At 46.2% G+C, this 144,179-nt stretch overlaps 1 protein-coding gene across 1 annotated transcript; it reads right to left on the bottom strand.

Moving 5' to 3' along the window:
• Positions 1 to 40,605: 40,605 nt before the first annotated feature.
• LOC137504050 (sulfotransferase 6B1-like) lies at positions 40,606 to 122,655 on the bottom strand. Its single transcript, XM_068231974.1, has 7 exons — positions 122,388 to 122,655; positions 118,683 to 118,792; positions 114,474 to 114,563; positions 95,873 to 95,999; positions 91,169 to 91,263; positions 82,328 to 82,481; positions 40,606 to 40,763 (listed from the first exon to the last, which is right to left on the bottom strand). Exons 1-7 carry the CDS (start codon positions 122,605 to 122,607, stop codon positions 40,633 to 40,635), a joined length of 927 nt encoding a protein of 308 aa, XP_068088075.1. The 5' UTR covers positions 122,608 to 122,655; the 3' UTR covers positions 40,606 to 40,632.
• Positions 122,656 to 144,179: the final 21,524 nt, after the last annotated feature.

Raw genomic sequence — 144,179 nt, 5'->3', positions numbered from 1 at the left:
CACGCAGGTGCAGTGAACAGGTATGCAGTGACTGGTATCAATACAATGTGCAGCTGTCACACACACAGGTGCAGTGAACAGTTATGTAGTGACTGCTGGTATATAACACTGCGTGCTGTCACGCAAGTGCAGTGAACATGAAAAGGTATGCACGGTCGGACTGGTTTTACAAATGTGTAGCTGTCACACACACAGGTGCAGTGAAAAGGTAAGCACTGAATGTGCTGGGCCTTGCACAGTATAGCAATTAGCAAGGGCCAGCTGCGACAAACACAGGGCTGTATCAGTGTGTCAGTGGAACACACAAAAAAAGAAAAAAAAAAAAGACTTCACAAGAACATTAGCTCTGAAAAGAGCTCTTTTTGTGGTGCTTTTCAACAAATATCAGCTAGGAGCAAGCTACAAGAGCCTTGCTAAGCTTTCCCTATCTCTGCAGCAGGTTCCTCTCCCTTCTCTCACTACTGCAGCAACACCGAGTGAGATAATGGCCGATGCACCTTCCTTATATAAGAGGGGGGGGGGGCTCCAGGAGGGAGTGCAGCCTGATTGGCTGTCATGTGTCTGCTGACTGTGATGTAGAGGGTCAAAGTTTAGCCCAATGATGTAGTATAGGGGCGGGTCGAACTTGCCATAAAGTTTTCGCGAACCATCGATGTTCACGGCCAAAACGTTCAGGACAAAATGGTGAAGCTACCAGGGCAGACTTTGTATCTGGCCTTCAACCTCTTTAAGTGTTCTATGTCCCCTGTTACAATAGTCCCCTATAGTACCCTCCACAGCTACACATAGCGCCCTCCACAGCCCCCTTGTAAACCCATGTAGTGTCCTCATAGACCCCTGCAGTTACCTTAGTTTTTCCCTGTAGTCTCCTAGTAGTGGCATCTGCTTCCTCCCACTTTTTGGAAACGACTCAGCCAATAGAGATGGCCCGCTGGTTCGCGTTTGCGGTGAACCGCAAACTATATGTGAGTTCGACCAGCCCCCTTTACTACATCATTAGGCTCAACTTTGACCCTCTACATCACAGTCAGCAGACACAGGGCAGCCAATCAGGCTACCCCCCCCCCCCCCCCCTATATAAGGCAGCTGCGCCGGCCATTATCTCACTCAGTGTGGCTGCAGTAATTAGAGAAGGGAGGGAGTTGCTGCAAAGATTAGGGAAAGCTTAGTTAGGCTGTTGTTAGACTTGTTAGCTTGCTCTTGCTGATACTTGTTGCTAAAAAGCACCCCGCAACAGCTCTTTTGAGAGCTAATGTTGTTCTTGTGATCTGTGTTTTTTTTTTTTGGGTGTGGCCCACTGACGCTTGCATATACAGCCCTGTCAGTCAGTCGCAGCTCGCCCTTGCTAATTCCTACTGTGCCACTGCCAGGCCCAGTACATTCACAGCCTACCTTTTCACTGCATGTGCGTGACAGCTGCACATTTGTAATACCAGTCACTGCATACCTGTTCATGGTACCTGTGTGTGTGACAGCTGCACATTTGTAATACTAGTCACTGCATACCTGTTCAAGGTACCTGTGTGTGTGACAGCTGCACATTGTATTGAGACCAGTCACTGCATACCTATTCAGTGCACCTGCGTGACAGCATGCAGTGTTATATTATATACCAGTCACTGCATACCTGTTCACAGTACCTGTGTGTGTGACAGCTGCACATTTGTAATACCAGTCACTGCATACCTGTTCACTGCAACTGTGTGAATGCACTCAGTTATATATACCAGTCACTGCATAACTGTTCACTGCACCTGTGTGTGTGACAGCTGCACATTGCATTGATATTATATACCAGTCACTGCCTACCTGTTTACTGCTAATTCAAAGAGGCAGGCGCTCACGGCGTGTTTAGAACCCCAAAGATTTGCATATAAATATATATAAAATGGGATCACAGAGGTATACTCCTTGTTGACATGAGAATAGGAGACCAGTAAAAGTCAGGACCATAAGTTCACAAGCAAAAGTCCACAAATTCAGGCTGTTAAGCCCATAATATGCGAAAGTTCAATTTTCATAAGGTAAAAGATTCCTCAATGATACAGAGATGGCCACCACCACACCCTTTGTGTGCCACTCACCGCATCCACTGACCAACCGGTCAGTATAAGCCTTGGGACAGTTCCCGGGTCGTCCCCCACCTCTTAGGCAATATCAGCAGACCTCCTCTCAAACAAGTTCTTCAGTATATAACCACCTCAGAAGGAAGAACTCCACATAGCGTAATAACGTTTTTAAAAATGAATTTATTAAAAAACCAATGCACTCACATGTTCCAGGATTTAAAATCGTTTAGAGTTTTATCAACGGGCTCTCCCCCGTAATGATGGCCTAGGCTGGCAGGCTTCCGTCCTACTGGGCTCTATCCCAATCACCGCCGCGCGCTCGGTGTTCTGGGGGTCCCTTCTTAGGTCAATCTCGCCTCCACGCCGTTCCGTTGCATGCCAGTCCACTTCCGCATCAGGCTCCGCCCTATCGATTTCGTCACAGGTGACTCATCAGGGGCATGGAGCCTGATGCGTATAGCGGACATATGTATGGGTCAGTACGTCATGACGTAAGCATTCTGACCCTCCTCTCCCCAAGCGTATGCCATGTATCCTTGCGTGGATACTTTGTAATAACTTGATACTCTATTTCCCTCAGTGCCTGCAAGCCTGCCATCTTGTGTCCAATAATCAAACTGCAGGTTCCATAATACTTTGTAAAATACATTTAAAATAATATTTAAACGCTATACTCTTCTCTACATCCTACCATCCATCTCCTGATGTTAAAGGATGGTGTTGGCATCTGATTTTATACAGTTCATACATTTCTCAATTTTAAAAACCAGCTACACCTAATTACATAGCATTTTAATACATTTCAACCTATGCTTATGGAATTACTATCCCTATCATCCACCCTACTAGAAGAAAAGTTGGTTCGTTTTCAAAAAGAAACAACATCACACATTATATTACATGAAAGCCACTTCTACTCAGCTCCAGGGAGGCTCACATCCATACCCACTACCCCAAAACCTATATAAACCCTAATCCCACAATCTTTAACCCCCTATACCTAGATTTCGGTCCCAGATTATTTTGAGTCCGCCTCTCCAGGTCTGGTGAAATGGCCCTCATGTCTCACCACATCACTCCAAAACCCCTATTTACTTTCATGTTGTATTGGTCTACCCCCCTGTATCCGGGTCCCGGGGTGCATGCGCACACATCACACCCCTAGTCACCCAAAAAACATACCAGGTCAATATCTATGTTTAAACCATCAGGTCTGAGTGTACCCATCCTGTGTATCCACCTGGTCTCCTCCTGCGAGACCCTTTTGGTCCTATTACTCCCCCTCCAGTCGGGCAAAATCTTTTGGAGTGCGCAAAAGGAGAGATCTTTAGGGTTGCAATTATGGTGGCTCCCAAAATGCGCCGATACTCCATGATTGGGGTATCCTTTCAGGATGTTACGGATATGCTCACCCATCCTTTCCTTAAGGGTCCTAGTGGTCCTTCCTATATACTGCCACCCACATGTACACCAGGCAAGGTACACTACAAACCTGTCATTGCAGCTGATAAACTCCTGTATATTGTAACTTCTCCCATTACTAAATGATGTTACCCTATCTATTCTAGTTGGGTTTGCTTCTCTGCATGCCCTACAACCTCTGCATGGAAAAAAGCCTGCTGTCTGCCACCCTTGCATGCGTGGAACTTTTTTTGGTTCCACGCAGCTTGGTGCTAATATTTGTTTCAAATTTTGGGCCTTCCTATAAATAAATTTTGGTTTGGGGGGAATAAGGCTCCTCAAGGTTAGGTCCGTTTCCAAGATCCCCCAATGTTGTCTTATTATATTCTGAAGTTTCTTATATTGAGTATTGAACCCCGTAATGAATGCAAGGTCAAAAACTCCCCCCTCCTCTTTTTTCTCATTATTTTTCAGCAATACCTGTCTGTCCATACATCCAACCCTTTCTATTTCGGTTTGTAAATCTCCCTCAATGTACCCCTTCTCCATAAATCTATTCTTTAAGATATCTGCCTGTGCATAATAGTCATGTATTTTTGAACAATTCCGCTTCATTCTCAAAAATTGTCCCTTAGGGATTGCTTTTATCCAGGCAGGGTGGTGACAGCTATTAGTTGAGATATATCCGTTTCTGTCAGTTTCTTTAAAAAAACTCTTAGTTCCCATCATATTTCCATCTCGCATTATCTCTAAATCCAAGAACTGAATGGACTCCTTGCTATGCTTCATTGTGAGGGAGATGCCCAAATTGTTGTTATTAAGTTGCTCGACAAAAATTTCCAGGCTCTCTTGTCCTCCCCCCCACACAAAAAACAGATCATCAATAAATCCCCGCCACATTCTTACTTGCCCCCCCTCCTCCAATACCGACTGTTCCCATTTCCCCATAAAAAGGTTTGCAAGACTGGGTGCATAACTTGCCCCCATGGCACAACCCTTTGTCTGCCCATAGAAGCAGCCTCCATGCCAAAAATAGTTTCTCTCTAATGCAAACCTGAGCAACCTTAATAAATATACCCTTTGGTCATCTTTAATTTTCCCTTGTTTTTTAAAGAAGTGGTCCACAGCCTCTAATCCCAAATGATGCTTAATATTAGTATATAGGGAGGCCACATCCATTGTTACCATTATTTCCTCCCCCTTCAGTTCCTCCCCTTGTAGGGTCTGCAGTAAATGTTTAGTATCTTTGAGAATGTGTGGTAGCTCTTCTACCAAGGGTTTAAGGTACTCATCTAGGTACTGCCCCAGTCTATGTGTGACCGACCCTATCCCGCTCACTATGGGGCGTCCCGGGGGGTCCGACTTGTTTTTATGCATTTTCGGCACCTGGTAAATAACAGGTATTCTTGGCACATCGGGTACTATATATCTGAACTCCTCATCTGTAATCAACCCTCTATCCATCCCCTCCCTGAGGATCTCCCTTAGTTCCATCATATACTTACCCGTTGGGTCTCCCCTGAGAAGTGTATAAGCCTCCCTATCTCCTACCAATCTGTCCAGTTCAGTCTTGTATTGGATTTTGTTTAAAACCACCACCCCTCCCCCCTTATCAGCTGGTCTGATCACCAACCCTTTTTCCTCCAGCATTTCCTTCGCTATATCCTTCATCTGCCCATTTCTTTGCTCTGGAATGTGGTTCATATCCCTAATGACCATATTTTTAAATACTTTAATTGCATTATAGTTATTATCCTGAGGGTTAAAAGTGGATTTTGGTCGCATTTGGGTGTGGACATATTTACCCATTGAGTTAGCCGCCGGGGTACGGTTAGGCCGCCCTGCAAAGTACTTTTTTAGATGAAGCTTTCGTGCGAATTTATTAATATCAATATAAGTGGTGAATTTATCCATGCCTTGCCTTGGTGCATGTTTCAATCCTTTATCTAATATACCTAATTCTTTTGTGCTCAAACTAGTGCCACTAATATTAAATACCCCTTCCCCTATCACTGTCTCAGCCTTTTTGCCCCCCTTCCCCCCCCTTGTGCCTCGTCTGGCTCTCTTTTTCCGTAGTAACCTTGGTGCGTATTGTACCCCCCCTCCTGTCTCCATTCCCTCTCCCCATATCTTGGGGCCATCTCTAAAAAAGGCTCCATTTGTTGTTGTTGCCTAATGGGGTCATACCGATTAAATGTAGAAACATTATAGTGATTATTATGTACATTCCGAAATTGAAGTATTTAAAAATATGGTATATGAGTAAGTATATGATGGAACTAAGGGAGATCCTCAGGGAGGGGATGGATAGAGGGTTGATTACAGATGAGGAGTTCAGATATATAGTACCCGATGTGCCAAGAATACCTGTTATTTACCAGGTGCCGAAAATGCATAAAAACAAGTCGGACCCCCCGGGACGCCCCATAGTGAGCGGGATAGGGTCGGTCACACATAGACTGGGGCAGTACCTAGATGAGTACCTTAAACCCTTTGTAGAAGAGCTACCACACATTCTCAAAGATACTAAACATTTACTGCAGACCCTACAAGGGGAGGAACTGAAGGGGGAGGAAATAATGGTAACAATGGATGTGGCCTCCCTATATACTAATATTAAGCATCATTTGGGATTAGAGGCTGTGGACCACTTCTTTAAAAAACAAGGGAAAATTAAAGATGACCAAAGGGTATATTTATTAAGGTTGCTCAGGTTTGCATTAGAGAGAAACTATTTTTGGCATGGAGGCTGCTTCTATGGGCAGACAAAGGGTTGTGCCATGGGGGCAAGTTATGCACCCAGTCTTGCAAACCTTTTTATGGGGAAATGGGAACAGTCGGTATTGGAGGAGCGGGGGCAAGTAAGAATGTGGCGGGGATTTATTGATGATCTGTTTTTTGTGTGGGGGGGAGGACAAGAGAGCCTGGAAATTTTTGTCGAGCAACTTAATAACAACAATTTGGGCATCTCCCTCACAATGAAGCATAGCAAGGAGTCCATTCAGTTCTTGGATTTAGAGATAATGCGAGATGGAAATATGATGGGAACTAAGAGTTTTTTTAAAGAAACTGACAGAAACGGATATATCTCAACTAATAGCTGTCACCACCCTGCCTGGATAAAAGCAATCCCTAAGGGACAATTTTTGAGAATGAAGCGGAATTGTTCAAAAATACATGACTATTATGCACAGGCAGATATCTTAAAGAATAGATTTATGGAGAAGGGGTACATTGAGGGAGATTTACAAACCGAAATAGAAAGGGTTGGATGTATGGACAGACAGGTATTGCTGAAAAATAATGAGAAAAAAGAGGAGGGGGGAGTTTTTGACCTTGCATTCATTACGGGGTTCAATACTCAATATAAGAAACTTCAGAATATAATAAGACAACATTGGGGGATCTTGGAAACGGACCTAACCTTGAGGAGCCTTATTCCCCCCAAACCAAAATTTATTTATAGGAAGGCCCAAAATTTGAAACAAATATTAGCACCAAGCTGCGTGGAACCAAAAAAAGTTCCACGCATGCAAGGGTGGCAGACAGCAGGCTTTTTTCCATGCAGAGGTTGTAGGGCATGCAGAGAAGCAAACCCAACTAGAATAGATAGGGTAACAACATTTAGTAATGGGAGAAGTTACAAAATACAGGAGTTTATCAGCTGCAATGACAGGTTTGTAGTGTACCTTGCCTGGTGTACATGTGGGTGGCAGTATATAGGAAGGACCACTAGGACCCTTAAGGAAAGGATGGGTGAGCATATCCGTAACATCCTGAAAGGATACCCCAATCATGGAGTATCGGCGCATTTTGGGAGCCACCATAATTGCAACCCTAAAGATCTCTCCTTTTGCGCACTCCAAAAGATTTTGCCCGACTGGAGGGGGAGTAATAGGACCAAAAGGGTCTCGCAGGAGGAGACCAGGTGGATACACAGGATGGGTACACTCAGACCTGATGGTTTAAACATAGATATTGACCTGGTATGTTTTTTGGGTGACTAGGGGTGTGATGTGTGCGCATGCACCCCGGGACCCGGATACAGGGGGGTAGACCAATACAGCATGAAAGTAAATAGGGGTTTTGGAGTGATGTGGTGAGACATGAGGGCCATTTCACCAGACCTGGAGAGGCGGACTCAAAATAATCTGGGACCGAAATCTAGGTATAGGGGGTTAAAGATTGTGGGATTAGGGTTTATATAGGTTTTGGGGTAGTGGGTATGGATGTGAGCCTCCCTGGAGCTGAGTAGAAGTGGCTTTCATGTAATATAATGTGTGATGTTGTTTCTTTTTGAAAACGAACCAACTTTTCTTCTAGTAGGGTGGATGATAGGGATAGTAATTCCATAAGCATAGGTTGAAATGTATTAAAATGCTATGTAATTAGGTGTAGCTGGTTTTTAAAATTGAGAAATGTATGAACTGTATAAAATCAGATGCCAACACCATCCTTTAACATCAGGAGATGGATGGTAGGATGTAGAGAAGAGTATAGCTTTTAAATATTATTTTAAATGTATTTTACAAAGTATTATGGAACCTGCAGTTTGATTATTGGACACAAGATGGCAGGCTTGCAGGCACCGAGGGAAATAGAGTATCAAGTTATTACAAAGTATCCACGCAAGGATACATGGCATACGCTTGGGGAGAGGAGGGTCAGAATGCTTACGTCATGACGTACTGACCCATACAAATGTCCGCTATACGCATCAGGCTCCATGCCCCTGATGAGTCACCTGTGACGAAATCGATAGGGCGGAGCCTGATGCGGAAGTGGACTGGCGTGCAACGGAACGGCGTGGAGGCGAGATTGACCTAAGAAGGGACCCCCAGAACACCGAGCGCGCGGCGGTGATTGGGATAGAGCCCAGTAGGACGGAAGCCTGCCAGCCTAGGCCATCATTACGGGGGAGAGCCCGTTGATAAAACTCTGAGCGATTTTAAATCCTGGAACATGTGAGTGCATTGGTTTTTTAATAAATTCATTTTTAAAAACGTTATTACGCTATGTGGAGTTCTTCCTTCTGAGGTGGTTATATACTGAAGAACTTGTTTGAGAGGAGGTCTGCTGATATTGCCTAAGAGGTGGGGGACGACCCGGGAACTGTCCCAAGGCTTATACTGACCGGTTGGTCAGTGGATGCGGTGAGTGGCACACAAAGGGTGTGGTGGTGGCCATCTCTGTATCATTGAGGAATCTTTTACCTTATGAAAATTGAACTTTCGCATATTATGGGCTTAACAGCCTGAATTTGTGGACTTTTGCTTGTGAACTTATGGTCCTGACTTTTACTGGTCTCCTATTCTCATGTCAACAAGGAGTATACCTCTGTGATCCCATTTTATATATATTTATATGCAAATGTTTGGGGTTCTAAACACGCCGTGAGCGCCTGCCTCTTTGAATTAATTTTATGTTGGAGTAAGAGGAGGCGAACAGGTGTTGTGTGGAGCTCAAGGGGGTTATCAAATACGTTTTGAGAGTTTAATTGCTGAGAGCGCTACCTCTTAGTGATTTTTCTACCCGTTTACTGCACCTGTGTGACAGCTGCACATTGTATTGTAATACCAGCCACTGCATACCTTTCACTGCACCTGTGTGACTGCACATTGTATTAGTAGTCAAGTCAGTGCATACCTTTCACTTCATCGCCCCCGATATGGACAAAACAGGAAGTGCTCAAAAGAAGGCACGTGCCATCAACTCCCAAGATTGTCAGGACGTAGTTGACTATTTAACTCAGAACACCTCATCTTCCGCAGCCACCAACGCTACTACAAGCACCGCATCCGCTACATTTGACACTTTGCAGGAGATATTTGGTGGGGAATTAATTGATTCACAGCCATTATTGTTACAACAAGATGAAGGCGCTAAGCAAGTTACACCACCTCATATGTCTGAGTTAGGCGGCACTATGGACGCAAGGTGTGCGGAGGAGGAGGAGGAGGATGATGATGAAGTACCTGCTGTTGGTGCAGTTTTGGAGGTGTCTGATACAAGAGAAGTTCAGAGGGGGAGTCCGAGAGGAGTAGGAGGAGACGAGTTGCTGAAAGAATCAGGGGGAGCTAGTCATCAGAAACAGCTGATGGCAGTGTACGGCGCCATGTATCGCCACCTATGGACAGCCAGCCAACATGCCCTTCAATGTCAGCTGCTGACGCCACCATAGTACCATCACCCCAGGTCTCAGCAGTGTGGAAATTTTTTTGAGTGTCTGCCTCAGATGAGAGCAATGCCATCTGTACTCTCTGCCACCAAAAATTGAGCCGTGGAAAGGCCAACAGCCACGTAGGGACAACTGCCTTACGAAGGCAGCTGAAGAAAAAGCACAAACAGCAATGGAAAGACAACCTGAGGAAAAGCAGCACACAAATGCAAAGCCACTTTCCTTCTCCTCTTCCTCCTTCAGGTGCATCATCTTCAGCCACTTTCTCCCTTGCACCTTCACAGCCACCCTCCTCCACTCCGCCTCTCACCTTGAGCAGTTCCTGCTGATCTGCCCACAGCAGCAACCAGGTGTCCATGAGGGAAATATTTGAGCGGAAGAAGCCAATGTCTGCCAGTCACCCCCTTGCCCGGCATCTGACAGCTGGCTTGGCGGAACTGTTAGGTCGCCAGCTGTTACCATACCAGCTGGTGAACTCTGAGGCCTTCCGAAAATTTGTGTCCATGGGACACCGCAGTGGAAGATACCAGGCCGCAATTATTTCTCAAAAAAGGCGATACCCAAACTGTACCATGAAGTTGAAAGGCAAGTGGTGTCATCTCCGGCACACAGCGTTGGGTCAAGGGTTCATCTGACCACGGATGCCTGGTCTGCAAAGCATGGTCAGGGCAGGTACATCAGTGTTGCTCGGATACCACATTATCCTATTCGAGTTTGGTCGAATTCGGATAGTAAACTATCCGAATTCACTCGAAGTTCAATATCCGATTTAATCGAATATCCGAATCGACCTCGGATATCCGACGTCACTATCCGAGTCTGTATTCGAGTAAAATATTCGAGCTGGCCTTAAATAGCTTGTAAAACTTGTATTGGAGGTCAATGATGCATGAAACCACATTTTTTATGAAGAAAAACATCAAGTGATTATGTGGTGATGTAGTAGTTATAAAAAAGGTATCAAAAATAGTAAATTAACTTCATGAAAAGTGTTTGCATGAGAAGGTGTGTCCAAAATGGTTGTTGTAACAGTCTTCATTTTCTTCTTCTTCTATATCTTCTTCTTCTTCTTCTATATCTTCTTCTTCTTCTATATCTTCTTCTTCATCTTCTTCTTCTATATCTTCTTCTTCTTCTTCTATATCTTCTTCTTCATCTTCTTCTATATCTTCTTCTTCTTCTTCATCATCTTCTTCTATATCTTCTTATTCTATATCTTCTTCTTCTTCATCATCTTCTTCTTCTATATCTTCTTCTTCTATATCTTCTTCATCTTCTTCAATATCTTCTTCTTCTAAATCTTCATCTTCTTCATCTTCTTCTTCCTCTTCTTCTCTATCATTATATTATGTGTCTTGGTTTTCCTTTCTTTTGTAATATTTTTTTTATTACTTCATTTGTGGAAATATTTTATTTTAATAACACCATAGTTATATTTGTGTTGATGGCATAATAGGTAGGTAGTGGCACATTGCAAGCCACAGCGCCTTTTTCTGTGTACCCTGGCGGTGGTAAAACACGGACATCAGCAGGAGGAGGAAGTAGTTGCAGGCTTGTTGCAGCTATTGTAGTGTGGTAATAGCTGTCGGTAGGAGAGTGGGTGAGCAGGTGGCAGCAGAAAATAGTTCTTCTTCTGTTCTCCCTGGCAGTGGTAGCAGCACACAGACAGCAGAAGCTCAATGCAGCTACAGGAGGAGGAGTAGTGTGGGTCAGGCAGTGTGATGTGACTGACATAATAGGCCCTGGTTCCTAGCGGTGGTACCAGGGCTGTAAATACACAGCATGAGGTTCCAGACAGCGGTCGTGAAGCCCACATTGTGTCCAATACACAATTGGGACAGCACAGTTTTCAACCCGAACACCTCTAAAATAATTACAATTTTTTTTTTAATTAATGCAGCTATTGTTGAGCGTAATAGCTGGTGGCGCATGGGCAGCAGCACCTTGTAATGTGTTCCCTGGCAGTGAAAACACACAGACAGCAGGAGGAAATAATAACAGCAGGCAGCATGAGGAGGATAAGTGTGTGGCAGACTGGCAGCAGGCAGGAGGACAGGCAGCGAGACATAGTAGGCCCTGGTTCCTAGCGGTGGTTCCAGGGCTGTAAATACACAGCATGAGGTTCCAGACAGCGGTCGTGAAGCCCACATTGTGTCCAATACACAATTGGGATAGCACAGTTTTCAACCCGGACACCTCTAAAATAATTACTATTTTTTTTCAAATTAATGCAGCTATTGTTGAGCGCAGTGGTGCTCAAATACCCCTTTTTAAAATTCGAGTTTGGTCGAATTCGAATACTAAATTATTCGAGGTCAGTCGAATATTCGAGTCGAATAATTTTTACTATTCGATTCGACCTCGGACTTCGAGCTCACTATTCGAGTCGGTATTCGAGCTCATTATTCGAGCTGACTATTCGAATTGGCCTTAAATAGCTTCCAACACTTGTTTTGAGGGTGAATGATGCAAGAAACATCTTTTTTTCCAAGTAACAACAGCAAGTGATTATGTGGGGATGTTCCTTTAAAAAAAAAAAAGGTGGAAAGAGAAGTTGTGTCCAGAATTTTGTTCAGTACTGTATATACTTCTTCTTCTTCTTTATCTTCTATATCTTCTTCTTCTTCTTCTATATCTTCTTCTATATCTTCTTCTTCTTCTTCTATATTGTCTTCTTCTTCTTCTTCTTCTTCTTCTTCTTCTTCATCTTCTTCTTCTTCTTCATCTTCTTCATCTTCTTCATCATCATCTTCTTCTTCTTCTTCTTCTTCATCTTCTTCTTCTTCATCTTCTTCATCTTCTTCTTCATCTTCTTCATCTTCTTCTTCTTCATCTTCTTCTTCTTCTTCTTCTTCTTCTTCTTCATCTTCTTCTTCATCTTCTTCATCTTCTTCTTCTTCATCTTCTTCTTCTTCATCTTCTTCTTCTTCTTCTTCTTCATCTTCTTCTTCATCTTCTTCTTCTTCATCTTCTTCATCTTCTTCTTCTTGATCTTCTTCATCTTTCTCTTCATCTTCTTCTTCTTCATCTTCTTCTTCTTCTTCTTCATCTTTCTCTTCATCTTCTTCTTCTTCATCTTCTTCTTCTTCTTCTTCATCATCTTCTTCATCTTCTTCATCTTCTTCTTCTTCATCTTCTTCATCTTCTTCATCTTCTCCATCTTCTTCTTCTTCATCTTCTTCTTCTTGATCTTCTTGATCTTCTTCATCTTCTTCTTCTTCTTCTTCTTCTTCTTCTTCTTCTTCTTCTTCATCTTCTTCTTCTTCTCCTTCTTCTTCATCTTCTTCTTCTTCTTCTCCTTCTTCTTCTTCTCCTTCTTTTTCTATATCGTCTTCTTCTTCTTCTATTTTTTGACGTAATAGCTGGTGGCAGAGTGGCAGCAGAATGTAATTCTGTGTACCCTGGCAGTGGGAAACACAGACCGACAGCAGCAGCAGCAGGAGGAATGGAGGAGTAATGTGAGCAGCTATTGTTTGACGTAATAGCTGGTGGCAGAGTGGCAGCAGAATGTAATTCTGTGTACCCTGGCAGTGGGAAACACAGACAGACAGCAGCAGCAGCTCGAGGAATGGAGGAGTAGTGTGAGTGTGGCAGCAGGCAGGCAGCGTGACATAATAGCCCTGGTACCTAGCGGGTGATACCAGGGCTGTAAATAAACACAACAGGAGGTCCCAGACAGCGGTCGTGCAGCCCACATCGTGTCCAATACACAACTGGGACAACACAGTTTTCAACCCGGGCACCTCTGAAAAATTAAACCTTTTTTTTTTTTAATGGTTTTTTGGTTTTGTTTGTAAAACAAATTACACAGATATATAGCTATTTTTTGACGTAATAGCTGGTGGCAGAGTGGCAGCAGAATGTAATTCTGTGTACCCTGGCAGTGGGAAACACAGACAGACAGCAGCAGCAGCAGGAGGAATGGAGGAGTAGTGTGAGTGTGGCAGCAGGCAGGCAGCGTGACATAATAGCCCTGGTACCTAGCGGGTGATACCAGGGCTGTAAATAAACACAACAGGAGGTCCCAGACAGCGGTCGTGCAGCCCACATCGTGTCCAATACACAACTGGGACAACACAGTTTTCAACCCGGGCACCTCAGAAAAATTAAACCTTTTTTTTTTTTAATGGTTTTTTGGTTTTGTTTGTAAAACAAATTACACAGATATATAGCTATTTTTTGACGTAATAGCTGGTGGCAGAGTGGCAGCAGAATGTAAATCTGTGTACCCTGGCAGTGGGAAACACAGACAGACAGCAGAAGGGGAGTACACAGCAGCCCACTGTAGTTGTAAAATGTGTGGCTGCAGGCGACGTAATAGTCAAAGTGAACCAGGCTGGCTTAGTGAGCAGGAGCCAGGAGGTGGTAAAGGGTGGTAAGGCACATTAACGATGGTTCTAAGTTCCGGCAGCCAGTTCATGTCCCCCTCTCGCCGACAACAGGGGCCAGGAACTCGCCTTCCACCCACGCCTGGTTCATCTTGAGAAACGTCAGTCTGTCCACAGACTTGTGAGACAGACGTGAGCGTTTCTCGGTGACCACGCCACCAGCTGCACTGAAGCAGCGCTCGGACAGCACGCTGGAAGGGGGGCAGGACAGCACTTCCAGGGTGTACTGCGCCAGCTCGCTCCAGATCTCCAGGCGCTTGACCCAATACTCCATGGGATCAACAGGGGCATCGCTGTCAAGCCCGCTGTAGGACCCCATGTAGTCAGCCACCATGCGGGTCAGGCGCTGGCTGTGACCGGAGGAGGATGCTGCTGCATGCACCTCCTCTCTAGTCACTGCTGCCGGAGCCTCTACAGTCCTGTAGAGCTCGTGGCTGAGAGACAGCAGGTCTGTGGGGCGCTTGCTGCTGGATGCAGGCACCTGCTGCTGCCTCTGTGCTGGCTGGACAGTGGGGGTGGAAGGCTGGGGGAAGGCTTCCTCCAAGCGCTCAACAAGGGCCTGCTGCAAGCTCCTTATTTGTTGCGCTGGGTCTCCTCCTGCAGGCGGCAGGAACTGGCTCAACTTCCCCTTGAGGCGCGGGTCCAACATCATGCTGATCCAGATGTCCTCCCTCTGCTTCATCTGGATCACCCTGGGGTCCCTGCGCAGGCACGTCAGCATGTGCGCTGCCATTGGGAAGAGGCGGGCCACGTCTGCTGGCACATCGACGGCAGTGCTGTCCTCCTCATCCTCCTCCTCTGCCGCCTCATCCTCTCTCCACCCCCGCACCAACTCAGCTGCGCTGTGCTGATCCCCCTCATCAGCAGCAAGGTCAGGGACCTCCACCAAGTCCTCCTCCTCCTCCCCCTCAGAGGTGGACTGTGCAGCTGCTTGCCGCTCCTGCTGGTCCAAGGCTGCCGCTCCCTGTTCCAGCAAAGCATCGAGGGCCCTGTTCAGCAGACAAACCAGGGGCACCCACTCGCAGACCATAGCATGGTCCCTGCTCACCATGTTAGTGGCCTGCAGAAAGGGAGCCAGCACTAAGCACACCTGCTGCATGTGCCTCCAGTCATCATCGGGGACGATGGACGGGATGTTGCTGGTCTTGTCCCTTCTCTGAGCGGCGGAAACAGTGGCCTGGGCAAGGTACTGGTTGACAGCGTGCTTCTGTTCAACCAGACGCTCCAACATCGCCAGGGTGGAGTTCCAGCGAGTCGGAACGTCAAGGATCAGCCGATGGCGTGGCATCTCCAGCTCCTTTTGCACGTCTTCCAGGCTCGCACAGGCTGCAGCCGAGCGCCGGAAGTGACGCACAACGTTCCTTGCCGTTTCCAGCAGTTCGCCCATCCCCTGGTAGGTGCGCAAGAACTTCTGCACCACCAGGTTCAGCACGTGGGCAAGACAGGGGATGTGGGTCAGGTTTCCCCTGTCTATTGCGGCAACCAGATTGGCCCCATTGTCGGCCACCACCTCTCCGACTCTGAGGCCTCTGGGGGTCAGCCAAATCCTCTCCTGCTCCTGGAGTTTGGCCAACACATGGGTTGACGTCAGCTTGGTCTTCCCAAGGCTGACCAAGTGCAGCAGCGCTTGGCAGTGGCGGGCCTTCACGCTGCTGCTGAGGCGGGGGGTTTGGCCAGGTGTGCCGGAGGATGGCAGAGGATCGGAGGAACCTGCTGCAGTTCCCCCGACCCTGCGGGGTGGCACCACCCACTGTGTTGCTGCTGCTGCTGTGCCCGCTGCTGCTCTCCCATCCTCACCCCCTTCCACCAAGCTGACCCAGTGGACAGTGAAGGACAGGTAGCGGTCTGTCCCGAAGCGGCTGCTCCAGGAGTCCATGGTGATGTGGACCCTTTCACCAACCGCGTGCTCCAGCCCTCGCTCCACATTGGCCATCACAAAGCGGTGCAGTGCAGGAATGGCCTTGCGGGCGAAGAAGTGTCTGCTGGGGAGCTGCCAGTCTGGGGCTGCGCAAGCAAGCAGCGCACGAATGTCGCTCCCCTCCTGCACGAGCGTGTACGGCAGGAGTTGGGAGCACATGGCCCGTGCCAGCAAGCCGTTCAGCTGCCGCACGCGACGGCTGCTGGGAGGCAGAGCCCTAACCACCCCCTGGAAGGACTCGCTCAAAAGGCTCTGGCGTGGCCTTTTGCTGGCACGGGAATCAGCAGACACAGCAGAGGAGGCCACTGAAGACTGGCTGCCAGAACAGGCCTCAGTGTCGGCGGCAGGAGTTGCAGAGGGGGGAGGAGCAGTGCGTTTCCGCACTCCTGCTGGTGCTGCTGGAGGAGCAGGAGGGCGGGTGGCTGCTGTTGCTGTTGCTGCTGCTGCTGCTGCTGCTGAAGGCTGTGCAGTGATGGGTGTGGTGCCACTGCCAGCACCAGATGCCTTCAGCCTCTGGAACTCCTCATGCTGGTGGAAATGTTTAGCAGCAAGGTGGTTGATGAGCGAGCTGGTGCTGAACTTTAAGGGGTCTGCACCTCTGCTCAACTTCCGCTGACAGTGGTTGCAAGTGGCGTACTTGCTGTACACTGTGGGCATGGTGAAAAGCGCCAGATTGGTGACAAAAACAACCCCCTACGGCATGGAACCGCTGCTGCCTGTCTCCCTGTGGTGGTTGGGGGGGGGGGGGGGCTTGGGTGCGGCTGGTGGTGGTACTGGCAGATGCTGCTGCTGCTGCTGAGCCTGAGACACCAGCAGGCTGGGGGACCTGCCTACTGCTGCCAATGCTTGCAATGATGCGCCTCCTTGCAAGGCCCACAAGCACATCCTCCTCCTCCTCCTCAGAGCTGCTGATGACGACATCCCCTGGAGCTGGTGGCACCCAGTCTCTGTCTGTCACCGTGGCATCATCATCCTCCCCCTCCTGAAACATGTCCTGCTGGGATGATGACCCCCCAAACTCCTCTCCTGATGCATGGATGGGCTGCCTGACTGTCGCCACAGTCTTGCTGTCCAATCCCTCATCCCCCAAAGTGCCCATCAGCATCTCCTCCTCCAAATCGCCAACAACAGCAGACAATTGACTCATCATGCCTGGGGTCAAAAGAGTGCTGAGTGACAGGTCGGTGACTGATGGTGAACTGGCCTCCTCCCCAGGCCCTGCTGGGCGGCTGCTGCGAACAGGGGTGGTGGTGGTGGTGGTGAGGGTGGAGGCCTCGGATGCAGAGCTGATGGCGGGCTGCTCATCCTCCGTCATCAGTTGCACCACAGTGTCTGCATCCTTTTCCTCAATGGGACGTTTCCGACCCGGCTGGAGGAAAATCGGAGCAGGTGCTACACGCTGCTGCTGCTGTGTCTCTGCAGCGTGAGTTGCAGATGCTCCTGCTGGGCGGCGCCCAAGGCGTCCACGGCCAGTGGCTATAGGAGGAATGTTAGCCACTGACGCTGCTGCTGCTGCGGAACTGTGCATGGTGGCGCGGCCGCGCCCGCGGCTTGCCACAATGCTGCTCCCTCTCCTCCTGATTCCCTTGCTGCCCTTCCCCTTGCCCAGACCGCGCTGGCTGCCACTTCCAGACATCTTCGATGTTTTGGGCGTAAACACAAAAGTTTTTTAAAAGGGCGGGTGAAAAGTGGGGTACTTTAATGGAGTGGGTTGGTGGGCGAGGTGACTGAGTCAGTAAGTACAACTAGAAGTTACAATAATCAGTAGTAATAATCAAAAGGAAATAGAGTGTGTGTACACAGACAGTGAGTGAGTGCACGCACACGCAGGAGCTAGCCTATGAACAGTGACTGAGTGTCCCTACTAGTACAGTAAGTAGTAACAGTAAGTACAACCAGAAATTACAATAATCAATCAGTAATCAGAAGGAAATAGAGTGTGTGTACAGTACACAGACAGTGAGTGCACGCACACGCAGGAGCTAGTAGCCTATGAACAGTGACAGTGAGTGTCCTAGTACAGTTACAGTATATAACTATTCAGAAGGAAATAGAGTGTGTGTACACTACAGTACACAGACAGTGAGTGCACGCACACGCAGGAGCTAGTAGCCTATGAACAGTGACAGTGAGTGAGTGTCCTAGTACAGTTACAGTATATAACTATTCAGAAGGAAATAGAGTGTGTGTACACTACACAGACAGTAAGTGCACGCACACGCAGGAGCTAGTAGCCTATGAACAGTGACAGTGAGTGTCCTAGTACAGTTACAGTATATAACTATTCAGAAGGAAATAGAGTGTGTGTACACTACAGTACACAGACAGTGAGTGCACGCACACGCAGGAGCTAGTAGCCTATGAACAGTGTCAGTGAGTGAGTGTCCTAGTACAGTTACAGTATATAACTATTCAGAAGGAAATAGAGTGTGTGTACAGTACACAGACAGTGAGTGCACGCACACGCAGGAGCTAGTAGCCTATGAACAGTGACAGTGAGTGTCCTAGTACAGTTACAGTATATAACTATTCAGAAGGAAATAGAGTGTGTGTACAGTACACAGACAGTGAGTGCACGCACACGCAGGAGCTAGTAGCCTATGAACAGTGACAGTGAGTGTCCTAGTACAGTTACAGTATATAACTATTCAGAAGGAAATAGAGTGTGTGTACACTACAGTACACAGACAGTGAGTGCACGCACACGCAGGAGCTAGTAGCCTATGAACAGTGTCAGTGAGTGAGTGTACTAGTACAGTTACAGTATATAACTATTCAGAAGGAAATAGAGTGTGTGTACAGTACACAGACAGTGAGTGCACGCACACGCAGGAGCTAGTAGGCTATGAACAGTGACAGTGAGTGTCCTAGTACAGTTACAGTATATAACTATTCAGAAGGAAATAGAGTGTGTGTACACTACAGTTCACAGACAGTGAGTGCACGCACACGCAGGAGCTAGTAGCCTATGAACAGTGTCAGTGAGTGAGTGTCCTAGTACAGTTACAGTATATAACTATTCAGAAGGAAATAGAGTGTGTGTACACTACACAGACAGTGAGTGCACGCACACGCAGGAGCTAGTAGCCTATGAACAGTGACAGTGAGTGTCCTAGTACAGTTACAGTATATAACTAATCAGAAGGAAATAGAGTGTGTGTACAGTACACAGGCAGTGAATGCACGCACACGCAGGAGCTAGTAGCCTATGAACAGTGACAGTCAGTGAGTGTCCTAGTACAGTTACAGTATATAACTATTCAGAAGGAAATAGAGTGTGTGTACAGTACACAGACAGTGAGTGCACGCACATGCAGGAGCTAGTAGCCTATGAACAGTGACAGTCAGTGAGTGTCCTAGTACAGTTACAGTATATAACTATTCAGAAGGAAATAGAGTGTGTGTACAGTACACAGACAGTGAGTGCACGCACACGCAGGAGCTAGTAGGCTATGAACAGTGACAGTGAGTGTCCTAGTACAGTTACAGTATATAACTATTCAGAAGGAAATAGAGTGTGTGTACACTACAGTTCACAGACAGTGAGTGCACGCACACGCAGGAGCTAGTAGCCTATGAACAGTGTCAGTGAGTGAGTGTCCTAGTACAGTTACAGTATATAACTATTCAGAAGGAAATAGAGTGTGTGTACACTACACAGACAGTGAGTGCACACACACGCAGGAGCTAGTAGCCTATGAACAGTGACAGTGAGTGTCCTAGTACAGTTACAGTATATAACTATTCAGAAGGAAATAGAGTGTGTGTACAGTACACAGACAGTGAGTGCACGCACACGCAGGAGCTAGTAGCCTATGAACAGTGACAGTGAGTGTCCTAGTACAGTTACAGTATATAACTATTCAGAAGGAAATAGAGTGTGTGTACACTACAGTACACAGACAGTGAGTGCACGCACACGCAGGAGCTAGTAGCCTATGAACAGTGTCAGTGAGTGAGTGTCCTAGTAGTTACAGTATATAACTATTCAGAAGGAAATAGAGTGTGTGTACAGTACACAGACAGTGAGTGCACGCACACGCAGGAGCTAGTAGCCTATGAACAGTGTCAGTGAGTGTCCTAGTACAGTTACAGTATATAACTATTCAGAAGGAAATAGAGTGTGTGTACAGTACACAGACAGTGAGTGCACGCACACGCAGGAGCTAGTAGCCTATGAACAGTGACAGTGAGTGTCCTAGTACAGTTACAGTATATAACTATTCAGAAGGAAATAGAGTGTGTGTACAGTACACAGACAGTGAGTGCACGCACACGCAGGAGCTAGTAGCCTATGAACAGTGACAGTGAGTGTCCTAGTACAGTTACAGTATATAACTATTCAGAAGGAAATAGAGTGTGTGTACACTACAGTTCACAGACAGTGAGTGCACGCACACGCAGGAGCTAGTAGCCTATGAACAGTGTCAGTGAGTGAGTGTCCTAGTACATTTACAGTATATAACTATTCAGAAGGAAATAGAGTGTGTGTACACTACACAGACAGTGAGTGCACGCACACGCAGGAGCTAGTAGCCTATGAACAGTGACAGTGAGTGTCCTAGTACAGTTACAGTATATAACTATTCAGAAGGAAATAGAGTGTGTGTACAGTACACAGACAGTGAGTGCACGCACACGCAGGAGCTAGTAGCCTATGAACAGTGACAGTGAGTGTCCTAGTACAGTTACAGTATATAACTATTCAGAAGGAAATAGAGTGTGTGTACACTACAGTACACAGACAGTGAGTGCACGCACACGCAGGAGCTAGTAGCCTATGAACAGTGTCAGTGAGTGAGTGTCCTAGTACAGTTACAGTATATAACTATTCAGAAGGAAATAGAGTGTGTGTACAGTACACAGACAGTGAGTGCACGCACACGCAGGAGCTAGTAGCCTATGAACAGTGTCAGTGAGTGTCCTAGTACAGTTACAGTATATAACTATTCAGAAGGAAATAGAGTGTGTGTACAGTACACAGACAGTGAGTGCACGCACACGCAGGAGCTAGTAGCCTATGAACAGTGACAGTGAGTGTCCTAGTACAGTTACAGTATATAACTATTCAGAAGGAAATAGAGTGTGTGTACAGTACACAGACAGTGAGTGCACGCACACGCAGGAGCTGGTAGCCTATGAACAGTGACAGTGAGTGTCCTAGTACAGTTACAGTATATAACTATTCACAAGGAAATAGAGTGTGTGTACACTACAGTTCACAGACAGTGAGTGCACGCACACGCAGGAGCTAGTAGCCTATGAACAGTGTCAGTGAGTGAGTGTCCTAGTACAGTTACAGTATATAACTATTCAGAAGGAAATAGAGTGTGTGTACACTACACAGACAGTGAGTGCACACACACGCAGGAGCTAGTAGCCTATGAACAGTGACAGTGAGTGTCCTAGTACTGTTACAGTATATAACTATTCAGAAGGAAATAGAGTGTGTGTACAGTACACAGACAGTGAGTGCACGCACACGCAGGAGCTAGTAGCCTATGAACAGTGACAGTGAGTGTCCTAGTACAGTTACAGTATATAACTATTCAGAAGGAAATAGAGTGTGTGTACACTACAGTACACAGACAGTGAGTGCACGCACACGCAGGAGCTAGTAGCCTATGAACAGTGTCAGTGAGTGAGTGTCCTAGTACAGTTACAGTATATAACTATTCAGAAGGAAATAGAGTGTGTGTACAGTACACAGACAGTGAGTGCACGCACACGCAGGAGCTAGTAGCCTATGAACAGTGTCAGTGAGTGTCCTAGTACAGTTACAGTATATAACTATTCAGAAGGAAATAGAGTGTGTGTACAGTACACAGACAGTGAGTGCACGCACACGCAGGAGCTAGTAGCCTATGAACAGTGACAGTGAGTGTCCTAGTACAGTTACAGTATATAACTATTCAGAAGGAAATAGAGTGTGTGTACAGTACACAGACAGTGAGTGCACGCACACGCAGGAGCTAGTAGCCTATGAACAGTGACAGTGAGTGTCCTAGTACAGTTACAGTATATAACTATTCAGAAGGAAATAGAGTGTGTGTACACTACAGTTCACAGACAGTGAGTGCACGCACACGCAGGAGCTAGTAGCCTATGAACAGTGTCAGTGAGTGAGTGTCCTAGTACATTTACAGTATATAACTATTCAGAAGGAAATAGAGTGTGTGTACACTACACAGACAGTGAGTGCACGCACACGCAGGAGCTAGTAGCCTATGAACAGTGACAGTGAGTGTCCTAGTACAGTTACAGTATATAACTATTCAGAAGGAAATAGAGTGTGTGTACAGTACACAGACAGTGAGTGCACGCACACGCAGGAGCTAGTAGCCTATGAACAGTGACAGTGAGTGTCCTAGTACAGTTACAGTATATAACTATTCAGAAGGAAATAGAGTGTGTGTACACTACAGTACACAGACAGTGAGTGCACGCACACGCAGGAGCTAGTAGCCTATGAACAGTGTCAGTGAGTGAGTGTCCTAGTACAGTTACAGTATATAACTATTCAGAAGGAAATAGAGTGTGTGTACAGTACACAGACAGTGAGTGCACGCACACGCAGGAGCTAGTAGCCTATGAACAGTGTCAGTGAGTGTCCTAGTACAGTTACAGTATATAACTATTCAGAAGGAAATAGAGTGTGTGTACAGTACACAGACAGTGAGTGCACGCACACGCAGGAGCTAGTAGCCTATGAACAGTGACAGTGAGTGTCCTAGTACAGTTACAGTATATAACTATTCAGAAGGAAATAGAGTGTGTGTACAGTACACAGACAGTGAGTGCACGCACACGCAGGAGCTGGTAGCCTATGAACAGTGACAGTGAGTGTCCTAGTACAGTTACAGTATATAACTATTCACAAGGAAATAGAGTGTGTGTACACTACAGTTCACAGACAGTGAGTGCACGCACACGCAGGAGCTAGTAGCCTATGAACAGTGTCAGTGAGTGAGTGTCCTAGTACAGTTACAGTATATAACTATTCAGAAGGAAATAGAGTGTGTGTACACTACACAGACAGTGAGTGCACGCACACGCAGGAGCTGGTAGCCTATGAACAGTGACAGTGAGTGTCCTAGTACAGTTACAGTATATAACTATTCAGAAGGAAATAGAGTGTGTGTACAGTACACAGACAGTGAGTGCACGCACACGCAGGAGCTAGTAGCCTATGAACAGTGACAGTGAGTGTCCTAGTACAGTTACAGTATATAACTATTCAGAAGGAAATAGAGTGTGTGTACAGTACACAGACAGTGAGTGCACGCACACGCAGGAGCTAGTAGCCTATGAACAGTGACAGTGAGTGTCCTAGTACAGTTACAGTATATAACTATTCAGAAGGAAATAGAGTGTGTGTACACTACAGTACACAGACAGTGAGTGCACGCACACGCAGGAGCTAGTAGCCTATGAACAGTGTCAGTGAGTGAGTGTCCTAGTACAGTTACAGTATATAACTATTCAGAAGGAAATAGAGTGTGTGTACAGTACACAGACAGTGAGTGCACGCACACGCAGGAGCTAGCCTATGAACAGTGACAGTCAGTGAGTGTCCTAGTACAGTTACAGTATATAACTATTCAGAAGGAAATAGAGTGTGTGTACAGTACACAGACAGTGAGTGCACGCACACGCAGGAGCTAGTAGCCTATGAACAGTGACAGTGAGTGTCCTAGTACAGTTACAGTATATAACTACAATACAAAATACAATCAATCAGTACTAAAGGACAGCAGAAATACTGGTATAGATGAGAAATAAACAGAGGACAGGAGAGAACAGCTGCCCACACAGGCAAGGCCCTGAGGCCTAAAGCTGTAAGCCTGCAGCAGCTGTCTGAGTCTCTCTCTATGTAACACAAAAGCTACTAACTAAAATACAATGTCTATCTAACTAACAACAATATAGGTGTATATAGGAGGTGTATGTGAGCAAAAACGCTAGGTAAATGACCACAATAAAGCTCTTGCTAAGCCAAAGTCGGGCAAGGACGGAGAAATGGAACATGGCGGCCGCTATTTATAGGGTAGGGGCTGGCCAGGGTCCCCCTCAGTGATTGGCTGCCGTCAGAGGGCCTGGGAGCCCTCTGATTGGCTCTAAGGACATCAATCTGGGCTATGACGCTATTCGAGCTCGGTATTCGAGCTCGAATAGCGCTGTTAGCTCGAATAGCGCGAATAGTGAATGGGCTATTCGAGTTCACTCGAATAGCCCATTCGAATAGCTCCAGCTATTCGGAGCTCAAATACCGAGCTCGAATAGCTGAAAAAGAGCTCGAATATTCGAGCTACTCGAATATTCGAGCTCTGCTGAGCACCACTGGTTGAGCGTAATAGCTGGTGGTGCATGGGCAGCAGCACCTTGTAATGTGTTCCCTGGCAGTGGAGACACACAGACAGCAGGAGGAAATATAACAGCAGGCAGCGTGAGGAGGATAAGTGTGTGGCAGACTGGCAGTAGGCAGCAGGCAGGAGGGCAGGCAGCGAGACATAGTAGGCCCTGGTTCCTAGCGGTGGTTCCAGGGCTGTAAATACACAGCATGAGGTTCCAGACAGCGGACGTGAAGCCCACATTGTGTCCAATACACAATTGGGACAGCACAGTTTTCAACCCGGACACCTCTAAAATAATTACAATTTTTTTTTTTCAAATTAATGCAGCTATTGTTGAGCGTAATAGCTGGTGATGCATGGGCAGCAGCACCTTGTAATGTGTTCCCTGGCAGTGGAGACACACAGACAGCAGGAAGAAATACAGCAGCAGCAGCAGCAGGTGTAATGTGTGTGTGCGCCACTTCATGTCCCCCTCTCGCCGACAACAGGGCCAGGGATTCGCCTTCCACCCAAGCCTGGTTCATTTTGAGAAACGTCAGTCTGTCCACAGACTTGTGAGACAGACGAGATCGCTTCTCAGTGACGACTCTACCGGCTGCACTGAAGCAACGCTCTGACAGTACGCTGGAAGGGGGGCAGGAGAGCACTTCCAGGGCGTACTGCGCAAGCTCGCTCCAGATCGGCAGGTGCTTGACCCAATACTCCATGGGATCAACAGGGGCCACGCTGTCAAGCCCTCTAAAGGACCCCATGTAGTCAGCCACCATGCGGGTCAAGCGCTGCCTGTGACTGGAGAAGGATGCTGCTGCAGGCACCTCCTCTCTAGTCCTTGGCAGCTCTACACACGTATGTAGAGCTCTTGGGTCAGAGACAGCAGGTCTGTGGTGCGCGTGCGCTTGCTGTTGGTGGATGCAGGCACCTGCTGCTGCCTCTGTGCTGGCTGGACAGGGGGGGTGGATGTCTGAGGGAAGGCTTCCTCCAAGCGCTCAACAAGGGACAGCTGCAAATCCCTCATTTGTTGCGCACGGTCTCCTCCTGCAGGCAGGAACTGGCTGATCTTCCCCTTCAGACGTAGGTCCAGCATCATGCAGATCCAGATGTCCTCTCTCTGCTTCATCTGGATCAGCCTTGGGTCCTTGCGCAGGCACCTCAGCATGTGCGCTGCCATTGGGAAGAGTCTGGCCACGTCTGTTGGCACATCATCGGCAGCCCCAGAGCCGACATTGCTGTCCTCCTCTGCCTCCTCCACTTCATCCTCTCTCCACCCCGCACCAGTCCAGCTGCGCTCTGCTGCTCCCCCTCATCAGCAGCAAGGTCAGGGACCTCCACCAACTCCAAGCCCTTCTCCTCCTCCTCAGAAGTGGCCTGTGGAGCTGCCTGCAGCTCCTGCTGGTCCAAGGCTGCCGCTCCCTCTTCCACCAGTGCATACAGGGCCCTGTCCAGCACACACACCAAGGGGACCCACTCGCACACCATTGCATGGTCCCTGCTGACCATGTTGGTGGCCTGCAGGAAGGGTGCCAGGACTGAGCACACCTGCTGCATGTGCCCCCATGTGGAGATGATGGACGGGAGGTTGGTGGCGGCACGCCCAGTTGCAGTGATGGAGACAACTGTTGCACGTGCAAGGTACTGGCTGACAGCCTGCCTCTGTTCAACCAGACGCTCCAACATCGCCAGGGTGGAGTTCCAGCGAGTTGGAACATCGATCATGAGCCGGTGCTGTGGCAGGTGCAGCTCCTTCTGCACCTCTTCCAGGCTCGCTACGGCTGCAGGCGAGAGCCGGAAATGACGCACAACCTTCCTTGCTGCCTCAAGGAGTCGGTCCATCCCCTGATAGGTCCGCAGGAACTTTTGGACTACCAGGTTCAGGACGTGCGCCAGGCAGGGGATGTGGGTCAGGTCTCCCCTGCTAATGGCAGCAACCAGGTTTGCCCCATTGTCGGACACCACCTCTCCGACTCTCCTGCTCTCGGAGTTTGGCCAGGACGTGGTTCGCCGTCAGTTTGGTCTTCCCCAGGCTGACCAATTCCAGCAGCGCTTGGCAGTGGCGGGGCTTCACGCTGCTGCTGAGGCGGGGGGTTTGGGCTGGTGTGGCGGAGGATGGAAGCAGATCAGAGGAACCTGCTGCTGTTCCGGTGACCCTGCATGGTGGCACCACCCACTGCGTTGTTGGTGCTGCTGCTCTGACAGTGCCCGATGCTGCTCCCCCCTCCTCACCCCCTTCCACCAAGCTGACCCAATGCGCGGTGAAGGACAGATAGCGGCCTGTCCCAAACCGGCTGCTCCACGAGTCCTTGTTGATGTGGACCCGTTGACCCACCGCATGCTCCAGCCCTCTGCCGACATTGGCCATCACAGAGCGGTGAAGTGCAGGGATGGCCTTGCGTGCAAAAAAATGTCGGCTGGGGATTGGCCAATCGGGGGCTGCACACATCAGGAACGCACGCATGTCGCTCCCCTCCTGCACAAGGGAATAAGGCAGGAGTTGGGAGCACATGGCCCATGCCAGCAAGCCGTTCAGCTGACGCACGCGACGGCTGCTGGGAGGCAGAACCCTGACCACCCCCTGGAAGGTGTCACTGAGCAGGGTCTGGCGAGGCCTTTTGCTGGCACGGGAAGCAGTGGAGGGAGCAGAGGAGGCCACTGAGGACTGGCTGCCAGAACAGGCCTCAGTATCGGCGGCAGGAGTTGCAGAGGGAGGAGGAGCAGTGCGTTGCTGACGCACTCCTGCTGGTGCTGCTGGAGGAGGTGGAGGAGGGCGGGTGGCTGCTGCCGACGGCTTCGCAGTGGTGGCGGGTCTGCCACTGCCACTGCCAGCTTTCTTCAACTTCACGAACTCCTCATGCTCGTGAAAGTGTTTCCCTGCAAGGTGGTTGACCAGAGAGGTGGTGCCAAACGCAGAGGGCTCCTTCCCTCTGCTGAGCTGCTTGCGGCACTGGTTGCAGGTGGCATACTTGCACTCCAAATATGGAAGGGTGAAAAAATTCCATATTGGGGAGGTGAAGTTGCCCCTTCGGCTGGAAGGTGCTGCTGCCACTGGTCTCCCTGTGGTGGTTGGGGGTTCTTGGTGCGGCTGGTGGTGGCACTGGCAGAACTCGTCTCCTGATCAGCACGCTGTGTGGCCTGCATACCACGCCCACTTGTGATCCTGCCCATGCCTGCGCTGCTGATCCTTCTAGCAAGGCCCGCAGATGCATCCTCCTCCTCCTCCTCAGAGCTGATGACATCCCCACTCCCAGGACCTGGCACCCAGTCTTTATCCTTCCCCCTGTCATCATCATCCTCCCCCTCCGCAAACATGTCCTGCTGGGATCCCCCAAACTCCCCTTCTGCATGCATGGGCAGATGGACAGTCACCATTGTCTGACTGTCCAAAGCATCATCCCCCAAAGTGCCCATGAGCATTCCTTCCTCCGCCAATTCTTCCGCAACAGCATTCCATAACCCCACTGCGTTTGGGGATAACAAGGTGCTGAGTGACAGGGTGCTGATGTCGCCCACTGGGGCTGGAGAACTGCACTCCTCCTCCTCCTCCCCAGGCAGTGCTGGTCGGCTGCTGCTGCTCTTGCGAACAGGAGTGGTGGCGGGGGTGGAGGACTCGGTTCCAGAGCTAATGGTGGCCTGCACATCCACCATCAGTTCCACCACAGCGTCTGCGTCCTTCTCCTCAATAGGACGTCTACGACCTGGCGGTGGGAGCAACATCTGGGCCACACGCTGCTGCTGCTGTGTCTCTGCAGCGTGACTCTCAGCTGTTGGGCGGCCAAGGCGTCCACGGCCAGTGGCTAATGGCGGAATAGCCACTGGTGCAGACGCAGAACTGCGCAATGTGGTGGTGGCACGGCTGCCACGCCCACGACCTCCTCTCTTGACGATGCCCTTGCTGTCCTTGCTGCCCCTGCCCAAACCGCGGCTGCCAGTGCCAGACATTGTATATTTTTAATATTATACAAATGAAAAAAAAAACTTATGTATGTAAAGGCGGGTGGGACAAGTGGGGTACTTTAATGGGGTGGGACTGGTGGTGGTGGGTGTGTGAGGTGACGGACAGGTGTACTCTACAGCAGAGATCGGTGTAGCGTTAACGAGAGAGTGCGCACTGCACACACAAAGACCCTAGCTGACGCTGACTGACGGTGTCCCTATACACAGACTACAGTACAAGTCAGCAAATACACAATAGAAGTAATAGAAAAAAATAGGATGGGTGTAGCACTAACGAGAGGGTGCGGACAGCGCAGATGTGCACTGCGCACACAAAGACCCTAGCTGACGCTGACTGACGGTGTCCCTATACACAGACTACAGTACAAGTCAGTGAATACACAATAGAAGTAATATATAAACAATAGGACGGGTGTAGCACTAACGAGATGGTGCGGACAGCGCAGATGTGCACTGCGCACACAAAAACCCTAGCTGACGCTGACTGACTGTGTCCCTATACACAGACTACAGTACAAGTCAGCGAATACACAATAGAAGTAATATATAAACAATAGGACGGGTGTAGCACTAACGAGAGGGTGCGGACAGCGCAGACGTGCACTGCGCACACAAAGACCCTAGGTAACGCGGTGACGGACGGTACCTATACACAGACTAGAGTACAGTACACTACAGTACTACTACAGTACTACTAACTTAACAATAGAAGAATCTAGCTAAATAATAGAACAGGTGTGACTAGATTACAGAGAGCAGATACAGCAGGACAGGTATAGCAGTAAAGCTGGGCCTTGCTAACTACAAAATAGTACAAATCTATCTAACACAGAAGTAGTAGTAGTAGTACAGGAGTAGAGTAGGACAGGTGAGAGCACAGGTAAGGTAACTAGAGACTAGAGCACAGAGCAGAACAGGATGCCTTGCCTAGGCACAGGGCCTAGCTGCTGGCTGCAGGCCTGCAGCAGCACCAGTGACAGTCTCTCTCCCTCCCTAGTCCCCCTAGTAATCACACAAACTAAACTGCCTAAAATACAATCTATCTACAATACAAAGCAATACAGTTAAATATAAAGTGTTGGAGTGTAAAAACGCTAGGTTTAGAACAATAGCAATGCACTTGCACACAGACAAAAAGCACTGGAGCAGTCTCTCAGTACTATCAGTCAGTAAGTCGCAAGCAGGACGAGTGAGGCAAGATGGCGTTCGCTATTTATAGAGGGGGGCTTGGCCAGGCTCCCCCTCTGTGATTGGCTGCAGTCAGAGGGCTGGGAGCCCTCTGATTTGCTTGTGAGGACTTGAGGTGACGTCTGTCGTGACGCTATCCGAGCTCGGATAGCTAGGATATCTCCGGATAGCTGCTTGCTATCCGAGTGCGCTCGGATAGCACAGCCCGGATAGCTAATACTATTCGAGCTCGGTATTCGAGCTCGAATAGTGAAAAAAGAGCTAGGATATCCGAGTAACTCAGATGAGCATCACTGAGGTACATTACTTACACAACCCATTGGGTCAACCTAGTGACCGCTGGCAAGCATGGAGTATGTGGCTGTGCAGTGGACCTAGTTGTGACACCTCCACCGATTGCAGGCTGGCCTGCTGCCACCTCCTCTCCTTCTCATCCTACTCCTCCTGCTACATCCTCTTCGCTGTCCTCCTCCTCCTCCTCGGCTGAGTGGCAGTGCTACTCTACTGGTGCTGCGATGTCGTCTCCAGCTACATAGCCCCAGCTCCCCAGGGCCTATGCTGCATGCCAGGTACGACAGTGTCACGCCATCTTAGACATGACTTGCCTCAAAGCGGAGGGTCACACTGGAGCAGCTCTCCTGGCTGCTCTTAACAAACAGGTGGATCAGTAGCTGACCCCGAACCAACTGGAGATCGGCAACGTGGTGTGTGATAGTTGCAGCAATTTCATTTTGGCTTTGAATTTAGGAAAGTTGACACATGTACCCTGCATGGCACATGTGCTGAATCTAATAATTCAGAGATTTTTGTTTAAGTATCCAGGCTTACAGGACGTCCTGAAGCAGTCCAGGAAGGTGTGTGGGCATCTCAGGCGGTCTAACATTGCCATGGCACACTTGGCCGACATTCAGCGGAGAAACAACTTGCCGGTGAGGCGCTTGATTTGCGATAGCCCGACTCGCTGGAATTCAACGCTCTTGATGTTTAACCGCCTGCTACAACAGGAGAAAGCCGTCATCCAGTATCTCTACAACTACAGTAAAAGGACATGCTCTGGGGAGATGGGGATGTTCTGGCCGAAGTACTGGACACTCATACGAAATGCCTGCAGGCTCATGCGGCCGATTAAGGAGGTGACCAACCTGGTGAGTCGCAGTGAAGGCGCCATCAGCGACTTGATCCCATATCCTTTCTTACTGGAGCATGCCGTGCGTAGAGTGGTGGATCAAGCTGTGGAGGAGCGTGAACAGGAACAGGAGGAAGAGTTGTGGGATCAATTACCAGCAGAACCAGATATTCCCTCAATACCTGCGGCAGCACAGATGAGGGGGAGGAGGAGGAAGAGTCGTCTGGGGAAGAGGAGTCAGATGATGAAAAAGGGTTTTTTGTTTTTTTTTGGAGGAGGAGGCGGAAGACCAACCGCAACAGGCGGCACAGAGGGCTTGTGCTGCTCAACTTTCCCCTGGTATTGTTCGTGGCTGGGGGGGGGGGGGGAGGAGAACTTACCTGACATCACTGAGGAAGAGCAAGAGGAAATGGATAGTATGTCTGCATCCAAATTTGTGCAGATGGCGGCTTTTGTGCTGTCCAGCCTGTTGAGGGACCCCCTTATAAAAAAAACTCAAGGAGAATGAGCTGTACTGGGTGGCAATGCTACTAGACCCTCGGTATAAGCACAAAGTAGCGGACATGTTACCAACTCACCAGAAGGCAGAAAGGATGCAGCACATGCACAACAAGCTGGTAAGTATGCTTTACAGTGCATTTAAGGGTGATGTCAGCACAACAAAATAAAAGTACCACTGCCAGTAATCCTCCCATGTCCACGCAGGCAAGGACAGGACGCTCTAGCGATCTCATGGTGATGTCGGACATGCTTTAGTCCAACGCCTCGCCTTAGCCTTTCCGGATCCACCCTCCACCAATGCCTCGACCGGCAGGTAGCCGACTACCTAGCCTTAACTGCGGATTTAGACAACAGCGATGAACCCCTGGACTACTGGGTGCACAGGCTTGACCTGTGGCCAGAGCTGTCACAATTTGCCATCCAACTTCGGTCTTGCTCTGCCTCAAGCGTCCTCTCAGAAAGGACCTTCAGCGCAGCTGGAGGCATTGTCACTGAGAAGAGAAGTCGCCTAGGTCAAAAAAGTGTTCAGTACCTCACCTTTATCAAAATGAATGAGGCATAGATCCCGGCAATCGAGCAAAATCTTCTACACGCAGGGCCGGATTTGGACTTCCCAGTGCCCTAGGCCCGGTACCACCAACCGCCCCCCCCCCCACACACACACACACACACTCAGGGTGCATACACACATCATATAAAAGTCTTTGAAAAATGAAAGATCACAGACCAATGTTACCCCCTTCCATGTAGTATGAGAGCCATACCTACACAGTCTATTCTATGGAGCTGAACTCCCCATCAGATAGAAATCTTTGCAAGATGCTGCACACAAAGATGCTGTAGTGTACACATTCAAAAGATAGGTTCCTGCAAAAGATCTGTTCCTGCAAAAGATCCGTTTCTGCAAAATGCATTCATAGTCTATGATATCTGCAGATCCTCATATACACCTTGTTTAACCTCCCTGGCGGTATATTAAAAACCGCCAGGGGGCAGCGCTGCCTTTTTTTGTGTTTTTTTTTTTTTAAATCATGTAGCGAGCCCAGGGCTCGCTACATGATAGCCGCTGCTCAGCGGCATCCCCCCAGCCCCGCCGATCGCCTCCGGCGATAGGCGATTAGGAAATCCCGTTCAAAGAACAGGATTTCCTGAAGGGCTTCCCCCGTCGCCATGGCGATGGGGCGGGATGACGTCATGGACGTCGTGACGTCTAAGGGAGTCCCGATCCACCCCTTAGCGCTGCCTGGCGCTGATAGGCCAGGCAGCGCAGGGGTCTGGGGGGGGCTCTACGGTGGCGCGGATAGCGGCGATCGAGCGCGGGGCGGCGGCGATCGGTGTGCTGGCGCAGCTAGCAAAGTGCTAGCTGCGTCCAGCAAAAAAAAAATTACGGAAATCGGCCCAGCAGGGCCTGAGAAAACCTCCTGCGCGGCTTACCCGGAACTACGTTCGGGGTTACCGCCAAGGAGGTTAACAGACATTCATCTGCAGATGAGATCCACCAGGATGGATCTTCAGATCTGCAGATGATTGTCTGATCTGCAGATGAATGTCTGTTAAACAAAGTGTGTATGAGGATCTGCAGATATCATAGACTATGAATGCATTTTGCAGGAACGGATCTTTTGCAGGAACGGATCTTTTGCAGGAACAGATCTTTTGCAGATATTGATTTTTTGAATGTTTACAGCATCTTTGTGTTCAGCATCTTGCAAAGATTTCTATCTGATGGGGAGATCAGTTCAATAGAATAGACTGTGTAGGTATGGCTCTCATACTACATGGAAGGGGGTAAAATTGGTCTGTGATCTTTCATTTTTCAAAGACTATGGTCTGATGTGTGTATGAGCCTTTAGGAAAATGAAAGATCACAGACCAATTTTACCCTCTTCCATGTAGTGGAGCCATACCTACACAGTCTATTCTATGGAGCTGAACTCCCCATCAGACAGAAATCTTTGCAAGATGCTGCACACAAAGATGCTGTACACATTCAAAAGATCAGTATCTGCAAAAGATCTGTTCCTGCAAAAGATCTGTTCTTGCAAAATGCATTCATAGTCTATGATATCTGCAGATCATCATACACACCTTGTTTAACAGACATTCATCTGCAGATCAGATCCCCCAGGATGGATTTTCAGATCTGCAGATGATTGTCTGATCTGCAGATGAATGTCAGTTAAACACGGTGTGTATGATGATATGCAGATCTTATAGACTATCAATGCAATTTGCAGGAACGGATCATTGGCAGGAACAGATCTTGCAGATACTGATCTTTTGTGTCTGTACAGCATCTGTGTGTGCAACATCTTGCAAAGGAGATAAACAGAGGAACACCAAGAGCCCCAATAGTGTAGTATGTATTGACAAAGGGGATAATGACAAAGAGTAATAGTTGTTATACTCACAAGCATGGGTCACCAATAGGCAACCACTGTAAAGGCAGGTGGGGAGATTATCCTGACCCCACTCAGGAATAAGAAGTCGCTCTCTGTAGATAGTAGAAAAGGGTCGCAACCCTCCACCCAGGGTGGATACAATATTATATAGGAGAGAACAGAGGCGCCAAAAGGGTAAAAAGGGTTTTAAATGAGCTTAAAAGCCAAAAATTTGGTAATTAGAGGAGGCAGTGGTGGACTTACCTCCTCCAAGCAGACACAACACGACTGTACATTCAGTCTATTTATTAACGAACTCCAGATAAAACTGGATTATCTGGTTTTATCTAGAGTTCGTTAATAAATAGACTGAATGTACAGTCGTGTTGTGTCTGCTTGGAGGAGGTAAGTCCACCACTGCCTCCTCTAATTACCAAATTTTTGGCTTTTAAGCTCATTTAAAACCCTTTTTACCCTTTTGGCGCCTCTGTTCTCTCCTATATAACATTTTGCAAAGATTTTTTTCTGATGGGGAGTTCAGCTCCATAGAAAAGACTGTGAAGGTATGGCTCTCATACTACATGAAGGGTGGTAAGATTGGTCTGTGATCTTTCATTTTCCAAAGACTATGGTCTGATGTGTGTATGAGCCTTAACGATCACTTGTTTGCAGGAGGAAATGCCTGTTTTAGTGACTCGTGTATACCTATGAATGTTTTCTCTCTGAAAAATGATGAATGATTGTTTTTCCTGTTAGAGCAGTGAGTCCCTAATGCCTGGTACGCACCAGATAGATAAGTTGAATCGATTTTCTGATCACTTATACAAAGTCGATTAGAAAAATGATCAGAAATCAGATTAGACCTGTCAGAAATAATCAATTCGAACCCATCTATCTGATGGCAAATTGCATGGTGTGTACCGGGCGTGAAGTAGCAGAGCGGCGTTCATCTCCCTCTCTGCTCTTCTGTAATCACAGATCTGTTGCATTTATTTTATAGAATTTATTGTACTGATTCTTTCACAGGTGTTTTTTTTACTGTTTGCCAACACTGTACAAATATATATTTTTTTAATTTTTAGTGTATGTTATTACTTTTGGTATACAAAACTGAATGTAACAATACAAAAGTATACAACAGTACATTTGCAATTATAATTATAGAGAAGTTGTCTATCTCATACTAGACTACTGTTGCCTTTAAAATGAGCCAGCAAGGGGTTCAGATTTAGCTTAGAAGGGGTTGTCATAAATCTCTCTAAGGAAAAACAAACCCTTATCTTTCTGTTTAAGATTTACAATCCAGGGGGAGAGAGGAGAAGGAATGGCTTAAGTCATTAACAGAGTCTGACCAGCAATACATTGTTTAGCCCAGCTTGAGTTGTAAAGTGGAAATAATTCTGTTACCTTACTGGATCAGAAATTGTGTCTACATTGTGATCCATGTTTCTCTCACCCCTGGCAATAAACTGAAGCTTGTATGTTCTGGAGATAGCACTGTCTCATCGCACACCACGAAGTATGGAGAATACACATAGCTCTGGAATTCTGACTGTGTGTACAGCAAAGCAGGGCGGCTTCGGAGCAGGAGAAATTATTTATTTTGACATGCAGCCTCTTATCTCTCTCAGGTCCTGCCGCCCTTTTATCCTTCTGATTTTTTTCCGCCCTAGGCCGTGGCCTTTGTGGCCTTTGCAGAAATCCGGCCCTGTCTACACGGACAGATAGATGGGAACAATCCATTTCGGACAGAAATCGATCGTTCGGTCAGCGTTTGTGCAACAATTTTACAGCAGATTCAATCACAGTGATCGAATCTGCTGTATATCGGCGGGAAATAGTGTAAATTTATGGGCCACTTAAGGTGGGACTCAATTAAGTCCAGTTACCAGATACAAACATTTGCATACAAGGTTTACCTAATCCTACATCAATTTAGAATTATTTGCATCTCATTGAATACCCCTGTCACGTGTGATTGCGCATGGCTGACTATTATTATTCATGTTACTATTTTAGTAAAGTTTGCTGTCATAGCATGATCCAAGGACTTCCGGTTTGTCTACAATAAAGCATGGTGACATTTACAGATTTTTATTGTAACACTGCTGTGTTATGCTGGGAATACACGGGTCAATCCGGCGGCCGATTAGCCGCCGGATCTACTCCCGCCGTGTCCCCGCTCGTCTGCACATGCGCACGGATCGATTACCGCTCATCCCCGCCGGCGCTCCTTATCAGCTGCTCGATTCCCTGCCATTGTCCGCCGGCGGGGATCGAGCGGGCAGGGGTCGAGCAGCATGATCGGACCAGCTGAATATTATCAGCTGGCCGGATCAGCTGCTCGATACACGGTACAGAAACGTACCGTGTATCTCCAGCATTACAGACAGCCATTTCATTAGGCATTTACAGTAGTAGATACACACAAGAGCATGCACTGGTTGCTTAGAAAAGGTTTCTAAGCTTATGTTCAACAAACAATACACACTTACAGGTACGCAATACTATGTAGTTAACCTGATTCAAACCAGAAAGTGTTGTCAATATATTATTGTCCCTGGATCCAAAATAATCAATGCTTCTGTGGCAAAATTCAGTGGCAAAATGGTGAGTGGTCAACCTCACGTGATTACAGTGGTACCTCTGCAGCTTTGGGTTCCCAACCCAGTGTGGTCCAGCCTTCTAGTTGTTTGTTATACCTCCTGACGGCACATGCAAACAAGTATAAACAAGAAGCACAGAGAATTGGTGATGTACGATGTGTACGAAAACTTACCACCCCCATTACTATGCTTTATATTTTTAATGTTGGTATACAGAGAAGTCGTTTTGTAGTACTTTAGCGGCAACAGAATATGATTCAGTAGAGTGATGATTTGTGCTATTTCCCACCTCTGGTTGACCCCATTTCTATTTACAATTTCTAAAAGGTTTACTATGACGGACACTCAAAGACATCTACACAAGAGCCTGCTAAAGTGCTGGGGGGGGGGGGGGGGGGGGGGGGTGAGCTGATCTGCATCTTTGTCACTAACTACACAGGCAGCACAGTGCCCACTGATTATGTTGTGGCTTAGGAAATAAATAGATCAATGAAATACTGAAACAACTCATAAAACCATCCTTTGAGAAAAACTTGAAATAACTGTGAAAAGGAATTGACTGTACATATGTTATGGTCCGGTATTCATTTCAGCGTAGGGTTTTCAACAATGTTAATCTGAAAATGTCTTTATTCAGTCTGCATTCTTTTTATAAGACCACTACAACAAATATTTTCAAATAAGGAGACCCAAAACTGCACATGCAGGAAAAACTGTGGGGAGCAGTGCAAAAGCGCTGTTTTCATGAAGGTATCAATTCAAAACACAGTAGAGCTACCGTAGTTTATTGACAAGCAAAAAGTGACAGCTCATTACATACATGCTAGACATGACATGGCAGTGTTTTAAAATGGAACAAAGCTCACTGACACTTTGAACAAGAAAAATAGATCTATAGTACCACAAGCACGAAATTGTACATCTGGTAACTAAATTAAACAGGTAAATACACTCAGCTCAATTTTTTTTTAAATGATAACTTTTAGGCCTTGTTCACATTCGGCTCGCGTGTCCATCTGCGTTGGGCTGTTTTTGAGGAGTCTTTTTTTTCCGATTCCTGGCGCTTGTGTGGGCGTTTTGTTTTTGTGCTTAGCGGTTTCTAAGCGGTTTTTCCGAGTGGTTTTGTAATTCAATTCCTGATAAAAGTCAGGAAGTGAACTCTTTTGTCCCGGAAAAGAATAAATAAAATGTATTTATTCTTAAAATTGCAAATGTTACACAAAGCGATTTTGTGAGTGTTTTTGTTTTGCGTTTCTCCTATACTTTCCATTGAGGCAGAATTGCCTCAAAAATGGTACACGCGCCACTTTGCTAGCCGCACAGCGCACGACCCGCGCTGATATGAACCTTCTCGTAGACATTCAATATCCACGACGTCGGGTGGCGTTTTTAAAAACCCGCACACGGGCGAAAAAAAGGCAAAAACACCTGCAGTGTAAACAAACTGGGGATTGTTGTGTAAAGCAGCCAAAGATTTAATTTGCCATCATTGTACAAAGGGGTTTGTTACAGTGACACGGTTATATGTGACCTTTTTCAAACAAACAATATAACCGTGTGAAGAGGTATAAATGTGAACAAACCTCTCCTCTCTCTTATAATAAAGAGAACTTACATTTATGAAACAAACTATACCGCATTTGTTTTGACTGGGATGGAGAAGTATGGAAAGGAACCATTATCTCCACAGTTAATAGGGTCCTTTTCCACTACAGGCGATTACTAGCAAATCGCAAAATGCTTGAGATTTTAAATCGCTAGGGTTTCAATTTAACATGGGAATCGTAGTAAGTATTTTCCACTACCGCGATTCGATTTTCTGCAAAGGGCAATCACTTTCTAGAGCTATTTTGAGAGCCTTTATTGTTGTGAGCTTAGCAACTAGTTTTCTCTAATTTGCCCAAAAACATAAGGTAGAAAAAAATCCTTGATAACCACAACTTGTATCTGCTAATAGAGTGAAATGATAAAAGTACTGCTGTCTGGTTACACAACAAACTAGGATTTTTGATTTAAAGGGGAACTGAAGAGAGAGGTATATGGAGGCTGTCATGTTTATTTCCTTTTAGACAATACCAGTTGCCTGGCAGCCCTGCTGATCCTCTGCCTCTAATACTATTAGCCATAGCCCCTGAACAAGCATGCAGCAGATCAGGTGTTTCAGTGGTTCAGACTTATAAGTCTGATCTGACAAGACTAGCTGCATGCTTGTTTCTGGTTTTAATCAAATACTACTGCAGAGAAATAGACCAGCAGGGCTGCCAGGCAACTGGTATTGATTAAAAGGAAATAAACATGACAGCCTCCATATACCTCTCTCTTCAGTTCCCCTTTAAGATGAACATATGTGAATAAGTGTACTAGAAGTAGCCTTCTCTTCTGCAATGCCCCACTTAGATAAACCTTAGATGACTCCTATTGTTGTTCCCGCCGTCTGTGAGCTAATGTCAGACACCTCTTACTTGTCCTCCTTGCAAATGTTCCATGTCCCAAAATGGACAGCTTGGTAGAGACCTAATGCTACGTACACACATGCGACAACGATCGTTCGTTGAGAACGACAAACGAATTTTTAATTGATGAAAGAACGACCTAAGTAAAGTTAGTTTTAAAATGTGTGTAACGATCTGATCGTTAGAACGAATGTTACATCACGTAAAGCAACTATTGCGCTTGCGCATAAAAATGAGACGTTTCATGGAGAAATAGCGAAATGCGCATGTCAAGCCTAGTACGAACGACCGTTTCCAACGATGTACTACTTTTGCAAACAATCGTCGTTGGTAAAAATCCACCAAGCTAGATTGTTCATTTTTAACGATCTAGCTCGTCCGTCGTTAGACTTAATGATCGTTGGTTGCTTTTTTTTTTAAACGATCGTCGTTTGAAACGATCGGGGAACGATCGTTTCAAACGAATTGTATGCATGCATCGAATGAGCATAAAAACTTTCCCCCAAGCTGCTTTAAAGGACAAGTGTAACAAGAGGGATATGGAGGCTGCCCTATTTATTTATTTTTAAACAATACCAGTTGCCTGGCTGATCTATTTGGCTGCAGTAGTTTTTGAATCACACCAGAAACAAGCATGCAGCTAATCTTGTCAGATCTGACAATGTCAGAAACACCTGATCTGCAGCATGCATGTTCAGGGTCTATGGTCTGAGGCAAAGGATCAGCAGGACTGCCAGACAACTGATATTGCTTAAGGCTGCTTACAAACCAAGACGTTACAGGCGCACGTTAGTGCGCCTGTAACGCTCCCCCAACGCACAGCAATGTAACATAAGTGGGCTGTTCACACAGCCCACGTTGCGTTACATGTAACGCTGCACGTTCTGTGCAAAGTGCAGCATGCTACGGCGTTGGAGCGGCTATAGCCGCGTTAGACTGTTTGCACATGCGCAGTGGGGGGCGGAGAGGAGGCGGGGAGAGCCAGCTACAGTAGCCGCGCACATGGCTACTTAATATTCACTGCTCTGGCGGGCGCTGATTGGCCGGCGGGACCACGTGATGCGGAGTGTCTCGCTCCGCATCACGTGGTCCCGCTGGCCAATCAGCGCCACTCTGGGAGACATTATAGGACTCGAGCCGCCTAACGCGGCTCACTCTACCGTCGGCTCTTGCAGCACCATACGTTGTGTTAGGTGCACGTTATGGGACCTTAACGTGGCACCTAATGCAACGTCTTGGTGTGCAAGAAGCCTAAAAGGGAATAAATATGTCTCCATATACTTTGAGGCCTCTTTCACAGTGGGACGTTGCGTTTGATGCGACGTTAAAGTCGCACAAGATGCCCCTAACGCAGCGCATGTAGGTTATAAAATTGGACGTTATTTTGTACTACGTTATGTGACCCTTGGTGCGCCGTTTTCGTCGCATACTGATGGAACGAAAACGGCGCATGCATTACATATAAAAAAAAATACATTACAAACACACAACGCAGCAAATGTATTGCTAAACGCACAGCATGCAGCACCTTCTAAATATTGCTACACATTACACACAACACAATGGGCCTGATTCACAAAGCGGTGCAAACTGTTTGCACGCCAGTGAAAAGCCCTTTATCACGCCTAAACTCAGTTTAGGCATGATAAGAAGAAACTCGCGTGAAATTCCCACACGCAAAGTTTTGCGCGTGCAGTCGTGCAGCGCACAGCGCGATGAGCGCGTTGTGCCTATTAAACCCTATGGGCGCTGCGCGCGGAATTGCGCGATTGCGCGCGTAAAACTTTGCGCCCGGGACTTTGCGCGCGATAAAGAGCAAAGCGGTGCTAACTCAGCGGTGCAAAGGTTATCACGCCTAAAGTCTTTTAGGCGTGATAACTTGAGTTATCACCGCTTTGTGAATCAGGCCCAATGTGTGCATTGTGAATGTCACACAGACTTTGTATTGTCTGCGTTATAAAATTTTCTAACGTGTGACTTTAACGTCGCACTGTGAAAGAGGCTTGAGTTACAGTTGTCCTTTATGAAGTTCGCTCCTAAAGTCATATTTTCCAGGTGTGTATAATATATTACTTAATAAAGTTAAACTTCAAATTATAAAAAAAACTTGAAATCGTAACTTTAATATGTGCAGTATTTTGCATAGTTTATCATCTCTCCCAGTTTTGTTCCAGCAAGGTACTCTTCAAACTTTGCATCCACCTCTTTGCTCTGTTCTTCGGTAAAAAGGCTCTTCCAATCCCCAACTTCACCTGCAGACATAAACAAGGGATAGTTATTATTTAAGTATCCTAAATAAACTGCAGACCTGTGTCCCCTTGGTAATAAACAACAGACATGACTTTTAGCTAACCTGCTGGGCGATTTGATTATGCGCAGCCGTGCAGCTGCGCATGGTTTTTTATACCTATTTTTTTTTAAATCATGTAGCTAGCCTAGCGCTAGCTACAGGATACCCCCCTCCCTGCCGTATCCCTCCCATCAGGAAATCCTGTTCTGAACCATGGCGACGAACGGAATGATGTCATCGACGTCGTGACATCACAGGGACTCCCGATGCACCCCAAAGCGCAGCCTGGCGGCGATTGGCCAGGCTGCGCACGAGGTATGCGGGGGGGGGGGGCCTGTTTCGCGTCGGGTAGCGGCGGATCGGCGGCGAGCGGCGGCGATCGGGTAGGACACGCAGCATGCAAAGTGCTTGCTGCGTGTTTTAAAAAAAAATTATTAAAATCAGCCCAGCAGGGCCTGAGCGGTTGCCTTCGGCGTCTCTGGATGAGCCTAGCTTGTCCAGAACGCTAGGGAGGTTAACCAATAGTGGTCTCACACAAATAGAAGGATAGCTATATAGGATTTTTTTGTCATTTGTTTGTACTAGTAGATATCTAAGCTGCATAATAGGACCACATGTGTGTTTGTGTTAAAGGAGTCATCAGGGAAAAATGAAAAAAAAAAAAAAAAAAAAAAAAAAAAATCAGCCTTGCTCACCTGGGGCTTTCATCAGCTCCTTGCAGCCGACTGTCCCACACTGACCGCTCCGCTCTCCGCCGCTGTCCCAGGCACGCTGTTCAGGCCAACCTTGAGGTCATCCTTCACGCAGCTGCAGTAAGGACCACCTCGAGGTCGGCCTGAACAGCGTACAGGGAGACCGGGATGGCGGCGGAGCGGTCAGCGTGGGACAGTCGGCTGCAAGGGGCGGGAGAAAGCCCCAGGTGGGTAAGGCTGATTTTTTACATTTTTCCCTGATGACTCCTTTAAAGAGACTCCGTAACAAAAATTGCATCCTGTTTTTTATCATCCTACAAGTTCCAAAAGCTAGCAAAGAAATGAACAGCGCTACTTAAAAACAGATGAGTGCTTACCTGCAAAAAAGTGCACACCCCACTCATGGGATTCAAATACACAATGAGCATACACATGACCTGTCTACCACTTGGAGGATGTTAGTTTCCGCTAACAATTTGCAATTTGTTAGGTACTTGTCCCTCCCACTGTCGAAGAAGTCTTTCCTCCATGGGAGGGGACCTAACACTAACTAAATTCTACCTATGCATATGCATAGCCTGGGCGCGCTACCAGTAAAATTGAGAATTGCGCAAAAAAAGTGGGATCAGCGCATCACCAGGCCGCCTCTGAATGGCCTCAGCTCAGAGATGCGCTGAGCCCCCCCAGAAACTGCAAACGCACCTTGAACCCAAACAGAGGCTCTGCATATACACCAAAGGAAAACTATTAAGTGGGAGCAGCTGACCAGAAATAAATCAATCAAACATAGCAAAGAAATGAACAGCGCTACTTAAAAACAGATGAGTGCAAAGGCGCATGCGCGAGCCGCGGGAGATGGCCGCATAGGAGAGGAGCTCCGTATTCCACCGCCGCCAGCAGCGATTCCCTCCGCTTACCCAACCTCACAAACGGGCGGCTTTGCACGGGACGACCTCCGCATCCTTCTCCGCAGCCTATGACAGGCAAAGGGGCCCAGAGAAACACCTCTGCAGCGGGCACCATGGAAAAGTTTCTGCGCCCCCCTCCCAGCCAAGATGGCGCCGGCCACGCAGCTCTACAGGACTCTCAGCTCTCTGACCAGGCAAGTGCAGGGGGGAACACGCAGCTCCTCACAGCAGACCTGCTGGAGCAAACATTAAACAGACACTACCACAGCCTCCATGACTCCCTACAAAATGTTATTCTATCTGCTGTACAAGAGCTCCGGGCAGACATATCAGGGCTGGGGGAGCGCACTCAGGCATTAGAAGACAAGATGGATGCTCTAACTGTTAAACAAGCTGACCTAGCTGAGGAGCAGCAACTCATGCAGTCTGACATAAAATCAATACGCACAGCACAGGAAGACATGGAAAACAGAGAGCGGAGACAAAATGTACGCATTAAAGGGGTATCCATGTCCTTAAAAAGTGAACACATTGTGACCCACTTGAAAGAACTGTTCCATACTATTCTGCCTGATATGCCAGAAGAAATGTGGAGGATTGATAGAGCCCACAGATCTTTAGGTGAACGGCGCCCTGGTACTTCAAGACCCAAAGACATTATCGCGAAACTGCACTACTATGAGGCCAAAGACGCCCTGTTTAGAGCTCTTAGAAATACAACCACCATCTCATTTAAAGGAGACGATATTGCTATATACAACGATCTATCATTAATAACACTGGCTAAACGCAGAGCTCTTAGACCAGTTACGCAGCTACTCAGGGATGCCAATATCCCATACAAATGGGGTTTTCCTTTCCGACTGATTGTAAACAAACAGGGCCTGACCCTCACTTTATCTGATTTTGACGATGCACCTTTATTTCTTAAACAAATGGGACTTAAACTCCCTAACACTTCTACATCTGCGTCCCGCTCGTCACCTATGTCATCACCCCCACGGAAGATGCGACATGTCTCAGAATGGTCGAAAGGTCCGATCCGCAGTATTACCTATCCTGACAGAGCTGATAATATGGAAGACCAACCATCTGGAACCTGAGCATGGGCCTCAACATAACTTTCTGCGTCTCCTACGGAGACAGGATATTGCCCTCAAACTGCACGCCCACTTCACACATCCAGCTTATCTGTTCTCCTAATCTATAACCATTAAGCTTTATTCGATTAACTGCCTCTTAACCATAGAAGCGAACTGAATACACTCCCAAAGCTGGCGGTGGAGACCGGTTTCTCTCACTAATATACCACATTCTGTTTACTATGTTGATTGTTATTTGCCTTCTCCTGAGACTCCTCATGTACCTACGGGGGACCTTTCCTCAATTTGATCATTCGTTTCTACGAGTGACCAACTTGGGGAGGTCTCCATATAGGCAACAGTTTTATGTTGCCCCTACAACAGACCACTGTAATAACAGTGGCATGTTCCGCCAGATTAATGTTCAGATTATTATAAATGTTTTTAGTTTTGCTTTTCTTATTATTGTTACTTCTCCATCTATATTAGGTATCGTTTTTAGGTCTATTGGGTCTGTCTTAAGAATATATACAAACGCTCACATCATCTTTGATAATGGTTAACTTTCTGACCTTAAACACCAAGGGACTAAACACACCTCAGAAGAGGTTCTCTCTGTTTAAAGATTTACGAAGACTAAATATCGATTTAGCATTCATACAAGAGACTCATATATGCAAAAAAGATCCGCCTCGTCTCTATAACAAACTATATTCTGAGGTGTGTTTAGCCTCAGGTCCCAAAAAGAAAGCAGGGGTAGCCATACTCTATAAAAAAACACTCCCTCTACAGATCTCTACGACTGTGGCAGACCCCAAAGGGCGTTATCTAATCCTAATTGGTTCCTTATTAGGTAAACCTATCACTTTGGCTAACGTATACGTCCCCAATCAGGACCAAATATCGTTTCTAACAACCTTTCTTAGGAAACTATTTAAAATCACTAAGGGCACTCTACTGATAGGGGGAGATTTTAACCTAGCTTTCTCTGACATAAAAGACCGATATATCCCTCCTAACAAGACCACTACATCCACCCACAATCGTAATTCTCGTAAATTCAGAACACTACTGAGACAATATAGACTATTAGACCTGTGGCGGATATCCAATCCCACCTCTATAGAATATACCTTCTTCTCTCCACCACATGCATCCCACTCCAGACTAGACTACCTGTTTTCAACAGCCTCTATATTACCTTTATTGAAGGAAGCTGAAATACAACCAATCGCATGGTCGGACCATCAAGCTGTTACTGTTGAGATTGACCTATTCTCCCATAGTCATAAACCGAATTTTTGGCGGTTAAATGAAACTCTATTACAAGATAAGGAACTTTTTTCAAGACTAACAAATGATCTGCAATCCTACTTTGACATAAATAAGGGCTCTGTTTCCTCGGTAGGGACTCTCTGGGAAGCTCATAAAGCTTTTATCAGGGGACTATTCATCTCGGAAGCTACTAAACGTAAAAAAGCAGCGTCATTCAAACTCTTAACTCTTCACTCAAAACTTAAACAAGCACAAAACCTTTATAAAGATGATCCCTCCCAGACGCACTACACCACTTTACACACTATAAAACAAGACATTCAAGCCCTCCAATCCACACAGTTAGAAAAAAGCTTGAGATGGACCAGACAACTCTTTTTTGAAAGAGGCAATAAACCCCACACCATTCTCGCTAGAAAATTAAATCCAAAATCATCCCAACAACTCATTTACTCCATTAAAGACCCTCAAGGAACCACACATTTCCATCCTCAAAAAGTTGCCCAAATCTTCACAGAATACTATCAGCAACTCTATAACCTCCCCCAACCACTCCACCACCCCACACATATACTTAAAATAGACGAGTTCCTAAATCAACTACCTTTACCAAAATTAACGGAAGATAACGTCCAGCTTCTAAATTCCCCTATAACAACTAAAGAAGTCCTAGATGTAATCAAATTCTTACCTTCTTCCAAGGCCCCTGGCCCTGATGGCCTACCATATTCCTACTACAAAAAGTTTAAATTCATCTTAGCTCCCTATCTGACCCTCTTGGCTAACACACTTATGGAAGGGAAAATTGCCCCCAACTCATTTTTAAGCTCCCTAATCACCATGATCCCTAAGGAAGGGAAGGACCCACAACTTCCACAAAGCTACCGCCCAATATCACTTCTTAATGCGGATCTTAAAATAATCACTAAAGTTCTAGCTAATCGCTTAAATCCAATCCTCACATCCCTAATCAATAATGACCAGGTTGGTTTTATAATGGGCCGCCAAGCAGGAGATAATACAAGGAAGGCAATTAATTTGATAGAACTAATGAATAGATCTAAAGAGCCTTCTCTGCTTCTGAGTTTAGATGCAGAGAAGGCTTTTGACAGACTATCTTGGCCATTCCTCTTCAGAGTTATGGAACATCAGGGGTTCGATGGACCCTTTCTAACTCTAATACGATTCCTCTATTCCTCTCCATCCACCTCAGTAAAATTACCCTTTGCGTCCCCAACACCCTTCCCTATCCTCAATGGTACACGGCAAGGATGTCCCCTCTCCCCTTTATTATTCGCCCTCAGTATAGAACCACTCGCTTGTGCAATACGACAGAACCCGGATATTGTGGGCGTTAGGCAAGGAACTCGAGATTATAAAATTTCGCTTTTCGCGGATGACATCCTCCTAACCCTGACTCAGCCGCTCACTACACTTCCTGTCCTACATACTATACTACGGAACTTTGAGTCCATCTCAGGCTTTAAACTCAATCAGGAAAAAACTGAGGCACTACCTATCAAGATCCCACAAAACCTACTTGACACCCTACAAAACACTTTTCATTATAACTGGAAGACACATGCTATCAAATACCTGGGTATTCACCTGACTCAAACTTATTCTACATTATATAAAGCAAACTATCCATCCCTGATCCAATCTATACTCTCAGACCTACACAAATGGACGGCATATAAAATATCATGGATTGGCAGAATATACTCCCTCAAAATGAATGTCCTGCCACGATTACTGTATTTATTTGAGACCCTCCCCATTCAAGTACCACCCTTACAGTTTAAAATATTACAACGTGCTTTCTTAAAATTTGTTTGGAATAACTCCAAACCCAGAATTAAATCCACTATTTTAATGGCATCCAGGGAACAAGGAGGTCTGGGATTACCCAACTTAAAACTATACTACCAAGCAGCACATTTAAGACAACTTTCTGAATGGTCTGATCTCAAAACATTCACTAAATGGGGCTTTATTGAAGCAATGAGTATTTTCCCAATATCATTACCAGCTCTAATCTGGCCCCAGACCCCGCCAAAGATCCCTACTGCTCAATTACTCCCTACTATTAAATTCACTCTGCAAATATGGCGGGCAACCGCAAAAACTGCCAACCTTAGATCCCCCTTATCCCCACTTTACCCTATACTAGGAAATCCAGCCTTTATCCCAGGTATGGCAGAGGATTTTATGGGCAGATGGTTCACCCTTCAATATACTAAATTTAGCAATTGGACTGACATACGAACAGGAAAAATTGTAACTAAAGAAGCAATAGAGGAGAAAGTACGATTCACAGCTAAGCTCACTATGGAATACAATCAAATTTATCATTTTTTGAAATCCCTTTCCAAGGACAACAACCCTATACCTACTTACACCCCATTTGAACGTCTATGTGATTATAAAGGGCATCAAAAAGGCCTTATATCAGCAATTTATGTCTTGCTTCTTGATAAATCCGGTTCTGCAAAACCTAACCACTCATATATGACAAAATGGGAACAAGCTCTGAACCAAACTATAAGTCTAGAAGACTGGTCCTCTATCTGGGAAAACGCTAAACACACTTCTATGTGCACACAAGTGAAAGAAAATATCTATAAAATATTATTCAGATGGTATAGAACTCCTGAAGTATTAGCTAAAATTTATCATGATGTGTCTAACACCTGTTGGAGGGAGTGTGGCCACATAGGTTCCCTGGAGCATATCTTCTGGTCTTGCCCAGCGATTCAACCTCTATGGATAGATATTCAGACTCTGATCTTAAAAGTAACAGGTATACACATTCCCATGGATCCTATATATATGCTATTAGGTAAACCTATCCCTAAAGTCAAAAAATATACCATGAGATTAATAACTCATATTCTCACGGCCACTAGACTCTCTCTGGCTTCCAACTGGCGCAGTCTTTGTAGTCCCACAACACCCGAGATTATGGCTAAAATCAGGTGGACCAAGCTAATGGAATTTTTAACAGCTCTATTACGAGATTCAGAAACCACCTATGATAAAATATGGGATCCATGGGAAACATATTTCTTGAACTATATGCCCCCATGATTGAATTGGAAGTTTGAATGGTAATAGGGACCTGAGGAAATTATACCTTAAACATCAACTACTATACGGAAAGACAGACCCACATAAATAGACCTTTTCCTCCTAGTTCTATTTTTCTCCCTATTCTTTCTAAGTTTTATTTTTCTCTCAATATATACCTCCTTCTCTTTTGCCTTACAATGTTAATAATACTTCTTAAGGCTGTTTATAGCACCAAGGTACAAATAGAAACCGATACTGTTAGAAGGACGATAAAATGTCATAACCTCTGATATATATGTACCTCTCCTGCTTACAGAATCCTGTATATGTGTATATATTTACATATGTATAATGATCACTCAACGTTTTTGATCTAGCTGTTTATGCTTTGTGAATTCACTTAATAAAATTTTGTGTTAAACGAAAAAAACAGATGAGTGCTTACCTGCAAAAAAGTGCACACCCCACTCATGGGATTCAAATACACAATGAGCATACACATGACCTGTCTACCACTTGGAGGATGTTAGTTTCCGCTAACAATTTGCAATTTGTTAGGTACTTGTCCCTCCCACTGTCGAAGAAGTCTTTCCTCCATGGGAGGGGACCTAACACTAACTAAACTCTAGGTTCAAGGTGCGTTTGCAGTTTCTGGGGGGGCTCAGCGCATCTCTGAGCTGAGGCCATTCAGAGGCGGCCTGGTGATGCGCTGATCCCACTTTTTTTGCGAAGTTCCAAAAGCTATTCTAATGTGTTCTGGCTAACTGCAGCACTTTATACTATCACTGTCTCTGTAATAAATCAATGTATCTTTCCCTTGTCAGACTTGTCAGCCTGTGTCTGGAAGGCTGCCAAGTTCTTCAGTGTTGTGGTTCTGCTATGAATTCCCCCTTCCAGGCCCCTCTATGCACACTGCCTGTGTATTATTTAGATTAGAGCAGCTTCTCTCTTATCTTTTACAAGCTGGATAAATCGTCCTCTGAGCTGGCTGGGCTTTCACATACTGAAGAATTACAGACAAGGGCAAAGCTGTTTGCAGGAGAAAAAAGAGCAGCCTGAAGCTTCAGTGCATGAGAACTGCAGGGAGAAAGAAACACACAAATGATCTCTTGAGATTCAAAAGGAAGGCTGTATACAGCCTGCTTGTGTATGGTTGTATTTTCTATGTGTGGACATACAGTACATCAACCTACTTCCTGTTTTGGTGGCCATTTTGTTTGTTTATCAACAAACTTTTTAAAACTGTTTTTAACCACTTTTAATGCGGCGAGCAGCGGCGAAATTGTGACAGAGGGTAATAGGAGATGTCCCCTAACGCACTGGTATGTTTACTTTTGTGCGATTTTAACAATACAGATTCTCTTTAAGTCTCCTGAAGTCTAGGATCATCTCAACGGTTTTGGCTGTGTTGAGGATCAGCCTGTTCTCCTTGCACCAAAGGCAAATTCTGTCAACTTGTTGACGATAGGCCTGCTCGCCATTCTTGATTACAAGGCCTACAATGGTGGTATCATCAGCGAACTTGATGACCTTGACCGAATCTGCTGAGGATCTGCAGTTATTGGTGTAGAGGGAAAACAGTATCGGGGATAAGACACAGCCCTGTGGGCCACCTGTGTTGGTGACCCTTGGTTGAGAGATCTTGCCCAACTTGACCACTTGAGACCGGTTGGTCAGGAAGTTTGTGATCCAATGTTGTAGAGTCGAGTGAACCTCGAGTGCAGTGCAGTTTCTAGGCTAAAATGCACCCAGGGCGAGGGTGTAAAAATTGCGCCCCCTCCCCTAGGTTAGATAGGTAGGTGCCTCTCAGTATAGGTTAGATTAGGTAGGTGCCCCCTAGTATAGGCTAGATTAGACAGGTACCCCCAGAATAGGTTAGATTAGGTAGCTGCCCCCCAGTATAGGTTAGATAAGGTAGCTGCCCCCCCAGTATAGGTTAGGTAGGTGCCCCCCAGTATAGGTTAGGTAGGTGCCCCCCAGTATAGGTTAGATAGGTAGCTGCCCCCCAGTATAGGTTAGATTAGGTAGCTGCCCCCCAGTGTAGGTTAGATAGGCAGCTGCCCCCCCAGTGTTGGTTATATTAGGTAGCTGCCCCCCAGTGTAGGTTAGATAGGTAGCTGCCCCCCAGTGTAGGTTAGATAGGTAGCTGCCCCCCAGCGTAGGTTAGATTAGGTAGCTGCCCCCAGTATAGGTTAGATAGGTAGCTGCCCCCCAGCGTAGGTTAGATTAGGTAGCTGCCCCCAGTATAGGTTAGATAGGTAGCTGCCCCCCAGTGTAGGTTAGATTAGGTAGGTGCCCCCCAGTGTAGGTTAGATAGGTAGGTGCCCCCCAGCGTAGGTTAGATTAGCAGCTGCCCCCCAGCGTAGGTTAGATTAGGTAGGTGCCCCCAGAATAGGTTAGATAGGTAGATGCCCCCAATAATGGAGGGGGGAGCCGCAGGGAGGGCAGCCCGACCTCTCCCTCCCTCTCCTTTCCCGGGCGCCCTCCGTGCTCCCCCCTCAGATGCAGAGTCCGTGAGCAGCAGGGAAGCGCTGTTTACAACTCACCGGCTGCCTGGCTCCAAGCGCTGCTCTCTCGCCGCTGGTCTCCTCTCTCTGTATACATACTGATACACGCTGCTTCCGGCTACAGGAAGCAGCGTGTATCAGTACGTATACAGAGAGAGAGAGGAGACCAGCGGCGAGAGAGCAGCGCTTGGAGCCAGGCAGCCGGTGAGTTGTAAACAGCGCTTCCCTGCTGCTCACGAACTCTGCATCTGAGGGGGGAGCACGGAGGGCGCCCGGGAGAGGAGAGGGAGGGAGAGGTCGGGCTGCCCTCCCGCGGCTCCGGCTCCCCCCTCCATTATAGCGCCCCCCTCCCAACAGCGCCCCGGGCGGCGGCACGCTCCGCACGGGGCAAGAAACGGGGCTGCTCGAGTGCCACCAGGTCATTCTGCTAGGGCAGATTGTATTGAACGCTGAGCTGAAGTCCTGGAAGAAGATTCTGGTGTATGAGTTAGGTTTATCCAGGAGATCACTGACGAGCTCTAGGCAGATGTTGATAGCATCATCAGTGGACCTGTTTGCACTGTAAGTGAACTGAAACGGATCCAGTCGGGGCTCTCAAAAATCGGAAAGAAAAAAGGGGCACCTCCCTAAATACAATAATATATTGTGTATAAAGAAACTGGTGCATGAGGCCAGAAGTAAATACAAAAACTCACTTTATTGAAGCATTGGCACATTGGCTTCAATAAAGTGAGTTTTTGTATTTACTTCTGGCCCCATGCACCAGTTTCTTCATACTCAATACATTATTGTATTTAGGGAGGTGCCCCTTTTTTCTTTCCGATTTTTGAGAGTCACTTACCAGGTCGAGGCTCTGCCCTCCCTTTCATAAACACATTAGTGTCTATATTAGGCATACTTTTCGCATTATTATGTCTGCTTACTCAGTGTTTGTGCAAGGATCCAGTCGGGGCATCGTGGAGTGCTTGAGGTCGGCCAAAACCACTCTTTCCAAGGTCTTCATGTTGACAGAAGTAAGGGTCACATGCCTGAAGTTGAGGTTGGAAATGCCCTGCTTTTTTGGGACAGGGATGATTGTGGACCTCTTGAAGCACTTGAGCACTCTGCCCTCCTGTAGGGACTCTGCGTAGATGGAGGCGAGGATAGGAGCTAGCTGCTGCAAGCAAGTTTTAAGGCATGCCAGTGACACGCCATTTGGGCCAGGGGCTTTCCTGGGATTCAGTGTGGTCAGATGACGTTGGACCACAGCCTCACATAACCTCAGCAGGCGTGAGCTCGGACTTGGCTCAGCATCAGTGATTGAAAAATAGGTTGTTGAGTTGTTGAGGGCCCTGCTGGTGCCGACTGTTTCTTCTGCTAACTTGATGCTGGGTGTAGCATGTTGAGGGGGGGGGGGGGGCTTTTAGTTGGTGGCGGTCTCGAGTAGGGATGATCGGGAGAGGCGATTTCCAATATCGCAGTAATTCCGCCTACCGCTATAACGAAATTCCGGTGGTTTCCCGCGGTATTCCGCAGAATTCCGCATTCCGGCGGTACAATTTCCGCAATGTTAAAGGGAACCTAATGGATGTTTCCTTTTAAACAAATACCAGTTCCCTGGCAGTCCTGCTGATAACTTTGGCTTTAGTGGTGGCTGAATCACAATCCTGAAACAAGCATGTAGCTAATCCAGTCTGACTTCAGTCAGAGCACCTGATCTGCATGCTTGTTGAGGGGCTGTGGCAAAAAGTATTAGAGACACAGGATCAGCAGGAGAGTAAGGCAACTGGTATTATTTTAAAAAGGAAAAATCCACATCCTTCTCAGTTTAGGTTCCCTTTAAAAGGATTTCTGTAATTTTCCGAGGTATTACTCAGTCATTTGAAACCTCGTTTTTGAAATATCGTAGGCCATGGGACCTAGAGGTTGTTCCACGGCGGTCATCACAAATTTTTTTTGGATTAGCAGGAGTTGTCGTAGGCCATGGGACCTAGAGGTGGTTCCACGGCAGTCATTACAATTTTTTTTGGGAGCAGCAGGAGTAGTCGTTGGCCAAAAGCATAGGGTTAGGATAGAATAGAACGTTGGACAGCTGCAAAAGCTGCATTTTTATGATCTTAAAAAGCAAAAATATGTGATGATATTGATAGGCAGCAGAGTTTGAGAGGGAGACCATTTGATGCTTGAAAAACAGCAAAATTTTAATTTAGTCTGTCTAATCATGAATCAGTGAGAGGGGCCTTGTAATTTTCACTGATCCATGACTCATTCATTTTAATAAACGTTAGTATGTCCACATTATCTGTGGACAGACGGGTCCATTGGTTGGTGACCACCCCACCTGCAGCAGTAAATACTGCAAGAACCTCCAGTGCATACTGAGTGAGTTTAGGCCAGGTATCCAGTTGTTTTGTCCAATACTCCATGGGGTCATCATTACTCTCCATATTGTCTGGAGCACTGGCCAACCCCAAGTAATCATTCACCATACGGGCCAGCCGCTGGCGGTGACTACTTTGCCCGCTGGGGGTGCTGCTGCTACAAGGAGTATCTGGCATTGGCTGATAAAATTCCTTCAACATACTCAGCAGGTTCACAGATTGGCTAATGGTGCTGCTGCTGGGAGTGGGACCACCAGACCTTTGCTGAGTATGATGAAGCTTGGTAGCTTGGGCCCGGGATACAGGTGCAGAAAACTCATCTTCTACACAAGAAGGGCATCCCGGATATGGCTCATTCTGGCGTCTGCTTGGGAGGGGGGTATGAGCTGCCGCATTTTCCCCTTGCATCGGGGATTTAAGATGGTGGCCACCCACATGTCGAGCCTTGATTTTAAAATTTTAATCTGGGGGTCCTTATGGAGGCACTGGAGCATATGCGCAGCCATAGGGAAGAGATGTCTGCCATTAATCACCTCTTCCTGACTGTCAGAACTGTCGTGCTCCAGCTCCACATCAGAATTATCTTTCCACCACTGGACAATAGGCTCTTCCGCTTCCACAAGCTCTGTCTCCTCATCCAGGACTTGAGCATGCTCACTCACTCCCCCATTTGACTGACCACTGTTCAGTAGGGCTTCCTCCCCCTGTCCGAGCAGTTTGTCAAGAGCCTTGTCCAGCATGAAGACAAGAGGAAGTACTTCTGATATGCTGCAGTGCTCCTCACTTTCCAATTTTGTTGCCTGCTCAAATGGCTCTAAGACTTTCCACACCTGTCCAATCAGATGCCACTGGTCCCCAGTAATGTAGCCAAGTGGCCCTGTTCTAGAGGAAGATTTTTGAGACAGGTATAGTCTGACCGCCATTCGCTGCTCCCACAACCTCTCCAGCATGTGGAGGGTGGAGTTCCACCGCGTTGGACAATCAGAAATAAGCCTGTGCTGCAGCAGGATATGGTGGCGCTGCAGCAGATTTAAGGCTGCGGTGGCGGTTGCGAAGCGAAGGATGTGGGCTGACACTTTTCGTGCTGAGGCCACAGCATCCTTCAACCCATCAAAAGTGCGTAAGAACTTCTTGACTACAAGGTTGAAGATGTGGGCCAAGCAAGGTGAGTGTAGCCACCTTCAGAAATAGTGGCCAGCATGTTGGCACCATCAGACACCACTACACCTGTCTCCAGGTTTCGGGGGGACAGCCATTGCCGAATCTGATCCTGTAAGGCTGCAAGGATTACAGATCCCATTTGCCTGTTCTCGTCCATGGATTCAAGTTTCAGCACTGCTTGGCATCGATGGTGCTGCAGACCAGTGTAGGAGCGGGACCACTTGCTGGGAAAGCTTAGCAACAGCTGACTGCCCTTGGACAGAACAGGTAGCAGGGGGAAGTAGAACAAGCCTCCCCTTCAACCCACGTGGCGGCACTGTGACGGTTGGGTTCACCAGCAGAAACACGTAATCGGCGCAATCGTACATAAGTGCGCACAAAATCGGTTCTGGAGTACCCCTTTAAATTCATTAGCCTGCTTTTAGAAAATGAGTGTTTTTTCATCTCACAACCCCTGCACTGGGGGGATGTGAATGTTTGTTTATGCCTCCCGAGAGCAGCAATAAACCCTAAAACCAGAGCCATTCCCATAGCTCACAAATCTACTTCTAAGGTGATACTAGCTAGGCCTGGACAAACAGCTAGGCCTGGACAAACAGGCCAGGTCGTAAACTCATTAGGACCCATTCACATTCTTGCTCTAGAGGGGAGTTAGAGAGAATGACTTTTAAATCACCTTGATATGAAGGAATAAGTCATTCAGACATTTTACTAAATTAATCAATGTTCCGTAGATGGCAAGCATAACAAAATGATCACAGATGCCTCAAACCTGAGCGTTGATCTGCCACCTTCTATGGCTGATATATCGACTCCCTAATCAGGGAAGAGGTCACTCCAAGCGAGTTTGATATTGATAGGTGATGACGGAATGTAAAATGTTATGGCTGAGTTATGGCATAATTGGAGAAATGTCAGTTCTGTCCCTCAGACAATAGGGGCGGACTTCAGCAGCCTGAGGTCAGATTGCTAAGGGTGGAGAAACCTCTTGTTACCATCCACACCCTCTGGCAGAGAAAGGGTTAAAACCGACTGACACTCAGCCTGGAGAGAGAGACTCCAGTCATCCTATACCATCAAAAGGATTGGCATTACATTTGATAAAATGACTAATATCCATTCTACAGAACTTTCCAGAATTGGACTACATATCTTCTGTGGGACTTATCGCAAAGGCCACGGTAACTTGACAAACTGCTCAGACTGTAATCAGCTATTATTTTCATATTGAACCCTTATTATTTCTGTATCAATTGGTTTCTATTGCTATATATTGTTCTACATTATTTCTTTAAATAAACGATTAAAAAATCGTTCATCTAAGTGCTGTTCTGAAAAAATCTCCGCCAAAAGAATTCACATCTTCAAAGAGAGAAACGTTACCATAACTGTTTTGATATTAAATATTGTTAGTTTGGCTATCTCTAGAAAGATTGTCAAATTATCCCTTTTTCCTACAGGATTTAGCTTGTTAGAATTATCGCATTCGCATGCTTTTATTGCGGATTGGTGGCAGCGACCTGGCCTCTATATGAGAGCACAGATTGTATCGATTGTATATACAATCGAAATTTGACTGTGTGTGGACTCACCAACCAATCCAAAAGGTTACTTTGCCTGCAGTTCTGACTGCCTTCAGGATTCCCTCAGGGTCTGAGGCTTTATGGTAAACTGCAGCAAAGGGAACAGGAATTGGTGGGGGACTGCGCATACGTCACATTGGGCAGCGGTGGGGCGGAGCCCAAATTGCTGTTAGTTTTGCAGTTGTTTGGAGATCATTTTCAAAACAATAGAACATTGTTATTTAAGTAACTGTTCTATAGAGCTTAAGCTTTGAGCACATACACGGTGCATCTTGATATAGCATTGAACCAGATTGTTACAGTTTTTATTTGGCTATGTCTGAGCAAGTCAATTACCAAAACATGTCTTTGCCCGACCTACAAAATTATTGTCAGGTGTGATATTTGGGGAAAAACCCAAGCTTCGCTGAGGAGAATACTCATGGCCAGGCGATGGAAGCCTCGCCCAAACCCGGTCCAGCGAGAGCCGGTACCCCTGATCCTGAAAGTGCTGATGTTGCTGACCCAGCTCAGGAGACAGCAGAGGAGCCGACAGCCCTGGACAATCCTTCCCCGTCGCTGATCGGGTGGAACAGCAGCTGCTGCAGCACCTGAGGGACACTGGCGACCCTGCATACCTGCAGCTACTTCTCGAAGAGAGGTGACGCCAGTCTGATGAACGGCTGTTGCAACTTCGTCTCCAGAATGAGGCAGAGATACGCCAGCATGAGGCAAGGATGCTCTAGTGTGAGGAAGAGCATCAAGAGTGGCTTCGTCAGTTCAAGCTCCAGCATGAAGCAGAGTTGGTCCAGCTAGCTCAAGCTAATCTGCACTCCTCACCATGTGCTTCGATGGAGAGAAGTGAACCTCTACCCGTGACCCCCACAGTGAAACTTCCTGTCATGGAAGAGGGCATGGAACAAGACTTTCCTGTACGCACCTCTGAGGGCGTACCATCAGGTTCCTATACCTGACAACCAGAGAACCCGGGTGTTGGACAGTCACAAAACTCTGTCCCAGAACTGGGAAGGAGGTAAGCCTACTTCATCTACTCCTCCTGGTCCCGTGAGCCGTAAGTCACTGAGACCTGCAGCTACTGCTAATGCTGCTCCCCAGTCAGACACATCAGCAGTTTGCCTGTGTAAGATGTGTGGTTGTAATAGACTGATTTTTGTGTAGAAAAATCTGTAAAGCAGTAATTTCCCAATTAGCTATTGGAAAATAATCCTATTCTTTGAAATATCTGTGGAGACAACAGGCTGAAATACAGGATCAGGATTTGGGCTATCTATTGCCTGAGTCTGTGTATGTTTAGCAACTTGTTGACCTGGGGAAAGTACCTAAGGGGAGGCTCATGGCTTGGCTGCCTCATTCTCATCAGACATGATGCAGATTAGAGGAAGCATGCATATGGAGTTCTTCTTTATAATTCCCTTTTTCAGGTATTTTATCCATACTTTGAGCTCAAAGTGAATTCATTGATTGCTAGACAGCTATTGTATGTTATATGAACAACTTATGAACATGTTGAATGTATGTGAAGCAGATATTTGCTGTGGTTAAACTGAGCAGTGCTGTATGTGTTATATATCAGGCAGCTAGCCATTCAGCCATTTTAGTGTATATGTGTTATCTATCAGGGAGTTATACTGTATATTAGAAAGCTAGCTAATTCAGTCATTTCAGTACTATATGTGCTACATGTTAGGCAACCAGCGCTCAGCCATGTTAGTGATTTGCAGAAGAAGAGCAGATCAGGCCTCACAGCCAGTATGTAATGTGTGTGTTCACATGAAGCCTTATAACTCACAGATCTGCAGGAATAATATGTTTATTGCAAATGCATCTGAGCTAGTGTGCAGCCACATGTGTGTTTAGTGACTCCCTGCAGTCAGCCATGCTGGAACCACGTGTCACAGTGAATCTATGCAGTTATGAAGATCAGCCAGCAAAGTTAATACATCTTTATCTGTTCAGCAAGAAATGCTTTTGTATTTGCACTTTTATATGACTGTTATATGGACGAGAACTGGATGTTATTGTGAAATAGTTCTCATTGAAAACCTTTTTCTATGCTATACAAGATTTTATTTGAATAAACATTCTCATCAGACATGATGCAGATTAGAGGAAGCATGCTCATGGAGTTCTTCTTTATAATTCCCTTTTTCAGGGTGTAACATTTTGGAGGTCCCACCGAGATGAATGTGATGAGGATTAGCTGCCCAGACAGACATCCCTAATCATCATTCAACTTCAAACACGCTGATTGCCAGAGAGAACAGAGTGGTCGTGGTGGTTCAACAGCTGTGGAAGGAGAGACTTGCATGTGATCTGATGTTAGCGTATAGTGCCAGGAGAGCTGCGCTGTCTATCCTACAGGAAAAGGTTGAACATCAGACTAAATTTGTCCCAGGGCTAGGAATCGAGATGGAATCATCGGGTGTTGAGGACTTGAAAGTACAAGTGGGCGGTGCCTTGTATGCATTATCCAAAGATGCTTTGCTGGAAATATGTGACTTTTTATCTATTGCTGGTCCATCATCTAAAAATGTAGTAGATAAAAGTCGGTCATTTATAATCTTGCATATTATGAGTTATCTGGAGAGGGAAGAGTTATGTGAACTAGAAGATCAGGGCATGTCTGAGTTACTCATGCTACAGGATAAAGTGAAAGAGCTTCAACAATCTTATGGGGATAGTGTACAAAAGCAGGCAGCTTCAGAGGAGACACAGGCAGATGTGGTACAGGGACAGCTAGTTCCTCTCTCAGAAGCTGAACAGTTGAAAAAAGAGATAGAAGCACTACAATTGAAATTAACGTTATCACTGCAGGAGCAGAGAAATCAGATCAGTGAAGCAAAAAAGTCAGTGAGGGGAGGAGATAACCGTTTGAATGAAGGCCATGTTCCCGCTCAGCAGATTTTTCAGCATCATGTTCCTTTGCAGTGGGGTAGAGAATTTAAAATATCAGGTCAGATAGGTCAGCCAGGCCAAAAGGACAAACTGACTTTTTCTAGCTTAGCCCACCAAATTGAGCAGGGAATCAGCAAGGGGTTTCCTGAAATAGAAATTGTTGATGCAGTGATTAGGGGAATAGCACCAGATTTGCAGCTGCGCAGCTACCTGGAGGGTAAGACCAACCTTACTTTGCCCACTTTGAGGAGAATTCTCAGATCTCATTACCAAGAGAAGGGTGCAACAGAATTGTACAAGCAACTGACATCAGAGGTACAAAGTAGTAAAGAAGACCCACAGACTTTCTTGATCCGTGCCTTTGATTTAAGACAAAAAATCCTGTTTGCTTCCCAGGAGGCAGAATCTGGTCTAAGATATGATCCTGTACTGGTACAGAGTATGTTTCTTCATACTGTCTTAACAGGTTTGCAAAATGACAACATCAGAAGTGACCTTCAACCATTCCTGCAGCAAACAACAACAAGTGATGAACTGCTTCTGGAGAAACTCAACATTGCCTGTGCAAATGAAGCAGAGAGACAGAACAAAAAGAAGCTACTCACCCCACCATGTCCCAACCATATTGTTTCCACTGTGGTGTTCAGGGGAGAGATCAGAAGCTCAGCCGATGTACATCTTGTAAGAAAGCTACCTATTGTTCAAAAATCTGTCAAGCTGAACATTGGCCTAAACACAGGAAATCGTGTGGACAGTATCATGGTCCACCAGTGCATGCCAGCAGCCCTAGAAAAGAGGATAGTCATTCCCGTCTTGTCACTCTGGTAGGGAAACAGTGTATAGCTGAGTGCTACATACAGGGGAATAGAACACGAGCATTGTGGGACACGGGCTCCCAAGTATCAATTGTTGATGAAGAGTGGAAAAAGAGATATTTGCCAGATGTGAAGTTAAGAGACATTTATGAGTTACTTGATGCTTCTGAGGATTTGAAGATCACAGCTGCTAATGGACAGAGCATCCCTTATTTAGGATTCATTGAAGTCACATTTGGATTAGCTACAGATAATGATTCCCTCACTGAACTTGTTGTACCCATCTTAGTGATGAAGGGTGGAAAGCTCTCAAAACCCATTATAGGCTTTAATGTTATTGAGCGAATAGTTAAATCTAGCGCCACAGCACAAGTATCGGCAACAAAAAGAGAGCAACTGCATGAGACACTAAGAGCCACCTTCCCAAACCTTGAGAGAGAAAGTGTCACTGCCTTCATAGATATGGTGACAACTGAGCAACCATGCGACTATGTAGTGAGAACGACCAAAGAGAAAGTCATCGTGCCAAGACACACCTCTGTTCAGATAGATTGTAAAGTGCAAACCCAATCATTAACTAAGGACACTACAGTTCTCTTTGAGCCAGATATCAGTCCCCAGTGGCCTGAAGGACTTGAGTTTTGTGAGACGTTAGTAACGCTGAGAAGTGGTGTGTTGCCTTATATTGTCCTTACTGTACAAAACCCAACTAACCATGACATTGAGTTATTAGAAAGAACTGTAATAGGTACTGTACAGCATGTTCAAGCTGTGTATCCAGATACCATCTTGGAGAAACCCAATAAAAGCCTTCCAGTGTCAGTGAGTCAAGTAAAAGCAGGAAGCGAGCAAGTTGCTGATACTCCATGGGATCCCCCAATTGACCTGAGCCACTTGGGTGAATTCGAAAAAGAGGTGGTAGGGAAACTACTTCGTGAAGAATGTTCTTCTTTCTCCAAATCAGATGACGATATTGGAAGCATTGGGAAGCTAAAGTTAAGAATCTCCTTGAGTGATATGAATCCTGTGGCGCGCACCTACATATCCACACCGAAGCCACTCTACAAAGAAATGAAAGACTATCTTCACAACCTTATTATGCAAGGATGGGTACAAAAATCCTGCTCATCTTATGCTTCACCAGTTGTCTGCGTAAGAAAAAAAGATGGTAGCCTACGCTTGTGCATAGATTTCAGAGAACTGAATAAGAAGACTCACCCTGATAGACAACCAATTCCTCGAGTACAAGACATCCTGGATAGCCTTGGTGGCCACTCATGGTTTTCATTACTGGATCAGGGAAAAGCCTACCATCAAGGGTTTATGGAAGAAGACAGCAGACACTTGACTGCATTTGTGACCCCATGGGGCCTGTATGAATGGATAAGAATTCCTTTCGGGTTAATGAATGCACCTGCAGCTTTCCAACGTTGTATGGAAGAATGTTTGGAAGATGTACGAGACAACATATGTATACCCTACTTGGACGATACATTGGTGTACAGTCAGTCATTTGAGGAACATGTGAATCATGTCAGAGAAGTACTTCAGAGGTTGAGGAAGTATGGAATAAAGCTGAAGCCTAAGAAGTGTGAACTGTTTAAACGTGAGGTGCGCTATTTAGGAAGAATTGTTTCATCTGAAGGTAGCAAGATAGATCCAGCTGACACTATTGCAGTAAGAGCTTTAAAGGAGAAGAGACCAAGCACTGTGGGAGAATTACGTGCCATCATGGGCTTGTTAAGCTATTACAGACAGTATATACCAAACTTTTCTCGTATTGCTGGACCACTTTATGATTTGTTGAAAGGGACCACAGAAGACCAAATACCACAAAGTAGCATGAGTACACGAAAAGTTCCAACGAAGAGAAAAGGAGTGTCATCACATAAATTGATTAACTGGATGGAAAAACATCAATGTATCTTGGAAGAATTAATAGACTGTCTAGTTGAGCCACCAGTCCTTGGTTTTCCAGATTTTTCCCAGCCGTTTATCCTCCACACAGATGCCTCCAATCAAGGCCTCGGTGCAGTTCTATATCAACAACAAGAGGGAAGACTTCGTGTGATAGCCTATGGCTCCCGGACTTTAACTGCAGCTGAACGGAATTACCATCTTCACTCTGGAAAATTGGAATTCCTTGCTTTGAAGTGGGCCATTACAGAAAAATTTAGAGACTACCTGTATTATGCACCAACGTTCAGTGTACAGTGATAACAATCCACTCACATATGTGCTATCGAGTGCCAAGCTAAACGCCACTGGATACAGATGGGTAGCAGAACTTGCAGATTTCCATTTCACCATTCGTTACCGACCTGGTAAAGAAAATGTGGATGCAGATTCGTTGTCAAGAATGCCATTAAATATTGAGAGGGTGATGGAACAATGTACTGAAGAGCTGACATCTGATTGTGTGGCAGCAACAATCCAAGCTATTGAGGTTCAAGACTCTAACCTACCGTGGGTTTGCCTAGCAGTTACAGATACCCAAAGTACAGGAGTGATTGATGAAATAGGTAAACCATTTTCAGTTGATGAAATTCGACGAGCACAGCAAGATGACAAGCACATTGGCCCAATAATACAGTGCAAGGTGAAGAACCATAAGCCATCAGGTTATGAACTGAATACTCTTAGCAAGCAAAGCAAGTGTCTACTTCGCAACTGGGAAAGACTTTGTATTGATGAAAAAGGAATTCTCCAAAGAAGAACATTGAACAAGACACAACTTGTATTACCTGAAGAATACAAAGTTACTGTGTTAAAGGAATTACATGATGAGATGGGCCATCAAGGTATTGACAGAACACTATCATTGATCCGGGATAGATTCTTTTGGCCTTACATGCAGAAGGAAGTTGAACATTATGTGGCAAGAACTTGTACCTGCTTGAAACAAAAGATGCCATGCAAAGAAACACGAGCACCTCTTACAAGTATTGTTACAACCCAGCCATTTGAACTTGTGTCAATAGATTTTCTCCACTTAGATAAATGTAAAGGTGGATATGAATATATCCTGATAATTATCGATCACTTTACTCGTTTTGCTCAAGCTTATGCCACCACCTCGAAGTCTGCTAAAACAGTTGCTGATCGAATCTTCAACGATTATGCTCTAAAGTATGGAATGCCAATGCGAATACATCATGATCAAGGCGGTGAATTTGAAAATCAGCTTTTTGCTCAGTTGAAAAAGAACTGTGGTGTACTAGGATCAAGAACAACACCGTATCACCCCCAAGGAAATGGACAAGTGGAACGGTTCAACAGAACATTGTTACAGATGCTTAGGACTCTTACTGAGAAACAGAAGACAAATTGGAAAGAATCGTTGAATAAGCTTGTCTATGCATATAATTGCACACGATGTGAAGTAACAGGCTTTTCCCCTTTTTACCTCCTTTTTGGAAGATCTCCAAGATTGCCTATTGACCTCTTGTTTGGACTTACCTCAGAGACAGGAAAACCTGATCATCGAGCATACATGGAAAAATGGAAACAAGAAATGCAGGATGCATACGAAAAAATGCGAGAGAATATGAAAAAGTCAACAGAGAGAAGTAAGAAACATTATGATGGAAGAATAAGAAGCTCAGTATTGTGTCCAGGTGACCGTGTCCTAGTCAAAAACCTGACGCCGCCTAGAGGAGGTACTGGAAAGCTCCGTAGTCATTGGGAAGAGAACATTCATGTTGTGATTCGTCAAGTTGGAAAAGATCTCCCAGTCTATGAAATCAAACCTGAGCAGGATAGAGGAAGATCAAGGATCATGCATCGCAATCTCTTGTTACCATGTGATTATTTACCACTGGAAGTTCAACCAAAACCACCAGTTAAACAGAAGGAAAGAAAGAAAGAGCTAGATCACAAAGACACAAATCAAGAGGAAGAAGATGAGGAAGAAGAATATGTGTACTATTACCATCCGGTAACGCAGCCTCAAGAGCTCAATGATGATAGAATTAGTGAGACTACTAATGCACAAGTGGATAGTGAGCAAGAGACATCTGCACTTAACAATGAACTGAATGAGCTGGATGAAGAAGCTCCTTTGACCAATACAATTGAGCCTGGGATACTACAAGAGACTGTTGAGCAAGAAGATAATCCAAGGGAGGATGAACAATCAGTTGAGATGCAGGATGAGGTTCTAGTATCCCAATCTCCAAATTCAGTTGAAGATTACACACAAGTCCATAACTTACCCAGGAGAGAAAGGCGAGCTCCTAAAGTCTTTACTTATGACCAACTGGGAACGCCAACATGCTATAATGTAGTGAATGCCAATGAAATGCTTTACCAGTATTATCCCATGCCAATTAGAGGGGTTGAACCAATGACAATGTGGTCAAATCCATTTCAGATCTACCAACCAACATTTCTACAGGCATACTAGAAGTCAAACTGTGTTCGTTATGAAGCATAGTTAGAGATTTCAGACCCTAAAGAAGAGTTCTAAGAATATGTATGAGGAGTAGCTGTGTGCTGTTGATTTAGCTAACCAAATTGATCACTGTATAGTGCAGATAAGTTACCAGAATGCCTGGGGTTGAGAAATTGTCAGGTTAAAGTATGTGTAGATGTCGGGGCGCCGTCTAATTTTGCAGGGGAGAGTGTAATAGACTGATTTTTGTGTAGAAAAATCTGTAAAGCAGTAATTTCCCAATTAGCTATTGGAAAATAATCCTATTCTTTGAAATATCTGTGGAGACAACAGGCTGAAATACAGGATCAGGATTTGGGCTGTCTATTGCCTGAGTCTGTGTATGTTTAGCAACTTGTTGACCTGGGGAAAGTACCTAAGGGGAGGCTCATGGCTTGGCTGCCTCATTCTCATCAGACATGATGCAGATTAGAGGAAGCATGCTCATGGAGTTCTTCTTTATAATTCCCTTTTTCAGGTATTTTATCCATACTTTGAGCTCAAAGTGAATTCATTGATTGCTAGACAGCTATTGTATGTTATTGTAACGCTCGGTGAAGCACAGAGAGGTCTGATTACCGGTGAACTGCAGTATCACAGGGAATACAGACGTATATCAGATTATATGTGATCTGCAGTATCACCGATAATCCAATATACTAGCTAACCTCTGGTCACCTGGGTAGAGTGTAGTGATTGGTGCAACAGTAATACAGAGGACTAGCCTCAGTGCAGCAAGGAGAACTGCACAGATTCCTTCCACAGGTCTGAGCTCTCCAAGACGGGAGGAGTCAGACTAACAGTGGGGAGGAAAGTCCGAAAGTGACACTCAGGCGTAAGTGTCACTGACGGGACAGGGAACCGCCTCCAATCGTGAGGTCGGTTCTCGGGGTCGGGCAAGCCGAGTCGTAACCACACAGACAGATAAGGTACAAGATCAGCAGACAAAAGGCGGAGTCAGAGTACAGGCAGGGTTCGGCAACGGGGTATCAGATATATCGGGGTACAAAATCAGGAGGCAGAAACAGAGTCTAGGAGCGAGCTGGGGTTCGGTAACGGAGAATCAGAAATAACGAGGTACAAGATCAGAGTACAGAAGAGTAGTCAAGGCAGGCAAGAAGTCATAACAAATATCACAATCAAACTAGTACTTTAAGCTATCAACGGAATCTAGCTTAGTGTAGGATTACAGCTCCAGCTGGTCCCGGCACACTAACGGATCTGACTAACGGATCTGGGTGCTCCCACATATGTGAACGCAACGCCAGACAAGAAACAAATGAACAGCTGGCCATATATATACATGGAGGCCTCTTCAGCCCCTCCCTAAGTGCTGGACCAATCAGGAGGGAAGCCAGGGTCAGCTGACCAACCTGGTCAGCTGACTATCTCTGGCTGGCATTTATGTTCTGCCTGAGTGCGCGCGCGCGCGCGCGTCACTCTAACTCCAGAGGGACTACATGTCCCAGCCACAGCAGCCCTGCTCTGTGCCTCCACAGCGGAGGCATGCGGGCCAACCGCCGCGTCTAACGCGGCGGTTTCTCCGCGCTCCGCATGCCTCTGCACGGGAACAGCCGCCCCATGCTGGGAGGAGGCGGCTGCCTCCCCGTGTGTGAGGCTGCTGTATGCGGGAGGAGCCGCCCGCCGCTGGCTCATGGCGGCGGCTCCTCTGTGCTTTCTCACAGTTATATGAACAACTTATGAACATGTTGAATGTATGTGAAGCAGATATTTGCTGTGGTTAAACTGAGCAATGCTGTATGTGTTATATATCAGGCAGCTAGCCATTCAGCCATTTTAGTGTATATGTGTTATCTATCAGGGAGTTATACTGTATATTAGAAAGCTAGCTAATTCAGTCATTTCAGTACTATATGTGCTACATGTTAGGCAACCAGCGCTCAGCCATGTTAGTGATTTGCAGAAGAAGAGCAGATCAGGCCTCACAGCCAGTATGTAATGTGTGTGTTCACATGAAGCCTTATAACTCACAGATCTGCAGGAATAATATGTTTATTGCAAATGCATCTGAGCTAGTGTGCAGCCACATGTGTGTTTAGTGACTCCCTGCAGTCAGCCATGCTGGAACCACGTGTCACAGTGAATCTATGCAGTTATGAAGATCAGCCAGCAAAGTTAATACATCTTTATCTGTTCAGCAAGAAATGCTTTTGTATTTGCACTTTTATATGACTGTTATATGGACGAGAACTGGATGTTATTGTGAAATAGTTCTCATTGAAAACCTTTTTCTATGCTATACAAGATTTTATTTGAATAAACATTCTCATCAGACATGATGCAGATTAGAGGAAGCATGCTCATGGAGTTCTTCTTTATAATTCCCTTTTTCAGGGTGTAACATGGTCAGACAGGCCACATACAGTTCTTCTGTCCCAAGAGGAAGAGGACGACAGTCCCTAGCCTGAAGATGGCTAGCAACCCTGATCAGTCACCGGCATCACCCTCTGAACTGCCTGTCAGTGTGCCAGAGATGCCCTACGGTTCCAGAGATCTTCAGAGTGCTTCAGGGAACGACCAGATCGTCTTTTGCTCCAGAGATTTGGAAGCGGACGTCTCCTCGGTCCATTCCAACCTTGCCACAGAGAAAGATATTCTCCCACGGAAGCTCCTCGCCCTGACTGAAGTCGGGCGCAACCACGACCCTGTTGTCTCAGGTCCTGAGAAGGTCGGATGGGGGTTGGGTTTTCAAGAGGGGGCTTTCGATGAGATTCCTTCTTCTACTGTGCTTGGCACTGATCTAGGCCCGCTTGTGTGCCCTTCGGAATTCCCTGCTGACATGCAGGAGATCCAAGCAGGACTCCCTGAACAAAACCAGGTACTGTACTCACCTTTGGGGAAACAGGGAGATGGAGACACCTCACCTGCTATCTTTACCGTACATAATGCAGCTGTGCAGGAGGTATCAGATTTAAACGTACAGCCAACTGATTGTCATTTACATGTTTCTGCACCAGTACCTGTCATTGTTGAGAAAAATGCATGTGTCAGTATTAACAATTGTTATGTAAATGCTGCTGTACCTGTTCTGGCCAGTACATTAGCCATGGCCAGCTGCGTGAATTCAGAGCCGACAGGAGGGATTCCCTCCACTGCGTAGGGCCCGCGGTCGCAGGGGTCGCCATGGCGACCGGGCCCGCCTCCTGAAGCGGCAGGGGAGGGGCCCGGGAGGTGTAAAATTTACCGGAATTGGGACAGCAAATGTGCATTCTTCACACACAAGTCCCTGGCCAGAGCGCAGAACACCAAGTGCTGGAAGCCGATTGGCTGAGCGTGGTGACAGGTGTGCTGCCATTGGCTGGAGAGCGGAGGTGAGTCCCGCCCCTCCGGCTGCGCTCTGGCAGATGCCCTTGTTGAGAGCGGTGCAGCAGGGAGCGGACTGACCATGGAGGACGGAGATGGGCTGCGGCCAGTGGCGACGCTACACTGGGACTGAAGCCCCAGCAGACATGTAGTCAGCTCCTACGAAAGCCCCCCCCCTCCCCGATCTTGCAGGCAGCCACAGCAGGACGAAATTCAGCCTGAAGAAAGGGCAGATCCCCGTCCACTAATAAGCCGCACGGAGGGGTACTCTGTGCTGCCCTGTCTGATTAGCGCTGGCCGCTGTCTTCCTGTCAGCAGTGGCCACTTGCATTGGGAGCAGGGGACGCACCACTTTTACCAGGGGGGAGGGGGGGGGGAGTAGCTGCCACTTCTGAAAATAAATATACTTTTAGATCAGGCTGGAGCCTGATCTACATTTTCCTCCTGCTCAGAATTACAGCTTCTGCTCACCCCACAGTCACTGCTGAGCTGATAACACAGATGAGAGGAATGTGAGCCCGTCCAGCTCACCCCTCCCTCGGGAAAATGGGGACGCTGGGAGAAGAGGAGAGAGGCACACAGAAACACGTGCACGGGAGACAGCGAGACAGAGTGCAGCAGTGAGATGGAGGTGCTTCTTTTATGTATGCATGGTGTGCTGTATGTATGTATGTGTGTGTGCATGTGTATGATCTGTGTGTGTAAATGGCTGCCGGTATTTATGTGTGTGTGCGTGTCTATGGATCTGCGTGTAAATGGCTGCTTGTAAGTGTGTGTGCATGTGCACGGATCTGTGTGTAAATGGCTGCCGGTATTTATGTGTGTGTGCGTGTCTATGGATCTGCTTGTAAATGGCTGCTTGTATGTGTGTGTGCGCATGTGCACAGATCTGTGTGTAAATGACTGCCGGTATTTACGTGTGTGTGCGTGTCTATGGATCTGCGTGTAAATAGCTGCTTGTATGTGTGTGTGCATGTGCACAGATCTGTGTGTAAATGGCTGCCGGTATTTATGTGTGTGTGCGTGTCTATGGATCTGCGTGTAAATGGCTGCTTGTATGTGTGTGTGCATGTGCACGGATCTGTGTGTAAATGGCTGCCGGTATTTATGTGTGTGTGCGTGTCTATTGATCTGATATCTATTAGATTCTATGAGGGCTGGGACCCACAAGGGCGATTTTTTGAGCGTTTAGGGAGCGTTTGAAAACTAGCATTTTGTAAAAACGCTTAGCTAATGTAAATGGATGGGGCAACCTCCACTGGAGCGATTGCGATTAGAAAAATCACAAACGCAGGACATGCAGCATCTTGGGAGCATTAGCGCTTCAATGTGTGCTGATCCCTGCTACCTCCAGTATGTACAGTATAAGGTGTTGCTCTGTGCCTGTACTGATTGAAAACTAGCTGCAGTGTGTGCTGATCTGTTACCTTCAGTATGTACAGTATAAGGTGTATGCTGTGCCTGTACTGATTGTAAACCAGCTGTTTTGTATGTACAGTATTAGCTGTAAAGCCTGGTACACACATACAATTTTGAATAGCCAATTTTACTACTTCTAGGTATTATGAGAGCCCAGCTCTGTTCACAGTATTCAAAGTCTCTTGGCCCTCATACTACATGCAGTGATAAAATTGGTCAGTGAATGACCAATCAAAATTGAATGTGTGTATGCATCTTTATTCTATGCCTATACTGATAGTAATCTATCTAATTAAAGGCATCTTGCTACTAATTGCCCTATTTCCTCTGGGTGCTGCATATGTCTGCAAATTGAACGTGGCACCCATGCTGCTGCAAAGCTGAATTGATATAGCCATGCCATGCACAGCTATAGGGATTCGGATATGTGTGTGCGTCGGGTGTTGTGGGGGCGGTTGTTGCCGGGGAGGGCCCACATCCAGATTCCGCATCGGGGCCCAGAGGTTTGTAGCTACGCCACTGATTCCCTCGGATGATTCTGACCTTCAGGCGGGTGACACTCCTGCTAAATATGACATGTCATATTATGCAAATGTTTGTGATAATGTTGTGCATGATTTTGAGAGTACGCTGGCTGATGCTTTCAGTGTCATCAGTAGCCTGGTCTCAGGACTATCTGGAGAAGTCTTGACATCCCCTGATATCTCTGACCCCCAGGCCAATGTCAATATTGACGTGATTTACACAAAATGTGATGTAGATTGTGTTGTGCCCACTTTAGCTAGTGCATGCCATATGGCTAAGAGCCTGAGCTCACAGCCACCAGAAGGGGTTCCAGCCCACTCTGATCGCTGTGATCACCAGGCCTGTGACAAGTCTGTAAGTGTCATATTGTCTGATGACAATCCCTGTGTAACTGTGCTGGAAGACACTCCCAGTGTTTACAGTAACCTGAGCTCAGAGCATACAGGCATGCCTGTCAGCTCTGACCTCCGCAGGGAGTATGTTTCTCAGCAGCTGACCGCAAACCCTACTAAACAGCTGACTGAGCATGTAGCCTCACATCCGTGAGGATACTACAGAGCACCTCAAACCTAGATGTGCTTGCGGCCCTGACCGCTAAGCTGCCAGCCGTTGAAGCTCAATTAATGGTGTATTGGGAGAATGGTAGATACTCCAGTGACCCCATTCCCCAGGTAGCAGACAGCCCAAGTGGAAAAATGGTCCATGTGAATGTGTTAGGAGTGTACAGCCAGTTAGAACAGGAAGAGACAGATTCCCAGTTAGGCTTGATAGCTCCCACACTAGAAGTGGCGGATGATGTGAATGTCACCCCCCACCTCTCTTACTCCCAGAAGGCCTCGCTGGAGCGCATTGCGCACCTACAGCGAAACCTTCGCCAGGACCCTGGGCAGACCAATGCAGCAGTTCACAGAAGGGACACAGGGACCCACAAGCCCTTAGTGCAAGCAGAAGTAAATAAGGAAGTTTGAAGAGAGGTTACAGATAGCGGTCTTCCAAAAATCCTCTAGCCCACAGGCCACCAGATTCTGAGGACTATAGGAGGCCGGACGACATCACCATAACCAAAAATCTATTAACCCTTTGCACTCTCACATGCAAATGTTCAAACAAATGCACTTACAGATTCACTCATCCATGCACCACTGTTATCCCTACAGCTAAGTTAAAAGCCGGGGTTTTAGTTCACAGAAGAATGCATTCTTATGCTTAGTCACCTATACTGCGCAGAAGTACCCAGGTAAACATAGGTGTCCTAACTCTGGCCTTGTAACATGCATAGTGCAGACATGCAAACATTCATTGCATCAAACCTATCTAGGGATTAGGAGCACACATCCTGACGTCCTCTCCTAGGACAGATAGTGCATCTTACCAATCGCACAAGGGAGCTAACGTAATGTATCCATGCGCACCATGCACATACACCAGCATAAGCTGTGTGCATGCTGACAAACACATACAGGGGAAGGAGGGAGTGCACTGAATTAAAATCCTAGCCACAGGGGGTCAGTAACAAGGAAAAAAGCACATATATCCAGGCACATCGCCTCTAGTTAGGGCATTAAATTAGTTATTAAGGAAAAGGGAGGTGCTAAAGGGGGTGTGGCCGGGGTCTGTTATCTTCTGTGGGACTTATCGCAAAGGACACGGTAACTTGACAAACTGCTCAGGTTGTAATCAGCTATTATTTTCATATTGAACCCTTATTATTTCTGTATCAATTTGTTTCTATTGCTATATTTTGTTCTGCATTATTTCTTTAAATAAAACGATTAAAAAAAAATTGTTCATCTAAGTGCTGTTCTGAAAAAAAATCTCCGCCAAAAGAATTCACATCTTCAAAGAGAGAAACGTTACCATAACTGTTTTAATATTAAATATTGTTCGTTTTGCTATCTCTAGAAAGGTTGTCAAATGAACCCTTTTTCCTATAGGATTTAGCTAGAGTTAGAATTAGCGCATTCGCACGCTTTTATTGCGGATTGGTGGCAGCGACCTGGCCTCTATATGAGAGCACAGATTGTATCGACTGTATATACAATCAAAATTGGACTGTGTGTGGACTCACCAACCAATCCAAAAGGTTACTTTGCCTGCAGTTCTGACTGCCTTCAGGATTCCCTCAGGGTCTGAGGCTTTATGGTAAACTGCAGCAAAGGGAACAGGAATTGGTGGGGGACTGCGCATACGTCACAGGCACCACCAGCTGAGATGCCCCAGATCTTGCACCCTCCTCAGCACCATGGAGGGTGACCCAATGGGCAGTAAAAAGTTAGATACTTTCTCTGCCCATGCCTGCTGCTCCAGCCATCCATAGTGAAGTGCACCTTGCCACCGACAGCGTGATCCATAGACCGGCCGACACACTCCACAATGTGCTGGTGAAAGGCAGGGATAGCATTCCTGGCAAAATAATGGCGGCTGGGGATCCGCCATTGTGGAGCAACACTGTTCATCAGTCTGCGGAAGGGGCAAAGCCCACAAACTGGTAGGGCAGCAGCTGTTGGCCCAAAAGCCTTGCCAGGAGCGCATTATGTTTGACAACAAACGGATCAGTTGCAGGGAGCATCAGCTTCCTCTGCAACATTTCTGGCACAGAGGCCTGACGCTGGAACACTGGCGATTCAGAGGAAACCAACAAGGGTGATGATGAGGTGCTTGCCGAGGTCTGGAGCCCTCTTCCAGCCTGCCATGCAGAGGGATTTGAAGTAGAATGGGACTGAGCAGGTTGGATAGGGACAGGACTACTAGAAAAAAAAAAAAAGAGGAGGGGCCTGTTACTGCTGCTTTTCATCCACCCATCTTATTGTAATTCTTTACATATTCGAACTCCTGTCTGTGGTGGTTGCGCAGATGGCTTATCAGCCCTGAAGTGCTGAACCCGCTGCCCGATTTGCCTCTGCTCACTGATTTACAGCACACAGAACTGACTGCCCTGGTTTCATCCTCTTCCGGAACAGTAAAATAATTCCATGATGGGGACGTGCGTGCACGTGGAATAGTGGTGTGACCTGTTCTAGCATGTCGATGCTCAGCATTAGACTGGTGGGTACAGACGGGAAAGCACTTGCAGGCTGCTGGCCAACCATCTGCTCTGTTTCTCCATGCTGCTAACACCTGCTAGTGCCTAACCCACCAGATGGCAACCACGTTGGATCAGCCACCTCATCATCCAAAACATCATCCAGTTCAACCAAAGCTCTGGAACCCATAAGTGACTCTTCTGGATCCTCCACCTGGCCACGAAACACCTCTGTAGTTGACTGGTGGTGACACAAGCTCCCAGTTGTGATGGATTACTGGATGAAGAAAACACAGGGGCAATTTCTGTCACCACAGAACCCACCACTTCTTGGGAGCTTGGTCCCATGGTCTCCTCCAATACCTAATCCCAATCCTTCTGTACATCTCTCTCATCGACATAGTTGTGCTTTAATTCTGGAGGAGACTCAGGAGAGTACTGGGAGGAAGCAAGCTCGTCAAGATAAGCAGCTGGGGTCGGGTTCTGGTCATGCGGAACCTGGCCACTACTGGTGCTGCAGCAACTATCTTCAAGTTCCTCAGACTGAGTAGAGGGTTCCTGATCGAAACAAACAACTCTGTTCGCCCGCTGCTCTGTCAAAATTTTCCTGAGTGTGAACATATGGGAAGACATCTCTGATCGGGGCGGGGGGGGGGGGGGGGGTGGAATCTCTTCCTGCTGCTGCTGCCACCCTCAACCTGATCACGTACCTGACGTGATTTACCAACACCACCATCACTCCATTTTCTTTTAGGAGTGGCAGGAAATTGCTGCTGCTCTCGCTCCATTGTTTTGGGGCCCAAAAAGTTTATTGGGGAAGGGGTATGAGCGACAGAACCAAAGTAAAATAAATCCACCTAACTTGAACTAAAAAACATAAGAAAATAAGGGGGTGAAATAAAGAAAAAAAATGAACTTAGAAAACAAACAAAAAACTTGCACTAATCAACTAATCAATCACCTAACTCTCTCACTCTGTCAAGCACTAAGCCTGCAGCCTGGCTGGCTCCCTCTAACCCTCTCATGAGCAACTACTAGTACACTACTGTAACGATTGCGGAATAATCTCTGTGGTCAGCGCACAAAGCGTGCGCCGACACGGCGGAAATCCTCCACAAGCGTATGAAGGGGGGAACCCAGCTTTGGTGCAAGCACCAGTAGAGGGAAATTCTCACCGGCAGGTGGAGCTGTGGAGCGCAGAGGAGCAAGGTCTCCGCGCTGCCACAGACGCCAGATGAGAAGTGTCCGAATTGCAACCGGGTAGGGCTAGATAGCCCTTAAAGAGAAGAGCATAGAGAAAGACTAAATGTGTGTTCCCCAATCTAGTCGCCACCCAGCGACGGTGAACACACATTCGCAGAAACAAAGTATGAACGCGATCGCGAGAGAGGCGATCGCCAGAAGTGACACAAGACAGATCAGAACAGAACACAAGAGTAGCAAAGGCACAGCAAACGACAATGAGAAATAACGAAAACAACAAACGCTAACTAAAGGCGAACACTGCACTCATTCGCAACAGCGAACGCGTTTACAGCGCGATCTCCGCACGTTAAGCGCAACAGAGACAAGCACGCCTAACTAACCACCGACAGACAAACATGAAACAAAGAACGCGAATGCTTGCTTAACGGTTACCTCACCAAGCCTACAGCAAGCGTTCGTATCAAACAAGACAGACAAACGGAAAACAGGAATACGAGAGGAAAGATCCACTGCTCTTTCCGTCAGAGCGAGTGCGATCCGAGTACAGGGACAAGAAAGCAGATCAGAAGGATCCACAGCCACTACCGCTAGAGGCTAGTGCGATCCAAACAAGAAAGATTAACAGAAGGGGCTACCAGTAGCGACCGCTGCTCTGGTTAGCACCCCAGACAGACAGAACGATTTCCTGAGAACCACCGTTGGTGACAGGACAATCGCAACAGAGAGGCAATACAGACAAAACAGATAGCAAGCTAACTGCACTAGGGAAGCTGCCTAGTGCAGTCCCAAGAATTACTCTAAGATAACTTTGACAAGAAATAGCATGGCTGACACTCTAGGAGTGTTTCATCAAACCCTGAAGGATGACCAGCCAAGGACTCTGGGAAACATAGCTCTTTATACTGCCAGCCTACAAAGGAATTAGCTGGGCGATTTGCATAATCAATGTATGCAAATTCCTCAGCAGCAGAGCAGATCAGAAACTTGCAAAGGAAAGACAGGTCTCTCTTCCAGAGACCTGCAGCCCACAGACTAGAGGAATGGTCAAACAGCTGTCTGCCTGTGCAGCCAGCTGAGCGGATCATTACAACTACACTACAATCTATCACTCAAACTAACAATCTACTGTCACTCTCTCACAAATACACCTAGCTACTACCACTAACAGCTCACACTCTCTCACAGTCTTTAAAAATACTTGTTTTATGTAGTCTTTAAAAAGACTATTGTTTTATGTTGAAACTACTAATATGTAGAGATGGCCCGAACGGTTCGCCGGCGAACGGTTCCAGGCGAACTTCCAGTGGTTCGCGTTCGCCATGTAAGCAAACTTTTCCAGAAGTTCGGTTCACCCCCATAGTGCACCATTAGGGTCAACTTTGACCCTCTACATCACAGTCAGCAGGCACATTGTAGCCAATCAGGCTACACTCTCTTCTGGAGCCACTCCCCCCTTATGTGAGGCAGGCTCCGCCGGCCATTACACTCACTCGTGTGCCTGCAATAGTGAGAGAAGGGACAGCTGCTGGCAGACTCTCATAGGGAAAGATTAGTTAGGCTGTTATAGGCTTGTTAGCTTGCTCCTGGCTGATTCATATTGCTAAAATAGCACCTCACAACAGCTGTTTTGAGAGCTAATCTTGTTTTTGTGATCATTTTTTTTTCTGTGTGTCCCACTGATACTTGTGTTGCATAGACAGCCTTGCTAATTCATACTGTGTGTGTGCCACTGCCAGGCCCAGCACATTCAGAGACTACCTGTGTGTGACACATTGTAATACCCATTACTGCATATACCTACCTGTTGTGTTCAGGTCACCAACCTCATCACTGCATATACCTACCTGTTGTGTTCAGTGGCACGCTTTGCGGACATTCAGCGGAGAAACAAGTTGCCGGTGAGACCCTTGATATGGGATAGCCTGACTCGCTGAAATTCGACCTTGGTCATGTTCTCTCGCCTGCTAGAACAGGAGAAAGCCGTCACCCTGTACCTGTACAATTACAGTAGAATCTGGGGAGATGGGGGATGTTGTGGCCCAACAACTGGACACTGATGCGAAATGTATGCAGGCTCATGCGGCCGTTTGAGGAGGTGACCAACCTAGTGAGTCGCAGTGAAGGCACCATCAGACTTGCCCTCCATAACAGATTCTCATTAAAGGATTTAAAGTGGATTAATTTCACATATACAGCAGGGCCTCGAAAGTCCTCCTGTATTGTTATGTTTGGTCACTACCTCGGGATCTGCGGGGGTGGTAGCCGTTTCTTAGGCTCCCACTCCGGACCGGAATCGAACCAGGATTCCCCGGCTATTACTTGCCCTCCATAAGATTCTCGTTGCAGGTACTGAACAGCAAGCAGAACAAGTATTTAAAAAAAATAGATGTAAGCTTTAACAATGGTAGAGAAAGAACCATTGAAAGTTGATAAGGCAGTCAGACATTACCTGACATCACTGAGTGAGGAAGAGCAATCTCGCCATGATGCGCACCAGTCCAACACGGCCGTCACTACACAAACAGCTGTTTGCGGTGCGTTACACAGTGAATTTGGTGTGTCGGTGTGAAGCAGTACTCTAATTACACTCCCTGATTGTTGTATACACATGCAAGGTGTTTTAAAGCACTTTAGGCCTGCAATTTAGCATTCAATGTGATGTCTGCCCTTAAAAACGCTGCTTTGCGTCAAATTCAGATTTTTCCCCGGGACTTTTGGCGGCTATCCCACTCATCTATGCAAAAACTCAGTTAGACCCCTTGAAACAACTTTTTCATCACTTTTGTGGCCAGCATAAGTGTTTCTAATTTTCAAAGTTCGCCTCCCCATTGAAGTCTAATGCGGTTCGCGAAAGTTCGCGTGAACCGAACCTTCCGTGGAAGTTTGCGAACCGAAAATCGGAGGTTCGGGCCATCTCTACTAATATGGGTCTGCCTCTCCTCTCTCCAAAACACCAGACTGAAACCCACAAGCTTTGTGACTGTCACACCTCTCTTATATACAAAATGGGTGGGATAGATGATGATAGGTAGATAGGAGCTGGTTGCTAACGTAGGGTTGTTTTTTGTTAAGACTAATTGGTGCAGAAATTCCGATTTTAATGCAGAAATCAGCACGTTTTAAACTTCTGTGATGGGTCTATCCCTTCCGATCCTTCTGATTAGCTTAAAAATTCTGCCGAACAGTAAATGCAGCTTTTACACGCTTCTGATTGGCTTTTAATTCCCAATGGCTCGGATTGGTCAAAAATTCAGACGAAATTCCTCATACAAATTCCGCTATTACCGATTAGCGCTATAGATGTTTCTGTTCCGGCTCACCAGAACGAAACTGCCAATTTCCGTCCGGAATCGCGGAAATCTAAATTCCGCGGAATCCGACGAGCAACCCTAGTCTTGAGCCCCTCCAGACAGCCCGTGGGTCGTGGGAGCTAAGGTTGTGTCTGATCTTCTCAGAGTACTGTCTTTTGGCCGCCCTAAGCTCCCGGTTAAGGTTGTTCCTCACTACTCTGTAATCCTCCAGGTTGCCCAACTTGTGCGCCATTTCTTTGCACTTCCTCAGTTGCCGTAGTTTGTTGGAGAACCACGGTTTGTTGTTCAGGTAAACTTTAAAGGTCTTGGTTGGAATGCATGTGTCTTCACAGAACGCAATATATGAGGTGACATTATCGGCCCACTCATCCAGGTCTGGTGCTTCCAGGGCCTTCCAGTCTGTGTAGTCGAAACAGGCCTGAAGACGAAGCTTGGCCTCGCTTGACCACACTTTGGTTGAACGAAAGACTGGTTTTGCAGACTCTAGTTGTCTCCTGTAGGTGGGAATCAGGTGGATGAGGCAGTGGTCTGAGGAACAGAGTGCCATGAGCGGGATCACCTTGTACGCATTTTTTTTTTTAGGACCGTATAGTAGTGGTCCAGGGTGTTCAGATTCCTTCTGGGACAGGCAACATGCTGATGGTAGCGTGGCAGCTCTTGGAGGTTGGCCCTGTTGCAATCACCCATGACAATGAACAGCAAGTCAGGGAGGGACGTCTCCCACTGCGCAATGATATCACTGAGGTCACGGACATATTAGGAGAACTGTCTGGGTGAGTATGATGAAAAGCAGTTGACCAGTAGGAGTTCGAGATCAGGTGAGCATTTCCTGGCAAGCACTGAAGTGGTAAGGGCACCATAGGGAGCTGATTTAAAAACAGATTCTGCCGCCCTTTTTTTTTCCCCAGAGAGGGTAGTGTCATAGTCTGCCCGAATAAGACTGAAGCCTGGCAGATGAAGGACATTGTCCGGGATGCTGTCATGTAGCCATGTCTCTGTGAAGCAGAGGATTGATGTATTGCTGCTGAGCTCCCTCTTGTCACTGAGAAGACCAAGTTCATCTAACTTGTGTGGAAGGGAGCAGACATTCACCAGGAGGACTGAGGGGATGGATGACTTCAGGCCCTTCTTTTTCAGTCTTACTTGAGCACCTGCGCGAAAGCCTCTCCTGCGTGGTCTCATCCAGGGTATTTGGGCAGGGCCTGCGATCTTGGTTCAAGATAGAGTTGTACAGGGGCGTACGGTGGCATGGTTTCCTCAGAACCAGGCTGTATACGCAGAAGCAGTGAATATGCAGTGCATGCAGAACAAGTCAGATATGGACAGCAGTGTGTACAATTCTGAGAAGCAGTATAGTATTCTATTGTCTATATGGGCAGCAGAGTGTACAGTTCTGAGAACTGCAGAGTTAGTAGACAGTCTTACCACTGCAGAGCAGAGCCCCTGGGATGTGCAGGCATGAGACCAGTAAGAATAGAAGAAGCAGCAGCAGTCATGGAGCCCAGAGGCTAGATTGAAGCCTGGATGAAGGGCTTGTGCAACACCGGAGCTGTGGAGGGTCTGGTGCAGCAGGAGTTCCAAGGTGGTAGGCTGGCAGTGGAGACTGAGCCGCCAGGTCAACCTTCTAGAGGAGTGTCAGTGGCGCTACCATAGCAACATCAGTGGCGGAGCTTACTCGGAGTTCCCTCCATGTGGTGAGCATGTGGTAGGCTTGATCCCTGCAGTGGCGGAAGGAGCATGTGGAGTGGCGGAAAACTGTTGGTGCCGGAGGGAGAGAGCTTCAGCTCACTGCTTAGTGCAAGTCGGATGTCAATTTGCAGCTGAAGATCGTCGTGGATGCAGCAACAGGGAGGTGGGAGCTCGGATAGTGGTGGTGCAGCCTCGCCCGGGCGGTCTCGGCAGCGGCCGCAATGGAGCAGCAGCGAGTGACGGTCGGTCGCGGTGATCTGCGACTATGGATGGGGTAGGAGCACTGGGTGTCCAATTGCGAGGTCCGTCTGGTGTAGTCCCTGCTCTGCCTCCCAGCACCCCCCCACACACACACACACACACACACACACACACACACACACACACACACACAACCTGATCCGGCCGTGCGAGTCCCCTCGTCACCGCTGCTCCTTCTTAGCTCTGGGCTCTTGCTGGCTTCACTTTACTTCCTGCCGGAGGAAGTTTAAACAGTAGAGGGCGCTCTACTGTTTAACCACTTTGCCATATCTGGACGCATATATCCGTCCAGATAGGCAGTGGTGCTGCAGCCGTGTGGTGCGCGCGATCGGGCGCGCCCGCGCGCGCTCCCGCTGCCTCCCCGATCAGTGAATGGGAATATAATTCCCATTCACCGATCTAAGTCCCCGGCAGAAATACCGACGCTTTCTCATCAGAGAGCGTGGTATTTCTGCCCCCAGGAAACTTCTCTTCATTTTAGTTCCTAGATGCGACATCGTTCGCATCCAGGAATTTTTTGAATGTGGCCATCTTGTGGTCAAATAGTAAACTGCACCCACATACCTGTATTGAATAAAAAAATACATTATATTACATCTAAAATTGGCTATTTACCTCCCAAACTAAAATTACCCAAATACATTTTTACATTAAAAAAAAAATAAAAAAAATTACAATTAAAAAAAAAAAAAACTACATAAATAGTTACCTAAGGGTCTGAACTTTTTAAATATACATGTCAAGAGAGTATCTTATTAATTTTTTTAAAATTATGAGCTTGTAAATAGTGATGGACGCAAATTGAAAAAAATGCACCTTTATTTCTAAATAAAATATCGGCGCCATAAATTGTGATAGGGATGTAATTTAAATGGTGTAATAAGCGGGACAAATGGGCACATAAAATGCATGGGTTTTAATTACTGTAGCATGTATTAATTTTAAACTATAATGGCCAAAAACTGAGAAATAATGATTTTTTTCCATTTCTATCTTAATCTTCCTGTTAAAATGTATTTACAGTAAAGTGGCTCTTAGCAAAATGTACTACCTAAAGAAAGCCTAATTAGTGGCGGAAAAAACTAGATATAGATCAATTAATTTTGATAAGTAGCGATAAAGTTATTAGCGAATGAATGGGAGGTGAACATTGCTCGGATGCATAAGATTTTCGAAGCTGTAGGCTGAAGTGGTTAAACTTCCTGTCCGGACAGGAAGAAGTGAAGCCTAGGGGAGCCCAGCAGAGAAGGAACAGCGGTGACAGTGGGGACATACCGCTAAGCTGGTTAAAGCAGGTAAAAAAAATTAGCTATAACTACTTTCTATGTTAAAATATTCCACATTTTATCCACTCTTATTGTAAGAACCCCTTTCTAAATAGATGGCAAAACCCGTTTCCTCCATACACAGATCATGACACCTTGTCCTTTGTGCAAGCCTAGGGACAAATCTGCCAAATTTTTGTATTGCCCTCTGATCTATTTGTATATGTTAATCAGGTCATTTCTTGGCTATCTTTTTACCAAGCTAAATAAGCCCAGTTTGTACAACCTTTCTTGGTAAATAATACCTTCCATCCCATCAATTTAGTTGTCTGTCTTTGTACCTCTTCTAGAATGTCAATGTCCTTCCTATAGTGTAGTGCCCTAAACTGTATCCCATAATTCAGATGTTGCCTCACAAGTAATATATACAAAGGGAATAGTTTACATAGTTTGGCTGAAAAAAAAAAAAAAACGACCTCTGTCCATCAAGTTTTATTGCCCTTTTAATGCATCCCAGAATTGTATTTGTATTTTATGGTTTTGTTGCAGTTGCTTAACTTTCTATCCCCCAATATTCTCAAGTCCTTCTCCAAGTCTGATGTTCCCAGTTGAGTGCCATATATCTTATATAGTACTTTACCCTTGGCATGGGTAATATGATTAACTCTACTCCTCATATATCCTACTACCCTACTGCGTACATCCTAGCTGCTCACTTATCCTATCCACCACCACTAATGCGGATTACGCACCCCTTAACTTTTGTACCACCACAGCGTAATGCCCTACCACCACCACAATGGGGTTGCTAGACTTTGTACCTGTTCTAGAATGTCAATGTCTTTCCTATGGCGTGGTACCCAAAACTGTATCCCATACTTCAGCTTTGGCCCCACAAGTGTAACGATTGGTGTCAGCAAGAGCTGGATTCTGATTATTATTAGGTGATCTGCAGCATCACCTATAATGCAGATATATACCTGATTATATGATGATATGCAGAATCACCACTAATACAGGTATACCAACAGCTAATGTGATAGCAAAGTATAGTGCTTGGTGCAACAGTAGTACTGACAGGTTTAGCTATGCCACACCAGAGGAGCTGTTGGGCACTAACAGTACAAAACCCCTCACCAGAGACTAGGGCCCTCTGGTGAGAGTAGAGTGGTCAGACTAATCGAGTTGGCAACAGGCTGGCAGATACGGTACAAAGTCAGAAGGCAAAGGCAGGAAGGTTTAACAGGCAGAGCCGGCAACAAGATCAGATGGGCAGAAGTACAGATTCACTGAGAGTGAGAATAGTCAGAGCTAGCAAGAGTCATATACAGATAATACAATATTCAGTTATAATTATGGCTATCAAACAATCCTATCACTGTGTGAAATCCCCGGTTTCCTCCCGGATCAAAGCACACCAGATCTAACTAAGGTCTGAGCGCTAACACGAAGTATTCGCAACAGCAGACAAGTTGCGAGTGATTCAGGGAAGCTTAAGAAGCAGAGGAGACCCCTCCGGCACGCCTCCTCTCATCAACCAATGAGGAGCAGCGAGCGTCTCCTCTGACGTCAGCCGACCGGCCGGTCAGCTGACGCGCCTCCTCCCCGCATAAAGGTCTCCTCTATGCGCACGCGACATTGCAACCCTATGTGCTGCTGACAAACCCGTCCTCGGCGTGCAGGATGCCCAAGGAGCGGATAGCTTGTTAGGCAGAGAAATTGAGATGGCTGCGGCGGTATCGCTGTTCACCGCAGCCGTCTCTTCAGTGTTTGTTACAACAAATGACTTATACAGAGGGAGTAGTATACTAGCATCTCTCATTTTATTTCACCTTCCCTTCACCCACCACATGTATTATGCAACGCTTAACTGTCCTACAGCTTCAATCACAAGGTGACCCCCCTGATCAATCTCAATCCATCCCTGATCATCTCCATTTGTTTAATATACTGTAACACAGACTCCCTTCACCTGTCCTGCTCATCCACATTCTAGGCTCCTCATCTGTATACACTGATAACATTCCCACGACAATCATCGCCCAAAAAGTTTCCTCCCGCCATCCTATATTACCCGGTGTCTGCCTGCCTTAATTTCCACTGTCTAACCTACATTTGTTAGTTATAATTGGAAGCCAGTTCCAGGCACACTATTAAAGCAAATCTGTAAAGCTGGGCATACACTGCTCGATTTTGCCGCTTGATCGATTCCCTGTTTGATTCTGCAGGCGATTCTCTTATTGTCCACTTGTTTTTCTTATCTTTTTCCATTGTCCTCAATGCAGAATTGAGCGACGAAACGATCGGGCTGGAGATTGGACACGTCGGAAATTATCTATCGATTCATCTATATGGCTCAGAATCGAGCCGTGTATTCCCAGCATTAGGCTTAACCCCCTAGCGATAATCCCGACCTGTGCTCGGACTTAGCTTATAGCTAATATCTAGGATGAATATTTGAAGTTTGGACGTACAAGAAGGCTGTCCATCAAATCTACTTATGGGCAATTAATATTTTGTCTGATATATGTCTGTAGCAATTTATTAAAAGTAAAATGTCACTTTAATATTAGTAATCCTAATAAATATATAGGTGAACAACCTTGTCTACAGATATTGCAGGCCAACAAACAGATATTGCATAGTATATATATATTTTGAGATGTTCAAATAATCCGTGGTGACATGTGGATCTACTGTATTTGGTGTGCATTTCACTTACCTTTTCGGAATACACTTCCTGCTTTCTCTTTTGCAATAGTAGCATTATCCTTCATAAATGTGAAAGTAGTTTTTTCATGCACCATCTTTATCTGCTCATCCGTCAGAGACAGCCCATAAAAGTCACATATTTTCTTCAGATTTGCTGGAAAATCCTTTAGAGAGTAATTCAAAAAAATAGATTTTAGTCAATAGTGAACATCATTAAATAGATGAAAGTAAACTATGCAGTCATTTCTGATTTGGAATCAAGAAATACTGTAATGAGGGAAACATGGAGGATACTATTTTAGATATCATAAAAAAAATATTGGGTCTGAGGCTAAACCTGTGGCTACAGCATTTTTTAACTTACCGGTAATACACAGCTTGTACAGGTGCTTCCCAGGCAGGCAATAAAGTATTTTACAAGAACCATTACAAGGTGTGCCAATTTCCATACAGCTGGCAAAAACAATCACTAGTGTATTGGCTAAGTTACTAAACCAGGATTTGCCACAGTTCTTTATCATAAGGTTAAATGCAGTGCTTCCTATACCTGTTACAACACCAGCAGTCTGACTGTAGTAGGTCATTGGATAAAGCACCAATAAATTATAAGTAGGTATTCTTGACTGTAGTGGTTGTTCCAAAGTTGATATTCAGTTCAAGTTCCCCTCACTTCGGATACCAGACTCTCAGTAGGTCATCTAATGCCTATTCTACTGTTCTCAAGCAGAACACAAGGCTTAGATAGCTTATAACTGCAACTTTATGATTTAGAACTACACACTGATTAAACTTACACTTCTTCCATTTAAAAAGGGAACTTTGATGCCTTATTAATCACTTCGCCTCCAGGGGTTTTACCCCTTAAAAAAACCAGAGCAATTTTCACCTGTCAGCACCCCTTCCATTCATTTGCCTATAATTGTATTACTACTTCTAACAAAACAATCTATATATTTTCGCCACCAAATAGGCTTTCTTTGGGGGTACTTTTTGCTTATTTTATTCTAAATGCATTTTAACAGGAAAAATAAAATTAAAAAAAGTGGAAAAAGAGATTTCCGTTTTCAGCCATTATAGTTTTAAAATATATGCAACCGTAATTAAAACCCAAACATTTTATTTGCCCATTTGTCCCAGTTATTGCAGCGTTTAAAATATTTCCCTAGTACAATGTACAGTGCTGCCTGTAACTATTCATACCTCTGGCAAATTTTGACTTAAAATGACTTTTATTCAACCAGCAAGTCATTTTTTTGATGGGAACTGACATAGGAGTCTCCCAAAAGATAATAAGATGATGTACCAGAGGCATTATTGTGGGGAAAAAAATAATTTCCCAGCTGTTATTTACATTTGAGCAAAAAGTGTCCAGTCCAAAATTATTCATACCCTTCACAATCTGTCACAGTCACTGGGAAAATCCAAAGTACTATACCATTCCAAATAGTCCAAGTTGTTCTAAAGCATCCTAATTACCCTGATTAATTGCAAGAAGTTTTAAATCAGGATGATACCATTTATTGGCTAACTACAAATGAATAAGAATAAACAAGCTTTCGGCCTTGCAGCCTTCGTCAGGTTTACATCCTGTTAGTTTGCAAGCTGGTGGGAACAGCTGTTTTAATCAACTCAACAGGTGAAAAACAGCAGCTCTCTACAGTTGGTTTGTGGACAGTTATGGCTAAGACAAAGGAGCTCAGTGAGGACCTGTGGCTGCGCATTGTGGCTGCTCACAAGTCAGGAAAGGGCTACAAGGCCATTTCTAAAGGTTTTCAAGTTCCAGTGGCTACAGTGCAAAGTATTATTAACAAACACAAAAGGTTACGCACTGTGGAAAAACTTAGAGGACGTGGTGGGAAGTCAAAAGTGACACCTGTGCTGGCCATGAGGATAGTGAGAGAGGTGAAAAAGAATCCAAGGATCACCACCAAGGCCATCCTGGTGAATCTGGGCTTTGGTGGTGGCAATGTCTCAAGGCAGGCAATCCACACTGCTGTGTTCCACAGATGTAGACCAAGGAGGACGCCACTTCTCCAGATAAGGCACACAAAAGCTTGCTTGGCCATTGCAAATGCTCATCTGGACATAGAAGAAGACTTCTGGTCTTCTGTGTTATGGTCAGATGAAACAAACATTGAATTGTTTGGTCACAATGAGGATTCCTTCATTTGGCGTAAAGAGGAGAAGCCTTCAACCCAAAGAACACCATCCCCACCAGAGCCGGGACAAGGTCCTCCAGCACCCAAGGCTGAGACACCAAAGTGCGCCCCTCTATCCCTCCCACCCCAGCCGCCACACACTGATTGCTATTAGACTAAGAGGTGCCCCAGGGCCCCCAACATCCTAATCTCTAGTTATCTGGCTTGCAGTCACTGCTATGTATCCCCTTTTCTTATTTCTATTTGCTTCTAAAACAATAGGTGAACGATAGCTGAGTGAGTTGTGCGCCCCCTCCTACACTGTGCCCTGAGGCTGGAGCCTCTCTCGCCTCTGCCTCGGCCCAGCCCTGATCCCCACTGTCAAACATGGTGGTGGGGACCTAATGCTTTGGGGGTATTTTTTCAGCCACTGGACTAGGGAACCTAATCACAGTAAACGGCACCATGAAAAAAAAAAAGAGCAATTCATGAGGATTCTCAATGACAACATCAGGCAGTCTGCATAAAAACTTGGCCTTGGGCACCAGTGGGCATTCAGCATGACAATGACCCAAAACACACAGCAAAAGTGGTGAAGAATTGGTTATCAGACAACAACATTAACATTTTGGAGTGGCCCAGCCAGAGTCCTGACTTGAATCAAATTAAGAATCTGTGGAAGGAGCTAAAGATCAGGGTGATGGCAAGAAGACCCTCCAACCTAAATTGGAGCTCATTGCTAAAGATGAATGGACAAAAATACCTGTGGAGACATGCAGAAAGCTGGTCTGCAATTATAGGAAGCGTTTGATTGCTGTGATAGCCAATAAAGGGTTTTCTATTGATTATTGAGAAGGGTATGAACAATTTTGAACTGGACACTTTTTGCTCCTTGCACAATAATGCCTCTTGTACATTGTGTCTTATCTTTTGGGAGACACCTATGTAATTTCCAGTCAAAAAATTACTTGCTGGTTGAAAAAGAGTAACTTTAATTCAAAATTTGCCAGGGGTATGAATAATTATGGGTAGCACTGTATGTCGCCAATATTTTATGTGGAAATAAAAAAAGGTGCATTTTTTCAGTTTTGCATCCGTCACTATTTACAAGCCCATAGTTTCAAAATTACCGTATTTTCTGCCATATAAGATGCTCCTGAATATAAGACGTATCTCGGTATAGAGGGCAAAAACCATGGAAAAATAAATTAAAGTAAACCTAGTGCATCCATATTTCAGGAGTGTCTTCTACATGACCTCCCCCAAATGGTGTCTTCCCGTGTCCCCATGTGTCCGCCTTTGTGCCCGTGTCTCCAACTGTATCCCCCATGTTTCCTCCTGTCTTCCCCACGCGTCCTGTCACCCCCAAGTGTCCTCCTGTCCACCCCCAAGTCACCTTCTGTCACCCCCCCCCCCCTTGTGTCCTACTGTCACTTCCAAGTGTCCTCCCATCACCAGTTACTCATCCCGGGGAGGGGGAAGTGGTTAAAAGCATTCTTAGATATGAATGCTAGTTGTGGGAAGATGGTATTTTGAATGAGTCAGGCTAAGTTTCCACTAGGAATCAAACGAATACAAATACATGTCACGTGTATAGACAATAGGTAACAAAACCCTTAGAAGATAAAGGGTGGGGCCAACCTCACAAATCAGACGGTAAAAAGAAAAACCACTAGGTCGCATGGCCACCATCAGTACACCAAAATTTCTTTATTAAAGATACAAAATTATCAAACACGATCCCTCCCAAATACACGATAGTAAATTCACAAATGTTCTCCCACTCAATTAAAAACCAAAATGACAATGGCGGAGTGTACTGCCGTAATATAGCCACCAATGAATAAAAGTATATGACAAGGATGTTATTTTATGCTGTTTGTCTCTGGCCAGAGAATAATACCAACACAACATCCATGCGTCCATGCATGAAAAGCCCACACATAAATGCCACTCCATAATTGTTGGAGGGCCCCATAAAAGGCACGGCTGGTTCCCAAACAACAAGTTAAGGGTTCCGTAAGAATAGTCACCAAGTTACTTGTTGGGCTGCTTCCGCATAACCATCAAACCACTTATTATGGAAAGGTCTCACCAGTTATGGATAGTCCTTTACTCATCCGCTGATAGCGCTGGTATATCACGCTGCATCCCACAGTATTGTAAGTTACAACCCTGTGGGATTCAGCGTAATATACCAGCGCCATCAGCGGAATGTGAGACTTTTAACAGTTCTCACATACAACGGGTTTGCTAACATGCCACTTGCGGTGATGATTTTCTGCGTGTGTAATGGCTGGATGGTGTAACGGTTAATTAAGGGCTCTGCCTCTGACACAGGAGACCAGGGTTCGAATCTCGGCTCTGCCTGTTCAGTAAGTCTGCACCTATTCAGTAGGAGACCTTAGGCAAGTCTCCCTAACACTGCTACTGCCTATAGAGCGCGTCCTTGTGGCTACAGCTCTGGCGCTTTGAGTCCGCCAGGAGAAAAGCGCAATATAAATGTTATTTGTCTTGTCTCACACACACACTCCATGCTAGTTACGTTGGCTCTGCCCACCCTAAGTTTCCACTAGGGTGTGGCGCCTGTGCTGAAGCAAAATCGCAATCCAAACCCATGGAAATTCAGATGGGATGGGAAAAACACAAAACAAAACAAAACAAAACAAAAAAACACACTACCTGCTTTATTTTCTTCACTTCACTTCTAAATTCACATGCGGGCAAATGCTGTAAATTGGCTACAGTGGAAACGTAGCCTTAAACTTCCTACACTCACCAAATGAGACGTGGCCAATAAAAACTGCCCCTGCCAAGAATCCAGCACGTGTATGGCAGCCCTCAACCTTTCTTATCTGCTTGCCAGCAAACCGGCCTGGCTGATCACTACAGCCTAGGGCATTTTTATCCCCACTTACCTGGCTCCCATGATGTCAAACCTACGCCGCTCAGTCATCCCTCCACATGAAAACAGTAAACTTAGCTAGCCTGCAGGCTAGTGACATGGCTGTTACCCTCTGCCCTACAATGTAGCCCAAGGGATTGGTTCTGATCTCCCCTGGGCAACATTGATTTTGCACGTGCATGGGCCTTTAGAGTTTCTGTCTTCATGGTGCTTTAGACTGAATTGTAGCAAGGATCAAGAGGTTAAACTTGATGGACATGTCCTTTCCAATCAATAACTATATCTCTGTGATTGTTAACAGTTCCCTCTGGAAGATCAAAAACAATGTAGTTGCTTGAAATCTGTTTTTGACCAGTGAAAAGGAAGTTTAGCCTGACTTGGGTTTACAAAGAGCTGACAAAGTGGCAGAGACTATTGTCAGGAGCTTGGTTGTCAACTGTGTCTCCACAAACCAGAGCCGACTAGAAACTTACTCTTGATTATAGATGGCCCGAACTTGTTCTATAGCGAACAGCTATGGGGAATGACCTCTGGGTCATTTTCGCATACATTATTTTACGCATTACTGTGAAGATGCTTTCCCGATGGCTGCACGTTCTCGATCACACACCCAAAATCAGGAATCAAGAACGCACGGCTGCCGGGAAAGCATCTTCGCAGTAATGCATACAATTATGTATGCGGAAATGACCCCAAGGTCATTCCCCATAGCGGTTTACTATAGAACAAGTTCGGGACATCTCTACTCTTGATTCTGGAGATTTGTACTTCTACACTGGCCATGTGCAGGTCACTAGTCTTTTACCTCACTGTGGCAACAGGTACGGCAGTGGTTTATAAAAAAAATAAAAAAAAATAGGCAACTATACCAACCTCTTGTAAGGCATAATGACCCCCACCATTGCCCAATTCTGTACATAATTGACTGCAGCAGTGCAGCGTTTTAATTACCAGTGGCAGGACATGTCCTCTCCACTCCAGCTAATTACCGCCTCATGGAACTAATCACCTTGCAGATCCAGTCTCTGCATGTCATGTGACATGCATCGAGAGCAACATGGGCCCAAATTATGGTATGGTGATACTTTGCTTGCCCCTCATATGCTTTAAATCCTACCTCTGGACATATTGGAAGCCTCCAGGGTGAGGATGGGCACATTGGGGGGGGGGGGGGGCGGGGTCCCTGCATGGAAGATGTGGTGGAGGTGGTTTTACACTGGAGAGATGAAGGTTTTTTAAAGCAATGGTCCGGAGTGTATAGCTTATACCTGCTCCTTGGAGTATCATCATTGCAACTTTTCCCCTTCTCATTTGGGTAAGATATTGGAGTGGCCTTGGAGGGTGACATTTGAACTGTACCTTTTCACTTTGACATTTGAGCGTGTTCAAACTCTATTGCACTATGTATTATACTGCTTTAGTTACTTCTAACAATTTTACCAATATTCTGCAGAGATCATCTTAGAATTTGCACCGGTGTGCTCAAGAACACCTCACCCACCTATATGTTTGTCTCATCTCATCTGGACTTCAGAATGCAAAGCGAGAGGTAGGTGAAGATTTAACCACTTCACCTCAAACGCTGTTTCCCCTTGGGGGGGGGGGGGGGGGGGGTGTTGAGGGCAAAAAAAAAAAAAAAAAAAAAAGGGGGGGGGGGGGGAGGATCAATTTTCACCTGTCAGTGCTCCTTCCATTCATTTGCCTGTAACTTTATTGCTACTTATCACAACAAAAAACAATCTATATCTTGTTTTTGCCTCCAATTAGGCTTTCTTTGGGTTGTACTTTTTGCTAAGAATTAGGTTATTCTAACTGCATTTTAGCAGGAATAATAAAAAATAAAAAAATAATAAAAAAATCATTTTCGGCCATTATAGTTTTAAAATAATATGTGCTACCATTATTAAAACCAACACAGTTTATTTGCCCATTTGTCCCAGTTATTGCAAAGTTTAAAATTTTTCCCTAGTACAATGTATGGTGCCAATATTTTATTTGGAAATAAAAAGGTGCATTTTTTCAGTTTTGCGTCCATCCCTAATTACAAGGCCATAATTTATAAAGTAACAGTAATATACCCTCTTTACATACATATTAAAAAAATAAGTTCAGTCCCTAAGGTAACTATTTATGTATTTTTTTTATTTGTAAAAGAAAAAAAAAATTATAAAATTTTGGTAGCTAATGGGGAGTTTGGGAGGTCAGTTAATTTTACATGTAAAAATAAGGTAAAAAAATATATATATATTAGATGTAATTTAACTTTTTGCCCACAGGATGCTCAATTTCTCAAGCGTAGTATTAGCAGCATAGAGGAAGTGATGCGTGGCTGGGTTTTGCGAATGGCGTAGTCGTCTAATAGACGGCTGTGGTCATTCACATGGGGACTTAGATCAATGAATGGGAATTGCGTTCCAATTCATCTAACGGCTACCGATCGGCAATAACGAGTGCGGAGGGGCGAGCAGGAACGCGCGACAGGGAGAAACGTAGCTACATCCCTGCACAGAGATATGGTATTTTGCAGGGACGTAGTTACTCGTCCCGGGGAGAGGAAGTGGTTAATATGGGAGACTGATCCCTTGAAGGAAAACTTAAGGGGGGGGGGGGGGGGAAGAGGAGAGATTTTGTTTTACTTACCTGGGGCTTCTTCCAGACCCTCCTAGTATTATCTGAGGTACTTCTGTGTCCTCCCAGCCTCTGTTGTGTCGCTGTCACCCCAATGACAGTCTGTGACTGAAGACTGACTGTGGCGCATGAGCTGTCCCGAATGCATTCCTGTAGCCGGGAGCATTCTGAACATGCGCAGTTGCAAGCCTTAATGGACTGCACATGAGCAGAGCACTCCTGGCCACAAGAGCATGATGAAGGAGGTGCACGTGGCAGAGGCACAACTAAGAGGATTGGGAGAACACCAAGGGAACTCAAATACTATGGGAGGCTGGAAGAAGCACCAGGTAAGTATAACACAACTCCCCCCACCACCCTCAAGTTTTCCTGTTTTAGAGCAGGGAGTCTGGCAGATTAGTTCAAATCTACATACTGTATAAGAAGAATTTCTTCAGGCGCCGCACTACGCAGCGCGCCAGTAGGTAAGTCTGCATAAACGTTCATTGACTTAGTAGCCTCTTGTGGTTAAATAGCTTACTGCAACGCCAGTGTGAAAGGGCCCACAAACTGATCACATGCTCCCTCATGAGTTCTAATAGACATGAGCATTCCCAGAGGTCAGACATGTTTTCTGTGTACATTCAACACGCAGTATCAGACATTAAAGCAAACCTCAACTGAAAATTAAAAGTTAAATAAACTTACACACATCAAACTTATCTCCCGTGTTGTCTACTCATCAATCTCTTTCTCCTTTCCTGCGTCCTGTTTGTCCACAGTGATCAATGGAATATTCCTTCCTCCATTTTGAAAATGGCCATTACCCCATGACAGCTTCCTGGACTGTTAAGCTGTAATATTGCCCACTTGAGCCATAGGGAAACATGGACATTACCTTGCTCAACAGTTGTCCTTTCAGTTATAACCAACAGCAACTGATATATAACAGACAAACTGATATATTTCAGTTCTGACAAAATCTTGTCAGAACTAGAACGAATTATTGTTAGATGAAAATTGTGAGCTTCTGAGAGGAACTGGCGGCGAGGTAAGTATGTAATATTCATTTGCAGGTACACAATGTGCTTATTTAAAATAATTTTACTTGGTTCAGGTTCACGTTAAGATAATAGACGTTTTTATTTTTATGGTTAACCGCAATGAATAGATTTATAACTGCTGAAAAGCAATCACTTACCTTTTTCATTTCTTCAAATGCAAGTACCAAAATATTCCCATCATCAATGTGTTTCTCCCATTCAAGAAGGTAATCAAAGTATGATCCATAAAGAACTACGGTAGAGAAAACGTGCAACATTTAGGGCCAGTTATAAAAATCAAACATCTTCAGACATATTTTTCAAAGTGAGTCCATTTGTAAATTACCAATCAAGAAATTCTGGGGAGGTGCAAGACTGCAAGCTGGAGCAAGGACAAGTAGCTATGCTTTTCCTGTGATGCTCCAACATGCTGTGCATGGGGGACTAAGGTGACACATTGGGGGTCTGCTAATTGGTGGGTCATAGCTTTTGGACCATTTTTTAAGCAAATAGTAGTGTGGGTGGGCTTATCCGTGGGTTGGATTAGGTGTGTATATACAGCATAACATTAGCAAGAGTTTTTCAAATCACTAGCGCTTAAAATGCTTGTGCAATGGGAACCAGCCTTTACTCTTCCCCCCCCACCCCCCTTACAAACTACACGTCATATCGAGCTTGCTTTGTAAATATGTGTGAGCACAGCAAAGATCAGATTTCAGCAGGTTTACACTGAACTGCCCTCAGCCAATCAGCGAGGAGCAGAAATGTGGGAGGATTGATGACAAGCTTCCTTCTCGTTGGCATTGTACCAAATAGAGCCAGGCTGACTGAGATAATATTTATTACAGCAAAACCTGGAGAGCTTGCAATGCAGGATCAGGCTGCATAATATACAGAAAGCAGTGGGCAAATGGAATTTGATTTTGTAGCTGACAATCCTGCTTTAAAGGTGAATTCCACTGTCAGGGTCACCTGGCAGCTGTCTTACTCGTGGAGTCATGTCCGTGTACGCATGCCCCATTGGTCGCAGAGTAATACCTGTATGTACAGATGTATGGATGCACGCACGGAGTTTGGCATACTCGTGAGTGAGTACAAGATTTCACGCCTTGGCCTAGCTATAAAAAAGTTGGTCTCTAGCAAAGCTCAGTGCAGATTCCTCTCTCAGCTAGAGTGGTTGTGCTAGTCCCTGGTGGTACCCCTTCAACCCTGTTCTTGATTGCCTCTTGTTCCTGACGCGGCCTGTTTGACTATCCTTGATCTGATCTCCTGGTATTAACCCTCCTGGCGGTATAAAAAAATCCGCCAGGAGGGAGCGCAGCAGTTTTTTTTTTTTTTTTTTTTAAATTACATGATAGCCGCTGCTCAGCGGCATCCCCCCGCCCTCTTCGATCGCCTTCGGGGCGGGATGACGTCACTGACTTCGGGACGTCATTGGGAGTCCCGGGCCACCCCTCGGCGCTGCCTGGCACTGATTGGCCAGATAGCGCACGGGGTCTGGGGGGGGGGCGTGCGGCGCGACGGATAGCGGCGATCGTGTGCGGGGCGGCGAGGATCAGTGTGCTGGCGCAGCTAGCAAAGTGCTAGCTGCGTCCAGCAAAAAAAAAATTAAACAAATCGGCCCAGCGGGGCCTGAGCGGCACCCTCCGGCGGCTTACCCCGAACTACGTTCGGGGTTACCGCCATGGAGGTTAACCTCAGCTTGTTTTTGGAATTCCCTTGTCTACTGCTTTTATCGACCCTGGCCTGTCCATGGTTACTAATACTTGCTGCCTGCACAGACCTGGCCTGTCTCATTGATGATACCTACTGCCTGCACCAACCCTGGTTTGTGATGACTATGAATTAAGTATTCTTCTATAGAGATGTAGCGAACGGTTCGCCGGCGAACGGTTCCAGTCGAACTTTGGGGGTTCGCCTGGACCAAGCGAACTTTGCGGAAGTTTGATTCGCCCCATAATGCACTATGAGGGTCAACTTTGACCCTCTGCATCACAGTCAGCAGGCACATTGTAGCCATTCAGGCTACACTAAGCCCTGGAGGCCCCCCCCCCTTATATAAGGCAGGCTTGCCGGCCATTAGCCTCACTCGTGTGCCTGCTAGAGACAGACTAGGGACAGCTGCTGCAGACTTGTTCTTCTAGGGACAGATTAGTTAGGTTCTTGGCTGCTTAGCTTGCTCCTGGCTGATTATTATTGCTTTTATAGCACCCCTCAACAGCTCTTTTCAGAGCTCATCCTGTATTTTTTTTTGTGTGTCTAACTGACACTTTTGTTGCATGCACAGCCTTGCTAATTCATAGTGTGTGCCACTGCCAGCAGCCCAGCACATTCAGTGACTACCTGTGTGTGTGTGACAGGGAGCTGCACATTGTACTACCCACCCAGTACCTGTTGTGTTTACTTAACCCACCTCATCACTGCATATACCTAGCTTTGTGTTGAGTAAACCCAGCTCACTGCCTCTAACTACCTGTTGTGTTCAGTGAACCCACCTCACTGCATCTAAGTACCTTTACTGTTCAGTGAACCCAGCTCACTGCATCTAACCACCTGTTGTGTTGAGTGAACCCACCTCACTGCATCTAAGTACCTTTACTGTTCAGTGAACCCAGCTCACTGCATCTAACTACCTGTTGTATTGAGTGAACCCACCTCACTGGATCCAAGTACCTTTACTATTCAGTAAACGGCTGCAACAAAAAAACAAAAAGGCATGTACATGTGCCCATCCCCCTTCATGATCATTACCTTGCCGCGGTGAAGGGGCTTGCGTATCACAATGAAGCAATGACTGCCGGCTATTTGAGTGTCTTGGGTGGGGGTGGCACACAAAAGATAATAAGGTCGTTGCTTCATTGTGGTCAGACCAAGTTTGATCAGCTGGACAGTCACTGTTGTTCTATCATTGAGCTACCACAGCCCGGCCACCATATGGGCTTGAAAACCACCACGGCCTACACTCTCGCCACGGTGCGCACCAGTCCAGCACGGCCGTCACTACGCAAACAGCTGTTTGCGGTGCGTTACACAGTGAGTTTGGTGTGTCAGTGTTAAGCAGAACTCTAATTACACTCCCTGATTGATGTATACACATGCAAGAGGTTTTAAAGCACTTTAGGCCTGCAATTTAGCATTCAATGTGATTTCTGCCCTTAAAACGCTGCTTTGCGTCACATCCAGATTTTTCCCCGGGACTTTGGGCATGTATCCCACTCCGCCATGCCCCCCTCCAGGTGTTAGACCCCTTGAAACATCTTTTCCATCACTTTTGTGGCCAGCATAATTTTTTCTATTTTTCAAAGTTCGCATCCCCATTGAAGTCTATTGCGGTTCGCAAACTTTTCCGCGAACCGAACCTTCCGCGAAGGTTAGCGAACGGGGTTCGTGAACCGAAAATCGGAGAATCGCGACATCTCTATTCTTCTGTGCCTCCTCATTGGGATGTCACCTGTTCTCCTGACCACCCTTTCACACCTGCTGCGTTCTGTTTTGCTTTTGAAAAGGCTTGCGGTTGTCCAAACGCAAGTACAGTAAAGCTACAATTGGAATTGTGGGAATGCATTCATACTTAATAGGTTTCCAATTTTCTAAAAAGGCAATCTTAGTTCTGCTGCTTTTTATTTATGCCAATATAGTGAAGATCCCAAAATGAGTTTGCATTTGCGATTCACAATTTTTGGTGACTCTGCAGTGCAGCCTGGGGAGCACTAGGAAGCAAAGTTAACCGTCCATTGCGGGGTGCTCTAGTGAAAACCCTTGGTCAATTAGACCCCGCATTCTAAGGGTTACTCTCGCCTCAGTGGTACGGTAAACAGTGTTGCTACTTCTACATCCCTATTTCTAATTTATACCCATTATATTTTGTTTTTGATATAGATGATGAACTTTATAGAATGCTGACCAATGACCACCGGCATCAGTGAGATGCCTGTGGTCATTCATAAAATGGAATACAAGAAAAAAACCATACAGAATACTTCCTATGTACTGTGAACAGTACACAGGAGAATGTGTGGAAACATCTAGTGGACAATAAGCAAAGTGACACTTACATACACTAAAATACATTAAAATAAGTCCCCCATTAGTTATGAATCCCTTCTACGTCCATCCACCAGTGTTACCAAAGTAAACAACTTAAAAAAAAGTGACAGCAAAAAAAAAAAAAAAAAAAAAAAAAAAAAAACACACACAACATAAATACAGTAGTTACCTTAGGGACGTTTTTAATATGCATGTCATGAGGGTATATTACTGTTATATTTGCAAATAAGGGCTTGTAATTGATTTACTGTGGTATAAAGAAATACAAAACAGAAAAATACACCTTTATTTCCAAATAAAATATTGACACCATACATTATACTAGGGACAAAATGTAAATGTTGTAATACCCAAAACAAATAAGCAAATAAAATGTGTGGGTTTAATATACAGTAGCACTTTTTATTTTTAAACTATATTGGCTGAAAACTGAGAAAATGTCTTTCATTTTTTTAAAAATGCATAGGGAATAAGATACCATATTTTTCAAAATATAAGACACACATCAAAAATGTGGAAATTAATGTGGTGTTTAAGGGGAAATAATCTGTGGTAGGGAGTGGTTAATCTGAGACTGGTTCCAGATATCAGACTGCCAGTGTTCCTATTTTGCCTCTCCCCTTTCTTATTGGTATAGTGGAATAATCTCCTTGTCCAAGCACCAGGCAAACTTGGATGTCAGAGCAGTCACCAAAAGCTCAACTTGAATGCAGTGTAACTCCACCCCTCTCCGCCAACAGTATGATCTCAGTCCCAGCCACCCTTCCCTCTGCAGCACAGATATACAGTCTTCAGTGTATTTGATCAATAAATACCTTTTCCAGTTATATAGTCCTCGAAAAATAAGTCCCATGATGCATAAGAAGGGAGTACGGGGTTGTTGTTTGAGAAATGGAAATAGGAAACTGCTGTGTCTTTTGGATTCCGAAGTATAAGCAAAATCTGTTAAAATAAATAAATAAATAGATAGATAGACTTTTGTAATGCTTACCAGCAACCTTGAGGTTAAATGAGTAAAAAATAGACTAGAGGTTAAAAGAATAGATAAGAGGATACAAACGTACAAATAGACAGACCACTGGGTACATAATGTAACATCACTAATTAAAGCAGGATGTGAGGTAATCTATTGTCATTTTTGTATATTTGGATAAAATGTTACTTTGTGATGTTTGTAATTATTGTATGTCTGAGAAGGTACTGTGGTACCAGTCTGCTTGATGGCCTTTGTTGCTACCTTGGATCTTAGTTGCAGGGCCTGAAGTTTTTGGCAAGAGGTCATGGGTGATTTGGAGGCGCTGATCCAGATTAAATATTTGATGCCATCCTATGGTTGGAATCCAGCTAATGTTGCGGGTACTATACAGTACATTAATCATTCTGTTTGATATGCATATGTAATAATTATAGTGGTCAATTGGTACATTTTTCTAACATTTAGAGGACCCATCATAGCTGTGGGGAAGTCTAGTAGAGAATGATTTGTGCACAAATTTATACTGAAGCTAATGTCCTCCTTTGCTGTACCTGTTTTGAATGCAAGCTGTGTATTTTAGTGCACATTGTGGAGCTCTGCACATCTATTGCAGGTAATCAATTCGGGTGCAGCCTCTGTTTGGAAGCTCTGCCAATTTCTCCTGCTTTACAAAACTCATTTAAGTATACCTATGGCTAGCTGCATCCATGTGCTTCAATTTGCATTCAAATTATAGATTAGGACTAGTACATGATTTGCATCGGATTGGCATGCATTTAGCCCTGGTGGGGCTCTGCATGCCTCTGTTGGTCTACAATTCAGTTACAGCCTATGAGCGCTGTCATTTGTTTGATGTCTGTTTTAACATTTAGATATGCTCTGCTAGTTTCTTACTTTTTTTTGGGAACAAATTTTATAAAATTTTGATGAATTAACAATCCTCCCAAGGGAGTCGAAAGCATTTATTTTATACAAAGTAAAAAAACTTGACTTAATAGTAGAGATGGCCCGAACCGATTCGCACGAACTTTGGTGGTTTGCGTCCGCGGTGAACCGCGAACTATATGTGAGTTCGACCCGCCCCTTATACTACAGCATTAGGCTCAACTTTGACCCTCTACATCACAGTCAGCAGACACATGGTAGCCAATCAGACCACACTCCCTCCTGGAGCCCCCGCCCCCCCCCCCCCCCCCCTTATAAAAGGCAGGCAGAGTTGGCCATTTCCCTCACTTGTGTGGCTGCAGTAATTAGAGAAGGGAGAGTTGCTGCAGAGACATAGGGAAAGCTTAGTTAGGCTCGTTAGCTTGCTCCTTGCTGATACTTATTGCTAAAAAGCACCCCTCAGCAGCTCTTTTGAGAGCTAATGTTTTTGTGATCCATTTTTTTTGTGTGTGTGTGTCCCACTCACACTTGCATATACAGCCCTGTCAGTCAGTCGCAGCTGGCCCTTGGCCACTTGCTAATTCTTACTGTGCCACTGCCAGGCCCAGCATTCAGTCCCTACCTTTTCACTGCACGTGTGTGACAGGCAGCTGCACATTTGTGATACCAATTACTGCATACCTGTTCATGTTTACTGCAGCTGCGTGATAGAAGCACACAGTGTTATATACCAGTCACTGCACCTGTTCACGGTACCTGTGTGTGTGACAGCTGCACATTGTATTGATACCAGTCACTGCATACCTGTTCACTGCACATTGTATTAGTCAAGTCAGTGCATACCTTTTACTTCAACCCCCAATATGGGCAAAACAGGCAGAGGCAGGCCACCTGGCAGGTCTGTTCGTCGTTGTGCAGTCGTGATTTCGTGCGGCCCTGGACCAAAGTACAGTCTTCAGTAGGCACGTGCCATCAACCCCCAAGATTGTCAGGACGTAGTTGACTATTTAACACAGAACACCTCATCTTCCTCAGCTTCCGCACGGAAGCGTGACATATCTTCCTCCTCCTGCTCTGATTCTGGCACCCCACTTAACACTCAGTCGGCCGCCACCACCAAAGTGCCATCGCCCCAGGGCTCAGCGGTGAGGAAATTTTTTTGTGTGTCTGCCTCAGATGAGAGCAATGCCATCTGTACTCTCTGCCACCAAAAGTTGAGCTGTGGAAAGACCAAGACTCACGTAGGGACAACTTCTTTACGAAGGCACATGATGACAAAGCACAAACTGCAATGGGATGACCACCTGAGGAAAAGCAGCACACAAAAGCAAAGCCAAGGAAGTTTAGAAGACAGAACAGGCACTACAGCACTTTAGTAGCAACTGGCAGACAGCGTTGTTAGCAAGCATCCATAGTGGTCATTCAGAGGCAGCAGATAGGGTAGTGTAGTTATATGCCAGAAAAAGCGTGCTCAAGCCAGGGAGTATACAAACATCAATCATGCAGACAGGAGAAAGCAGGCTGGCACTTGCAGGGTTCAAAGCATAAAAACAGCTTTATTTCATCCGGCTGGTAAACTTTAAAATGTGCAAAGCATCAATCACATACATGATATTGCCTACCCTTCTGTTGATGGCTGCGGGGCAATGTGGGGGCAGTGGGGTCACCTAACGACTGTTTCGCTCCTTGAGCGTTTTCAGAGGCTGCTGCGCACGTCAAAACGCCAGTCTACGGCCAATTTCAAAGGGGGATTCCTCCCTGTGTGCGTGATGCGCCGGACCTCGCCGCACCTCGCCGCCCGCCCCACTTCCGGCGGATGCTACGTCCCATGACGTCTGCAAACAGGAAGTGGAGCATTCCACGCTGGTTCTGACCTCGTGCATTCCAACGAGTGGTAGTGCACGAGTGTTCCAGAGCCACAAGGTGGTGCTAAAGTACAGAAGATGATTCTTCATTATGCAGGCCCGTCTGACAAGATTAAATGTCATTAACAGGACTGCACAGAGGGTGGCTCTCTCGACATAAGAGACCTAAATCTACTGTTAAACAATAAACCTGTATACATAGAACAGATATATATGTATACTAGACCTCTCTAGCGCATAAATTGTTAGAAAGTACTCCATTTTCTCCATTATCATGTTATCAGCATTAATGTATGAAACCACGCTGCACTAGAATCTTAATATTGACAGAAGGCGACCATGCCAGTACCATATGTGAGGAAACGCGGAAAAGCCACCGCGTGTACTCAGAGCGAGGCGGCTGATTCCATGTCCAAAGCGGCGGTTTGCACGCATAGGCCTACATCCAGTAAGATGGCCGAACGCGGAGGAACCGCCGCATGCCTTGATAGCGGTGCGGCGGATTCCGCGTCCAGCACGGCGGGTGATTTGCAACACGTCTGGTGTGGCTGGGACTGATAGTCCACACAGGTTCAGAAGGACGCGCGCGCGCAGAACTTTTTTGACAGCCAGAAGGGAGTCAGCTGACCAAGCCGGTCAGCTGACCATTCAAACAGTTCCCATTGGTCCAGCACTTAGGGGAGGCGCTGGAGAGCGCTTTGCTATATATACTGGGTGCTGGTCATTCTCTGGTTGTCTGCCGTTACGATCACTACGTGGAAGCACTCAGACCTTTTGTCAGATTCTGTGTTATATCTCTGTTATACATCAGACTAGTTCCAGGGTGTTGATGATCAAGGAGCTCACACCCAGATTAGGGACTTGTATTATCATTCTGTTATTCTTCAGACTAGTTCCAGGGTGTTGATGATCACGGAGCTCACACCGAGACTAGGCATTGTATATTATCTGTTATGACCTTCTGCTTTCCTGACCATCCCTCTGCTTTCTGATTCGGTACCTCGCATATCTGATATCTCGTTGCCAAACCCTGCCTGTCTTGGATACCGAATCAGCCTTCTGTCTTTGTACCTTATCTGTCTGTCTGTTGCTGACCTGGCTAGTCCGACCTCGAGAACTATCTCCTCTGTTTAGAGATAGTTCACAGATCTGTCAGTGACACTCCACCCTTGGTGTCACTCACACTCTGGTCCTTCCCTCACTCAGCCTGACCCCCCCCCCCTTTGGGAGCCACAGGCCGAGGAAGGAGCCTGCCCTTCGGGCAGTATCCCATACTGCCTTGTATCCACTTTACGGGGACCCTCCTCAAAGTATTACTGTTGCACCAAACACTCATATTACTCAGGTATCCAGAGGTTAGAGATATATCTGATTATCGGTGATACTGCAGATCATCAATAATCGGATTGTATGTATGTATGTATGTATGTATGTATGTATGTATGTATGTATGTATATATATATATATATATATATATATATATATATCTCTGCAGATCACCGGTAATCAGATCCTCTCTGTGTTACACCGATCGTTACACCATAAAGGGGAACATACATTTTATTCATATCCTTAATTTACGGAAATCTACGGACCATTAGTCTGTTCTCCCGAAATTCTATAGACTGGGTGGTACACCCCTGCAACAAAGACAGAGGACAATTCATTTAAAAACAATGGATTTCAAGGATCCTGGAAGTACAACACTATTAGCAAAGTAAATATTAATAGAGGGCAGAATCAAGGGTCTAAGAAGCAAGCCATATCTACATAGTCATTCAACCCCAAGGCCCCCATTGCATCCGTCTTTATTATCCAGCCGGATTCTCTCCGCAAAAGCATTCATTCTCTATCCCCTCCCCTTAGCGGAGTAACCACCTGCTCCATTCCTGCAAACTTAAGAACCTCCGGGTTGCCATGATGTTCTACATTAACATGTTCAATCAATCTTGGGCAACCAACTCCTGATGAAATAGATCTAACATGACCCTGAATCCTTTCTTTAAGTTTCCTAGTGGTCATCCCTATATAGAACCGGAGGCATGGACACCAAATAATGTACACTACATACTTGGTTATACACGTTATCATTGTTTTAAGTTCATTCTCTACAGGGTCCACTTTCAAGTATTTCCCTTGTTCCATCAAAGGATAAACCGAACACCGTCCACATTTGTAGTTCCCTTGTAAGCGGTGTAAATTTAGCCAATTCTCTTTTCTTGGAGATCTGTACTCACTCCTCGTGATCCTATCCCTTATTGTGCGAGCTCTTTTAAACGTGATCAGTGGAGGATTTTTATATATTTCTCCTAGAACCAGTTCCCTTTTAATTATTCTCCAATTCTTCAGGATAGTTTTTCTAATTTCTTTGTGCACAGGGGTGTAGTCAAATGAAAAGGTTACTCTTTCTGTCGTCTTTTCCTCAGATACTATTTTCTTTTCTCTTTTCTGTATTAGTTTTTCTGTTTGTTCGACTGGCTTTTTCAAAAGCCTCTATCAATTCCTTTTCCTCATACCCACTCTCCTGCAAGTCATTCTTCAACTCCTGAGCCTGTTCCACAACATCTTCATACTTCGTATCATTTCGCTTAAGTCTCAAAAATTGACTATAAGGTATCGACCTGAAGGTGTGTTCTGGATGGTAACTCCGCCTATGTAGGAGAGAGTTTCCAGTAATGGGCTTATTGTACCCTTGACATATTAATTCCTCTTCTTGAATGATGAGGTTCAGATCTAGATAGCAAACCTGGTGGGTACTGAATGCATGCGGGAATTGCATATTTTTGTCTTCATTCAAATTTTCAAAAAATTCCTTGAATGCATCTTCAGTCCCGTTCCAGACTACCAGGACATCATCTACAAATCTAGACCACCTCCTGAGGCAACGGCCATGGGAGACATCAGGGCCATACACATACCTTTCCTCCCACCATGCCAAAATTTGCGTACGTGCATTAAACCGATGTCCCCATGGCCGTGCCCAACACCTGCCAATACCATTGACCATCATAAGTGAAGGCATTGTGGGTTAGGACAAATGTGAGACATTCACATATGTAGTCTATGGATCTTAAATCTCTGTTGGTTTTTTGTAGGAAGTATTTAACTGCCGCAACTCCGTCGACATAGGGAATTCTATTGTAGAGATTCACTACATTGATAGTGGCAATTGTGTCGCCTGCATTCCACGACAAATTTTCGACGAACTTTAACACAGCTAGTGTGTCCTGCAAATAGGATGGTACAAAAGTAAGAAGCGGCCTAAGGAGGTGGTCCAAGTACCTCGATAGTCTCTCGGTAACACACCCAATACCCGAGACTATTGGGCGTCCCGGTGGCCTGTCAAGGGACTTGTGGATCTTGGGCAGGTGACACCAAATAGACTTCCTAGGGAAGTCTGGCAACAAATCAGTTGCCATTGTTTGTTTAAAAAACCCAAATCTCGACCCCCTTTCTGAGTAGTGATTGCATGGAGCGTTTGAATCGCGTTGTCTGATCCCCTCATAGTGGTCTGTATGTGTCCCTATCTCCCAGTTGTCGTAACGATTCCTCGTTATAATATTGGGTAGTCATGACCACTAGGGCGCCCCCTTTGTCCGCTTTCTTTATCATTAAATCAGGACTTTTTTTCAACCACCTAATTGCACTCTCCTTCCTGTCGCTTAAAGGGAACCTTAACTGTGGGGGGAAAAAATTCACTTACCTGGGGGCTTTCCCAAGCCTCCTGCAGCCATCCTGTGCCCGCGCCGGTCCTTCGGTGCCCTCCCCGGCTGAGTTTAGTTTTCGGCCGACTGCCAGTCGTCCTCGGGCAAAGCGTCCTCTTCTTCCGCATTCCCCGTCGTAAAGAGCCTTCGTGGGATGCAGGCGACGCAATTGCCACTCTCAATGTAGTGAATCTTTACAATAGAATTCCCCATGTCGACGGAGTTGCAGCAGTTAAATACTTCCTACAAAAAACCAACAGAGATTTAAGATCCATAGACTACATATGTGAATGTCTCACATTTGTCCTAACCCACAATGCCTTCACTTATGATGGTCAATGGTATTGGCAGGTGTCGGGCACAGCCATGGGGACATCGGTGTCATGCACGTACGCAAATTTTGGCATGGTGGGAGGAAAGGTATGTGTATGGTCCTGATGTCTCCCATGGCCGTTGCCTCAGGAGGTGGTCTAGATTTGTAGATGATGTCCTGGTAGTCTGGAACGGGACTGAGGATGCATTCAAGGAATTTTTTGAAAATTTGAATGAAGACAAAAATATGCAATTCACACATGCATTCAATACCCACCAGGTTTGCTATCTAGATCTGAACTTCATCATTCAAGAAGAGGGATTAACCACCTTAGCGGTATGGACAAGCTCAGCTCGTCCATTACCGCCAGAGGGTGCCGCTCAGGGCCTGCTGGGCCGATTTTGATAAAATAAAAAAGCAGCACACGCAGCCGGCACTTTGCCAGCCGCGTGTGCTGCCTGATCGCCGCCGCTCTGCGGCGATCCGCCGCGAGCAGCGGCGAAAGAGGGTCCCCCCAGCCGCCCGAGCCCTGCGCAGCCGGAACAAATAGTTCCGGCCAGCGCTAAGGGCTGGATCGGAGGCGGCTGACGTCAGGACGTCGGCTGACGTCCATGACGTCACTCCGCTCGTCGCCATGGCGACGAGGAAAGCCAAACAAGGAAGGCTGCTCATTGCAGCCTTCCTTGTTACTTATGCTTGCCGGAGGCGATCGGAAGAACGCCTCCGGAGCGCCCTCTAGTGGGCTTTCATGCAGCCAACTTTCAGTTGGGTGCATGGAATAGTTTTGTTTTAATTAAAAAAAAAAAAACCCTCCCGCAGCCGCCCTGGCGATCTTAATAGAACGCCAGGGTGGTTAATATGTCAAGGGTACAAGAAGCCCATTACTGGAAACTCTCTCCTACATAGGCGGAGTTACCATCCAGAACACACCTTCAGGTCGATACCTTATAGTTAATTTTTGAGACTTAAGCGAAATGATACGAAGTATGAAGATGTTGTGGAACAGGCTCAGGAGTTGAAGAATGACTTGCAGGAGAGTGGGTATGAGGAAAAGGAATTGATGGAAGCTTTTGAAAAAGCCAGTCGAACAAACAGAAAAACTAATACAGAAAAGAGAAAAGAAAATAGTATCTGAGGAAAAGACGACAGAAAGAGTAACCTTTTCATTTGACTACACCCCTATGCACAAAGAAATTAGAAAAACTATCCTGAAGAATTGGAGAATAATTAAAAGGGAACCGGTTCTAGGAGAAATATATAAAATCCTCCACTGATCACGTTTAAAAGAGCTCGCACAATAAGGGATAGGATCACGAGGAGTGAGTACAGATCTCCAAGAAAAGAGAATTGGCTAAATTTACACCGCTTACAAGGGAACTACAAATGTGGACGGTGTTCGGTTTATCCTTTGATGGAACAAGGGAAATACTTGAAAGTGGACCCTGTAGAGAATGAACTTAAAACAATGATAACGTGTATAACCAAGTATGTAGTGTACATTATTTGGTGTCCATGCCTCCGGTTCTATATAGGGATGACCACTAGTGATGGGCTGAACCTCCGATTTTAGGTTCGCGAACTTCCGCAGAAGGTTCGGTTCGCTGAAAAGTTCGCGAACCACAATAGACTTCAATGGGTAGGCGAACTGTGAAAAATAGAAAAAATTATGCTGGCCACAAAAGTTATGGAAAAGATGTTTCAAGGGGTCTAACACCTGGAGGGGGGCATGGCAGAGTGGGATACACGCCAAAAGTCCCGGGGAAAAATCTGGATGTGACGCAAAACAGCGTTTTAAAGTAAACCTAAAGCCGGGGGAAAAAAATGAGATTAACTCACCTGGAGTTTCCCTCAACCCCCTGCAGCCGATCGGTGCCCTCGCAGCCCCACTCTGACGCTCCAGGACCCGCCGGCGAGCACTTCCGGTTCGGCCGTCACCGGCCGACAGGCATGGGAACGCGAGTGATTGTTCGCGTTCCCAGCCTGTATATTGCCCCCTATGCTGCCATTGCGGCCAGGAGGCCAGGAGCCACCGCGGCAAGGTAATGATCACGAAGGGGGATGGGCACATGTACATGCCTTTTGTTTTTTTGTTGCAGCCGCCTGCAGTTCAGCCAGAAAAATTAGGCAGGCATGTGCACGCCCCAGAAAAATTAGTATAGCAGCCGCTGCTAGCAGCGGCCTTAAAAATTCTGGAATCCGCCTAGAGTCCTGGACCCTGGTGGTGGTGGCGGAGAAGGCAGTCAAACGGCCTGCAGGCAGAGATGTGTGTGGGGACTGAATTAGTCTTCGGTCGTGCAATAGCCCTCAGGGATCCATGCCTCATTCATTTTGATAAAGGTCAGGTACTGAACACTGTCATGACTTAGGCGACTTCTCTTCTCAGTGACAATGCCTCCAGCTGCACTGAAGGTCCTTTCTGACAGGACGCTTGTGGCAGGGCAAGAGAGAAGTTGTATGGCAAATTGGGACAGCTCTGGCCACAGGTCAAGCATGCGCAACCAGTAGAGCAAGGGTTTATCCTCACTGCTCGCAGTCGCAGTGTGTACATCCACACTTAAGGCCAGGTAGTCGGCTACCTGCTGGTCCAGGCGTTGGTGGAGGGTGGATCCCGAAGGGCTACTGCGAGGCGTTGGACTAAAGAATGTCCGCATGTCCGACATCACCCCGAGATCGCTGGAGCGTCCTGTCCTTGCCTGCGTGGTCTGGTGAGGAGGAGGAGGAGGATTACTGCCAGTGGTACCTTTATTGCGTTGTACTATCACATCACCCTTAAATGCATTGTAAAGCATCATTGACAGCTTGTTCTGCAAGTGCTGCATCCTTTCCGCCTTGTGTTGAGTTGGTAAAAGATCTGCCACTTTGTGCCTGTACCAAGGGTCTAGTAGCGTGGCCACCCAGTACAGGTCATCCCCCTTGAGTTTTTTGATACGGGGGTCTCAACAGGCTGGACAACATGAAAGAGGCCATCTGCACAAAGTCGGATCCAGACATACTCTCCATCTCCTCTTGCTCTTCCACAGTGACGTCACGCAACTCCTCTTCCTCCCCCCAGCCACGAACAATACCACGGGAACGTGGAGCAGCAGAAGCCCCCTGTGATGGCTGCTGCAGTTGTTCTTCTGCCACCGCCTCTTCCTAATCCACAGAAACACCTTCCTCATAATCGTCATCCGAGTCTGACTCCTCTCCTTCCCCACACGACTCCTCTTCTTCCTCCTCCTCCCCCCTCTGTGGTGCCGCAGGTGTCGAGGAAACATCTGGTTCGGATGTAAATCGCTCCCACGAATCCTCCTGCCGTAGCTGTTCCTGTTCCCACTCCGCCACAGCTTCATCCACCACTCTACGCACGGCACGCTCCAGGAAGTAAGCGTAGGGGATCAAGTCGCTGATGGTGCCTTCAGCGCGACTCACCAGGTTGGTCACCTCCTCAAACAGCCACATGGTCCTGCATGCATTTTGCATCAGTGTCCAGCTGTTGGGCCACAACATCCCCATCTTCCCAGATTGTGTCCTTCTACTGTAGTTGTACAGGTACTGGGTGACGGCTTTCTCCTGGTCTTGCAGGCGAGAGAACATGAGCAGGGTGGAATTCCAGCGAGTCGGGCTATCGCATATCTAGCGTCTCACCGGCAAGTTGTTTTTCCGCTGAATGTCTGCAAAGCGTGCCATGGCCGTATAAGACCACCTGAAATACCCACACAACTTCCTGGTCTGCTTCAGGACGTCCTCTAAGCCTGGGTACTTTGAGACAAATCTTTGCACGACCAGATTCAGCACATGTGCCATGCAGGGTACATGTGTCAGCTTTCCTAAATTCAAAGCGGAAAGGAGATTGCTGCCGTTGTCACACACCATGTTGCCGATCTCCAGCTGGTGCGGGGTCAGCCATTGCTCCACCTGTTTGTTAAGAGCAGCCAGGAGAGCTGCTCCAGTGTGACTCTCCGCTTTGAGGCAAGACATGTCTAGAATTGCGTGACACCGTCGTACCTGGCATGCAGCGTAGGCTCTGGGGAGATGGGACTGTGTAGCTGGAGAGGAAGAGGAGATGGCAGCACCGCTAGAGTTCATCTGACACTCAGCCAAGGAGGAGGTTGACAGCGAAGAGGAGAGGAGGTGGCAGGAGGCCTGCCTGCAAGCCATGGAGGTGTCACAAGTCGGTCTGCTGCGCAGCCAAGTACTCCCTGCTTGCTGCCATCGGTCACCAGGTTGACACAATGGGCTGTGTACGTAATGTAGCGGCCCTGCCCATGCTTGGCAGACCAGGCATCCGTGGTCAGGTGGACCCTTGACCCAACGCTCTTCGCAATAGATGACACCACTTGCCTCTGAACTGCACGGTACAGTTTGAGTATGGCCTTTCGTGAAAAATAAGTGCGGCCTGGTATCTTCCACTGCGGTGTCCCAATGGCCACAAATTTACGCAAAGCCTCTGACTCCAACAGCTCGTATGTTACTAGCTGGCGAGCTAATAATTCCGCCACACCAGCTGTCAGATGCCGGGCAAGAGGGTGACTGGCCGAAATTGGCTTCTTCCGCTCAAAGACTTCCTACACGGACACCTGGCTACTGCTGTTGGCAGAGGAGCAGAAACCGCTCAAGGGCAGAGGCGGTGTGAAGGAGGGTGGCTGTGAAGGTTCAAGGGAGAAAGTGGATGAAGACGATGCACCTCAAGGAGGAAGAGGAGAAGGAGGGTGGCTTGTCTTTTGAGAAGTGCGGCTTTTCCTCAGGTGTTCTTCCCATAGCTGTTTGTGCCTTTTCTCTAGGTGCCTTCGTAAGGCACTTGTCCCTACATGAGTGTTGGCCTTTCCACGGCTCAATTTTTGGAGGCAGAGAGAACAGATAGCTTTGCTCCTATCTGAGGCACACACCGTAAAATATTTCCAAACCGCTGAGCCCCCCTGGGGTGATGGCACTACGGTGGCATCAACAGCTGACCTTGAAGGGCATGTTGGCTGGCTGGCCATAGCTGGCGATACATGGCGCCGGACACTGCCCCCAGCTGTTTCTGAGGACGAGCTCCCTCTGCTTCTATCATGGAGTCGTCTCCTCCTACTCCTCTCTGGCTCCCCCTCTGAACTGTCCCCCTGGTCATCTCCTCTATTGGGAACATATGTGACATCCGCATAATCGTCATCATAATCCTCCTGCCCAGCTTCGCTTTCCTCAGACAACTCCACAACTGCACCAACTTCAGGTGGTTCATCATGCCCCTCTTCACACGTTACGTCCATACTATCGCCACCTAACTCAGACGTATGAGGTGGTGTACCTGCGCCACAGTAGTGGCTGTGAATCAGTGATTTCACCACCACCAAATAACTCCTGCAAAGTGTCAAATGCAGCGGATGTGGTGCTTGTTGTAGCGCTGGTGGCTGCGGGAGATTAGGTGTTCTGTGTTAAATACTCAAGCACGTCCTCACAATTTTGAGAAGTGACATGCCTTCTTCTGAGCACTGTACTTTGGGCCAGGTCCGCACGAAATCACAGCAACACCACCTCACACAGACCTGCCAGTGCCAGGTGGCCTTCCTCTGGGTCTGCCTCTACCTCTTCCTCTACCTGGTTTGTCCATTTTGTCCATCTCCGGGGGAAGCTAGGTATATGCAGTGAGGTGAGTTCACTCAACCCAAAAGGTAGTTATATATGCAGTGAGGTGAGTTCACTGAACACAAAAGGTAGTTATATGCAGAGAGGTGAGTTCACTGAACACAAAAAGGTAGCTATATGCAGTGAGGGTAGGTTCACTCAACCCAAAGGTAGTTATATATGCAGTGAGGTGAGTTCACTGAACACAACAGGTAGTTAGATGCAGTCAGCTGAGTTCACTCAACACAAAGGTAGTTATATGCAGTGAGGCAAGTTCACTCAACACAAAAGGTAGTTATGTGCAGCGAGGTGGGTTCACTCAACACAAACGTAGGTGTATGCAGTGATGAGGTGGGCTAACTAAACACAACAGGTACTAGTAGTAGGTAAATGCAGTACTGGGTGGGTAGTACAATGTGCAGCTCCCTGTCACACACACAGGTAGTCACTGAATGTGCTGCTGAATGCTGGTGGGCTGCTGGCAGTGGGACACACACATTATGAATTAGCAATGCTGTCTAAGCAACACAAGTGTCTCACACACACAGGTAGTCACTGAATGTGCTGCTGCTGCTGGCAGTGGGACACACAGTATGAATTAGCAATGCTGTCTAAACACCACAAGTGTCAGTTTCAAACACAGAAAAAAAAATTGATCATACAAGCAGGATGTGCTCTGAAAAGAGCTGTTCTGGGGCGCTATTATAGCAATAAGACTCAGCTAGGAGCAAGCTAAGGAGGCAAGAGCCTGACTAATCTGTCTCTAGGAGAACAAGTTTGCAGCAGCTGTCCCTAGTCTGTCTCTAGCAGGCACACGAGTGAGGCTAAGGGCCGCCGGAGCCTGCCTTATATAAGGGGGGGGTGGGGCTCCAGTGCTTAGTATAGCTAGATTGGATACAATGCGCCTGCTGACTGTGATGCAGAGGGTCAAAGTTGACCCTCATAGAGCATTATGGGGCGAATCGAACTTTCGGGAAAGTTTGCCTTCGCCGGCGAAGGCGAACCACCCGAAGTTCGCCTGGAACCGTTCGCCGGCGAACCGTTCGGCCCATCTCTAATGACCACTAGGAAACTTAAAGAAAGGATTCAGGGTCATGTTAGATCTATCTCGTCAGGAGTTGGTTGCCCAAGATTGATTGAACATGTGAAAGTAGAACATCATGGCAACCCGGAGGTCCTTAAGTTTGCAGGAATGGAGCAGGTGGTTACCCCACTAAGGGGAGGGGATAGAGAATGAATGCTTTTGCGGAGAGAATCCCGCTGGATAATAAAGACGGATGCAATGGGGGCCTTGGGGTTGAATGACTATGTAGACATGGCTTGCTTCTTAGACCCTTGATTCTGCCATCTATTAATATTTACTTTGCTAATAGTGTTGTACTTCCAGGATCCTTGAAATCCATTGTTTTTAAATGAATTGTCCTCTGTCTTTGTTGCAGGGGTGTACCACCCAGTCTATAGAATTTGGGGAGAACAGACTAATGGTTCGTAGATTTCCGTAAATTAAAGAAAACCTGAACTGAAGATTAAAAGTTTAAATAAACATACACAAGTCATACTTACTTCCCATGTAGTCTACTCCTCAATCTCTTCTCCTTTCCCATGTCCTGTTTGTCCACTGTGATCAAGGGAATTCTCCGTCCTCCATTTTGAAAATGGCCATTACCCCATAACAGCTTTCTGGTCAGCACACTGTTAAACTGTAACATTGCCCACTTGAGCCATAGGGAATCATAGACATTACTTGGCACAGCAGTTGTCCTGTCAGCTATAACTGACAGCAACTGATATATTTCAGTTCTGACAAAATTTTTGTCAGAACTGGAAGGGATCATTGTCAGAAGAAAATGATGAGCTTCTGAGAGGAACTGATGGCAAGGTAACTATGCAATGTTCATTTGAAGTTACCTCATGTGTTTATTTTAAATAATTTTTCTCAGTACAGGTTCTCTTTAATGATATTAATAAAATGTATGTTCCCCTTTATGGTACTGGCATGGTCGCCTTCTGTCAACATTAAGATTCTAGTGCAGCGTGGTTTCATACATTAATGCTGATAGCATGATAATGGAGGAAATAGTATACATATATACCTGTTGATATATGTATACAGGTTTATTTTTTAACAGTAGATTTAGGTCTCTTATGTCGAGAGCAGGGCCGGCCCGCTCATGAGGCGGGGTGAAACTTTTGCCTCAGGCGGCAAATTTCCAGGGGCAGCATCCGCCCGTCCGTGCGGGGAGCCGGCCGCCGAGCTGGAGGGGTAGCTGGCAGGACGGGGGTATTGGGCCTAGCGGCAGGGAGGGGGGGGGGGGGGGGTCGGACCCTCCCTCGCCTGGGTCCCCCGTCCTCCGCTCCCCTCCAGCCTTACATAGAAGCAGCCGCTATTTGTAAGAGGCACGGGCGGGGAGGACTCACCTCTTCCTGGATCCAGCGTGCGCTCCACTGACGTCACTTCCTGCAACGCTGCAGGAAGTGATGTCAGTGGAGCGCACGCTGGGAAGAGGTGAGTCCTCCCCGCCCGTGCGTCTTACAAATAGCGGCTGCTTCTTCTATGTAAGGCTGGAGGGGAGCGCAGTTCGGGGGACCCAGGCGAGGGAGGGGGGGGGGGTACGACCCCCTCCCCGCCGCTAGGCCCAAAACCCCCGTCCTGCCAGCTACCCCTCCAGCTCGGCGGCCCCCCAGAGCGCCCCCCCCTCAGGCGGCAAAAAGTCTAGGGCCGGCCCTGGTCGAGAGAGCCACCCTCTGTGCAGTCCTGTTAATGACATTTAATCTTGTCAGACGGGCCTGCATAATGAAGAATCATCTTCTGTACTTTAGCACCACCTCGTGGCTCTGGAACACTTGTGCACTACCACTCGTTGGAATGCACGAGGTCAGAACCAGCGTGGAACGCTCCACTTCCTGTTTGCAGACGTCATGGGAAGTAGCATCTGCCGGAAGTGGGGCGGGGGCGGCGGGGTCCGGCACATTACTCCCACAGGGAGGAATCCCCCTTTGAAATTGGCCATGGACCGCGGTTTTGACGTGCACAGCAGCCTCTGAAGACACTCAAGGAGCGAAATGGTCGTTAGGTGACCCCACATTGCCCCGCAGCCATCAACAGAAGGGTAGGCAATCTCATGTATGTGATTGATGCTTTGCATATTTTAAAGTTTACCAGCCAGATGGAATAAAGCTGTTTTTATGCTTTGAACACTGCAAGAGCCAGCCTGCTTTCTCCTGTCTGCACAAAAGCAAAGACACACACTGCAGTGGAAGATACCCGGCCGCAATCATTTCTCAAAAAATGTGATACCCAAACTGTACCGTGATGTTGAAAGGCAAGTGGTGTCATCTCTGGCACACAGCGTTGGGTCACGGGTCCATCTGATCACGTGGTCTGCAAAGCACAGTCAAGCCTGCTCAAAGACTAAGTCAGTCCCCAAACACAGCATCTCTGCCTGCCCCAAGACTAAGTCGGTCCCCAGTCCCCACACAGCATCTCTGCCTGCAGGCCGCTTGACTGCCTTCTCCCCCACCACCAACAAGGTCCAGTACTCCAGGCGGATTCCTGAATTTAAGGCCGCTGCTAGCAGCGGCTGCTATAATAATATTTCTGGTGCGTGTACATGCCTGCCTAATTTTTCTGCCTGCACTGCGGCTGCAACAACAAAACAAAAAAGGCATGTACGCGTGTCAATTCCCCTTCGTGATCATTAACTTGCGTATCACAATGAAGCAATGACCGCTGGCTATATGAGTGTGTCGGCGGGGGCCCTCACCCAACATAGGTTCGCGAAAAAAAAGACCACACATATTCAAGCTTAACAATGCTCCCTTGAAAGGTACAAAACCCACCTGACCCTCGCTTGAAGGACATCCATTCCCTCCCCTTGTCACCGTCCCATACAAAGCCCATAGGTCTCCTGCCATGAAAATTACAAAAAAAAGATCCAGCCTCACCGAAGGATCAGATCTGTCATTATCTCTGATCACAAGTTAATCTTAAAGTGGACCCAAATTAAAAATACTAGATTTCAGAAATAAAATCTATTTTCTAACTTATAATAAATAGCAGCCTTTTTTCAGCTGCATGATGACAAATATAAAATATTTTACATTTATTGGAGGAACCCCTCCCTTCCTTTCATATTGCCGGGACAGAATCCGGCAAACTGATGGAGTAGATGGTGTCCAGCAAAGGAGGAATTGCTAATGGCTGCCACCTGTATAACCCTAGTTAAGAAAAGAGAAGGGTGAAAAGCATGCACTGAAATGCTCATAGGCTTGAAGGAGTGTCTATTTATCTTTGTAGTGCAACTAAATATTTTGAATTAAAAAAAAAAAAAATGTTTGGTTTGGGTCCGCTTTAAGTTTGCCCAATTCTCCTAACAAGTCCTTCTTAGCATACCATGAAGTATATTGAAAAGGCTTCATAAATGATTGTATTTCAACTGAAGTGAAAGAATTGACAATAAAGTTCTTCCATAACTTGGAAAAAACGGGTGGTCTTTTCTTCTTTATGTAGTTGGATTTTAATGTTATCTAAATGTAGCATATGAAGTTCTTGTTTAACATCCCATGTAGTTGGAATATTAGGATACATCTATTTATTATATATAAAACTTATCTTACCTCTTTTTGTCTGACTTTTTTTTTTTTATATAAGTCTGCACAAATTTGACAGTTATAATTACTCTCTCTAAAACCCTATCATTTGGCTGGTTAACTGAAATTACACATTCATTACAAAGACAGGAAGGATCCTATACATCAACCAAGATGATGGGTATGCATACACAAGGTAATCTTTCCCCACCTGTTACAGCTGACACAGCCATGCAAGGCCAGTGGCATAGCAATAGGAGATGTAGATGTTGCGACAGCACTGGGGCCCTTGGGCCAGAGGGGCCACGAGGGGCCTTCCCTCAACCACAGTAATAGCTCTCTATTGGTCCTGTGCTGGTAAGAAACACTTCTATAGATGCTTTGAATAGTTGTAATTATTAACAAACGCTTACCCATACCCTGCTTGCACCTCTGGCACTGGTTGTCCTTGGCAGGTTTTGGTGTGCCATATCAATTGTTATGTATAGAGCGCTTGGGGGACGCAATATAAAACTTGCACGGGTCCATCGCTCCTTAGCTGCGCCATTGCACAAGGCAGCTTTCATTGTGAAACATGTAGACGACAATAGCAGTGGCCTGGAAACATCAGATTATGCCTGTGTCCTACAGCTTGTTAAAATACTTGAGGTTACCGTACTTGATAAGGACAGTTTTATGCTTAGGAAAGGGAAGGCGTATGTATGTTCAGCTGCTTGTGATTTGGGCACAGGGAAAAGCCAAAGGATAGCTTTCCCTACACTAGGTAATCTCTGGGAATGTAATAAGTATAGTCCCCTACTGATTACCTCATTTCTTCCTGTTGAAGCGTAATTCGGGGTCTGACTATTATTATTATTATTATTATTATTATTATTATTATTTAGTATTTGTATAGCGCCGACATATTACGCAGCGCTGTACAGTGTATATATATATATATATATATATATATATATATATATATATATATATATATATATATATATTGTCTTGTCAACATCTGTCCCTCACAATCTAATCCCTACCATTGCCATATGTCTATATTATGTAGTGTAAGTACTGTAGTCTAGGGCCAATTTTTAGGGGGAGCCAATTAACTTATCTGTATGTTTTTTTTGGGAATGTGGGAGGAAACCGGAGTGCCCGGAGGAAACCCACACAGACACGGAGAAAACATACAAACTCTTTGCAGATAGTGCCATGGCTGGGATTCGAACCAGGGACCCAGCGCTGCAAGGCGAGAGAACTAACCACTACGCCACCGTGCTGCCCATATGACTATTGCTGATACCTGAATTACAGTACCACTATTGCACCACTATAGCCATAATTAACATTACGGTCTATGGCAGTGCCTAAATGATGACCTGATTCGAGTGGAAGATACATATTGAAACAAATTGTTAACATTTTAGAACAAATCTATATACAATATTAATTTACAATCCTAGAGTAAAGCTAATGAATAAGAAATGTATTGATAAACTGTACTTTACCTTGGACTTCTTTTCAAAAAAATTTCTAGGAATATTTTCATAGGAAAGATGTGAACAGAAGACTCTCGGTGATGGCTGTTGATTCACATGCTTCAGATAAAGAAAACAGGCAGAAATATTAATGTAGTGTTTATTTAATAGTTAAGGCCTCTTTCACAGTGCGACGTTAAAGTCGCACGTTAGAAAATGTTTTAACAAGGACTAACGCATAGCAATATTAAGTCTGTGCAACATTCACAGTACACACATTGTGTTATGTGTAACGTGTAGCAATATTTAGAATGTGCTGCATACTGTGCGTTTAGCAATAAAGCTGCTGCGTTGTGTGTGCTGCACATGCTCAGTAATTTATTTTTTATGTAACGCATGCGCCGTTTTCGTTCCATCATCGTGCGACGAAAACGGCACACCAAACGCAGGGCTAAAGAATGTACTTTAAAGAGGAGCTCCAGTGAAAATAATTTAATAAAAAAAAAGTGCTTCATTTTTACAATAATTATGTATAAATTGTTTAGTCAGTGTTTGCTTATTGTAAAATCTTTCCTCTCCCAGATTCACATTCAGACATGTATTACATGGTGACATTGTTACTGTGGGCAAGTTATGTAGCTGTTTCTAGCTGCTCTGGCTGTTACAGACAGCTTTAAACAGCCATTTCCTGTCTGTGAACATTGTTACATTGTGGCAGTTTGCCCAGAGTACCGCGGTATTCAGAGCCTCTTGTGGGAGGGGTTTCAGCACAAAATTAGTCACACAGCGCCCCCTGATGGTCTGTTTGTGAAAATCATTCTATTTCTCATGTAAAAGGGGGTATCAGCTACTGATTGGGATAAAGTTCAATTCTTGGTTGGAGTTTCTCTTTAACGTCCAAGTTATAGTCTTTCAATGCGTTGCATTAGGGGCACGTTATGCGACCTTAACGTTGCAGCAAACGCAACATCCCACTGTGAAAGAGGCCTAAACATTGCTTCTTATGTTTGGACCAGAGCATAGAATATGCAAATACATAAATCAAAGAAAAGTAAGGACCTTCTTGCAGGTATTATAAACACAGCAATGAACTTTGTTTTGGGAACAACATTGTAAGATCGGAATACCGAGACCTAAGGCGGAATACCAAGACCTAAGCTGAGGCGCAAGCCTTTGGGTCTCGGCAGGCCGCTGACATCACTGGAGTGCATGGCAGTCAGCTCCCATTGGATAGGCGGCGGACACGCTCTACCACTGTAGACAATAGCCACATGTGTGTATGGCGTGTCAGCTGACCTGCTGACACGCCGCAATGACATTGGTTAATTTGGATGCTTTTGCTTTCTGATTGTTAGTCCTTGTATTTAACTCTGGTGAGCGCCCCCAATTATCGCCCGTGATAGCATTTAGCTTTGGCTTGTTGCTGGGTATGCGCTCACAAACATTTGATTTACTGTTGCCGACTCTGCTTTGTATCTTTGACCATGTTTAACTCCAGCTTGATTCTCTGTTGCCAACTCGGCTTTGTATCCTGACCACGCTTTTTGGATTCCCTGTTACCGACTCTGCTTGTATGCTGACCACGTTTATTGGATTACCTGTTGCAGACTGTGCTGTGTACCGGGACTTTGCCTGTCTGCTGCCTGGATTGACTTCTGTTTGGATAAGGACTTGAATAAACGCTGCCTGGACCGACACTGGCTACACTGACCACGCTAACACCACCTGACTCATCTGGGGAATTACATGGCTACCAGGTGCTGGGAGGGGGACATTCCCTTCCTCCTAATGCTGCTTAATGTATGAATGGGAGGGGGACACATGCCTACCAAGTGTTACTACTAAGTCTGAAATTGGGACGGGGCACATGGCTACCCAATACTAATAACTTATTAGGGGTGCATGGCTACCTAATACTACTATCGAACGGTGTGTGAAGGGGGGGAGCACTTGTCAACTCAGTACTGCTATCTAAGGAGGTGTGTGTGTGTGTGTGTGGGGGGGGGGGGGGCACATTGCTGCCTTATACCACTATCTGGGCACATAGGGCTATGTAATGTAATACAACTATCTGGGATAGGGTAGGGAGGAGGCACGCATGGCTACCTAATACTGCTGTGGGTGCATGATAGCTTATATATTTTTTCCATTTAAGATTTTTTTTTGATTTGGTTATGCAGTGAGGAAAATAGAGAGCAAAGTTAGTGTGTGCGTTCAGCAATAAGCTAATACCTGCACTCTCCAGTTGCAGCATTTTTTAAATTGTTATTGCTTTTTTTGCCATTCACTGACAAAACTGATAAAATATCTGATAAGACAAGTTTACCGAACATTTTGTGAAGAACTAGCTGGAGAGAAGACATTCAGGTACAAACTAGTAAGTGTTTTGTATTCTGTTCATATATGCGTTTCCCTTATACCCATTTTCTCCTTGGTCAAAAAATGTATTTTTCTACATTGTGCCACAGGAAAAGAAGAAGATCACAGACAAGCATTAACACGAAACTATAATAGGGGCAGCAAGCTGGACAGGTAATTAATGCTACACACAATACAATTTTCCGACAGATTTATCTGCCAGATCGATTTTTTTCAAAATGTTAAATCTGAATTTCGATCGATTTCCATAAAAGTGAATGGAAAGCGATTGAAATTCAGATCAGACATGTTGAAAAAAAATTGATCTACGGCCTAGTGCACACCAGAGCGGTTCTGCTGCGGTTTGCGATCCGCTTGCGAGTGCGGATCCGCTAGGGTAATGTAATTCAATGGGCTGGTGCACACCAGAGCGGGAGGCGTTTTGCAGAAACGCATACTCCCGGGTTGCTGCAGATTTTGGATTGCGGATGCGTTTCTGCCTCAATGTTAAGTATAGGAAAAACGCAAACCGTTTTGAAAAACGGCACTTCAGGCGTTTTTTGTTACAGTAGCTGTTCAGTAACAATACATGAAATCTACTACACCAAAACCGCTACACAAAACCGCAAAATGCTAGCTGAAACGCTACAGAAAAAGCGTTTCAAAATCTGCTAGCATGTTGCGGATCTGCTAGCGGTTTTTGGTGTGCACCAGGCCTGACAGGTAAATCTGCCAGAAAATTGTATTGTGCTAGTGTTACAAGATAAGTGTAATGCTAGGTACTAGCATTACACATCTTGTAACACTAGAGTGCTAGGATGGAATGCTAGCTGGGACACTTTCTGGGTTTCTTCTGTGTTATCCAATTTCCTCCTACATTGCAAAAAAAAAAAAAAAAAAGTGGTAGTTTTACTATTCTTCAATCCAGGCCTGTGAGCCCCCAAGAAACAGTAAGTGATGTGAGATGCCTGGTCTACTCAGTATTGTGCTGCACAATATATGGGCAATGTATAAATACTGAAAAATAGGTAAGTAATAATTGTAGCCTTATTAAAGTGGGCTTATACTGGACTTATACTGAAAGATCATGATCTAAAAATGCTACTTAGTTGCATACTGCCCTCCTGCATTTAGTACTTTTGAGTAAATAACCCAGGAGGAGTATCCAGATCAGTTGTTTTGACTTTCTAGACTTTTTTCTGCCAACACCTTTACATCTCGCTTCTATAAGGGGCCGGCACTCCTTTACATAGTGCCACTTCTTTCCTCCTCCATCTCCTGGCATTTGATTGGATGTGCATATTAGTACGATGTCTGTAAACTGGGCGCAGGGTAAGCCGAATGGCAATTCACATTGCTGCTGCTCAAATCCCCAGCGGCGTACTATTCCCCCTCTGAGGTATCACAAATCACCCTTACGCGCCCCATAGCATTGCTGCTTTAGCAGCGCTTAATTCTGCCGCTGAGCGCCAAAACAATCTGAATTGTCTGATGGGCCACATGCCCATTGGGTATTGGTCAAACCACATTTTCTTTTTTTATCTCGCCACCCAGGTTGGGAGTTATAAAGCAATGGCAGGCATGTTTTTATATGTGCCCAGAGCTGGATCAAGACCAAACAGGGCCCCAGACAGAGCAGCCAAAGCAGCCCAATCCTCCATTATGCCCTCCAGATACACAAAAGGATTTAGAATTACAGTCCAGCAGGAAAGAATGTATTGCTATTGTAAAAAGTAAAAAAAAAAAAAAAAAAAAAAGTGACTATTTTAGCACAAAAGATTTTTATATGTTCCCTGTCACTTGGAATCAAATTTGCTTATAACAAGACCCTAATGCCGACCTAACCGACATACACACTGAAAGACAATTCAGTGTACAAACCTGAAATTTCTCTGGGTTTCCAAATTCCAGCATGGCTTGGGATAATGTTGGTTCTTTGTTATGTATTCCAAACAGCAATTCATGTAGAATCTGTATTGTCCAGTTTGTTCCTGGAATATTGTGAAGCACCATTGTTGTAAAAGTTGTCTATATGAATTTCAATTAAAACCATGAAAATATAACGGATCCCAGTAACTCCCCCTCCCCATTCAAAAAGAAAAAAAAAACACACACACACACACATTAAGAATTATATTTTAATGGAAATAACAACTACTTACTGTATTTTAGGGCTTGTTCACACCTAGGGCGTTTTGAGTTTTTTTAGCGCCGGCGATTTTTAAAAATGACTTCAAAGCGCTTGTGCAATGATTCCTTATGGGACAGTTCATATCAGGGCGTTTTGTCCGCTTTCTGCCCAGGAAAGCGATCCATGTACCATTTTCGGGGGCCTATTTTGCTACAATACAAGGTATAGGAAAAACGCTCACAAATCGGGGGAGGGGGGTGGGGAAATCGCTACCACACCAGTGAATTTGCAGGAAGAAGATGATCAGTTATCTCCTGCTGGGGTTTCCTATAGAACCACTGAACTGACCAGTCAGAATCCTTCTTGCTGAGCACTGGCGCATTCAGACATGGGTTACGGATGTATGGAATCCCCCCTTGAGACTCCTGTACCTTTAGAAAAAAAAAATTCCTGAAATCGCTGAAGCGGGCAAGCTGGTAAATATACAGAGGCTTGCCTCCTGCAGGGTCTGTAGGTAAAAACTCCCACCATCGTAAAGACTAATGTGGACAGCTACATAAGGTATTTCACAGGATGAAAAGTTTTTGACAGTCCCTAAACTCCAGGAGGGCTCCATCCCTCACATCCTCCACACCCCTATGGATGGTATACCTATATCCTTCCCTTATTCCCAAAATCATATGGATCATGGATCCTTTATTCCACTGCATCATATGGCTATCGCTTGCGCTATGTGACACTATGTGGCATATTCCACTGAATTGTCCAAACTAAGTCTATCTCCCGTTCCTCTCTCGGGAGTTGTGCCAGCGCTGTCCCCCGTTCAAATTTGCTGCTACCAGAAGCCCTCAGAAACACTCGTGTCCTTGAGTACTTCCAAAGATAGGCAGCTCCGTAATACGCCAGCGCACTTTTGTGCATGGGCAGTATGGAGCCACCTGTCTTCGGAAGCACTAGGGGACATAAGTACTTCTAGACCTTTCAGGAATCCCCCCCTTACAAATCCTGCGTTTGCCCCTGCTGAGCATTCTGATTGGTCTGCTTCATAGACCAAAAGTAAAACATAGTCAGAGTTTTAAAAATGCTATTGCCAGGGTTTGCTGTACTTTCAGTATGATTCTATATGCAATATTATTGGATAAAGAGTTTGCTCCGTATGAAGAAACATGCAGCTGATAAGAACAGTAGGCAGGTTTATCACTATTCCCGGATCTTGAAGGCATTTATTTGGAAGCAATAGACATTTATAGACAGTTGTGCTGCTCATATGTTTACATACCATTGCAGAATTTGTGATGTTCTCATTAATTCAGTTAGGGCCGGCTCGCATTAGCCTTAAAGTGAATGGGAACCCATATTTAAATAAAGTCAGATACTCACCTAAGGAGAGGGAGGCTCTGGGTCCCATAGAGCATCCCCTCTCCTCTTCCGGTCCCCGCTGTTGCACTGGCTCCCCCATAGCGGTATTCAACTGTGGTCGGTCAAATACCGCTGTTTCCTGGCCGAAGGGAGGTTTCAGAAATGTTTCAGGAGCCTGAGTGCTCCCGAAGACGGGCCGCACTACACTGCGCATGCACGAGCACCAACTATGATTTACTCACGCGTGTGCAGTATGGAGCCGCCTCCCGATGAATGGACACGGCTCCCGAAGACTTCCGAAGTCCCCTCGGCGGGGTATGTGAACGGGGGAGCCAGCGCAGCACCGGGAGAGGAGAGGGAAGGCTCATTAGGACCAAGCTTTCCCTTTCCTTAGGTGAGTATCTGGTTGGTTTTTTTATTTAAATATGGGTTCCCATTAGCTTTAAAGGTAGCCTGAGAAGATCAAATAAAGATCTATACATACCTGGGGCTTCCTCCAGGCCCCTTTGCGCTGATTAGTCCCTCGCCATCCTTCTCCGCTACCTGCAGCCTCCGCAATCCGGCCCAATAACTGCAGGAGTTGGGGACTTACTGCGCATGCGTAGTCCAGCCTTGCCTGTCCCACCATTGCGCTCCCGTGGCAGACGCAGAATGCTCCCAGCCGCGGGAGCGAGACGGGGGAGCGTGCTTGGCCGCACTGCACCTGCACCGACTGGCCCTGACTTGCTAAATTACCAGGCCGGATTGGGGAGGCTGCAGGTGGAGGAGGAACGTGGCGAGAGAGCGATCAGCCCGAAGGGGGCTGGAGGAAGCCCCAGGTACCTATAAAACTTTTTCTCTTTCGTCTTAGGTGCACTTTAAGGAATACCAGAGCTGAACCATACAGTAAACATGGAGGGAGCAGGCATGTGTATGACGTCGCCATCATGCCCACCGCCCCCCCCCCCCTGTTCTCCATCAGCCTCCTCTGCAAATGCCCTCCACAGCCACTTCCTAGACGGGCATTAGTGCGCAGGAGCTGATTTGGAGCGCTCTGTGCATGACGTCATGATGCTGCGGGGGGTTCATTGGTGGACGAAAGGAGGGTGACAGCAGAGAATAAGATGCTCCGTTGCCCCTCCTCACGCCCCATCCGCATAGCAACACAGTGTGCTGACAGCTACACAGCTGACACGTGTCTATACAGCTGAGCACATTGATTATGCCCAAGAGGATCAGATTCTGATCCCCAACGGGCGACATCAGTACTTTGCTGTGTACACACCTTTATAATGACTCAAGAAAAGAATCTGAGGGAAACTCTTCTCATGCCAGTACAGGGTAGCGCAGCCAGAGAGTGAGTGATCAGCCAGTGAATCTAGCTACCGACTGTTGTACTTTGAAGTTTGCTGGGCCAGTGAGATCCTAGATGCAGTGGCAGCAGCCCAAACTAAAAGAAAAAACATTTGACCCAGCGTCATTGTTCAATTAATAATATTAGTGGTTTCTGATATTGTTCTTTAAACAAGGTCAGTAAAAAAAAAAAAAATCTGCCGATTTTTACTCTACCAAAACAGTTGGATGTAAACTATCTCTAAGCACAGAAGCAAATATGTTTAAAATCATGAAAAGTGTTTTTTTGTTTTTTTTATGTACAATACCATATACAGTATATTAAATATATCTCTTAAATTTTGGGATATGGGGGAAATGGACTTTAACGTAACTGCACTATTTGTTGTTTTAATTTACTGCATGATTTTGTTTTAATTATTTTTTGCAAAACACAACTAACACACACCAGGGGCGCAGCAATAGGGGGTGCAGATGTAGCGACTGCATCAGGGCCCTATTAGCTCTCTATTGGCCCTGTGCTGGTAGTAATCATTTCTATAGATGCTTTAAATAGTAGTAATCATTAACAAACTGTTTCCCATCCCCTACTTGCACCTCTGACACTGGGGAAATCCTTAGCAGGTTTTGGTGCACGTAGCAATTGTTATGTATAAAGTACCCATGTAAAACTTGCATCGGGGCCCACAGCACCTTAGCTACACCACTGACACACACACTGTCTCACTGTCTCATGCTGCACAGAGGATCAGTCCTGCACTCACCACATTTTGGATATGTTGCTATCAGCACATCATCGTCTCTGGCTTCCAAAGTCCCCATGGATTGAAAAGTTGCCTCACTGCAGAGAACACTGGGGTACAGGGTGCCCTTATAGTTACATTTCAGCTCCTCTGGAGTCAGTTTGCTAGCTTGTTCTGCAGTTTTCTGAATGAATTCCAGGAATTGTTCCTGCTTTGTTTTCTTTTCTTCAGAGTCAGACATTTTCCCTGCAGAGTGTGAGCACTGGGCACTGACAGAGCATTCACAATCACTTCCTTTATATAAGAGGCCATGGGAGAGGAGTGTTTGCACATGACTGATGACTATTCCTTGCAGAAGTACACAGCCTACTTCAGGTTAGGAGCAGCACACTAGGTAGGCAGTGTGACAAACTATGCATTTTCTGCATAAGCGGTTTTTATTTTACTTTTTTGTTTATCATTTGCATTTTGCATTCGTTTTTTGGTGCGTTTGCATTTTGAGTTTTTTGGCGTAAAATACAGTATCATATTAAAAAAGAAAACACAAACGCATGTAAAAATGCAGTTTTCTGCATCTCCATTGAGATAAATTAGGTGTGTTTTACATGCATTTTCGAAAATTATGTGGCAAGTTGTTTGTTTTTTAAAATGCACATATATGCGTTTTTACATGTGGTTCATAGGCTTTCATTATCAACAAAAAGGCTAGTGTTTTCTTAAGGGTCCTATTACACTTAATCCGTTGATTTTCAAAGTACTGTCCATGTTTTCCTATTGCTTAGTTCCCACTGTACGTGTTTTAACTGAATGATTTTCACAATGAACTGTTAGGCCTCTTACACAGTAAGACGTTGCGTTTGATGCGACGTTAAGTGAAAGAACTAAAACGGCGCATGCGTTAAAAAAAAAAATGAAAACATTACTGAGCATGTGCAAACAGTCTAACGCAGCTAAAAACGTGTATAACGCATAGCATGCAGCACTTTCCTTTAACGTGCAGCGTTAGACACCAACGCAACGTCTGCACTGTGAACAGCCCATTGATTTTTCATTGCTGTAAGTTATTGTGCGTTACATGTTGTTGTAACGTGCGACTTTAACGTCGCACTGTGAAAGAGGCCTAATGGGAAAAACGCGTACCATTGCATACTAACACATACTAACGCACTCGAATGCATACCAATATATTAAATGTAATGGTGGCCACTATGATCCAATCTTTTTCATCCAATTTGACCATTTCTATGTAATATAAGGGAACTAGGCCTTGCTCATCACGAGCTAATCACGAGTACTGTGGTAGTGGTTAATCGTGATTCAAATGAAATGTAATTGGTGCAAGTGTGCGGCTGGCAGGGCCGGCCCGCCCATGAGGCGGGGTGAGGCGGGTTCCTCAGGCGGCAGGAAGTGGAGGGGCGGCACCAGATGAAGTGGCTGTGACTGAGCGGGGGGAGCCAGAGCCGCGGTGAGGGCAACCCGACCTCTCCCTCCCTCTCCCCGGGCCGCCCTCCATGCTCCCCCCTCGGACTTTAGGCAGCAGAGTTAGCGCGCAGGGAAGCGCTGCTGTACACAGCCTGTTACTCACCTCCCTGGATCCGATCGCCGCTCCCGCCCTGCTGGTCTCCTCTCTGCAATGTAGCCGCTGATACATTACACACGCTGCTTCCTGTTTACACAGGAAGCAGCCGCGTGTGTATCAGCGGCTATGCAGATAGGAGACCAGCAGGGCGGGAGCGGCGATCGGATCCAGGGAGGTGAGTAACAGGCTGTGTACAGCAGCGCTTCCCTGCGCGCTAACTCTGCTGCCTAAAGTCCGAGGGGGGAGCATGGAGGGCGGCCCGGGGAGAGGGAGGGAGAGGTCGGGCTGCCCTCCCCGCGGCTCCGGCTCCCCCCTCCGCCATTATGAGGGTGCACCTACCTGGGCAAGCTACCTATCTATCCTATACTGGGGGGCACCTACCTAATCTAACCTGTTTTGGGGGCAGCTACCTATCTATCCTATACTGGGGGGCACCTACCTAATCTAACCTGTTTTGGGGGCAGCTACCTATCTATCCTATACTGGGGGGCACCTACCTAATCTAACCTGTTTTGGGGGCAGCTACCTATCTATCCTATACTGGGGGGCACCTACCTAATCTAACCTGTTTTGGGGGCAGCTACCTATCTATCCTATACTGGGGGGCACCTACCTAATCTAACCTGTACTAGGGGCAGCTACCTATCTATCCTATACTGGGGGGCACCTACCTAATCTAACCTATACTGGGGGCCAGCTACCTATCCTATACTGGGGGGCAGCTACCTATCTAACCTATACTGGGGGGCAGCTACCTATCTAACCTATACTGGGGGGCAGCTACCTATCTAACCTATACTGGGGGGCAGCTACCTATCTAAACTATACTGGGGGGCAGCTACCTATCTATCCTACACTGGGGGGCAGCTACCTATCTAACCTACACTGGGGGGCAGCTACCTATCTAACCTACACTGGGGGGCAGAGGCGTATCTAGCGGGGTGCAGGCATGGCTCATGCCATGGGCGCCACAGCACCATGGGCGCCATGACTGCCCCTGTGCTGTGCCCCCATGCCTACTCCAGTGCCTTCCTCATCTCTCAGACCACAGATCAAATGTATTCTGTTTTCTGGGGAACATGGCTACTTAAAGGAAACCTTAACTGAACGGGGGGTAAAGAGTTTCACTTACCTGGGGCTATTACCAGCCCCCTGCAGCAGTCCTCTGCCCTCGGCGCCGCTCTGGAATCCTCTGGTCCCCCACTGTCACTTAGTTTCGTTTTTGATGACTCACCAGTCGCCGGCCGCCATGCGTATTATTGGACGCATTCACCAATGCAATTAGCGCTATTGCGGACCGCAACGCGTACAAAAATACGCGTTGCCGCATATCTACGCGTGCGGAATGCGGCAACGCGTATTTTTGTACGCGGTGTGGTCCGCAATAGCGCTAATTGCATTGGTGAATGCGTCCAATAATACGCATGGCGGCCGGCGACTGGTGAGTCGTCAAAAATGAAACTAAGTGACAGTGGGGGACCAGAGGATTCCAGAGTGGCGCCGAGGGCACAGGACTGCTGCAGGGGGCTGGTAATAGCCCCAGGTAAGTGAAACTCTTTATCCCCCGTTCAGTTAAGGTTCCCTTTAACTTATGTATGTAGCGCACACTTAGCTTAGTGTTAGAAAAGAGGACAGAGGGAATAAGAAGAGATATTTCCAAAAAAGTAACCAGCAATATCCCACGCCCAAAAACACAAGCAACCATAAGATGTATGTGAAAAGGGATGCTGTTCTTAGAAGGAAAGGGGCGCTGACCTGGGGGAAGGGGGCTCAATTTCAGTGTTTGCCATAGGCTCCATGTTACCCAGATACGCCCCTGCTGGGGGGCAGCTACCTATCTAACCTACACTGGGGGGCAGCTACCTATCTAACCTATACTGGGGGCAGCTACCTATCTATCCTATACTGGGGAGCACCTACCTAATCTAACCTGTACTGGGGGCAGCTACCTATCTATCCTATACTGGGGGGCACCTACCTAATCTAACCTGTACTGGGGGGCAGCTACCTATCTAACCTATACTGGGGGGCAGCTACCTATCTAACCTATACTGGGGGCAGCTACCTGTCTATCCTATACTGGGGGGCACCTACCTAATCTAACCTGTACTGGGGGCAGCTACCTATCTAACCTATACTGGGGGGCAGCTACCTATCTAACCTATGCTGGGGGGCAGCTACCTGTCTAACCTATGCTGGGGGCAGCTACCTATCTAATCTATACTGGGGGCACCTACCTAATCTAACCTGTACTGGGGGCAGCTACCTATCTATCCTATACTGGGGGGGCACCTACCTAATCTAACCTGTACTGGGGGGCAGCTACCTATCTAACCTATACTGGGGGGCAGCTACCTATCTAACCTATACTGGGGGCAGCTACCTATCTATCCTATACTGGGGGGCACCTACCTAATCTAACCTGTACTGGGGGCAGCTACCTATCTATCCTATACTGGGGGGCACCTACCTAATCTAACCTGTACTGGGGGGCAGCTACCTATCTAACCTATACTGGGGGGCAGCTACCTATCTAACCTATGCTGGGGGGCAGCTACCTGTCTAACCTATCCTGGGGGCAGCTACCTATCTAATCTATACTGGGGGCACCTACCTAATCTAACCTGTACTGGGGGCACCTACCTAATCTAACCTATACTGAAGGGCAGCGACCTAATCTAACCTATACTGGGGGGAAGCTACCTATCTAACCTATACTGGGGGCACTTATCTAACCTGTATTGTGGGCACCTACCTACCTAGCTAGCCTATACAGGTGGCAACTATACTGGCTACCTATACTGGGGGCACCTACCTAACTAACCTATACTGGGGGTACCTACCTATCTAACCTATGCTGGGGGCAACTATACTGGCTACCTATATTGGAGGCACCTACCTAGCTAACCTGTACTGGGGGCACCTACTTATCTAACTTATACCGGGGGGGGTGCCTGCCTATCTAACATACTGGGGGCAACTATACTGGCTACCTATACTGGAGGCAACTACCTGGCTAACCTATACTGGGGGCAACTTTACTGGCTCACCCATGCCTGGCCACCTATACTCGGGGGGGACCTATAGCTGGTTACCTATACTGGGGGGGGGGGCGCAATTTTTACACCCTCGCCCTGGGTGCATTTTAGCCTAGAAACTGCACTGTTGCCGCCGGCCTCCGAGTCCGATGACTCTGAGCTCTGCGGCCTCTCCTGTCTCCTCCAAGGCTGCATGCTGGTGACGCTGCCTAGTGCCTAAGCCTGCTGATTTGATGGCGGCGGCTGCCGCCCGCTCTGCTGCCCTGGCTGCGGCTGATTGTCACGGTCAGTCACTGAGCAGCGAGCGCCGCCGACGTGACGATGATGATGATAAGGCTGGCTGGCTGCCGCCGGCCGCCGCTCATGTTATGTAGAAATATTGGGGGGGGGGCGCCTTTACGATCTTTGCCTCAGGCAGCAGAAAGTCCAGGACCGGCCCTGACGGCTGGATGCGGTTAATAACCCATAATGCCGAAATCCGCCCTGCGTTTCAACGAGCTTGTAAGCTACCTATTGGTCACGTTGCAAGCCTCACTATGGCGCACTTCCTCCTTTAAGTCAGAAGGAGGAAGTGCGCCATTTGCAATTGGAAATTGGTCCTACACCATTTTCTGAGCAATGGCACTTTAATCACAAATCACTTTTTAACTACCTAAAGACCGGGTCACGCCCAAGGGTGTGACCGCGGCGGCAGCCACAGGACCGCCTAATGCCAATTGGTGTCAAGTGCTGGGACCGGCTACTACAGGAGATCGAGCACAGGCTGCGCGCGCATCTCCTGCTTCAGTCTCCGAGGAGCGATCGCCGCTCGGGAGACTGTTAGAAGCCTATGACAGCCAATCACGCTGATTGGCTGGCGGGGGAAGGGAGGGGAGAACAAATACATAATTAAAAAAGCAAAAGCTACTTATTAAAAAATTAGACAAATTTACACAAATAAGCAAACAAACAAACATCCGCGGATCGATCTGACCCCACCAACAGAGAGCTCTGTTGGTGGGGGGAAAATGGGGGGGGATCACTTGTGTGCTGAGTTGTGTGGCCCTGCAGCTTGGCCTTAAAGCTGCAGTGGCCCAATTGAAAAAAATGGCCTGGTCTTTAGGGGGATTTAGTGCAGTAGTCCTCAAGTGGTTAAAGTGATTTTGTGAGTATTTTTCTAGCAAATTTGCTTTAAAGAGACAATGAAGCGAGAAAAAAAATATGATCTAGTGAATTGGTTGTGTACTATGAATAATTACTAGAAGATTAGCAGCAAAGAAAATATTCTCATACTTTTATTTTCAGGTATATAGTGTTTTTTCTAACATTGCATCATTCTATAATATGTGCAGATTACACAACACTCAGCATTCAAAATGAGTCTTTCAGAGCAGTCTGTGAAGTAATGACCTCTGCTCTAGCAGAGGAAAAGTAAATAGTCCAGGAACAGTTGAGATAATAAAAGTCAGATAACAGCCCTCTCCACGACGAAAGGCCCATACACACGTTGGATTTCCGCGAACGACGGGTCGTTTGAACGTTCCGTCGTTCGCCTGCTAAATCCGGCGTGTGTACAGGCTGTCGTTCGCTTGATAAGGGCGAGTTTGAGCGATCCGCCCTCGCCCTTATCAAGCGAACGACAGCCTGTACACACGCCGGATTTAGCGGGCGAACGATGGAACGACGGTACGTTCAAACGACCCGTCGTTCGCGGAAATCCGACGTGTGTATGGGCCTTAACTTAGTCGGAGAGCTTAATGGCTTATTTGCATAGAGATAACAACTGGAGTTTCTCAACTCTTCCTGTACTGGAAACAATTACACTGATGCATCTGATCTTAATGTTTATTTCTTAGCTGTGCTACACATACAAATCATAATATCATCATTTTTTTTTCGCTTCAGTGTCTCTTTAAAAGACATTCAGTTACGGGTCAGAGTGCACCTCCTTTTTGTCTGCACACACAAAATTACAAAACGCAAAACAAAAAACGCATACAAAATCGCTTGCAAAAAAATGCAAATCACTCTAAAAATGCTAGAAATCTCTTAACAAAATTGCTTACAAAAGCACTTAATGCTTGCGATTGTACTTTGTAGTGTGAAGTATGCCTGAGGCTAGATTCACAGAGGTCAGTCGCTTAAAGAGAATCTGTACTCTAATATTCTTACAATAAAAAGCATACCATTCTATTCATTATTTTCTCCTGTGCCTCTCTGTGCTGTTTCTGCCACTCTCTGCTGCAATCCTGGCTTGTAATTAACAGTTTTAGGCAGTGTTTACAAACAAACTAACCAGCTTCTAATAGGCTCAGCTAAGCATAGTGTGTGAGTCATTCACAGTGTGCAGGGGGGAGCTGGGAAAAAAGGGCGCATGCCGCTAGTGGACAAAAAGGGCGCCGCCATTCACTCCCATAATAAATAGCGTTTAATGGGCGCCGGGTAGGAAAAAAGGGCGCCGGAGCTAAATAAAGTTTATAAACGGCGCCAGGAGCTAAATAAAGTTTACAAACGGCGCCCGGAGCTGTTTAATGATTTATAACTGAACTTGTGGTGATTTACGTTTATAAAATGCACCCGTGCCGAATAACGTTTATGAAAATACTAAACATATTTATCTTATTTAAATAATTAAAACATTATTTAAAGTTTTATCCCTTACTGTTTGTAAAACATTATTATTCACAAAATAAAGCGATCAGTACGTAACGTAAATTGCAAAATATTTTTTTAATCCACAATTAGTAAAACATAATTATCCACATAATAAAGGGGGGTCTTAGGTTTAGGCACCAACAGGGGGGTCTTAGGTTTAGGCACCAACAGGGGGGTCTTAGGTTTAGGCATTAACAGGGGGGTCTTAGGTTTAGGCATTAACAGGGGGGTCTTAGGTTTAGGCACCAACAGGGGGGTCTTAGGTTTAGGCACCAACAGGGGGGTCTTAGGTTTAGGCACCAACAGGGGGGTCTTAGGTTTAGGCACCAAGAGGGGGGTCTAGGGGTTAGGGGTAGGTACAGGGAGGGTTACTTAGGCACCAACAGGGGGGTCTTAGGTTTAGGCACCAACAGGGGGGTCTTAGGTTTAGGCACCAACAGGGGGGTCTTAGGTTTAGGCACCAACAGGGGGGTCTTAGGTTTAGGCACCAACAGGGGGGTCTTAGGTTTAGGCACCAACAGGGGGGTCTTAGGTTTAGGCACCAACAGGGGGGTCTTAGGTTTAGGCACCAACAGGGGGGGTCTTAGGTTTAGGCACCAACAGGGGGGTCTAGGGGTTAGGGGTAGGTACAGGGAGGGTTACTTAGGCACCAACAGGGGGGGTCTTAGGTTTAGGCACCAACAGGGGGGTCTTAGGTTTAGGCACCAACAGGGGAGTCTAGGGGTTAGGGATAGGTACAGGTAGGGTTCTGTGTAAGAGTAGGCTTAGGTATAGTTTTAGTAAAATTTTAGTAATAATTACTAATGTATTACAACACTTATTACGAACGTAGTTATATTTATATCATCTTTATAAACAATATTTTCAGATTTTATTATAAGAACAAACCATAAATGACGGTTATTCACAATAATATACAATTATAACAATTAAACATATATTATTGGTTTTTTTATAAACGTAATTATAAGTTTAACTTTTGAAACAGGGAAGATTAACGTTTTCACAATTTCCGATTTCATAGACATTATTTAATGATTTATAATTTTGTTAAACATTATTTGTAAACGAAATATAGCACACTATATTTATAAACCCTATTAATGATTAATTATTATTTAGAGTTTACACCCCGCGCCCTTTTTGTCCAGGCGCCCTTTTTGTACGTACGCGTGCAGGGGGCCTGCAGAGGGTGTGTATCGCTTCTACCAATCACAAGCAGCCCTGCACATTCCACACAATCAAGCTTTACCCCGACAAACAGGACAGAGGAAAGATACATTGATTTATTACAAAGACAGTGCAGTTAGGAAAGACTGCAGTAAGGGCCCGTTTCCACTAGGGCGAATTCGCATGCGTGGCCTGCATGCGAATTCGCATAGGCAATGAAAGTGGATGGGACTGTTTCCACTTGTCATTTTTTCTGTGCAGGATTTTTCTGCACAGTAGGGCCTGCAGAATTCGCCTGCGTGAGGAATGCAGGCGAATCGCAGCCCATGTATTTAATAGGGAAAACGCGCGTGCGTTTTTTGCCGCGATTTCGCGTGCGAATTCGCATGCAAAGTAATGCAAATTGGACCAGGCAGTGACATGGTTAAATTCGCATAGACCCTGCCTATGCGAATTCGCACGCGAAATCGCGGCAAAAAACGCACGCGGAATCGCATCCGCGTGCGTTTTCGTCAGCGGTGGAATCCCGGTGATTCGCACCGCACTAGTGGAAACGGGCCCTAAGCCAGAGCAGATTAGAACAGGCATAGGAACTTATAGGATAGAAGAACTAAGGCTGAAAAATTTGTTACAGAGTCTCTTTAAAGGGGAACTGAAGAGAGGGGTATATGGAGGCTGCCATGTTTATTTCCTTACCAGTTGCCAGGCCCTCCTGCTGATCCTCTGCCTCTAATACTATTATCCATAACCCCTGAACAAGCATGCAGCAGATCAGCTTCAGACTTTTGAAGTCAGATCTGACAAGACTAGCTGCATGCTTGTTTCTGGTGTTATTCAGATACTACTGCAGAGAAATAGACCAGCAGGGCTGCCCGGCAACTGGTATTGATTAAAAGGAAATAAATATGGCAGCCTCCGTATACCTCTTACTTCAGTTCCCATTTAAAGCACACATTATAATGCGTTCTAATGAATGTGAACAGCAATGGAGACTGCACATAGACTTTAATACAAGGCCTACATGCAGCGAGATAGAACAATGCGATCAGTTACAACACAGTACTGTGAACAGCCCCATAGAATTATATTGTATTGGTACTGTATGTACTGTAATGCAAAATTATTCTGCAATGCAACTGACCACAGCGAACAGGGCCTAAGGCCTCATTCACATCATACATGCTGGTGTGTGCACAGTTTTCATTTACATTGCAGAAAAATTCTGCATGTCAACTTACTGCCCATACAATTCTATGGGCTTGTTCACAGTAATCGATCACATTATTCTAACTTGCGAAGCGCTTTGAGTCCTTTGGGAGAAAAGCGCTATAGAAATGTTATTGTATTGTATATTGCTGCATGCAGGCTTTGCATTAAGTCTATGTCCAGTATCCAGTGCAGTTCACACACATTTTAACCGGTTCAGCGCCGCAGTGCCGAAAATCTCATGCATCCGAGCAACGTTCACCTCCCATTCATTCGCCTATAACTTTATTGCTACTTATCACAATGAATTGATCTATATCTTGTTTTTTCCGCCACTAATTAGGCTTTCTTTGGGTAGTACATTTTGCTAAGAATTATTTTTTTCTAAATCCATTTTAACAGGAAGATTAAGAAAGAAATGAAAAAAAATCATTATTTCTCAGTTTTTGGCCATTATAGTTTGAAATTAATATACGCTACCGTAAGTAAAACTCATTTATTTTGTTTGCCTATCTGTCGCGGTTATTTCACCGTTTAAACGATGTCCCTATCACAATTTATAGTGCCGATATTTCATTTAGAAATAAAGGTGCATTTTTTCAATTTGCGTCCATCGCTATTTATAGGCTTATAATTTTAAATAATATAATAACATACTCTCTTGACATGCATATTTAAAAAGTTCAGACCCTTGGGTAACTATTTATGTTGTTTTTGTTTTTTTTTATTGTATTTTTTTTTTGTTTTTTTTAAATAAAAAAATGTATGTGGGTAATTTTTGGGGTGGGAGGGAAACTGCTATTTTCTAATGTAAAATAATGTAATTGTTTTATTAAAAATGTATGTGGGTGCAGTTTACTATTTGGCCACAAGATGGCCACAGTGAGCAAAGTCCTGGATGCGAACTATGTCGCATCCAGGAACTAAAATTCAGAGGAGTTGTTTCCTGGGGGGCAGAAATACCACGCTCTCTGGAGAGAAAGCGTCGGTATTTCTGCGGGGAAGTCAGATCGGTGAATGGGAATTATATTCCCATTCACTGATCGGGGGGCTAGCGGCGGGCGGCGGGTGCGCGCGCGGGCGCGCGCCCGATCGCGCGCACCACGCAGGGAACACAGCAGTGCCTTTCTGGACGAGAAAGCTCGTCCAGAAAGGCCGAACTGGTTAACACGTGCGTTATGCAACTGACCACTGTGAATCCAGGCTAATGCTACGTACACACATGCGACAACGATCGTTCGTTGTCAACGACGAACAAAATTTTAATTGATGAAAGAACGACCTAAGTAAAGTTAGTTTTAAAAGGTGTGTAACGATCAGATCGTTAGAACGAACGATACATCACGTAAAAGCAACTATTGCGCCTGCGCATAAAAATGAAAAGTTCCATGGAGAAATAGTGAAATGCGCATGTCAAGTCTAGTACGAACGACCGTTTCCAACGATGTACTACTTTTGCAAATGATCGTCATTGGAAAAAATACACCAAGCTAGATCATTCGTTTTTAACGATCTAGCTCGTCCATCGTTAGACTTAATAGTCGTTGGCTGCTTTTTTTTAAACGATCGTCGTTTGAAACGATCGGGGAACGATCGTTTCAAACGACTATAGTCGCATGTGTGTATGCACCTTTAGGCTAGGTTCACAGTGCTCAGTTGCGTTTCCGAAAAATTCTGAATGTCAACTTACTGCTCATACAATTCTATGGACTTGTTCACAGTAATGGATCGTGTTATTCCAACTCGCTGCATGCAGACTTTGCATTAAAGTCTATGTCCAGTCTCCATTGCAGTTCACACACATGCGTTATGCAACTGATCACTGTGAATCCAGCCTAAAGGTGTATATTTTTGTTTTGTGTCTTTGGTTTTTTCATTGTACTCTATCAATACTTACAAGCTCTTATTTACAAAAATAACAGTAATACCCCCTTATGGCATACATAAAGCTGAGTCCCCAATTATCATTATCTCACTCGGTGTTGCTGCAGTAGTGAGAGAAGGGAGAGGAACCTGCTGTAGATATAGGGAAAGCTTAGTTAGGCTCTTGTAGCTTGCTCCTAGCTGATATTTGTTGTTGAAAAGCAACACAAAAAGAGCTCTTTTCAGAGCTAATGTTCTTGTGAAGTCTTTTTTTGTGTGTGTGTTCCACTGACACTGCATTATACAGCCCTGTGTGTCACAGCTGGCCCTTGCTAATTGCTATACTGTGCAAGGCCCAGCACATTCAGTGCCTATGTTTTCACTGCACCTGTGTGTGACAGCTGCACTTGTAATACCAGTCCGACTGTGCATACCTGTTCATGTTCACTGCACCTGCGTGGCAGCACGCAGTGTTATACAGTATACCAACAGTCACTGCATAACTGTTCACTGCACCTGTGTGTGTGACAGCTGCACATTTGTAATACCAGCCCAACCAGGCATACCTGTTCATGTTCCCTGCACCTGCGTGACAGCACGCAGTGTTATATACCAGCAGTCACTGCATAACTGTTCACTGCACCTGTGTGTGTGACAGCTGCAGATTTGTAATACCAGTCCGACCGTGCATACCTGTTCATGTTCACTGCACCTCCGTGACAGCATGCAGTGTTATGTTCCAGCAGTCACTGCATAACTGTTAACTGCACCTGAGTGGGTGACAGCTACACATTTCTAATACCAGTCCGACCGTGCATACCTGTTCATGTTCACTGCACCTGTGTGACAGCACGCAGTGTTATATACCAGTCACTGCATAACTGTTCACTGCACCTGTGTGTGTGACAGCTGCACATTGTATTGATACCAGTCACTGCATACCTGTTCACTGCATCTGCGTGACAGCATGCAGTGTTATATACCAGTCACTGCATACCTGTTCACTGTACCTGTGTGTATGACAGCTGCACATTTGTAATACCAGTCCGTGCATACCTTTCACTGCACCTGTGTAACAGCATGCAGTTTTATATATCAGTCACTGCATACCTTTTTACTGCACCTGTGTAACCGCACATTGTTGCACCAGCAGTCACTGCAACCTTTTCACTGCACCTGTGTAACCGCACATTGTTGTACCAGCAATCACCTTTTCACTGCACCTGTGTAACCGCACATTGTTGTACCAGCAGTTACCTTTTCACTACACCTGTCTAACCGCACATTGGGCTCTATTCATAAAAAAGTTGTGGCGAAAAAACTCCTGGAGGGAAAATACCGCAGCGGTATTTTAGACTTCTGGGTGGTCATTCAAAAAAATGTTGCCAGCTGCGATGCAAGTGCGGAGATCTCCCGCTGAAGGCTGGCGGTAAGCTGTCGGAAGGCATGCGGAAACACTTCAGCCGACAGAGTCCCTCCGTGCACTGCTCTCTCTGGGAGGTCTGTCCCATTCACTTGTATGTAATCCGCAAAATCAGAGGAAGCGGTATTTCCCGTCCACATACCGCTTCCTCTAAACTTTATGAATGGCCATTTTGTTACTTTTTTTCTAGATAAATCTAGAAAAACACTGGAGAAGGCGGAAATTTCTCGCTCTGCTGGGGAATTGTAGATTTTCATGCGGGAACAGCTTTTATGAATGCCCACTTTGCTAAATGGACGGGAAAATCCGCTGTTTTGAGCGGAAAACTTGCGGTAACCTTTTATGAATAGAGCCCAAAGTATTAGTCAAGTCAGTGCATACCTTTCACTTCATCCCCTCCAATATGGACAAAACAACAGGCAGAGGCAGGCCACCCGGCAGGTCTGTTCGAGGTCGAAGTGGTGTGATTTCGTGCGGCCCTGGGCCAAAGTACAGTGTTCAGAAGGCACGTGCCCTTAACTCTCAAGATTGCCAGGGCGTAATTGACTATTTAACACAGAACACCTCATCTTCCTCAGCTTCCGCACGGAACCGTGACATATCTTCATCCGCAGCCACCACTGCTACTACTAGCACCACATCCTCCCCATTTGACACTTCACAGGAGTTATTTGGTGGGGAATTAACTGATTCACAGCCATTCTTGTTACAAGATGACGGCGCTAAGCATGTTACACCACCACCTCATATGTCTGAGTTAGGCGCCAGTATGGACCTAAGGTGTGAGGATGATGAAGTACCTGTTGTTGGTGCAGTTTTGGAGGTGTCTGATTACAAGCGAAGCTGTGGAGGATAATGATGATGATGATGATGATGATACTGCCATGGATGTCACATGGGATCCTAATAGACAAGATGAACAGGGGAACAGTTCAGAGGGGGAGTCAGAGAGGAGTAGGAGGAGACGAGTTGCTGAAAGAAGCAGGGGGAGCTTGTCATCATCAGAAACAGCTGGTGGCAGTGTCTGGCGGCATGTATCGCCACCTATGGAACACCAGCCAACATAATCTTCAAGGTCAGCTGCTGAAGCCACCACCAAAGTACCATCATTCCAGGACTCAGCGGTGTGGAGTTTTATTTGTGTGTCTGCCTCAGATGAGAGCAATGCCTTCTGTACTATCTGCGATCAAAGATTGAGTCGTGGAAAGACCAAGACCCACGTAGGGACAACTGCCTTACGAAGCCACATGGTAAAAAAGCACAAACGGCAATAGGAAGACCACCTGAGGAAAAGCAGCAAACAAAGGCAAAGCCACCTTCCGCCTCCTCTTCCTCCTTCAGGTGCAGCATCTTCTTCTTCAGCCGCTTTATCCCTTGCACCTTCACAGCCACCCTCCTCCACCCCGCCTTTCACCTTGAGCGCTTCCTGCTCCTCTGCCCACAACAGCAGCCAGGTGTCCGTGAAGGAAATCTTTGAGCGGAAAAAAGCCAATGTCTGCCGGTCACCCCCTTGCCCGGCATCTGACAGCTGGCTTGGCGGAACTGTTATCTCACCAGCTGTAACCATACCGGCTGGTGGACTCTGAGGCCTTCCAAAATTTTGTGGCGATTGGGACACCGCAGTGGAAGATATCAGGCCACAATTACTGCTCTCAAAAAGCGATACCCAAACTGTACCGTGATGTAGAAAGGCATCTTTGTACAAGGGTCCATCTGACCACGGATGCCTGGTCTGCCAAGCACAGTCAGGGCAAGTACATTACTTATACTGCACATTGGGTCAACCTGGTGACCGCTGGCAAGCAGGGAGTACGTGGCTGTGTAGCGGACCTAGTTGTGACACCTCCGTGGCTTGCAGGCAGGCCTGCTGCCACCTCCTCTCCTTCTCCTCCTGCTACATCCTCTCCAACTACAAACCCCCAGCTCCCCAGGGCCTATGCTGCATGCCAGGTACGACGGTGTCACGCCATCTTGGACATGTCTTGCCTCAAAGCCCAGAGTCACACTGCAGCTGCTCTCCTGGCTGCTCTGAACAAACAGGTGGATCAGTGGTGGACCCCGCACCAACTGGAGATTGGCAACGTGGTGTGTGACAACGGCAGCAATCTCATTTCGGCTTTGAGTTTGGGAAAGTTGACACATATACCCTGCATGGCACATGTACTCAATCTCATAATACAAAGATTTGTGTGCAAGTACCCAGGCTTACAGGGGTCCTGAAGCAGTCCAGGAAGGTGTGTGGGCATTTCAGGCGGTCCTACACGGTCATGGCGCGCTTGGTCGATATTCAGCAGAGAAACAACTTGCCGGTGAGGCGCTTGATTTGCAATAGCCCGACTCGCTGGAATTCGACGCTCCTGATGTTTGACCACCTGGTACAACAGGAGAAAGCCGTCAAACAGTATCTGTACAACTACAGTGAAAGGACATGCTCTGGGGAGCTGGGGATGTTATGGCCGAAGTACTGGACACTCATGCGTAATGCCTGCAGGCTCATGCGTCCGTTTGAGGAGGTGACAAACCTAATGAGTCGCAGTGAAGGCGCCACCAGCGACTTGATCCATATGCTTTCTTCCTGGAGCGTGCCGTGCGTAGAGTGGTGGATCAAGCTGTAAAGGAGCGTGACCAGGAAAAGGAGGAGGAGGAAGAGTTTTTGGAAACATCATCTGCGGCATCATCAACACCTGCAGCATCACAGAGGAGGGAGGAGGAGTCTTGTGGGGAAGAGGAGTCAGATGAGGAAGGTGGTTTTTTTTTTGAGGAGTAGGCGGAAGAACAACCACAGCAGGCGTCGCAGGGGGCTTGTGCTGCTCACCTTTTCCGTGATATTGTTCGTGGCTGGGGGGAGGAGGAAACATCACTGAGGAAGAGCAAGATGAGATGGCTAGTATGGCAGCATCCAACTTTGTGCAGATAGCGTCTTTCATGCTGTCCAGCCTGTTGAGGGACCCCATATAAAAAAAACTTAAGGGGAATGACCATTACTGGGTGGCAACACTACTAGACCCTCGGTATAAGCACAAAGTGGTGGAGAGGTTTCCAAATCAAAGGGAGAAAGGATGCAGTACCTGCAGAACAAGCTGGCAACTATGCTTTACAGTGCGTTGAAGGGTGATGTCACAGCACAACGGAATAAAGGTGCCACTGCCAGTAATCTTCCTCCTCCTCCCATGTTCACGCAGGCAAGGACAGGACGCTCTAGAGATCTCATGGTGATGATGCGGACATTCTTTACTCCAACTCCAACTCCTCGCGTTAGCCATTCTGAATCCACCCTCCACCAACGCCTCGACCAGCAGGTAGCCGACTACTTGGCCTTAAAGAGAATCTGTATTGTTAAAATCGCTCAAAAGTAAACATACCATTGTGTTAGGGGACATCTCCTATTACCCTCTGTCACAATTTCGCTGCTCCTCGCCGCATTAAAAGTGGTTAAAAACAGTTTTAAAAAGTTTATTTGTAAACAAACAAAATGGCCACCAAAACAGGAAGTAGGTTGATGTACAGTATATCCACACATAGAAAATACATCCATACACAAGCAGGCTGTATACAGCATTCCTTTTGAATCTCAAGAGATCATTTGTGTGTTTCTTTCCCCCATGCACTGAAGTTTCAGGCTGCTCTTTTCTTCCTGCAAACAGCTTTGCCCTTGTTTGTAATTCCTCAGTATGTGAAAGCCCAGCCAGCTCAGAGGACGATTTATCCAGCTTGTAAAAGATAAGAGAGAAGAGAGAAGCTGCTCTAATCTAAATAACACACAGGCAGTGTGCAGAGAGGGGCCTGGAAGGGTGAGTTCATAGCAGAACCACAACACTGAAGAACTTGGCAGCCTTCCAGACACAGGCCGACAAGTCTGACAGGGGAAAAATACATTGATTTATTACAGAGATAGTGATAGTATAAAGTGCTGCAGTTAGCTAGAACACATTAGAATAGCTTTTGGAACTTGTAGGATGATAAAAAACAGGATGCAATTTTTGTTACGGAGTCTCTTTAAGTGTGGATGTAGACACTCTGAGCAGCGATGAACCCCTGGACTACTGAGTACACAGGCTTGACCTGTGGCCAGAGCTGTCCCAATTTGCCATCTAACTTCTGTCTTGCCCTGCCTCAAGCATCCTGTCAGAAAGGACCTTCAGCGCAGCTGGAGGCATGGTCACTGAGAAGAGAAGTCGCCTAGGTCACAATAGTGTTCAGTACCCCACCTTTTATCAAAATGAATGAGGCATGGATCCCGGAGGGCTACTGACTGCCCGAAGACTAAGTCAGTCCCCACACACAGCATCTTTGCCTGCACGCCGTGTGACTACCTTCTCTGCCACCACCAACAGGGTCCAGGACTCCAGGTGGATTCCTGAATTTATAAGGCCGCTGCTAGCAGCGGCCGCTATAATGATATTTTCTGATGCGTGTACATGCCTGCCTAATTTTTCTGGCTGCACTGCAGCAGCAACAACAAAACAAAAGGCATGTACATGTGTCAATTCCCCTTCATGATTGTTACCTTGCCGCGGTGAAGGGGCTTGCGTATCACAATGAAGCAATGACTCGCTAAATGAGTGTTTTGGGGTTGGGGGGCACACCTGACCCAAGAAGATAATAAGGTCGTTGCTTCATTGTGGACAGATCGAATTCGATCAGTTGAGTCACTGTTGTTCTGTCATTCAGCTACCTCAGCCCGACCATATGGGCTTGAAAACCGCCATCGCCTACACTCTCGCCATGGTGCGAATCAGTCCAGCACGGCCGTCACTACACAAACAGCTGTTTGCGGTGCGTTGCACAGTGAGTTTAGTCTGTCAGTGTGAAGCAGTACATTAACCTTTTCCGGACCGCATGCATTACATTCTATGCCGCACTTGTGGCTGTTCTACGCCGGGCCGGCGTTTCCGCTCCCAACGCGATCGTGCGCACCCGGAGGGGGAGAGTAAGCTGTCATATGACAGCTGACATCTCCCCTCAGTGATAAGCAGCCATCGCGTATGGCTGCTGATCACGTGATCACTATGATCGCCGGCAGATCGTAGTGATCACTTTGACAGCGGCGGCGGCGGCAGGGGGGAAAAGAAAAGCATCCACTCACCTCCCTGCCATTCCAGCGACGATCGGCATCCCCCTCTGCTCTGGCCGGCATCTCCGCTCCTAATGCCGCTCAGTTCCGATCCTGGCTTGATGACGTCATCAAGACGCGACCTGGAACTGAGCTGCATTAGGAGCAGAGATGCCGGCCGGAGAAGAGGGGGCTGCTGCGGCTTATCGCTGGAGCCTGGAAGGTGAGTGATGGAGGAAAGGGGGGACACCTGCCAAGATGGGGGGAAACTGCCCAGCCAGCCACAGAGGGGATCCGGCCACCTGACCCCCCCCCCAAACCTGCGCCCCCACCGCAAAATGCCTGGTCCTTAAAGGGAACCAGAGACTAAGCACCCTCATGTATTGTACCATATATATCAGTGGGAACATTAGAGAAAACACCTACCTTGCTTTCTGTTTCATTCTGCACTGCAAAGCTTGCTTCTAATCAGCCCTGATAAAATCCCCGACTGAGCATTCAGTCTGGCTTTGCTCAGGAATATTTAAAGCTCAGTCAGTGTTCTCTCATGTCTTTTCAAGTCCAAGCCTGCCCCCTTGTGGCTCTGCTCAGGAATGATTATAGCTGAGTCATTATAGCAAAGCCAGACTGAATGCTCAGTCGGGGATTTTATCAGGTCTGATAAGAAACAAGCTGTGCAGTGCAGAATGAAACAGAGAGCAGGGTAGGTGTTTTCTCTAATGTTCCCACTGATCTATATGGTAAAATACATGAGGGTGCTTCGTCTCTGGTTCACTTTAAGGGGGTTAGGCGGTCGGTCCCGAAATGGTTAATTACACTACCTGATTGATGTATACACATGCAAGATGTTTTAAAGCACTTTAGGCCTCCAATTTAGCAATACAATTTTATTTCTGCCCTTAAACCCTGTGGTGCATCAAATCAGGATTTTCCCCCGGGACTTTTGGCGTGTATCCCACTCTGCCATGCCCCCCTACAGGTGTTAGACCCCTTGAAACATCTTTTCCATCACTTTAGTGGCCACAATTAAGGTTTGTAGTTTGGAAAGTTCGCCTGCCCATTGAAGTCTATGGCGGGTCGAAAAGTTTGCATGTTCGCGAACTTTTTTTGCATGTTCGAGTTCGAGGTTCGCGAACCAAAATCGGAGGTTCGCGACAACTCTAGTGCTGGCGGGGACTAGAGCTGCTTTTCTGTCAAGTGATGACCTTTGATAACAAGAACCTTAGTTTTGTCAGCATTTAGTTTTAGCTAGTTATTATTCATCCACTCCTGAAGCTCAGCTTATTATTATTTAGTATTTATATAGCGCCAGGCCGCCAACATCTTCCGCAGCACTGTACAGCGCATTGTACAGAGTATTGTCTTGTCACTATCTGTCCCTCAGAGGAGCTCACAATCTAATTCACTACCATAGTCCTATGTCTAAGTATGTATTTTGTAGTGTATGTGTTGCAGTCTAGGGCCAATTGAGTGGGGAGCCAATTAACCTATCCATATGTTTTTGGGATGTGGGAGGAAACCAGATTGACCGGAGGAAACCCCCGCAGACATGGGGAGAACATACAAACTCCTTGCAGATGTTGACCTAGCTAGGATTCGAACTGGGTGTAATAAATCTTTGTTGGTTGCTATTGGCAACAACACTACACCTTCGTTCGGCACCATATCACAGGAAGTGTGATAACTCGACTCTCATCACAGCAACAGCATAGGAGATAGAACTTCTTAGACATCTTCAAAGTTTCAGGAGTTTATTCAGTAAAAAGATATACAAATGCTTATCTCTACATGTTCGTTACACATCAGCGAAGCAATTGGTCTGTAGTAAGTCCTCTTTGTGTTACAGGCTCTTGGTCCATTCCTTTTTTAAGGAAAGACCAGGCTTTCTCTTATAATCCAAGTCAATACAGCGCTCACCACCCCTGCTAACAACTCATCCAGTGTGCAGCTAACTGCCAAAGAGCAAGACCAGTCAGTTCTCCTCAGGTTAAATTGAAATTGTTTCAATTTAACCTGAGGCTTTCTCTTATGTTACATCTATACTACGTTGCACTTAGGCCTATATACAGCATACAGTTAGATAAGATGACAAGACATTACAAAAAGAGTAGAAAGTGGAAGTCATCAGCCAGAAGTCAACAGCAAGCAGCCCCCCCTCCCCCCCCAGGAGCTCGTTAGCTCTTCTTAAGGTGGCCATACACTGGCCCGATTCCCGGCCGTTTCGACAGCAGATTCGATCCTGGGATCGAATCTGCTGCCAATCGTTCGCGGTAAACGCCGCCGCCGATCCGATTTCCTCCCGAAATCGGATCGGTCCGTCGATCGCGCCGTGCGGGAAATTACCCTCGATCGCCCGCGGGTAAAGTGCGCGTCGCTAGCGGCGGCCGATCCGATGAAAAATACATTACCTGATGCGGGCTCCCGGGCGTCTTCTCCGCATCTTCTCAGCGCTGCACCCGCTCCATCCCGGCGCTTCCTGGGTCACTGCAGTGACCCAGGAAGTTCAAATAGAGGGCGCTCTATTTGAACTTCCTGGTCACGGAGTGACACAGGAAGCGCCGAGATGGAGCAAGAACAGAGCGGTGCAGCGTGGAGAAGATGCCCGGGAGCCAGCGTCAGGTAATGTATGCGCGGGGGGAGGACAGGCGGCAGGAGCAGCTGAACAGATTGTGATCAGTTTCAGGCTGAAATCGATTCACAATCTGTTTGCAGTAAAGGCAGCCATACGATCCCTATCTGATCAGATTCGATCAGATAGGGATCTGTCAGCTGGTCGATCTGATGGCACATCGACCAGTGTATGGCTGCCTTTATACTAACTCTAAAGAGTTAAATGTGACATCATCTGAGCAGGGACAGATCAATATCTCATCGCCTGCTATTGGCTGATAAGACCCCGTGATATCATGACAATCACCTTCTTTACTGCGCATGCCTTGGAAAATTCCATTTTCCAAGGAACTGAGAAGGCCATTGTTTTAATGTACTTGTGAGAATATTTTCATAACAATGGCTCATGTTTATGTTGTTTGTCACCAGCTGGTCTGGCCTCTGCACTGGATATCTCTGATACAGAATTGGGAGTTCTAGTTCAATGTTCTACTGAAAATCAGAACTGTCTTTATTTATCTCTAAGAGAAATTCTCCTTAAAGGGCGATTCTGCACATCAAGTCTTTTAACTCAGTTAAAGTAACTGAGGCCTACAAATTCAAGCATATAATACTTAAATTCTAACACTAGGGACCCAGTGCTGCAAGGCAAGAGCGCTAGGTTTGAATAATAAATATAGCTGGGTGTTATCAGCACAGCAATGATATGTCAGGCTATGTTTTTGTATGATTTTCCAAGTGGCAGCATGTATATAGTGAACACTATAGTGAAGAGGGAAAAACAATTCTCTAATAATTAAGGACTGTGTGGAAGGTCTCAAAACATGGATTAAAGGGGAACATCAGCCTAAACAAACATACAGTCATGAAGTTACATTAGTTATGTTAATTAAAATAGATAGGTGTGACGCTTTGCAGTTCCCGAGAAAACCGCTTATGCGTCATGGAAGTTTCTTTGCAAAAATTGTAAAAATGACATTTTTGCTTTAAATCCACTGTTTTTTTTCCTCTCTCCTTTCTGGCTCTGACAGCAAACACTGTTCCTAATTACCTAGCTTCTCTCACCTTAGTGTGACAAGCGGGTTTCCTGGCATACAGGACCCCCAACCAGGCAGAGAGAGAGAAATCTCACACTTAAACTACTCTTTTTTTAGACTGCTAGGCACCGACCCAGCAGGTGTCCGGCACATAGCAGCCTTCTGGCCTGAGCTCAAAGGAGACACAGGAGTGATCCTTA

This window comes from Hyperolius riggenbachi, chromosome 4 (assembly GCF_040937935.1).
Source record: "Hyperolius riggenbachi isolate aHypRig1 chromosome 4, aHypRig1.pri, whole genome shotgun sequence".
NCBI lineage: Eukaryota > Metazoa > Chordata > Amphibia > Anura > Hyperoliidae > Hyperolius > Hyperolius riggenbachi.
This window is presented reverse-complemented; position numbering and strand designations above follow the sequence as displayed.

What these genes read in the sequence shown, in the direction of transcription:
- LOC137504050 (XM_068231974.1), bottom strand. Translation starts at nt 122,607, where the DNA reads ATGTCTGACTCTGAAGAAAAGAAAACAAAGCAGGAACAATTCCTGGAA. An exon ending in GAAACCCAGAGAAATTTCAG is followed by an intron (nt 114,564 to 118,682) that starts GTTTGTACACTG and finishes CTTTATCTGAAG; the next exon opens with CATGTGAATCAACAGCCATC. An exon ending in AGGAAGTGTATTCCGAAAAG is followed by an intron (nt 40,764 to 82,327) that starts GTAAGTGAAATG and finishes TTATGTCTGCAG; the next exon opens with GTGAAGTTGGGGATTGGAAG.